Genomic DNA, 142,360 nt, shown 5'->3' with positions numbered 1-142,360 from the left:
GGTTGTTACTTGCCCACACAGCCGTGGCTCAAGTCCAGGCTCCCTTCTCTGTGGGCCCTTCCCAGGAGGGCCTTGGACAACAGCGAGCCAGGCCAGCCTCTTCACAAAGCCATTCAGAGATAAACACGGGGCAGCTAGGTGGCACAGTGCATAGAGCACCGGCCCTGGAGTCAGGAGGACCCTAGTTCAAATCTGTCCTCAGACGCTCAACACCTACTAGCTGTGGGACTCTGGGCACGTCACTTAACCCCAATTCCCCTCACACACACACAAAAAAGATGAACCCAGACGGCTCTCTGACTTCATTTTGGTGGCTGGGTTGTCAACACCCCCACCCACCCCCCAACCCCCGTGCCTCCCTCCGGGCAGCCCCCTGCCTGGCTTCTGTGGCATGGCCCCCAGATGAGCTGTTTCTTGGATACCTGGTGGGATTGGGGAGCTTACTGCCACATGCCACCACTCCCTACTACTGTCTGTCCATGTGTTGTGGAAGCTCACTTCCTGGTAATTCCCACCCACCGCTGTGGGTGCCCCTTGGGGCACAAGCTGGATGAATGACCCTCTAGGGCTGGGGAGACACCCACTGGCTGAGAAGCTCTCATTGTTTGGTGTCTTGGGTTTTTGTGTCCCCCCCAAGGCAGGCAGGCCGGCACCCGCCACCCCCCACCCCTACCCGTGCAACCTTGAGTCCAGTGAAGAAGTGGGTTAAGTGCCTTGCCCAGGGTGGGGTCACTTAGTTCCTCGAAGCATCTGACATTTTAATTTGGGCTTACCCCACTCAGCTTGTGCCTCCTCTGTGCCAGTGGTCCTGGTGGGGAGGGGACCAGGGGAGTTTGCTGGCCTGCCCCCTGGAGTGCCACCTTCTGCTTTCTCCCTCACCCCTCTCACACTGACAGCTGGCAGGCTACCTAGCACCTCATCTGTGCCAGGCACCCAGCTAAGTGCTTCACAGATAACTATTATTATCCCCACTTTACAGTTGAGGAAACTGAGGTGGGCACAGGTGAAATGACTTGGAGAGTCTGAAGCCTGATTTGAACTCCACCCTGCTCCTTCCCTGTTACTGTAGAGAACATCACCCTCCAGGTCCCTCAGACTCCCAACCCAGGAGTCATCCTGGCCTCACCCCCCCCCACCACCACCAGTTGGCTCCCTTCTCTCCCCTGCCCCCACCCCAGTGCAGGCCCTTGAGGCCTAGCCGCCTGCCTCCAGTCCATCCTCTACTTGGCCACTCAGGTGGTTTTCTAAAGCCCAGCTCTCCCCCACTCCATTTGGCCACCACAGCCTGCCCCCCCCACGCCTCATTCCCCCCCAGCACAGGGCACTGGCCTCCCTCATCCCTCCATCTCTGGGCCTGGGCATTTGCTCACCTGTTCTGTGTGCCTGCAACCCTCTGCTCATTTCTACCTCCTAACCTCCCTGGCTTCCTTCAAGCCTCAGCTAAAGGAAGCCTTCCCTCTGGTCCAGACGCATGTGTCCCCATTAGACTGGGGCTCCCTGAGGGCAGGGACTGTCTCACCTAGTACTATGTGCCTGGCACAAATCCTTCTGGCCTTTGCTTACCCTGTCCCCGCCAACTGGAGGGCTGCCACGCCTCTACAAGGAGCCAGACAAGCTTTTTATTCATCATCCATCTTAACAAGTCCACCCCTGCGGGAGGCAGGGAGGCCCAGGCAGGCTGCCAGCTGGTGGCCTTCACTCACAGCTCATCGTGTCTAGAAGGCTCTGTGGGGCTGGGCTTGATGAAGACACCTTCCATAGCTTTCCAGGAGTTGTGCTGGTTGGGACTGGGCATGCCGTGGACCTCCCTCTGCCCTCGGATGGGGTGCCCGTACTGCTCCCCTGTGACGGACAAGTAGACGTGGGTGCCAGCGTGCTGGAAGCGGACGGCTTCCTCTCGGTGCCAGTATGTCCCACTGCACTGCACCAGCCACACGTCCAGCTGGTCTCCTTCCCCACCGTCTCCGAAGGCGCTCACCTCCTAGAAGCAAGGGATTATGGGATTGGAGTTGGAAGGGACTTCAAGCACACTGTAGCTTGAGCCCTCCCCCACATTTTACAGAGCCACAAACTGAGGCAAGGGAAATCCTTGCCCAGCATGGAAGAGCTGAGGTTTGAACCCATGTCCTCGGAGACCAAAGCTAGTAGTTGTTAGCACTCTGGTGCGTGGGTGGAGGGTTGAACAGGTTTATCCTAAACTTATTTCTGAAGGGCTGCCATTTCTACTTTCTTACCAGCTGAGCACCCCTTGCCAGAAGGGTGGGGTGGGAATGAGCCCATCTTCCCGCTCACCTAGTACTTTCTTCACATCCACCTCATGAGGCAGGAAATGCTTTCCTCATTTTACTGTTAGGAAAGCGACCTGGTCAGTGGCACAGGGGGAACCTCAAGCACCCTGACTCCTGTGCAGTGGGCCTCTACAGGCCTCTGGACTGGGCCAGGTGGAGCCATGCTGTCCTCCAGAGATGGGGACCAACATGGGGGCATGCTCTGTGGCCCTCAGGCTGGTCGTGTCAGGCTCCAAGAGCCCCCTGAAGGCCTCCACAAATGTACTCTGCCTTCTGCCGTGTTTGCATTTCCTCTGTTCACCCTGGCAATGGTGTTTTAGTCTGGGAGGGTTGTGGTCCAAGTTTGACACCTGCCTCACTAGTCAGAGATGTTCAGTCTCTGCAAGAGCTCCTGCTGGGTGGGCCTCAAGCTCCCATACCACCAGTGATGGGGAGCTCACTACCTTGTAACCCAGAGAACGGTGGAGAAACGGATTCTCAGGAAGCCTTTCTTTTCATGCTATTTTCCCCATGGGAGACCTTGCTCAGCACCCCCCCCCCCCTTACACCAGGGTGTGAGTGTTCAATTGTGGGCCGGGCCTGTTAGGAAAGCCATTAGCTAGCTCAGAGGAGGCTTCTGCACAGCGTGAGGTCTCAGACGACCCGAGGAGCCCCTGCTGCCCCAGCCGGGCCTTGCTCACCTGGTTGTTAGAGAGGGGGGAGGGGAAGTGGTGAGTGTGGAGGTTCTTGCCCGTGTTCACGTGGGTGAGCCGCACCGCTTGTCCGCAGCGCACTGGCACCCCTCGGGGGCACTCGCCGTCTGCCCCGCCCCGAATCCTCCAGTAACTGTTGGCATCCTCGGAGCCCTCGACGCCCGTCACGGACTGCTGCCCGCTCCCTGTGGAGCCCACACGGGAGGTCACTCGGGGCCTCCTCCCTGGTCTCCTGCCTCCTCTATGCCCGTTTGCCCACCCCCTCTGCCCCTCCCTCCCCCATTCCCCTCCCTCCATCTCCCCTCCATCCCCTCTGCCCCCCCATCTCCTCCTTCATCCCCTTTCTCCCTCCATCTCTCCTCCTTCCCCCATCCTCCATCCCCACTGCCCCTCCTTCCCTCCATTCCCCTCTTCCCTCCATCTCTTCTCTATCTCCAATGCCCCTCCCTCCTCCATGTCCTCCTCCATCCCCCCTTCTCCCTCCATCTCTCCTTCCTCCTCCATCCCCCTCTTCCCTTCATCTCTTCTCTTCCATCCCCTCTGCCCCTCCCTCCATCTCTTCTCCATCCCCCTCCCCCAACCCCTCCCTTCCCTCGCATCCCTTTGTCCCCTGCAACCTCGTCCCCCTCCCGGCCTCTCTCCCATCTCGCCGCCCCTCTCCCCCCGTCTCGCGCGCACCAGAGCCGTATTTGACGTCATGCGAGTGCAGCCGGACGCCGTGGCGCGTGTTGAGCAGCTTCAGCACTGACCCGCAGGTCACGGCCCCGGTCCCGAGTTCGGCCCCGGCCTCGGCCCGGGCCGCCAGTAGTAGTAGCAGCAGCAGCAGCAGCAGCGGCCGCGGCCCCGGCCCCGGCCTCCACATCCCCCCGACCCACTCCCGCCAGGCCCGGGGCCGCTTCCGCCTGGGAGTCGCCTCCAATCCCCCGCCGACAGCGCGGCCTCCGCGGCCAATGATCGCTCCGCGCCGCTCGACGCCCGCCTCCCCATTGGTCGCTTCCCCGGAGAAGCCCCGCCCTCGTCGTCAAGGGCAGCGGCGCCCGGCTGGGGTCTGTGGAGCCGGGCTGAAGACACGACGGAGGCTGCGATTGGGCCACGAGCTCGGGCACTCAGCCAATAGGCGTGAAGGAGGGAGTGGACCGGCCAATTAATGCGAAGATGGTGGTGGTGGCGGTGGGGACGGCGGGGCACAGGGCCCCTGAAGTTTTCGGGGCCAATCGTCCCTTGCTCTCAAGGTCACGTGATCATTCCATCCAGATGTTCCTAATATGGACAGTTGGGCGGCGTGCCACAAAGGTTGGCGCCATAGGCTGGGAGTTCAAATCCAGCTTCTGACCCTTAATTTGTTTTGTGACCCTGGGCAAACCCCTTCAGCTCTCTGTACCCCTAGGCAATCCTCTCAAATAGGGGTTCCTCACTTGGGCCCCATATACCTGTTTTTTTAAAATATGTTTCGAAAATTGTATGTCAGTGTAATTGGTGTCCTTTGTCATGCTCTGTAGGCTGTTATCACATTGTAAAGCATGATTCTGAGAATGGTCCCCAGGTTGCACCCCACTGCTCGTGGTGAACCACCCGGCCCCCCCAAGAACTTTCTAAAGGCAGGGGTAACCAGCCCCTGTCCCCTAGGACTCACAATCCAATAAGAGACTGTGCAAACTATGGAGAAACAAGACATAGGCAGGACGAACTGGAGGTGACCAGTAGAGGGAAGGCCCTAGCATTGGGCTGAATGGGGAAGGGCTGCCTGTAGAACTGGGGGGTAGCTGGGACTTGAAGAAAGCTAGGGAAGTCCAGAGTTGGAGGCCAGCAAAAAGACATGGCGTGGGGAGGATTGGGAGATAGACAGTCTTGTTCAGAGGAACACCTGGCCGGTCACCGGATCACTAGGTCAGCCATAGGGTTTCCTAGGAAGTTTCTGGGATAAATGAAATTTCCCAGACAGGAAGCTGCCATTAGGAAGCCAGGGACCAAGAACCACAGGCCAACCGACTGACTGACCATCAGTTTCTGTAATCGAGTGTATAGGAAATTGAGCCGATGGGGAGGATGGGCAGGAGTTCCCAGCCTACCACCTGGGGGAGTCTGGGAGCAGAGCTCTGGGTGGGGGAGGGAGAATTTACATAAAGGACAGATTTGACACGACCAAAGTTAGGGTCCCTGAGGCCTCTGGAAAGGTCTTGAGGCAGCCGCTGGGAAGGCTCATGGTGGTGTCAAAGCAAAAAAAAAAAATGGATACTGATACTGCACTTTGCCATTTAGGCTCATCTGCCAGAAACATTTTAATTTTAATTTTTTGTCATTAATTTATAGCAAAGTCATTTCGAGTTTGGAGAGAGCTGTCCAACTAGCATAGTCCCTTTTCCCCTCTGATATGTCTTCTCTGTCCTGAGATGACTTGAAGTATAGGAATCTTGAACAAGGAAAAGGTCATAATATGTTGAAATACAGTTTGGGTTAACATTCGAGAATAATTACCACCCAGTTCCTTCTTAGACCACTGTTCAAAAAGATTGGAAAGTATTCTTTCCTGCAATCAATACCCTAAATTTGAATGCAAAAGAGAACACAGTCCTTAGGTTCCTCACAGCACCAATTACTTCAAGTGAGTGGAGAGTCAATGATCTTATTTAAGCAAGAGTTAAGATATGGTTAATCAGCACTATTCCATTTCCCTAAAAAAGGTCTTTGCCTTTGTTCTATCCATTTCTCTCCGTGGAAGAGTATGGAAATGATTTTATTCTAGAGAAATATTACTTCTTAATACTTCTAGTGTAACCAGGGTCTTGAGCTGATTTGCATAAGGCTCTCATCATTAATGGATATTGATTACTTGATATTCCATGCCTTCAAGAGGGTGACAAGAGAGATCTTTGCTCTTCTGGCTTCCAGCTTTGGGAGAAAAGAGTTCAAGAGTCTCTTTGGGAGAGATCCCTGAAGCGAGACGAAGACTGGGAAGAAGCTGACCTGTAGCGGAGCTGGGGACAATTAGGACCCTATCCCCAGCTTACCACACTGGCTACTTGGAAGAATTTCTGGGACTCTCTCGGTTGAGCTGAGAAGTCTTGCTTCCAATAGGAGACCTCATTCATTCTGTGTATTGTTTGGTATGGTCTCCTCTATAACTTCTATGATGCTTGTTACTGCTTAGATATGTGGGGATTGTAATTGTCCAATCTTCAAGAAAAACCACTGAGGCAGAGCTCTAAGCCAATGGCACTTTTTTAGAGGGTCCGTGGTCTCCTTTCATGAAGTGTACTTCGGCTCTTCCTCCTGATCTAAGATGCCCCCTTCTTCCAGGACCTTGTTTTGATAGGGTTTGATACCCAAATATGCAAAAGAAGCATGGTAAAATACAGAATCTCATTGGTTGATAGGTCTTTCTCTTGAGGGCCAAAAATGACATAACAGAGGTGGTAACAGGTTGGGTGAACCATGGGGCATCTCCACTGACTAAGTGATCATAAGATGGTCACCTGCTCATGCTGGACAAGATAGAATGGTCTGGAGATACAAAAATAAATTGGGGTTCTCTCCAAAGCATTAAGGCATCCCACCCATGCTGGGTTTGGACATGGAATTTGGGCAAAATGGGACAGCAATATCTTTGTCAGCATTCTTGAGGTTGTGCAGTCAGCATCATAATTTGGTAAACAAGTGGTGAATATTTGTTAAAGTTTGAGACCCACTCTAAGAACCAGTCTATCCGTATATGATTTATGTGAAATATCAAACTGATTAAGGCTGATTGGGATAGAGTAGGGGTCCAAATGAATTATTTCTCACAGATGAATGGGTTTATTTGTTAATCACCATGTGTAGTCTTTATGTAACTGAATTTGGTGGGAATTTCCTTGGATATATGGCTTGGGACACTACTTTCCTATTAAAGAGATGGTTATTAGAGGTGCAACTTGAACCTAAAAACATTCTTTCCTCTAACAATATTTAGCTGTGAAGGCAGGCAGGGTGGCTAGACAGAATTCTCTCTGAGGAGAGCAGAGGGCCAGCCTTATGGCACCAACCTCCCGCTTCCCTTCCTATGAAGAATCCAAAGTCTCCCTTGGAGAAGGTTGGGTAGAGAAGATTCTAGAGACATCTATTCACCCCTTCTTGTGAGCCATTCTAGACAGATCCATGTGAATAGACGTAACTTTTTATTGGTAAATAAATCTATCTATCCATTCATCTGTCTGTCTATCTATCTACACACCAATTCGTATCTACACACACACACACACACACACACACACACACACACACACACGCACACATCATATACTAGAGAAACTAAAAAGGATGCTTCCACACTGGGGTGGGATGGGGTATACTATTTGAGTACGTTGGATGTTTGCCCTGCTTGAACCATAAAGAAGTGGAGCTCACCCCTCACTAGTCTCCTCTATCTCTCTCCCTTCCAATAGCCAGGGACAAGTTTAGAGAATCCACCCAAATGTTCACGTGGACTATTTGTGCCCTACCTGTGGTAGAGCATTCCGAGCTCGTACTGGTCTGACCAGCCACAGTGGGACACACTGAAACTTGACTCTTGCACAGCGATGTCATTTGGGTCCATTTTGGTCCTCTTTGAAAATGAAGGACGACAATGTTTCCCCACACTTAGTATAGTGCCTGGCACATAGCAGATGTTTAATAACTGTTTGTTGACTGACGGACTGAAGGAAGAGAAGTCTACGAAGCTGCAGAGAAGGAGACCACCTGTTTGTTGAATAAATTGAAATGTCTCTAGTGGTCAGTTAGTCACCGGGTTCCACAGTTACTTAGTCACAGAATTGTATGGTATCTCAGTCATATGACTTGAGAATTACTTAGATGTTATGAAGGGATAAGGTGAGAAGAAGGAATACATTCCAGGCGTGGGAAATAGCTAATGGAAATGGGGAATAAAATGACATAGAGATGGAAAGTTGAATGTAGGTCATGGGAAATGAACTGGGAAATTGGGGTGATTGAGGGAGTATCAATATGTATACTGCAACGGGGCAGCTAGGTGGTTCAGTGCATAGAGCACTGGCCCTGGATTCAGGAGGACCCAAGTTCAAATCTGGCCTTAGACACATACACTTACTAGCTGTGTGACCCTGGGCAAGTCACTTAACCCCATTGCCTAACCAAAAATATGTATACTAGAGTCCCGTAAGGTAAAAGCAGCATTTTATAACTAGCTGATAATTGTTTCTTTTTTAATGAATTAATTAATTTTTGGTTTTCAACATTCACTTTTGTAAGATTTTGAGTTCCAGAATTTCCCCCCACCTCCTCTCTCCACTCCCCAAGAAGGATGCAATCTGATATGGGCTATACATGTACAATTGCATTAAACATATTTCCACATTAGTCATGTTGTGAAAGAAGAATCATCACAAAAGGAAAAAACCACATGAAAGAAAAAATGAAAGAAGAGAAAATAGTCTGCTTCAATCTGCATTTAGACTCCATAGTTCTTTCTCAAGATGTGGATAGCATTTCCCATCATGAGTCTTTTGGAATCGTTTTAGATCCTTGTATTGCTAAGAGGAGCTAAGTTAATCACAGCCAATCATGCACAATATTGCCGTAACTGTGCACAATGTTCTCCTGGTTCTGCTCACTTCACTCAGCATCAGTTCATGTGAGTCTTTCCAGGTTTTTCTGAAGTCAGCGTGCTCATCATTTCTTATAGCACAATAGTATTCCATCACATTCATATACCACAACTTGTCCAGCCATTTCCCAATTATAGGCATCCTCACAATATCCAGTTCTTGGCCACCACAAAAAGAGCTGCTATAAATATTTTTCTATGTGTGGGTCCTTTTCCTTTTTTATGATCTCTTTGGGATATAGATGTAGAAGTGGTTTTGCTGGGTCAAAGGGTATGCACAACTTTATGCCCTTTGGGCATAGTTCCAAATTGCGCTCCAGAATGGTTGGATCAGTTCACAACTCCACCAACAATGCATTAGTGTTCCAATTTTCCTACATCTTCTCCAACATTTCTGATAGTTGTTTTTTATGAGCTAATCAAACAGACCAACTCTTGTGTCTTCATCAAACTACTCTATCTTTATGTATGAATATATGTACCCACAATGCACTACTTCCCACATTCATGAACTGTGAAGTTCCTTTATCTGATTATCATCTGTTGTCACTCCATCTCTCCCTCTGCTTGCAATGAACTCCAAACCCTGTTTTTTTTTTTGTTCTCACTGAGACCTCCATCCCTCCACCCTTCAATTCTCTCATAGGCTCTCACCCCTCTACTGCCTACATTGCCTTTCCTTCCTATTTTTAGCCCTGGACCAAGAAGTTCACCTCTGCTGCCCTCTTTTCTGGATTCTCTTCTCCCTGTGTCCCATTCCTGATTTTGCCTCAGCCTTGAATCACTCCCACCACCCACTGCCTTATGTATTGCTAAATAAAGCTGGGGGCAATCATGCAATGGCTCAACTCCTGGAGTTTTCATTGATATGGGTTGCATGAACCTCAAAGGAGGGGAAGTCACTTAGTGATGGCAGTAGAGAGAGTCTGGAAGTGGCAAGGAGAAGCAAGGAGGATTCCAGTTCCTTCACTGAGTTAGGACATGAGTGGAAGTGCAACCAGGGACAGAAAGGGAGGGAGGAGGCCAGGTCACAGTGAGAGTCAGAAGATGGAAGCAATGTGAAATCAAAAGATTTAAGATGAAAGCAACTTTGTTATCTATGAAGGAGGCATTCCACAGGGCACAGTGGAAAGGATGAGGGTGGGGATAGGGGGAGTAGCCTGATATAACATTTGACTTTTCGTTCAAGAAGGGATAATTTGCCATTTGGTACACATTTGGTTCAGTATTACAAAATGCAATTTCCCTGATTATCTCTTTCAATTAGGTCTATTCTTGCTTTTGCTTTGTCTGAGATCATGATTATTACTCCTGCCTTTTTTATTTCAGCTGAAACATAATAGATTCTCCTCCTGCCCCTATTTTAACACTGTGTATGTTTTTCTGTTTCAAGTGTGTTTCTTATAAACAACATATTGTTGGATTCTGGTTTCTAATCTACTCTGCTATCATCTTCAGCTTTATGGCCGAGTTCATCCCATTCACATTCACCGTTATGATGGCTAACTGTCCATCCTATTCTCTTATATTTATATTTATCCTTCTCTTTTCTAAGCTGTCTCTTCTTTCAGTCAGAGTCCATTTTGCTATTGATCACTGCCCCCCTTAATCTACCACCCTTTTTATCCCCCCACTCTCCTTTCTTCTTTCTCAGCCTCTTTCCCTGCTGCTTCTCTACTGGGCAAGATGAATTTCTGTACCCAAATATGTGTGTGTATTCTTCCTTCCTTGAGCCCGTTCAGATGAGAGTGAGGTTCTAGTGTGGCTCACTTATCTCTCTTTGCTCCTTCCATTGTATAAACATGCTTCCTCACTCACCCCATTTATAAGATCATTTTTCCCATTCTTCCTCTCCATTTTCTCTCTCCCAGTGTATCCTTCTTTTCCACCTTCCATTCTTCCCAAAACCTCTGTCTAATCCAGAAGTTCCCAAAGTGGGTGATACTGCCCCCTGGCATTTGCTGGAATGATCCAGGGGATGGTAGTAGCCTCTAGTGCAATTGGGGGTCTTTGAACAAAAATAAGGGGGCAGTGAAAGCATAAGGAAAGAAGAGAAAAGAAGAAAATTTTGAAAAACCATGCATACCTGTTTCATCTATTGTGTAATAGAGTTAAAGTTGTAGTGATCACATTATTTTACAAATAAATACACAAAATGAAAGTTATAACTGATCATTGGTCAAATCTGCCGATAGGTCTTAACAAGCCAGTGTTGGCAGGTGAGTGTGATCTGGGGGAGAGGTCTGTTCACAGCCTCATAGTCTGAGCTTTTTGAGTTCTTGACACAGCTTTGGGTCTTTGGTTGAGTTTTGGTGGAAACTCATTGGCTACCCCACGAGGAGGTCCTGTAGTTTCAGAGCAGCTGAACTGCCAGCTCACCTTTGGTTTGGGGCTCCTGACTGGGTTATTCCCCTGATGACTTATGAGCTGAGTTAAGAAAGGCAAGAACTGAGTCTCAGCGTGCTCCTGGGTTCGGAGCCATACAGCTACATTTCCAGAATTCATTCCTGGCTCAGTCCTCAGCTAGGTTCCATGCTCCCTCATAACTGTTCCTCTCCACTGTGGATCTCTGACCACAAACTGGGGGATGGCCAACAGACGGCACCTGTTCTTGCACCCAGTGCCAGGACGGGGTTCCTCCAGGATCTTTCTGCTCTGCGGATTCCCATTCTTGAAGTCTCTTTCAGCTCCCTTTCTGCTTCTGTTGTTGGAACGACCCTGTCTTCTTAAGCTGCCCTAGGCTCATTGTGACTTTTTTCTGGCTTTTCAGATCAAAATTAAGTCTGGTGCCTTTTCTAGGTTGTTGTGGAATAGGTACGTTGGCTGAGCTGGACAAAGATTTTCTTTTCTCTCCGCCATCTTGACCCTACCTTCCCAATACAATTTCCTAAGTGAGAACAAGGAGGGGAGGAAAACCTGCATGTTAGGCTGCCCTGGCTTGCCCAGACATTCCCCTTTAGTCACAGAACCCAAGAGACAAACTCAGCTGCACCTCTGGCTTAAGCAGCCCCACTAGATAGGGCCTGACCTCACAACTCTCCAGCCTGGTGATACACTTTTGATCCGGCCTCAGGATTCTTAAGCCCTAATCGCTGAATGGGCGCTGCCTCAAACTAAGACCTGTTAAAGACCTTAGCTTGAGAAGGCCGATGTCCCCCACTGCATCCGGGGCCATCTCCGGTCATCCTGATCTATATCTGGTCCCAGATGGCTCCAGAGGAGAAGGTGAGGCTGGTGCTTTTGCCCAACCCTGCCTCACTTAAATCCAATTCACTTGCATGTCATGGCATCAGCGCCTCAGGATAATGGCAGAGAAGGGAAAGTGTTCCAGGCATGGGGGACAGCCAGAGAGCTGAACGATGGAGGGTCTCTGGAGGGCTTGGAATGCCAAGCAGAACATTTTGTATTTGATGTCGGAGATGCTGAGGAGCCACTGGACTTTATTGAGAAGGGGGTGTGTGTGACATAATCAGATCTGCATTTGGCTGAATGGAGGATGATCTGGAGTGAGGAGAGACTCAAGGCAGGCAGACCCCCGCCACAGCCACTGCAGGTGTCCAGGTATGAGGTGATGAGGGCCTGCACCAGGTGGGGGCAGGGGCAGAGGAGGGAAGGGGACGTATTGGTGAGATGCTGTAGAGGTGGAAGGACAGACCTTGGCATGTCCTAGCCACAGGGCTGGGGCTCCTTCCCTGGTGCAGGCTCAGGGCCCAGGTCTTGAACCTTAGCAACATGTGCAGAATCTCCCAGGGAGGCTTGGGAATCCAGCCCCTTCACTTTAGAGAGGAGAAAATGGGGCCAGAAGTTGGTCAGAAAATGATCTGAGGATTTCAGTGGATGTGGAGAGAGGCAATATGATGTAGGGCTGCCTTACAGGAGGCAGAGCTCTCAGGATTGAGGAAGTGATGCTAATCCCTCAGGCCATGCTCAGCACTGTGGTCAGTTCTGGGAGGCATGACTTAATATAGTGGTCGTTACCAACCTGGCTCCCAGGAAACCAAAGGGAACCTGGGTGAGAGATGACAGGTGTCCTGGGGGGTGAGCCACCCAAGATGTTTCTTTCTCAAGGCAACTGGGCTGCTTGTCCTTCCTTCTCAGAGGACTGATATGACATCATGATGTTGGAGTCAAGGCACAGTGCGTCTGACTGTGGTTGATCAGACCAGTATGAGCCTGGAAGGCTCTGCCACAGGTCGAGTACAAATAGTCCACGTGAACATTTGGCGTGGATTCTCTAAATGTGCATCTCATGTTTCTTTTGAGCTCCTTCAATGTGCTCCGCTCAGAGGAAAGCACCTTCTCTGATGAGGGCACGCCATGCTGAAAGGTCCTGTGCCAGCGTCTCCTACATCTCACAATCAGTTCCAAAGTTCTTAGGAGAGACCTTGAGAGTGTCCTTGTATCGTTTCTTCTGATCACCACGTGAGCACCTGCGTTGGGTGAGTTCTCTGTAAAATAGACTTTTTGGCAATTTGACATTCAATCAATGTGGCCAGCCTATTGGAGTTGCGCTCTCCGAAGCAGAGATTGAATGCTTGGCAATTTAGTTTAAGAAAGAACCTCAGCGTCTGGTCTCTTATCCTGCCAGGTGATCTTCAGAATCGTCCTTGGACTGAATCACTTAAATGGAAATGATTCTGTTTCCTGGCATGGCGCTGGTAGACCGTCCAGGTTTCACAGACATACAACAATGAGGTTAGCACAATGGCTCTGTAGACCTTCAGTTTGGTAGTCAGTCTAATACGTCTTCTATCCCATACTTTCCTTTGGTGTCTCCTAAACACTGAGCTAGTTCTGGCAATGTGTACATCACCCTCATTAGCAATGTGTCGAATCCCAGGAAAATATACTGCCAAGGTCAGTGAACTTATCCACAGTTGTAAGGCCTGCAATTCCCCCATCTAGGGATTCCTGCATCTCCCCCCTCCCCACACAGACAGGCAAGTTTGTTACCAAAGGAAGAGGCCAAGGAGCCACAGATTGATTATAGGTAGTGGTTTAATCAATTGAGTTACTTCTATCAGGGGCCAGTATCATGGATCCCCACTAAGAATTCAGATAATTAGCAGTCTGGGGCAGTGGCCAGGCAGTTCAGTGGGTCCTGTCAAAGAACTCAAAAAATCCCTGTGGTAATTATAGAAAACAGCCAAAGGGAGGAGGAGCTAGAGAGTGTGCGACTGCTGACTGGCGGATGTTTTTGCTTTTCTGCTTAGTGTGAGCTTGGGCATTAGGTCAGTGTTATGCCCAAACATAAGTTTGTGTATTGATCATGTCCCAGTCACGATATTCTTGTTATGACTTTCATAGGTCATAGTATCTTAAGTTATGACTCAGTGTCTGAACTACGATTCAGTATTTGAGTTATGATTTTAACAGGTCACCATGTCCTGGCTTCTACCTCTCATAGAGTTTAAGTTTTTATGGCTTTTTAGTTATTACTGTATTTTATAGCTTTTCCCCAACGGGCACCCACAACAGCGTTCCAGACTTCTCCATTTGCTGTAACCGATGGTTCCACATAGGGGTGGTGTGGTGCTGGCTGATGGGGCGCCTCTGTTTTCTTGGTGTTAACTGTCAGGCCAGAACTAGCACGGGAAGCAGAGAATTGATCCACACTTTGTAGCATCTCATCCTCAAGGGCTGCACTGAGTACACAATCATTCGCACAAAGAGTCTCGCACTAACTCTCCCTCCACTTTAGTCTTGGCTTGTAGCCTTTTCAAGTTAAATAATTTACCATTAGTGTGGTAGCTGACCTTGGTGCTGTTTTCGTCTTCACTGAAATGTCGAACAACATCGCTGAAAACCAGGCTTTTGGGGGTAAGGGTGTAGACCTCCATCAGCACTGCCATTCAGCTGGAACCAGCCCTGGAGAGAACTGTGGTTGCTGGGACAAGGATCCAAAGGCGGGGACAGGCAGAGCAGCAGAGACCTCATTGGAGGGGTTGGGATAGATGGGCAGCCTCTGTGAAATCTGCCAGCTCAAATGAGATCGAGTGAGAAGGGATGCCAGCTTCTTGGAGCTAAACTTTTCTCTGAATGCTTGATGAGGCAATCTCAACTACTTTCCAACCTTTGGCAGACAGAGGGTGAAGGAGCAGATGGGCTTGCTTAGAATTATCTGACTGACTTTCAATCAGTCACACGACCATTATGAAGTGACTTGTCTACACCTCATGAATGAGGCTGGCCACTAATGGATGAGGAGACCCCAAATGCAGAGATGGGGCCCGAGAGGAGAGATGATTTTTCTAACTTGGTCACTTTTAGCATGTCTCAGATCATCCTCCTGGGTCTATAAACTGGTGACCCCCAGCAGCACCCTCCAAGCTCCTGCCAGGGGAAAAGACACGCTTGAGCACGCACACAGCGACCACCCTCTGCTATAGCCTCTGGGCTGGTGGCCCAAGCTGCCCATGCACACACCACCCCCCACCCTCCCCCAGCTAGCTTATAGCCTGATTCTCTGAAGACTTCAGGAAGCAGAGGAACCGAGGCGTGGATAACTTCTGCAGCTCCACGTTTTCATGGTCTGCCAAGGGCCCCACCAACAAGGGACATGGATGAGATGGACAGTGTCCAGAAAAGGGTTGTGACAATGGTGAAGAGCTTTGAATGCCCACCACAAGAGGGCTGGTTGAAGGAATCAGGAGGGTTTAGACTAGAGGAGACAGAGGTAGCTTGTCAGGGTGGATAGAATGTTGGGTTTTGATTCAGGGTTTACATCCTTCTTCTGATACCTATGAGCTTAGGGAAGTCACTAAACCTCCTTGGGCCTCAGTTCTTTCATCTACAAAATGAGACAGTAAACTTGATGGCTCCTAAAACTATGATCCTGCCTGCAGGGAGCCTCCAATCTATCACTGACTGTCATGTCTGCATGATCTGAGCACACAACTCAGTATAAAGTTTATTCTACAGAGGGCAAACCCACCTGAATTGCTTAACGCAAGCCTTCCAACAGGTAATATAGTGTAGTGGCATCGGTCTGGAAACCACGAAGACCTGGGTTTGTTTCCCACACGGCTCCATTGCTGTGGGTGTCACCATTATGACTCCAGCTGGGTATATTCTCACTTCTCTTCCCATTCTCCACCTCTCATCTGCTTCCTTTTGTATATTGTCTTCCCCTGCTAGATTGTAAGCTCCTCGAGGGCAGGGACTATCTTTTGCCTTTCTTTGTATCCCTAGTGCACATTGTCTGGCTCATAGTAGGAGCTTAATGTTTATTTTATTATTTTTTTGTTTTGTTTTTTGTTTTTCTAGGCAATTGGGGCTAAGTGACTTGCTCACGGTCACACAGCTAGTAAGTATCAAGTGTTTGGTCTGAGGCCGCATTTGACCTCAGGTCCTCCTGACTTCAGGGCCGGTGCTCTATCCACTGCGCCACCTAGCTGCCCCCAAGCTTAATGTTTATCGACTGATTAATTGGGTTCAAATTCTACTGCTTGGTTGTGTGATCCTGGGCTAGTCACTTAACCTCAGTGTCCCCCAGGCACCTAGGACTGTCAGGTATAGAATTGGCACTGTTCATCATTGGTAGAGGGAGTTTCCTCATTAAACAGTTCCCCAAAATGATGAAATCACAGGTCCGGTGCAAGCAAAATAAAACTAGTCTCTTTTAGAAACTTAGCATTCCTAAGGAAAGAAAGCGCCTCCACCCAGCCCATTCACGTGGAGATGGCTGCACGACATGGGACTGCTTTGAAGTCCCCCCCTGCGCATGTCCCAGGAAGCTCATGATGGGGCAAACCTCACAGTCCTGCAGGATCCCGCCTTCCTTGGGACTCCACCTCCTCACTAACCTGGGTCCCTCTGCCAGGAGGGTAGAAGCATCCATATCATGCTTCCCCTCAAGGAGCACGCTCAGTTCAGACTTCTCATTTCCCACCTGACTGTATTACTTTGGGATTTCTTCTCCAGGTACCACCTTCTCCTCCTCTTCCCTCCCTCATTGGACTTCAGCTGTGCATGTGTGTGTGTGCAGTCTTCTCTCCTTGCAGGCAGGAACTGTGTTTTGAATCTGTATGCCCAGCACTTAGGACATCGCCTGGCACATAGCAGGAATTTCATAAATGTTTACTGAATGAAGGAATGAATGAATGAAGACCTAAGCAGTCTTCCAAACCTGGAATCCCAGGCTGTCTTCTGCCTGTCCCTTGAGCCCAGTCTTTTGGAGGGAATTCGAAGATGGACAGGCTTCATCTTCATAAATAGCAGAAACATGAGGCAGCATTTCCCTAGCCGTTTCAGGTTTGCAAAGCCTATTCCATGCATTCTCACTTCATTTTCACAAGAGCCCTGTGAAACATGCTTTTATCCCCATTTTGCAGAGGAGGAAACAACTCACCAAGGTAAGTGACTTGCCCAGGGTCACATAACATCTGAGACAGAAATGACCTTAGGCTGTCTATCCATACGCTGACCTTACCTACTCCATCTGTCCTGAGCCCCCACCCTTAGACCATGGCTGGCAAATCCATGGCAAGTCTTGGATCACAGGAATAAGATCTAGGAGGAAACTTGGGATTTGTCTAGTCCAGAGGAAGAGAGTGAGGCTTAGAGAGGAAAAGAGATGTGTCCACCACATCCCACACATACTAAGAGGCAGAGCGGAGATCCAAACCTCAGTCCTCTGGCTTGAAAGCAGAAGAGTTGTTGGGTTTTTCTCTTTGTATGCACAGTGCCTGGCACATAGTAGGAGCTTAATAAATGTTTGCACATTGATCGTCCACCTGTTAGAATGTAACCACCTTGAGGGCAAGGACGATTAAAAAACTAACTTATTAGTGTATCTCGAGCCTTGCAGATGCACATGGTAAGCGCTTAATGCTCATTGATTGACTGACCAACAAATCTGACACTCTTCCCAAGGTACCAGAGCTGTAGCAGACCAAGGCAGTGAAGAGCAGGGGAGTAACCTAAAATAGCTTTGATTTATTAGGCACAGTGGGGTGGGGCAGGGACAGTGGAGGAGGCCTTTCTGTTGGCAGGGACTCCTAGGACATTTCCTCCTCAGCATCCTCAGAGGCCTCATTGGTTTCCTCATACTCTGCACTGTCTCCCTGTTCGGCATCCTCAGCATCTTCCATCTCCGTGACATAGAAATCCTCATATTCCTCTATGCCTTCATTCTTAGTCTCAACCTTATCCTCATACTTATCCTTATCTTTAGTCTCCTCCTCCTCCTCCACTTCCTCATCTTTCTCATAGTCCTCATCTTCATCCTCATGCTCCTCTTCCTCCTCATCCTCATTCTGTTCCTCAACTTTCCCCTCCTCATCTTTCCCCTCAATATAAATCTCTGGGATTTCTGAAGGCTTAAAGACTTTTGATGAAGTTTTTCTGGAATAATCCAGAGAGTGGGCCTTGGACAAGGTCTCGGACTCCTGACTTTGGCTGTCTGAAGTAGGAAGGATGGACGACATGCTTGTGGTGGGGAAGGAAGTCTTTGGTGTTGCCCCTGGCACCACAGAGGGCCTAGAAGACCTGGCAGATGGTCTATGCAAGGACCAAGGATACTGGAAGGACTTTGTTGAAGACTTGGTGGAAATCCGAGAAGAGTGGCGGCTAGAGGATGAGGAGGTGGTGGTAGTGGTGGTGGTAGTGATCTTCTTCTTCTTCAAGGGTGCAAAGATAGCTGCCTGCTCAGCCTTCTCCAGCTTGTCCAGCATGCAGGGCCAGTTGACCTGAGAGGAGAGATGGATGCTTGGACCCTTGATTTTCTTGTAACCGAGGATGAGGTCAATGAGGGTGTCAGTGACAGAGAAGGAGATAAAGCCAAGCTTCTCTGCCAGGCCCTTCTCATAGTTATACTTGCAGATGAGCAGTTTCATGGCTTGGTCCATGAGGAACTGAACCATATACTCCTTCTTGGGGTTGAGGAGTGAGAAGTGAGACATGAGGGACTTGTGGGACTTGGTGGAGATTTCAGAGGGCAGCTTCCTGAGGGTCCTGGTCAACTTCTGGTACCTGGCCTAGGCAGCAGCCCAGGGGGGGAAAGGAGAGCTGTTATACCAGGAAGATCATACCAGCCAGGGGCCAGCCACATCCATCACATCATTCTCATCACATCCAGCGATGCTGCCGCACCCATAAAATGAGGCATGGGTCAAGTGTTCAGCACCTTGCTCACTCCTGACACAGTCAACACTCTTGCTATACTTGTCAGTACTATCACCTCTAACACCCCCTTCATCTCCCTCACTGCCACACCCAACACCACTCTTATCAAGCCTACCACTCCTGTAAGACACACTCAGCACCACTCCCACCAGTCACCACTGCCACATTCATTGCTCCTGTTGTACCACTGCTCCTGCCACACTCATCATCTGTCACCCCCAACACGTCCATCACACCAGTCACTCCAAAAAGATTTCACACCTACCATCCCTTTCATACCCTTCACTCAATTCCCAACATTTTAGTAGGGAGAAGGATGAGCTGGGCAAACAGCATGGTTAAAGGCCTTGAGTTTATGTCACATGAGCACTAACGGAAGTAACCCTGGATATTGACCCTGGAGACCACTGGGGTGGATAGTTGCCTTCAAGTGTGTGGAGAAGGGACCAGACCTGTTCTTCTTGGACCCAAAGTGCAGAACCAGGAGCCATAGCGACAAGGTGCAGAGAGGCCCATTGAGGCTAACAATGAAAACTGTTCCAATGTGACATGGGCTGCCTCTAGCATCCTAATAGCACCCACCTCCCAGCATTGTAAGGATCAAATGAGATAATCTTTGCAAACTGTTTAGCACAATATCTGGCACATAGACATAGTAGGCGATTAATAAATCCTTCCTTCCTTCCTCTCTCCCTCTTTCCCTCCCTCCTTTCTTCTCTCCCTCCTCCTCCCTCCTCCCTCCTCTCCTCCTCCTCCTTCCTTCCTTCCTTCCTTCCTTCCTTCCTTTCCTTCCTTCCTTCCTTCCCTCTCTCCCTCCCTCCTTTCTTCTCCCCAACCTTCCTTCCTTCCTTCCTTCCTTCCTTCCTTCCTTCCTTCCTTCCTTCCTTCCTTCCTTCCTTCCTTTCTTCCTTTCTCTCTCTAGAGATGGAGAAGTTACAGGAGTCCTCGATGGGGATGTTAGACCACATGGCCTTCCACCTCTGAGATTCTGTGATCCCAGGATTGCATTGATCACTCAAGTCACCACCAAACACTACCATCCCGTTCACCAGACCACCACTCCTAACACAACAAACATGCCTGTCACACCAATCATTCTTGTTATGCCCAATACAACAATATTCCTAAGCATGGCCCAAGGGGCAACCACCTGTTGTGTTCTGGCCTCCGGTGGACCCATGTCCAGGGTCTAGTAAATATGTCAGGACTGGTTGGGACCAGAAAGTTATAGAACATTGGAATCCCAGTTCTCTAAATCTCTGTGCCCTTTGGGGAGAGAAGTCCTCGAGAGGTCCTATGGGGTCCTGCTTTCACTGCCCCCCCCACTCTGAGAGCTTGACATATCCCAAGGGGCCTGAGACTTCTTCCTCTTGTTGGACCAGGGCGAGGGGGAGGGTGCCTCTGTCCAAAGAGAGCCCCAAGGAGCTTCCTAGAGGTACAGAAGATTACTCCTGTCAACCTCCCCACTGAGCCACCTTCACCTCCAAGCCCACTTGAACTTCAGGGCTGATCAAGGGAGTGTTCACCATCTCCTCTCCTCTCTTGGCTTTCCCCATGCTGCCACCCAGAAGCTGCAAAGGCCTTGGCTCCAAGCCAACTGGTGAGACCTCAGGGATGAGGGGGAGACCTCAGGGCCTGGAGCCTGGAATGGAAATCTTTAAAATATTAAAGTTAAAAAAAAGTTGCTTTAAAAAAAGTGTGTTAAAAAAAGAAAACCTTTATTGGTGTTTGTGAACTGTGTGGGGTGGGTGGTGAAGGGGGGATGGTCTCCCATCCCCCACTGCCTCCTTTGAGGCTGGCAGGATCCCCAACCCTCCTTGTAGAAGTCCTGAGAGGGGAAGGGAGGGAGGGGGAGGAGAGATGGGACTGTGGACTAGGGGATTCTGGGGGCCTCATTTCACTGTCTGCCCTCCTCCCCTCAGACAGAAAATGAGACACAGTAGGGTTGGGGAGCAGTCAGAAAACGGGACAAAAGGAAGAAAAGTCACCTTAAAAAGGAAGTTGTAGCTGTTCTTAGCAAAGAGGTTGTTTTGCCCGTTTCTTCTCAGGGAGAAGTCGGGTTGAGGAGGATCAGAAGGATGAGGCAGTGGCTGGGGGCCGGCCCTCCCTCCAGGACACTTCCCCCCCCCCCCCCCCCGACTCCCAGCCTCCTAAGCTTGTCCAGACTGGAATACCTGTCTCATAGTGTCGGAATCCTTCCTGATTCTGGCTCTGATTTGAGACAGGGCTCTGGCCTCCTGAACCTGGGCGTTGGCCTCTGCCAGCGCCTGGGCTTCAGCCTGGGCCTTCTCTCTGCGACGCCGGGCGGAGACAGCACCGGGGAGAGGCAAGGACAGGGACAGCACAGTCTGCTGCTCTTGGGTTTTGGCCTGCTGGCTCTGGGCCGTTTTGCTGTCGTCCTTGGAAGAACTGTCTGGGAAGTACCAAACGGCCTTGTGGGTGATGCGCTCCCACAGCCTGCCATTTGGGTCCCTTTCGTCTTCTTCCTCTTCCTCTTCCTCCTCTTCCTCCTCCTCTTCCTCCTCCTTTTCCTCCCCCTCTTCCTCCTCCTCTTCCTCCCCACCCTCGGTCTCTGGCTGCATCGCTGGGAAGAGGGGAACCCCGTCCCGGCGCTGTGCAAGCCTCAGTTTGAGCACGGCCTGGGTGACCACGTCCTGAAGGGCTGGGAAGAGCTGGTGCTCTGCCAGGAAGTCTAGGGTGTGGAAGGGCTCCTTCGTGGGGCAGTAGGAAGGCAGCTCCATGGAGGAGGAGGACGACGTTGAGCTCAGGAAGCCCAGCAGCAGCTCCACCAGCTCCTTCTCGAGCTCTTGTTTGATGAAGGCCAGCTCCTGCTCCATGATGCTGGGCGTTTCTGTGGAGCAGCTGACCTCTGTCTGGGTGCCTTTTCCCATGGCACCTCTCTGGCACACGGGAATGTGCTTCAGGGAGCTTGGCCTCTTGGTGGAGTACCCCTCTGTCTGGATGCCTTTTTCCATGTCACCGCTCTGGCACACGGGAATGTGCTTCAGGGAGCTGGGACTCTTGGTGGAGTACCCTTCAGTCTGGGTAGACTTGTTGGCCATGCAGGGAAGTGATGGAGGGCTGGGGATGGAAGACGGGCTGGGTAAACGGAAAGGGCTGGGCATCTGGGTCATTTTGGGCATCTGGGTCATGCTGGGCATCTGGGTCGTGCTGGGCTTCCAGGTAGGGCTGCACGTGCCCAGTGGGCTGGAAGCCTTGGTCCTACTGGCCTTGTCCAAAGCACTGAAGATCTTCAGCAGGCTGGGCATCTCATAAGACTTTCTCCGAACAGGTTCCAGGAGCTTGGACAGACATGCCAGCCTCTGCCCCCTGGACAACACCAGGTCCAGTGGGTCCAAGGACCTCTTCCAGAGGAAGAAGTCCTCTTTGTGAGAAGACATGGGATCTTTGCTTTTCTGCAAGGGAAGGAAGACAAGGGTGAGGCTCAACTCAGCTTCCTCCTCCCCTCTTCCCAGACTGTCCCAAGTTAACAAGCCCCAGCCTATGGGCCATATGATCTCTGGGGTGTGAGGAAGGACCTTCTTGCCACTTATCACCACCCCTATCCTCTGGTCTGAGTTGGGGAGACAGGAGACTGGACTCCATCCAACCTCCTCCCAAAGTAGATGCCTCAAGTCCTGTCCGCCTACTGGCTGGGGCCGCTGGTAGGTAGTACCTTCCTAAGAATCTGCCTCAAGTCTCTTTCTAGTTGAAACTTCTCTCGGATGGGTGGGAGGCGGGAGACAGGACTCCAACGCTCATAGCGGGAGACCTTTGGGCACCGCCACTGAGGATTCAGAAAGATCCTGCCCAGGCTGCCTCTGCCACGCAGGTCAGCAGAGGCCCTGCAGTCATCTCGGCTGTCATAGAGGTTGGAGTCAGAACTGGAGCTGGATGGATAGTTGTTGGGGAAGCCAGGGTAAAAGTGAGGGTGACCCCTGCGGAGTCTTCGGGCAGCTTCCAGGGCGTCCCTTTGCTCCTTCGCCTTCCGGCTGGGGCCCTTCTCCACATCGACCAGGGGCACACCAGCCTCTGTGCGCAGCTGGGTCACTTTCCTGGAGGCCTCATCCACTACCAGCTGGAGACTGTCCAGCACAGGGCTTGTGGCCAGAAAGTCCAAGAATTCTGAGAAAGGTTCAGCCTTGGGGGGCTTCTTGTGGCCATGGGGCCGAGGCGGCATGGGAATATGGAACGGACAGGGGGGTCGCAGGGGACCGTGCACCTTGTATGGGGGTCCCATTTCAGCACACACTGGCCTTTTGTGCACCTGAAACTAAAAGCAGTGAGACCCGTTATTGAGAGGTTGGGGTGTGGTGGGGGGTTCTCCAGGGAAGGAAGAAGCCCCTCCCCCAGGCTCTTGCCCTGCACTGGGGTGCCTCTCAGGAACTCTTGGTACTCCATTCCAGGCAACTCTCTGAGATAAAAAGTTGCTGACCTGTATTACTAAAGGAAGTGTCCCCAGCAGGAGCTTCGTGAGTGCCAGTCACACGGACAAAAGCCAAAGACAAAAAACACGATACATTCTATTGGGATGAGACACTCCATAATTCCACAAGGTTGTAGTAAACACCTCCTATGAGGCATGCACCATGCTAGGTGCTGGGGATAGGAAGGGAGGGAGGAGGGGAGGAAGGAAAAAAAGAAGAAAGAAAAGGAAAGAAGAAGGGAATGAAAGAAAGGAGGGGAGGGAGGAAAGAAGGGAAGAAGGAAGGAAAGGATGAAGGAAGGAATAAAAGAAGGAAGGCAGAAAGGAAGGGAAGAAAGAAATGAAGGAAAAGGAGGAAGAAGGGGGACAGCTAGGTGGCACAGTGGATAGAGCACTGGCCCTGGAGTCAGGAGGACCTGAGTTCAAATCGGACTTCAGACACACAATACTCACTAACTGTGTGACTCTGGGCAACTCACTTAATCCCAATTGCCTCAACAAAAAACAAAAAACAAAAAACAAAAAAAAGGAGGAAGAAGAGAAGAAAAGGAGAAAGGGAAGGAAGAAAAGAGAGGAAAGAAGGAAAAGAAAGGAAGTGAAGGAGGGAGGAAAGGAGGGACAGAAAGAAGGAAGAGAGGGAAAAAGGGAGGGAGGAGGGAAGGAAAGAAGGTACGAAATGAAGTGAGGGACAGGGAGGAGGTAGAGAGTGAGGGAAGGAAGGAAAGAAGGGGGGAAGAAAGGAGGGAGGAAGGAACAAAGGAAGAGAGGAAGGAAGAAAAGATGGAAGGAAGGAAGAGGGAAAGGAAGAAAGAAGGGAGGGAGGAGTCAAGGAAAGAAGTATTTATTAATTGCCTACTATATGCCAAGTATGGTGCTAACCACTGGGCCAGAGCCCAGGCTCTTGGAAACTTCTGGCCTCCCGGGGTATTGGGACACCGAGAGGTTGGGCAGGGATAAGTTAGCTTCCCACCAGGTCCTCCAGAACTCAGGATACTTCCATCCTCTTCTGAGACGGGACACCCAAAGCTTAGAACAAAATACTGCCCATGTGGGGATTCCCATCCCAGTTCTAACTTCCAGAATTCAATTCCAAAGGAAAAAAAATCGGCAGCATCTAAGGAGCCATCTCAGGTTTCTAGGGAGGAAGTTTAGATAGCACATGAGTAGTCTTAAGGGGAAGGAGTATTTCATTTTTGGTGTTGTATCCCCAGAACTTTGGACAGCACCACACACACACACACACACAACACACACACACACACACACACACACACACACACCGGAGGCATGAGTTCATTAGTTTAGGGAGCTCCTGTTGGAGAAACTTCAACTAATAATACAGATCGGTACAACTTGTTTGTATATTCTGGTCTTAGAGGGTTGCCTAGACTGGACCAGTTTGAGGTCCAGTGATTTGTCCAGGGTCACATGGCCATATGGGAGAGGCTCCAAGGTCATCATACTGACTAGCCTCCTTATTTCTGTCCCCCTCCTGCTTTATCAATGCTTAAACAATAGTTAGTTTCTCCCCTATAGCCCTGAGAGGAAAAGCTGACTGGGTTCCTTCTGTTAAACAGATGATAAAGCTGAGAGGTCAGAAAGGTGATTTGACATGCCCCCATGGTCACCCAGACAGTGTAGTGGTCAACAGAAGTGGGATTCCCACCCAGGCCTCCTGACCCCAAATCCAGAGGTCTTTCCTCAGCGTCCCAACTACCTTTCTCACGTGGGCTGGCCTTGGGGAAAACCAGGGTTAACTTTCAGAAGAGGCTGCTTGGGTTTAAAACTCAAGCTCAGCATATGGCCACATTGAGGGGCAGCCATTGGTGAGGGTGTGCTGTGGAATTAAATCTAGGGGATTCCCATGGTGGGAAGGAAGATAAGGGGCCCCTCTGGAAGAGGAGAGAGAATAAAGTGGAGAGTGGAGCCTGAGGTCACATGAAGAACTTGGGCCTGTATGTAGGGAATGAGCAAAAGTCTATGGAGTTGGATGGAGTGGGGGCTGATTTGGGGATGGGAGAGAGAAAGTATGGGGCCCATGTGGGAGTATGGCCCAGGGCATGTAAGTTCAAGGAAGCCTAGGGTAGAGTGGGACATGTGGGCCTAGAGGAACTTGAGATCACGTTAGAGAACCCGGATAAGGAGTGAGCCGTGTGGGGTGAAATCCTGTTAGATGAGGTGGGTTCTTTGAGGGAGTGGGGCTGGTGAGGGCATAGGGGAGGAGATTGAAGAAGCTGGGATTCCTGTGGAAGGTGGTTGGTGGGGTGGGGGTGAGGAGTGTGGGTTGAAAGGTGAGGTCCTGTGGGGGGGTGAACTCTGTGGGTTTGGATTGGGGGTGGCAAGTATGAGCTGAGAACCTATGGAACCTGGGGTCAGCTGAGGTTGGGCTCCCCAAATGTGGTGGTGAAGGCTATGGGTGTGAGCTGAGGGCTGGGATCCTGCTGGTGGAGTGGGGAGGACTAACTCAGAGGGGTCTGTTTCCCAGGAAGGGGAGCCCCCCTTACCCGCGGGGGTCCCAGGGTGCCTTCATCATCGGCCAAGTACCCTGAGTGGTGGCGGCGACTGCCTGTGTTCCTATGGTGGACAGGGCCCAAACCCTCGCTGCTGTGGGAGTCCTGAGCTTCCACGTTCTGGGCAATTTTGTCGGCCCCGGAGGTCTGAGGGACGGAGGTCTGGCCGTCCAGGCCGATGCTGCTCTGGGAGGCCCGAGGGATAGAGGTCCTGGAGCTCTGGCCGATGTAGTCGTGGGCGTCCTGGGTGTCCTGGGTGTCCTGGGCGACGTTGCTCTGGGAGGCCCGAAGGATAGAGGTCTTGGAGTCCCTGCCAATGGAGCTCCGCGAGCGACGCTCGCCGAAGAACAGAGAGTTTAGTTTGATGGAGGTCTGGGACTCGCGGGCTTCTGAGGGCCGAAACTTATTGTGGGCTGAGGATCGCGGGTGCTGCCGCTCGTCGCTTCGCTTTTGGGAGGAGGTGACCCGATGCACCCGGTGACCGAGAGTCTGTGGCTGGACCTCGGAGTCCTTCAGGGTCCGGGCGTCGGAAGCCTGGGAGTACACGTCCAGAATGGTGCTCCGCAGGATTTCGGAGTCCCTCAAGGACTGTAGGAAAGAGGTTTGCGAGTCCTCCGCCTTGGTAGTCCAGGACGTCTGGGTGACGGAGTCTTGTGAGATGCGGGCTCGGGGTTCTTCCTGGGTTGGTCTCAATTCGGCTTCCATCTCCCGTCTGGGCTAAGGCTCGGGCTCCTAGACGGCGCCCCTGCGGCTCCAGCTCGGGCTCCAGCTCCCACTGGCCAAACGCGTCGGTGCTCGGCTGCGGCAGCTCTGTGGAGGGCAAGCGGCTAGGCTCCGCCTGCTCGCGCCGGCTCCCTTCCCACGCTGCCCGGTCCTCCTACTCGCTCCGCTCCTGGCAACAGCCAACAGGGCGCTCTGAGGCAGCCAGAGAGAGCGAGAGCCAGCAGCCGCTCCCGGATTCCACCAGCTGTGTGCGGCTCAGTGACGGCCCTCTCTTTGCACGATGCCACCCGATTGGCTTGGGGGCGTTCGGAGACGCGTCCCATTGGTCTCTGCTCTCCCAGCGGACAAAGGAAGCGAAGTCATTGTTGCGAAAGCTCGAACTCGGCTCCTGAGGAGACTAGTTAGTGGGGTAAGACCCCAGATCAGGAGAGCCGCTTAGTTAATTCCCGGGCGGCCTGGGAATGGAAGTGAGGGTTAGGGGAGAGGTGTGATCTCACAGCCAAACGATGTCCCACCCTTAGTTCTCCACGCCCTGTCCTGTCCAGCGCTCCCATTCCTCTGCCTTCAGAGGCGACTTCCCACCGGCCGCTTCCGGCCGGGTCCGCAGTCCTCTGGCCTAGTTTCGGCTCGGCTCCGCTTCTTCCACCTTCCCCCTGCTCTCTCTTCTCCAATTTCTTCCTCTCAGGCTCCTTCAGTTCCATGGCCTCAACTAGCACCTCTGGGCAGCAGATTCTGGGAGCACTTAGCACATCTCACCAAGTCTGCTGTGTGCGTGCATGCATGCCTGAATGAATGCATGAAAAAAAAAAAAGCATTTTTGAAACATTTCCTATGGGCCAGTCACCGTGCTTAAGGCTGGAAATAGAAATACAGAAGACCTCAGGGTCTGCATTCTAATGTAGGAAGCCACATATAAAAGGGAATGTGGCCAGGGGAGGAAGTGTCTGGGGGAGTTACAGGGATGGTGAGCTTATCCAGAGATCAGTCAATTGATAGGCCCCTTCCAGAAACCGACGATTTGATGACCAAGTCCAGAGCAAATGGCAAGATGGTTGGGTGAGATGTGAACCACAGGCTGGCCTCTTGGTCTGGGTCAGGCTAGATATAATGGACCAACAAAGTTTGACTCAGTTACTCAACGAAGAAACCTTGGTCCCGAATTGGAAGCTATATAACTTTCACTTTATTTTTTTAGGCCATAGAGTATTTTAAAAAATATTTTATTTTTTCAATTACATGTAAAGACAATTTTTAAGATTAATTTAAAAATTTTTGAGTTCCAATTTTTTCCCCTTTCCTCCCCTCCCTAAAAACTAAGAATTTTAAATAGGTTATATATGTACAATCATGTAAACTATTTCCATGTTAATCATGTTATGAAAGAAGAAATAGACCAAAAGGGGAAAAAATGAAACAGACAAAGAAAGGAAAAACAGTGTGGTTTGGTCTGCATTCAGACTCCATCTGAACTGATCAACTGAACTGACTGATGACTCCATCAGTTCTCTGGATGTGGATAGCATTTTCCATCATAAGTTCTTTGGAATTGTCTTGGATGGCTGTATTGCTGAGAAGAACTAAGTTATTCATAGTCCATTAGGCCATGGATTCTCTTTAATTTTTATTTATATAAAGCACTTTTAATACATTATTTCATTTAAACCTCACAACAACCTTGTGATATAAGTACAAAACTTATTTTTATCTCTGTTTTAAAATGAAGAAACTTCAGCAGTAAAGTTAAATCAATTTTTTTCTCCACTTAATAGTATTTTCCCAATTGCATGTAAAAATAGTTTTCAACATTCACTTTTATAAGATTTGGATTCTAAATTTTTTTCTCCCAGACTTCCTTCCCTCCTCCTCCCCTCTCCCCTCTTCAAAATGGCAAGTGATCTGATATAGGCTCTACATGTACAATCATATTGAACATATTTTCACATTAATCATGTTGTGAAAGAAGAGTCAGAACAAAAGGGGAAAACCACAGGAAAGAAAAAAAAAACAAAAGAGAAAATAGTCTGCTTCTATCTGCATTCAGACCCCATAGTTCTTTCACTGGATGTGGATGGCTTTTTCCATCATGAGTCTTTTGGAATTGTCTTGGGTCATTAAATTGCTGAGATCTAAGTCTGTCATAGTTGATCATTACACAATGCTGCTGTTACTGTGTACAGTGTACTCCTGGTTCTGCTCACTTCACTCAGTATCAGTCCATACAAGTCTTTCCAGGTTTTTCTGAAATCTGCCTGCTCATCTTTTCTTATAGCACAATGGTATTCCAATCCATTCGTATACCACAACTTGTTTAGCCATTCCCCAATGGATGGGCATTCCTTCAATTTCCAATTCTTTGCCACCACATGAGGAGCTGCTATAAATATTTTTGTACATGTGGGTCCTTTTCCTTTTTTTAGGATCTCTTTGGGACACAGACCTAGTAGAGGTATTGCTGGATCAAAGGGTATTAGGCTGTGAATTCTTAACCTGGGAGGCATGAATTTGTTTTGTATGTGTGTATACACATATATGTACATATATGTGTATATATACATACACATGCACATATATAGCTATAGACGTGTGTATATGTGTGTGTGTATACACACATGCATATGTGTACACATATGGAGGTGTGAGTGGGCATGCTGTATTGTTTTGCCAGTGTAGATTAGGTGTGTCCACATGGATATATCTAGATGTGGCTCTCAGGGAGGCAAGAATAGATATTTGTAGGGTCTCTTCCCCCACCCTTCTTCAATGGAGACCTTGATTCCTGCTGGGAGTGGGAGCAGGACATTGGAAGCAGAAGCCACTTCAGCTGTCCTCAGAGAGAAGGGGTACCAAGCTAGAAGGACACTGATCTGCTCCCTTAAATATTGTTAGCCTAGAAATGTAATCTTTGGTTCAAGCTGTGGTCCTGATTGCTATCCCTTTCTGGGGAAGGAGTATCCCAAGTTATATACCTAAGACTTGATTCCCTTTCTACCAGGAGTTGAATTAATTCCTTTAAGTATTGATTGATTTGATCTCCTTGCTGTCCCAGGGACTCTCAAAAGTCTCCAGGATGACAATTTGAAAGTGCTGATTCTGCAGCACTCAGCTTTCCTCATAGTCCAGCTCTCACATATTGAGATCGGAAAAACCATGGCTTTGACTATACCGACCTTTGTTGGCAAGGTGATGTCTCTGCTTTTTAGTGTGCTGTACAGATTTTCCATAGTTTTCCTTCCAAGGAGCAAGCATCTTTTAATTTCATGGCTGTGGTCACTGTCTACAGTAATCTTTGAGTCCAAGAATAGAAAATCTGACACTGCTTCCATTTCTTCTCCCTCTATTTGCCAGGAAGTGATGGGACTGGTTGCCATGATCTTCAGTTTTTGTTGGGAGGAAGGGGGTTTATGTTAAGCTTCAAGCCAGCTTTTAAACTCTCTTCTTTCACCCTCATCAAGAGATTTCTTAATTGTTCTTCACTTTCTGCCATCAGAGAGGTATCATCTGCATATCTGAGACTGTCAATATTTCTCCTGGCAACCTTAATTCTGACTTTTGATTCATTCAGCCTGGCATTTCATATGATGTACTCTACATAGAAGTGAAATAAACAAGGTGACAAGATACAGCCTTGTCGTACTCCTCTCCCAATCTTCAACCAATCCGTTGCTCCATGTTCAGTTCTAACTTTTGCTTCCTGAACAACATACAGGTTCCTCAGTAGACAGGTAAGATGATCTGGTACTTTCATCTCTTTGAGGACTTGCCATGTTTTGTTGTGATCCACACAGACAAAGGCTTCAGAGTATGAAATGAACATAATATAATGAAAATGTATTGAAAAAGAAGTAGGTGTTTTTCTGGAACTCTCTTGCTTTCTCCATAATCCAGCAAATGCTGACAATTTGGTCTCTAGTTCCTCTGCCTCTTAAAAAACCAGCCTGTACTTTTTTTTTCACTATTCATTCTTTTGTTTTTCTCAATTACATGTAGCAAAAAAATTTTTTTAATTTTTAATATTTTGTTTTTTAAAATGTTGAGTTCCAAGTTCTCTCCCTCCTTCTCTACCCTTTCCCCTCCTTGAGAAGACAAGCAATTTGATATAGATTATACATGTGCAGTCATGCAAATTATTTCCATATTAGCCATATCACTATTCATTCTTGATAATTAAAAATAGCTCACATTTATATGCACTTAAAGATCTGCAAAGCCCTTTCATCACCACAACCCTGTAAGGTATGTCATATACACATTATCCCCATTTTGTAGATGAGGGAACCAAGACTCAGATTAAGCGATTTAGATAGAGTTCACTGTATATGTCTCTTTTTCCCCCTAAATTTATTTAGTATTTTATTTTCCCCCAGTTACATGTAAAAACAATTTTTAACACTCATTTTAAAAATTTTGAATTTCAAATTCTCTCCCTTCCTCCCCCCTCCCCCCAACTCTTCTCATTGAGAAGGCAAGAAATTTAATATACCAGCCTGTACTTCTGGTTTCAGTTCACATATTGCTGAAGCCTAGATTGCAGAATCTCAAACATAACCTTGCTGGCATGTGAAATGAGGGCAATCGTTCGATAATTTGAACATTCCTTGGCATTGCGCTTCTCTAGTATTGGGACATAAACTGGTTTTTCCAAAAAGTGGCCACTGTTGAGTTTCCCAACTCTCCAGAATACTGAGTACAGAACTTTAACAACATTATCTTTTAGGATTTTAAATAGCTCAGCTGGGATTCCATCACCTCCACTAGCCTTATAGTTAGCAGTGCTTCTGTAAGGCTCACTTGACTTCTTTCTCCTGGATTAGTATTAGTAACCACACCTTGTGGTTATCGGAGATGCTAAGATCTTTCTTGCATAGTTCTTTTGTGTGTTCTTGCCACCTTTTCTTAATCTCTTCTGCTTCTATTAAGTCTCTGTCATTTTTGTCTTTTATTTTCATGAAATGGTCCCTTGATGTCTCATTTTCTTGTAGAGATCTCTTGTCTTTCTCATTCTACTGTTTTCTTCTATTTCTTTGCATTGCTCATTTGAGAAAACCTTATCTCTCCTTGATATTCTCTGGAATTCTGTATTCATCTGGGTAGATCTTTCTCTTTCCTTCTTTACTCAGCTATTTGTAAAGCCTCATCAAATACCATTTTGCTTTCTTGCTCTCATTTTTCTTTGGAAAGTTTTTTGTTGCTGCCTCTTATATAGTATTGCAAACCTCTGTTCATAGTTCTCCAGGCATTTTATCTACCAGATCTAATCCCTGAAATCCATTCATTACTTCTGTTAACAGGATTTTACTGAGCTAGTCTCTACCCTGAAAATGATGAAACAACAGGCCAGAGAAAAGTGCTGGTAATCACGTAGCCGTTTAATTCATTAGTTTCATTGTGAAGAAAACTTTGCAAATCTAGAATTCTCCTGATCAGAATTCCACCTGGCTGAAGTGAAGACAGAAATTATATACATAAATCATAAGTGGGAAGGAAGAGGGGAAGGTGGATTTCAAACAATCGTTCCCAAGGCCAGAGTGGTTTTCCACAAGAAACCCACAAATGGAAGACAATACAACAATTCTGGAGTCCTGTGAGAGCAATAGCGCTCAGGTCCTTGAGGGTACTTACTTGGTAGGTCATAGGACCAGAGTTCTGTGATGGGAACAGGTTCTACAGTCTTTGATTTACTTCACTTCAGGTATGAAGGCAGAAGAATGCCAGTGATTGTGAGCCTTGTCAAAGTTTGATCAGTTCAAGCTGTATCGTGAGTCTGACTCACAAGCTGGAAAAGGCAGTTCTGAAAAATCTAATCTATTAGCGTATTCATTACACATATGATATTGATTATTCTAAAAATCAGAATTCCCTCCACACTTCCACATCATCTTCATAAGGGATGTTATTTATGTCATACCTAAATGGTCTGATAGTTTTCCCTATTTTCTTCAATGTAAGTCTGAATTTTGCAATAGGAACCTCATGGTCTGAACCATAGTCAGTTCCAGGTCTTGTTATAACTGACTGTATAGAGCTTTGGCTGCAAAGTATATCATCAGTCTGATTTCTCCATTGGCCATCTGGTGATGTTCTGGGTTGGTGAAAAAAGTGTTTGTTGTGACTAGTGAGTTATCTTGAAAAAAACAAAACAAAACTCTATTAGTCTCTGCCCTGTTTAATTTTGTACTCCAGGGCCAGACTTGCCCGTCCTTCTAATTATATTTTGATTTCCTACTTCAAAATGCCAATCCCTGATGATGAGAGTGACATCTTTTTTTTTGTATGTTATTTCCAGAAGATGTAAGTCTTCACAAAACCGATCGACTCTGGCTTCTGCATGAGGGGTAGGAGCACAGACTTGTGTTACTGTGACATGGAACCACTTACACAGCATCAATTTCTTGTTGTTGTCGTTGATATTGATTGCAGCTTTGTGGTATAGTTTGAGATCTGGTGGTGCTAAGTCCCCTTCATTCTCACTTTTCTTCCATTAATTCCTCTGACGTTCTTGATCTTTTATTTCTCTAGATGAATTTTGTTATTCTTTTTCTTATTCTATAAAGTAATCATTTGGTAGTCCCATTGGTATGGCACTGAATACGTGAATTAATTTGGGTAGAATTGTCATTTTATTATATTGGCTTGGCCTACTCGTGGCAATTAATATTTTTCTAATTGTTTAGATCTGACTTTATTTGTGTAATAAGTGTTTTTTAATTGTATTCATGTAGTTCCTAATTTTTTCTTGGCATGTAGGCTCTCAAGTATTTTATATCATCTATAGTTATTTTAAATGGAGTTTCTCTTTCTATCTCTTGTTGCTATACTTTGTTGGTAATATATAGAAATGCAGATGATTTACAAGGGTTTATTTTGTATCCTGTAGTTTTGCTGACGTCGTTTGTTATTTCAATAAGTTTTTTAGTTGATTCTGTAGGATTCTCCAAGTATACCATCATATTGTCTGCAAAGAGTGATAGTTTTGTTTCCTCATTGTCTATTCTAATTCCTTCTATTTCTTTTTCTTCTCTTAGTGCTATGACTAATATTTCTAGTGCAACATTGAATAATAGTGTTGACAATGGGTATTTGCTGCACCCTGATCTTATTTGGAAGGCTAGCTTATCCCCATCACAGAGGATGCTTACTGATGGTTTTAGATAGATATTACTTATTTTTTTAAGGAAAGCTCTGGTGTTTTTAAGGAAAGCTTTCTAGTGTTTTTAATAGGCACGAGTGTTTTATTTTGTCAAAAGTTTTTTTCCACATCTATTGAGATAATCATATGATTTCTTGGTTTTGTTATTGATATAGTCAAATATGCTGATGATTTTCCTAGTATTGAACCAGCCCTGCATTCCCAACATAAATTGCATCTGGTCATACTGTGTGATCTTTGTGATATATTGCTGTCATATTGTTGCTAATATTTTATTTAAAATTTTTGCAACAATATTCATTAAGGAAATTGGTTATAATTTTTTTTTCTTTGTTTTTGCTCTTACTGGTTTAGGTATCAGCACCATATTTGCATTGTAAAAGAACTTTGTTTTGACTTTTTCTTTGTTTATTTTTCCAAATAGCTCATACAGTATTGGAATTAATTGTTCTTTAAATGTTTGGTAGAATTTACTTGTTACTCCATCTGGTCCTGGGGATTTTTTCTTAGGGAGATCATTGATGGCTTATTTAATTTCTTTTTCTAAGATATGGTTATTTAAGTATTCTATTTTCCCTTCTGTTAATCTGGGCAATTTATATTTTAGTAAATATTCATCCATTTCACTTAGATTGTTAGATTTATTGGCATATAATTGGGCAAAATAGCTCCTAATTATTGCTTTAATTTCTTCTTCCTTTTTGATACTGGTAATTTGGTTTTCTTCTTTCTTTTTTTAAACTTTTTTGTTGCTATTTATTATGAAAAATACTTTCGTGTGTGTGTGTGTGTGTGTGTGTGTGTGAGGCAATTGGGGTTAAGTGACTTGCACAGGGTCACATAGCTAGTATCAAGTGCCTGAGGCCGGATTTGAACTCAGGTCCTTCTGACTCCAGGGCTGATGCTGTATCTACTGCATCACCTAGTTGCCCTTCTTTCTTTTTTTAATTAAATTAACCAAATGGTGTATCTTTTATGTTAGTTTTTCTTTCATAAAACCAGCTTCTAGTTTTATTTATTAGTTCAATGGTTTTCTTACTTTCAATTTTATTAGTTTCTCCTTTGATTTTCAGAATTTCTAATTTGGTGTTTAATTGGGAATTTTTAGTTTGTCCTTTTTCTAGGTTTTTTTGGGATTGTTTTTTTAAGTTATATGCCCAAGTCATTGACTTGTTTTATCTCTGTTTTGTTGGTGTAAGTGTTTAGAGATATAAATTTTCCCCGAAGTACTGCTTTGGTTGCAACTCATTCATTTTGTTATGTTATCTCATTGTTGTCTTTCTTTTTAATGAAATTACTGGGTTGTTTCTATGATTTGTTCTTTGACCCACTTATTCTTTAGCATTAGATTATTTAGTTTCCAATTGATTTTTAAGTTATGTTTCTATGCCTTTTTATTAAATTTGTTATTGTGCTATTATCTGAAAAGGATGCATTTAATATTTCTGGTTTTCTGCATTTGAATGTGAGGTTTTTATGCCCTAATACATAGTCAATTTTTGTGTAGATGTCGTGTACTACTGAGAAAAAGATTTCTTCCTTCCTATTCCCATTCAATTTTCTCCAGAGGTTTAGTATATTTAACTTTTCTGAAATTCTATTCATCTCCTTAACTTCTATCTTGCTTATTTTTTTAGTTAGATTTATCTAGTTCTGAGGGGTGAAAGTTGAAGTCTGCCCATTAGTACAGTTTTACTGTATGTTTCCTCCTGTAACTAATTTAACTTTTCCTTTAAGAATATGGACACTAAGTGAAATGAGCAAAACCAGCAGAACATTGTACACAGTAAGAGCCACATTGTGTGATAAACAACTATGAATGACTTAGCTCTTCTCAGCAATACAATGATCTAAGACAACCCCAACGACTCATGATGGAAAATACTACCCACATCCAGAGAAAGAACTGATGGAGTCTGAATCAGATGGAAGCATGCTAGTTTCACTTCTTTTCATGTTTTTTTCCCCTTTTGGTCTGCTTCTTTTTTCACAACATGACTAATATAGAAATATATTTTACATTATTGCACATAGATAACCTATATCAAATTGCTTACCATTTTAGGAAAGGGAAAGGAGAGGGAGGGAGGGAGAAAAATTTGGAACTCAAAATTTTTTTTAAATAATTGTTAAAAAATTGTCTTTACATACAATTGGAAAAAATAAAATACTATTTAAAAAAGAATTTTGATGCTATGCCATTTGGTACATTTAAATTACTTCATTGTCTATGGTGACCTTTTAGCAAAATGTAGTTTTTCTGATTATCTCTTTTAATTAGATCTATTTTTGCTTTTGCTTTGTCTGAGATCATGATCGCTACTCTTGCTTTTTTTTTTATTCAGCTGAAACATAATAGATTTTGCTGCAACCCTTACCTTTATTTTTATGTGTCTCTCTGATCCAAGTGTGTTTCTTGTAAACAACATATTGTGGAATTCTGGTTTTTAATCCACTGTGCTATCTTTTTGCATTTTGTGGGTGAGTCCATCCCATTCACATTCACAGTTATGATAACTGTGTATTTCATCCCATCCTATTTCCCCCCATGTTTATCCTTCTCTCTCTCTTCTTTCATTCTGTCTCTCCTCAAAAAGTGTTTTCCTTCTGACCACCACCTCTCCCAATCCACCCTCCCTTCTATCACCTCTCCTTTCTCTTATCCCCCTCCCCCTACTTCCCTGTAGGGTAAGATAGATTTCTATATCCAATTGAATGTGTATGTTATTCCCTCTTTGAGCCAATTCTAATGACAGTAAGGATCAAGCATTGTCTTCCACTCCCCCTGCATTTTTCCTTCCACTGTAAAAGCTCTTTCATGCCTCTTTTATGTGATATAATTTACCCCATTTGACCTCTTCCTTCCCCCTTCTCGAAATGCATCCCTCCTTCTCACTTGGTAAGTTTTGGGGGGTTTTTTTGGATATCGTCCCAACATAGTCAACTCACACCCATGCCCTGTCTATGTATACTCTTTCTAAATGCCCTAATCACGAGAAAGTTCTTAGGATTTACAAGTATCATCTTCCCATGTAGGAATGTAAACAGTTTAAACTTAGTGAATCTTTATGATTTACCTTTCTTGTTTACTTTGTCATGCTTCTCTTGAGTCTTATATTTGAAAGTCAGATTTTCTATTCAGCTCTAGTCTTTTCATCAGGAATACTTGAAAGTCCTGTATTTCATTGAATGTCTATTTTTTCCTCCTGAAAGATTATACTCAGTTTTGCTAGGTAGATGATTCTTGGTTGTAATCCTAGTTCTTTTGCCTTCTGGAATATTACATTCTAAGACCTCTAATCCTAATGTAGAAGCTGCCAAATCTTGTGTTATTCTGACTGTGGCTCCATGATATTTGAATTGATTCTTTCTGGTAGCTTGTAGTATTTTCTTTTTGACCTGGGAGCTCTAGAATTTGGCTATAATATTTTTGGGAGTTTTCTTTTGGGAACTCTTTCAGGAGGTGAGCAGTGGATTCTTTCAATTTCTATTTTACCTTCTGGTTCTAGAATATCAGGGCAATTTTCCTTCATAATTTTTTGAAATATGATGTTTGAAATATGATATCTGGTGCTGAGTGAAGTGAGCAGAACCAAGAGGACTTTGTACACAATAACAGCCACATTATACAATGACTACGATTGTTAAACTGAACCCTTCTCAGCATTACGAGGATCTAAGACACCTCTAGAGGCCTTGGGATGGAAAATGCTGTCCGCATCCAAAGAAAGAACTATGAAAGTCAAATCGCTATCACTTATTTTTACCTTCTGTTGAGTTTTGTTTCGTCTTTCTGATGGTTCCTCCTGTCGGTTTCAATTTTTACTTACAACTTCACTAATGTGAAAATATGTTTAATGGGTATGTAAATGTAAAGCCTATATCAGATTGTGTGCCATCTTGGGGAGGGTGGGGGAGAGGAAAGGGGAGAAAAATTTTCAACTCAAAAGCATATGGAAGTGATTGTTGACAAATCAAAATAAATTAATACAATTTTAAATAAAAGAAATATGATATCTGGTTCTAGAATATCAGGGCAATTTTCCTTCATAATTTTTTGAAATATGATGTTCAGGCTTTTTTTTTTTTTCACCATGGTTTTCAGGTAGTCTAATAATTCTTAAATTATCTCTCCTCAATCTACTTTTCAGGTCATTTTCCAATGAGATATTTCACATTTTCTTCTATTTTTAAAAATTCTTTTGATTTTTAAAATTGTTTCTTGATATGTCATAGAGTCATCAGCTTCCACTTGCCCAATTCTAATTTTTAAGGAATTATTTTCTTTGTTAAGCTTTTGTATCTCTGTTTTCATTTGTCCTATTCTACTTTTTAAGGAATTCTTTTCTTCGGTGAATTTTGCCTCTTTTACCATTTGTCCTATTCTATTTTAAGGTGTTATTTTCTTCAGTAATTTTTCATATACCCCCTTTACCAAGCTGTTGGTTCTTTTTCCTGATTTCCTTGCATCACTCTCATTTCTTTTCCCAATTTATCCTCTACCTTTCATACTTGGTTTTAAAAATCCATTTTGAGCTTTTCCAGGAGTTTTTTTTTTTTGTCCTGAGGCCTTTTTCTTCACGGTTTTGCATGTAGCTGCTTTGATTTCTTTGTCTTCTGCTGAATTTGTGTTTTTATCTTCCCTGTCACCATAGTAACTTTCTATGATCAGGTTCTTTTTTTATTGTTTGCTCATTTTTCTAGCCTATTTCTTGACTTTGAACTTTATGTTAAAGTTGGGCTCTTGCTCTCAGGGTGGAGTAGACATTGTCCCAATTTTCAGGTTTTTCTTGCTGATGCTTTCAGAGTTAGTTCTGGGTGTTTATAAGTTTTCAGTTCTTTCGAGTTCTTGTGATCTGAGGAGAGGTGTGGTCATTGCTTTCCTGGCCTGTGCTCTGGTCAGTGAGCCACAGCAAACACTCTTTTCTGCCCTAGAGCTTTGACCAGGCTCCCTATTCCTGCTAATTAATGCTCCTCCTAGCAGTGGGACTACAACCCAGAACCTCCTATGGGTGATGCAACAGTGTTCTGCTCCCAATGCCAGCCAAAGGTCCTCCTGTAATCTCTTTCTGACCAGTTGTCTGACCCACTTAGGTCTGTGGGCTGACAGCTCCAGAAGCCACCTCCACCACTAATTCCATTGCTCCCTAGGCCTGCTGCTGGTTTCTTGGGGCATTGCCTACAATGGTGTGGACTGAGCACCACTCATGCCCAGTGAGACAGACCTTTCCTGCCAACTTTCTAAGTTGTCTTGGTTTGGAAAATTGTTTCACCTTGACCTTTTGTTGGTTCTACCACTCCTGAAATTATTTTGATGTAGTACTTTCAAAGTTGTTTGGAGGGGAATTTGGGAGAGTTCAGATAAGTCTCTACCTTTACTTCACCATCCTGGCTCCACCCCCTCTTCATCTAGTTTGTTGCTGTTGTGGACCCTCCAGGTTTCACTTAATTAAACTATTGTATCATATCATCTATCATAATATATGCAAGTAGTGATCGTTTTATTTCCTCTTTGTTTGTGCTTATCCCCTCAATTTCCTTTTCCTGCTATAAACACGCTTTTATCTTCATATTGAATAGTAATGGTAAGCATGGACATCCTTGCATTGCCCCTGGTCTAACTGGAAAGGCATATCATTTCTTCCCATTACAGATTATGTTGGCTTTTGGTTTTAGGGAGATACTATTTATCACATTAAGGAAAACTCTGCTTATTTCAATCCTCTCTAATTTTTTTTAAAAATAGGAATGAATGTTATAGCTTGTCAAAAGTTTTTTCTGCATCTACTGAAATATTTTTATTTTCTTATTATCAACTATGCTTATAGTTTTACTAATACTGAACCAGCTCTGCATTCCAGGTATAAATCTAGCTTGGTTGTAGTGTATAACCTTTGTCATATGGGATGTAGTCTCCTTGCTAATATTTTATTTAAAATTTTTACCTCAATATTCATTATGGATATTGATCTGTTGTTTTCTTTCCCTGCTTTGCCTCTTTCTGGTTTAGGTATCCAGACCATATTTCTGTCATAGAAGAAATTTCTCCCATTTACTTTTCTTTTCTTTTTTTCTTTTTGGTGAGGCAATCAGGGTTAAGTGACTTGCCCAAGGTCACACAGCTAGTAAGTGTCATGTGTCTGAGACTGGATTTGAACTCACGTCCTCCTGACTCCAAGGCCAGAGCTCTATCCACTGCGCCACCTAGCTGCCCCTCCATTTACTTTTCAATGGCCCTTTTGAGAAAAGAAGGTAATAAGCACTTACATAGTGCCTTCTATGTGCCAGACACCATGCTAAACATTTTTTACAAATATCTCATTTGATCCTCACAACAACCATGCAACATATTTTTATCCCCCCCCAGTGTCTCTGAGGAAACTGAGGCAGATAGAGGTGAAGTGGCTTACCTAGGGTCATAGCAAGTGTCTGAGGCTGGGTTTGAACTCAGGTCTTCCTGACTCTAGTCCCATTGTCCTAACCATTACACCATCAGCTGCCTCTCAAATCTTTTAGCCTCTGCAGAACTTCAGCTTTTGCTGAATTCTCATTGGGGCTTCCTCCTCATAATAGTTAAAAGAATACTGATAAGATTTTTATTTACATGAGTCAAAGGAGTTCAGACTAAAGTACTTCTGTAACATAATTACATAATACATAGCCCTGAAGTGTGGGGTAAAGAAAAGATGTTTTTTTTTTTTCAGTTTGCTTTGCATATTTCACCTTCAGTCTTCTGGACTCCTGGTGTCTCAAAGTGTTGATAAGAGCTCTATAGCATTTCTTTCTCTTTTTTAAAACAACATAATTGTCCTGCTTTTCTCTTTTTATCATGTCTACATTTTGCTTTATCTGAAATCGTGATTGTCACCTCTACTTTTTTAGTTCAACTGAAGTATGATAGATTTTACTCCTAACCCTCATTTTAACTCCATGTGAATATTTGTGTTTCAGGTGTGTTTCTTGTAAACAACATATTGTCAGACTCAGTCTTCTAATCCGTTTTGCTCTTTTTCTGTTTTAAGGTTAGGTTCGTGCCATTTCGATTCAGGGTTATGGTTGTTAACCTTTTTTAGGGTTACAGTTGTTAATTATGGAACAACTCTCCATAGAGCCCATGTAAGATATATGAGATGGTTCTCGAGGAAGGGGAGGAAAGTGACACTGGAGCAAATATTGGTGTCGTGAAAAACAAAAGACCTAGATAAAAATTTAGTTGAAAAGGTTTAAGGTGTTTCTGCTATAATTCTTGTCACCACCCTAATCCCCCCTTTAAAAATTTTCTTTTTTAGTTTGTAGACTTACTTCTTCAACTTTCATCCTGTTTCCTCTCAGAAAGTGGTTAAGTCTCTGGTAAGAATGAAATTTTAAAAAAAATATAGGATTTCTGTGAAGGGCATTATTTTGGAATTGATAGTTAAATAAAGACTGCTAAAGTTTCTCATTCAAGAGGGACTGAGGACTTCAGATCCAAGCATTGTCCTAATGTTTGGCACTATTCAGCTTAAAGGAAAAAGGGGGAAGATCTCAGCACGCTTCCACAGGCTGTCAGCTCTGTGAAGCAGAGACTCCCTATTGGTTTATTCCTGTGCCCTCAGTTCTTGACACAGTGCCTAGCACACAGTAAGAGTTTAATGCCTAGATTCCCAAACCATGGACAGCCACTGAGGTGCTGCGGCAAACTTACGGGACATTTCCCAGAGAAACACGGTGATACCAGACATGTGTCAGACGCCCTGGGAATTATTCCAAGGTAGTCAGTTCAGTGTTTCAGCTTTGGATTTTGATACATTCCTTCCTACTTTTCTACCATCCTCACAAAGTCTCCAACATTCTCATTTGCTACAATGTGTCTTTGAGAAGCTGGGTTTGGGGCAAGCTGTGATAAAAATTAAGTACTTTGCAAAACACCAAAGTGGAATAAGAAATGGGGGTGGTGGTGTGCAGTTTGATTCCAAGGTTTGAGACATGCAGTGCCCAAGAGGCATGTATACACACCCCATTATTAAGTAATTGCAGAAAAGTGAAATAAAAATACCACTTTTTCTTTCAATTTGTTGTGCATATTTTTATTTTATTTTATTTTTTTTTAGGCAAGCGGGGTTAAGTGACTTGCCCAGGGTCACACAACTAGTAAGTGTCAAGCGTTTGATCTGAGGTCGGATTTGAACTCAGGTCCTCCTGACTTCAGGGCCACCGCACCACCTATCATTTTTTCAAACAGCTAAGTAAGTGTTAGAACCTATACTGTCGCTGGCATTTCTGATGTGTCTGACTCTTTGTGATCCCATTTGGGATTTTCTTGGCAAAGATACTGGGGCAGTTTGCCACTTTACAGATGAGCAAACTGAGGCAAGTAGAGTGATGTGACTTGCCTAGGGTCACCCAGCTAGTAAGTGTGAGGCCGGATTTGAACGTGGGAAGATGAGTCTTCCCGATTCCAAGCCCAGTGTTCTGTGCAGTATGGCACCACCTAGCGGCCCCTGATGGAGGGAAATCTAGGTCCACAAGTGCCTCTGACCCTGGATGTCTGAGTGAATCTAGTCTGATCTCTCCACTCTGTTGGCTCAGTTTTCCGGTCTATAAAAAGAGAGGCTTTTGGACATAACCTTGAAGGTTCCTGATCTCATCATTCCACGAGACCCTTCACAAAACCATTTGCCCTTCTCTCTCTGTATGTCCTTATCCACATCTCTCCTAACATGTGGTGCCTACCCAGAAGTGAGCACGATACTCTGGGAGTGATCGAAATAGTGCAGAGGACAGTGGAACTCTCCCCCTCTCCTGTCTGGGAGCTATGCTTCTCAACAGAGCCCAAGACCACATTAGCTCTCAGGGCAGTAGAGACAGCCAGGTGGTGCAGTGGATAGAGCACAATGGATAGGGCTTGGATTCAAATCCCACCTCAGACGCTTACTAGCTGTGTGCCCCTGACAAAGTCACTTAAACTTCTGTTTGCCTCAGTCTCCTCAACTGTAAAATGGGGACCTACCTCACAGTGTTGTGAAAATTGAATGACATAATATTTTTAAAGGGCCAAGCACAGTACCTGCCACATGGTCGGTGTGTAATAAAGAACTGTTTTCTTCTTTTTTGTCCACCATATCACCCTATGACTTACTTTAGTGGCCTGAAAGACACTTGCTAACCTGGCCTCCCTTATCTCGTCCTTGTGACTATTGATTTTTTTTTGTACCCAAGTGTATGACTTTGCATCGAATTGTAGCCCTCTCAGGCCAATGCTTGGGCCTGCCAAGATTCTTTGGAATATTGACCTTGGCACCCAGGATGCTTGGAAGCCATCACTTAGGCCTTCTGCCATCCGGACATTTGATCAGCAGGTCGTCTGTGCTTCTCCCCAGATCATTGGCAACAATGTCAAATAGCCCAGGGCCAGCCCGAGGTTCCATGTGGAGGACATCTTAGGCAGGGCACTCTGCTTAAGAAGGTATTGCGATGGTCCAGAGAAGGGACAGGGGGGTGAATTGGGGTGGCGACTGTGTGAGCAGAGAAGGGCACAGATGTCACGTAAGTCCCAAGACTTGGTGAGTGATTGGATCTAGGAGGGGAGGGGAGAAGAGACAAGGATAACACTGAGCTGGTGAACCTGGGTGGCCAGAAGCAGGGTCCTGCCCTTGAAGAAAATAGGGACAATTTAGGGACAGGTTTTGCGTTTTGTTGTGTCATGCACCTCTTTGGAGGAACCTGTGGACGGATCCGTCAGAACCATGTTCTTAAATGCATAAAACAAAATATATAGGATTGCAAAGGAAAACAGTATCAGTGACATACAACGATCCATCTTTTATGAAGCGTCACTGATCTCAGAACCCCTGTTTTGGGGAAAAGAGAATGAGCTCTGTTTTGGACATGCTGAGTTTGCTAAAGGTCATCTGGATGGCTGTGGTCATGAGGTCTTTGGCAGTTGAAGATTGGGGCTCACAAGAGATGAGGACAGGAAAGAGAAGTGTCTGGAAAACCAAGGAAAAGTGGGAGGTTCACAGATTTAGAGCTGCAAGGGACCTGAGAGGCTGTCTAGTTCAACCATCTCTTTCTTTCTCTTTCTTTCTTTCTTTCTTTCTTTCTTTCTTTCTTTCTTTCTTTCTTTCTTTCTTTCTTTCTTTCTTTCTTTCTTTCTTTCTTTCTTTCTTTCTTTCTTTCTTTCTTTCTTTCTTTCTCTCTCTCTCTTTCTCTCTTCCTTCCTTCCTTCCTTCCTTCCTTCCTTCCTTCCTTCCTTCCTTCCTTCCTTCCTTCCTTCCTCCCTTCCTTCCAGCTAGGCAATGTGGTTAAGTGACTTGCCCAGGGTCACACAGCTAGTAATTGTCTGAGGCTGGATTTGAACTCAGGTCTTCTCGACTCCAGGGCCGGTGCTCTATCCACTGCAGCGCCACCTAGCTGCCCTCCGTTTTAATACTTTTACCCGCTAGGTTGGAACTAGGGTAGCAGAAGCAGGAAAGCAGGGAGTGAGCAGTCACTTTCACCTGAAAAGCGAAAGGCGAAGAAAGGTGAGGCCGGACATTTTTTTGGGGACAAACGCAGGTTTTGACTTCCATCTAGTGGCCAGAGGGGATATTGCCGCTTGTGGGAAGGTGGAGGGACGATGGAGGAGTCAGCCAGCTGAGTCAATAAACCGACAAATGTTTGTTAAGCGCTTCCTCGGTGGCAGGCACCGTGCTAAGAATGAGGGACACAAATAGCATCTTCTGATCTTATGAATCTTACATTATTTTTAAAAAGTTGTTCAGCTTTTACTTTTTTCTAATTAAAATTTCTAATTAAAAACAATTTTTAACATTCATTTAAAAAAATTTTGAGTTTCTTGGAAAGACTTGTATGATCTGATGCTGAGTGAAGTGAGCAGAACCAGGAGAACGTTGCACACAGTAACAGCCACGCTGTGGGATGACTAATATCGACAGACTTAACCCTTCTCAGCAATACAAGGATGTAAGACCTCTCGAAAGGCCTCTTGATGGAAAATGCTATCCACATCCAAAGAAAGAACTACGGAGTTTGAATGCAGATCGAAGCATACTATTTGCCGTTTTTTTTCTTCTGTTGTGTCTTGTTTCCTCTTTCTGGTGGTTCCTTCTATTGATTCTAATTCTTACAACATCACTAATGTGAAAATATGTTCAATAGGAATGTATATGTAGAGCTTATATCAGATTGTGTGCCATCTTGGGGAGGGAGGTGTGGAGGGAGGGGGAGAAAAATTTAAAACTCAAAAGCTTATGAAAGTGATTGTCAATAAATCAAAATAAATTAATTCATAAAAAAATTCTTCAAAAAATTTTTTTGAGTTTCAAATTCTCTCCCTTCCAACCCCCACTCCTTGAGAAGGTAAGCAATTTGATATAGATTATATAATGTGCAGTCATGCAAAACATATTTCCATATTAGCCATGTTGAGAAAGAAAACAGACCCACAAAAAATCCCACAAAAAACAAGAAAAATAAAGTAAAAAATCCTATATTTGGTATGCACCCAGACTCCATCAGTTCTTTCTCTGGAGGTGGAGAGCATTTTCCATCATGAGTCTTTTGGAATTTCCTTCGATTGTGTTGCTGAGAAGAGCTAAGTCAATCAGTTGATGATCTTACAGTATGGCTGTTACTGTGTACAACGTTCTCCTGGTTCTGCTCATTTCACTCAGCATCAGTTCACTTAAGTCTTTCCAGGTTTTTCTGAAGTCCACCTACTCATCATTTCTCATAGCACAATAGTATTCCAGTACATTCATATACCACAACTTGTCCAGCCATTCCCCTATTGATGGGCATCCCCTCCATTTCCAATTCTTTGCCACCACAAAAAGAGCTGCTATAAATATTTTTGTAGAAATAGGTCTTTTTCCTTTTTTCAAATCTTACATTCTAATGGGATAATATATATATATATATATTTCTTATAAAAGAATATATTTCTAATAAAATAATATATACAACATATACAATATAACAAAATAATATATACAACAATATGTTCCTTACAAAAGAAAGCTATAAAGGGGTGCGAGTGATGGGGATGGCAATCTGAAGAGTGAGGAGCAGAGACAGAAAGGAATGAAAGCGTGACCGTGGCTGGCCTGGGCCCTTCCTTCAAATGGAGGTTCTGGGAGGAGCTGACCAATCAGAGGAAGGGGCCACAGGTGGAGGGTTCTTTCAGAGGGAGAAGGCTGCAGGGACTTTCAGAGTGAGCCCTGGTTTCCAAATTTTATATAGCCATAGCACATCTCCTCACACCTTACGAAAACCATCTACACAAATAACTTAGTTCATGATTTATTCAAATAAAATTAAGAGTGTGTTGTCATTTTTTTTATAACAACACAGAAATTTTAAATATCTAATCAGTCAACAAGCATGTATTAGGTGCTTGCCATATGTGTCAGGCTGTGGGATATGAATGAGAGGGACCTTGAGAGACAGAGCTTTGCAGGCAGAGAGTTTCCCAGGAGTTCTGGGAAATTCACAGACAGCCTGGATTCTTCCTCAGCTGGCAAGGATAAAGCAGTAAGAAGCAGCTGAGAGCGCTTAGCAGAGACAGTGAGCAGTGGGGGAGTTCCTTCCCACAGGGAGCCTTTGAATCCCACTGCAGTGATAGGGGTGGCTGGTTGTGTCCGGTGAGTCTGAGAGCCAGCAAGGAGATGGAGTGGCAGAGAGAAATAGAGACTGAGACAGAGACACAGAGAGAGACAGACAGACAGAGAGGAGACAGGGAGAAGGAGAGACACAGACAGAAAGACAGAGACAGAGAGATAAAGACAGAGACAGAGGCAGAGACAGACAGAGGCAGAGAGAGAGATAGCAACAGAGACACACACACACACAGAGAAGAAACAAAGAGGAGAGAGAGAGAAAGAGGGAGAGGGGGAGAGACACAGAGAGAGAGAGAGAGAAAGACAGAGACAGAGTCAGAAACAGAGACATCTACCTGTTGAGCCACTGCCCCAGCCCCACTGGGGCATTGCATCTATCCCCGTAAGAGAGAATAGGCAAGCTGACTGTGAACTATGGTCCACCTTTCCCTCTATCACCTCTGCCTGAGAAGAGCAGATGATTCAAAAGTTCATTCTGTTCTCTAAAGCTACTTTTCTCACTTCAGTTGAAATAATTTTTACTTCCTTTGCTGGCCAGATAAATCTGAACATTCTAACTTCTCTTGCTGTGTATGTTGCCCTGTTTGAGAACAGGGTGGGGAGGTACAGACAGAAGGAACAGTGTTTGGCTAGTGGTATACAGAGACAAAGAAAATCAGCAGGGGTTGCAGTCCTGTTCCCCTAAAATGCCAAGCTTTCTCCCAGCTGGGGATTCTGAACTAAAAGGGGGAGATGATCATATGATTTGGATTTATTGACTTTTGATAAATTTCCCTGAAAATATAAAATGGACCCAAGGCTTCCCTTCTGCCCCTTAGGCTAAAATGAATCAGAGCATTAAATTTTCTGTCTGGAACATAGCTAGGCTGTCAGGTCACATGACCTTTCATTTACCCTTCCCTTCGTCTTGTAACTCATGTCCAGAAGAAGCACCATTCAGGGACAGAGTCCATGTTGGCAACTACACAGAAGGAACTGCCTGATTGAAAGAGAAAGAATATGGCTGGACTTGGCTGGCAATGCCCCCATTCCAAGGGTGGGAGCCAGAGAAAGGGAGGGCTTTTCCCCTTTCAGTACTACCTCAAGCCTATACACAACAGGTACAGAAGGTTAAGCAAGCCTACTGCCTGCTCTTAAGGAGTTTACATTCTAACGAGGGAGACAATAAATATGCCAGTCATTCTAGAGAAGGAGCAGACATATTTCTACCCGGCAGACTCAGGTATGGCCACCGCCAAGGCCATCTGCTGGCTGGCTAGGGAATGATGCTCCCCCACACCTCTCTATCAGCTCCCTGGTCAAGAAGCAGCCCCAGGAGCTGCCCAACTCCCTTTGCAACAACCCTTGAAGATTCTTCTCATCTTCCACCCATTGCTTCCCCTATGAATTTTCTTGCATCTCTCCCTACTCCCTTACCTATCTATCACCAGCCATTTAGGAGAAAACTGTCCCCAGCCTCCCTTCTCCCATTTTGTTATCCTCATCTTCCTCTACCCTCTACCTATTGTCCTATATTTCTCTTTCCTTTGTCAACCAAACTCCTAGAAAAAGCTGCCTATCCTTCCTCTCCTCTTGCTTATTCCTCAAGGCTGATTTCTGAATGAGGAAATAAGATAAAAAATCCTGGATCTCCTCAATAATTATTAATGTAAGAGAGAAATAATCTTTACTCTCATTCCTTGGTGGAGGTCTTTAAGCAGGTACTTGGTTTAACCCTGCCAAGGTGAGCTGGTGAATGTGGTGGGCAGTATTTGGACCCTGGTCTTCTGATCCATGGGTGGTGCTCTCTCTGTCACACCATAAACTATAGCCCTACCACTAAATTGTCTGCTTCAGGACAATGTCTTATTTACCTTTGTATGCCTCTACCCCATCAAGCACACTACTTAATTTGAACAAATAATAACTCTCATTTCTATCATTCTATAAGTGTTTTTCTCACAACCTTGCATTTTACAGATAGGGAAATTGAGGCAACGGTGAACAAGAAATGTCTGAGCTAGGTTCCACCCTAGGTTTTCTAGCAGCTGGGTGGGGCAGTGGATAGAATGCTGGACTTATAGGTAGGAAAACCTGAGTTCAAATCCTCCCTCAGGATTTACTTATTAGCTGTGTGGCCTTGGGCATCTCATTTCACCTCTAGTAACCTCAGTTTCCTCATCTGTAAAATGGGGATAATAATAACATCTACTTCCCGGGCTTGTTGTGAGGAGCAAGGGATATAATATGCACAAAGCACTTTGCAACCTTCAATAAAGCACTATCTGAATGCTATCATTACCCGGTATAATTATTATTAGTGGGTGGTGGTTGTCCTTCATTCTTGAACAGGACCCAAATGATAACACTTGCCAGCGTCAAGTCGGCTGATCAGACCAATAGGAGCTTGGAATGCTCTGCCACAGTCGGCACAAATAGTCCATGTGAACATTTGGGGTGGGTTCTCTAAATTTGTGCATCTCGAATTTCTTTTGAGCTCCAATTTTGTTTTGCTCATAGAGCATAGCACCTTCTCTGAGGTGGGCATGCCATGCTGGACAGTTCTGTGCCGGTATCTCCTTTGTCTCAAGATCAATCCACCATGTCCCCAGTCAGGGCGGGCCTCCTCCCGCTCCCACCTTGGCCCTGCTCCACCTCGCCCGGCCCCGCCCCGCATCCTCCCGGCTCCGCCTCAATCTGGCCTCTTTCCTCCCCCGAGCCCAGGAGACCGTTTCCGGCCCCTGCCTCAGACAGACCTTCGTTGCCCGCCCGCCCCCCCCCCCCCGGTACTCTGGCCGTCCGGTCGGCCCTGGCCAACCCAGTCCCTCCCGTCAGCCTGCCATGAACGAGCCCCGCGTGCGGCTCATCGTCACCGGAGATGACTTCGGCTACTGTCCGCTGCGCGATCAGGGCCTTGTGGAGGCCTTCCTGGCGGGGGCGCTGACCGGGGTCTCCCTCCTGGTCAATGGCGCGTCTGCGGACACCGCGGCCCAGCTAGCCCGCAGGTGGGAGTGGGGGGAACGGCCAGAATTTGGACGGAGTCTGGACCGGAAGGGGGAGGGAGGAGACGGGGGCGGGGACCCAGGTGTCCGGCCCCGGGCGGGGGCAAGGGGGGGATGGCTGGGGACCCAGGTGTCCGGCCCTGGGTGGGGGCGAGGGGGAATGGCGGAGGGCCTAGGTGTCTGGCTTTGGCAGGGGGGTGAGGAGGGCCCGGAGATAGGGTGGACCCGGGTATCCAGACCGGGGCTGGAGACAAAGGGAGGAGCCGGGGAAAGGGACGCGTCAGGGCCAGGGCGGGGCTGGACAGGGGGCAGGCTCGGGGTTCCTTGAGCGTCTCGATCCTTGCAGGCATGGCATTCCGGCCGGCCTTCACGCCAACCTGAGCGAGGGGCGGCCCGTGAGCCCCAGCCTGGGCTCCAGGGCCTCCCTGATCGGCCCCGGTGGCTTCTTCTTGGGCAAGATGGGCTTCCGCAAGGCGCTGGCCGAGGGCCGGGTAATGTTACCCGAGGTAAGGCCTCCACCCGAGGGGGGAAGGAAGAGGGGGGAGGGGAGAGGAGAAAGGAGGCCCCTCCCCAACCCGGCTCCCCGCTCGGCCGCAGGTGCGGGAGGAACTACGCGCGCAGCTCAGCCGCTTCCAGGACCTGCTGGGCCAGGAGCCCACCCACGTGGACGGCCACCAGCACGTGCACGTGCTCCCAGGTAGGGGTCCCAGGTGAGGTTACTGGGCAGAAGCGTGTGGGCCTGGGGCTTTCCCAGCCCTGGGCTGCTGGGGATTTTGGATCTGGGTGGGACCCCCAGGCCAGCTCGGCTCCCGCAGCGCCCCCCTTTCCCGGTTAGAGCAGAGGCGGGGCTCCAGCTGACCCGTCCCATCCCCAGGTGTGCGCCAGGTGTTTGCGGGGGTGCTGCGGGAGCACGGGGTCCGGTACACCCGGGTGCCGGTGGAGGCCGGCCTGCGCCGCTGCGACTGGCTGGAGCCCCAGCTTCGGACCTTCGCCTTGGCAGTGGAGGAGGATGCCCAGGCCGCTAAGGAGGAATTCAAGGAGCTAGGCCTTCGGTAAGGTCCCTGGGAGTCTGACACCCCCCCCACACACACACACACCGCCACCTGGCCGGCAGCCCCTGGCATGTGGGTCCTGGCAGCCTCAGTTTCCTCAACCGCACAGATACCGGAGAAGCATCAGGATTGGGACGGCCACTGATTTGCAATTCCTGGGTTCTGCTGCCTATGTGCCTACTGAGTGACCTGGGGAAGCCCCTGTCCCTTCTTGTAAGTTCAAAGAGATGGACAGAAGGGTCTCTAAGGTTCCCTCCAGTCGTAGCAGTCTCCCACCCTGGATGGAGCAGGAGGCCAGCTGTGACCTCTCCAAGGAAAGAGCAGGGTAGGACCAAGGAGTGGAAATGCTGGGTCCTGACTGAGCTCCAGGAAGGGTCTTCTGGAACCCACCAGTCTGCCCCGGATCTGAGGGTGGGCATCCCACATCACCTTAAGTACATACCTCAACAGCTGCCTTTGTCTTTGGACCCATCTCCCAAGGCCCCTAGGTAGCACAGTTGGTAAGGTTTCTGGCCCAGAATTGGAAAGAATCATCTTCCTGAGTTCAAATCTGGCCTCAGGGTGTGACCCTGGGCAAGTCACTTCACCCAGTTTGCCTCAGTTCCTCATCTGTCAAATGAGCTGGAGAAGGAAATGGCCAGGGTGGTGGAGGGCCTAGAGACCTCATCATTGTCCAAGGAGCAGTTGAAAAACTGCGGTTAACCTAGAGGAGGTTTGGGGGACACAAAGGGCCACCACACGGAAGAGGCCAGAACCATGGATCAGAAGTCACTGGGACAGATTTTGGTACAATTTAAGGAAAGATGTCCTAGCAATGAGGTGGGGGTGAGCCCCCCTCACCAGTGGTCTGCAAGCAAAGGTTGGATGTTCACTTGTCAGGGATGTTAGGGGACTGCTGTCCAAGTGAGGGTTGGCTGAGAATGGTCTCTGTTACCTTCCACCCCCCACCCCCAGGGACACAGCCTCTCTCTCCACAGGTGGCCTGACGCATTCATAGGCTTAAGCACCATGGGCAAGGACATGTCTGTGAGCAGAATTGAGGCTGCCATTGAGCGGGCCGTGGAGAGCGTCCTGAGCCGGGAGGAGATCTTGCAGGGAGGCCGAGCTGTCACCGTGGAGCTCATGACCCACCCTGGGTACCCCAGTGTCTCACCTACCAGTGGCTGTGGGGAGGGGCCTGACGCCTTCTCCCAGTCCTGGGAGCGGCTGCATGAGCTGCAAACCCTGCTGGACCCCGCCCTCCACAACTCCTACCGGCAGAGAAGCATCAAACTGTGTGCCTTAGAGGACTTATGAGGCTGGGGAGGAGGCCATGCCCTCCATCCAAGCCAGCAAGAGCCTGCACTTCTCCCCTGTCTCCATCACTTGTCCAATGGGAGATCTGGACAAGTCACTTCTGTTCCCTTGGCTGTGAAAGGAAGGGCTCAGTCTCCCTCTCATCTCCCTCTGACGGGCAGCCTGGCTTGGGCCTCAAGGTCCTCACCCCGGAAGACCTCGAAGGCTCCTTCTAGCTCTAGATCCGCCATATCTCCGTGAGCCATTGGGGGCAGGAGGGAGAGACAGACTTGGACTTCAAATGCCTCGATTTGAGTCTTGGCTCTGACAGTGACTAGCTGTTTCACCAGTCTGCCTCAGTTTCGACAGCAAAATGGCGATAACAGCAACTACCTCCCAGGGTTGTTGTGAAGATCAAATGAGATAATATTTGTAAAGAGCCTGGCATACAGTAGGCACTCAATAAGTGTTCTGCCCTTCCCTGTGTGCTAAGAAAGCAATGGGCTCAGAGAGGGAGCCTGCGTATGGAAGGGCTTTGAAGGACAGGATCTGATATTTGATCCTGGAGTTGATAAGTCGCTATGGAGTTTGGGGGAGGGGTGTGCTGACATGGTCATTCTGCACTTTAGGAAGATCATCTTGGCAGCTGAATAGAGAATGGATTGTATTTTTTAAAATAACATTTTTTGAATCAACAAAAATCTACTCTTTCACTCTTTCTCATAAGGGGGGAAAACCCCCAAATCTTTGTAACAAAAATGCAAATTCAATCAGAACAAATGTGCCCATGTGCCATTCCCCAAACTGTATCTCATTCTGTGCCCTGCATGTCATCTGTCAGTGGGTGGGGAGAATGCTGCTTCATCATCAACCATCTGGAAGCGGGCCTGGCCGTGAAGGCAGGGCCTGATGACTGCAGATGACTGCAGTCTGATCTCTGACCCGTAGGTTTCTTTGGAGAATGAGCTAAATCCTGCCACGACTAGTGCTATGAGAGATGAAAATATGGAGCAGGGGTGACTTCCTCCACTGGGGAACTCTCTCAGCCACGGTACTGGGGCAGCTACAAGGAAATTTTAAACAGCAGGCTTGTGAATCCTTAGAATCGTGACTAACGAGGGTGTGGTCTAATGGAGGAGATTCTGAGCAGCGTTAGTGGCAGAGTTCCGGCTGCTGGGAGAACTTCCTCCTCAGCCAATGGCTGGGGAGGGTTTGTTCTTAGAAAGGCGGCTGCATTCATTTGGGTGTAGTCTGTACAACGATCAAAAGAGAGGCTTCTGCACGCTCGGCCCTAGAAAGATGAACTCTCAACAAGCCTGATGGAGGACAGTAAGGAAGGGGGTGACATTTTTCAAAGAGACTGGCCCAGAGGGCCGAATGCTGCTCCCTGGGGGGAAAGAAATGAACCACTCCCAGAAAACCTGAGAGTTAACAAAAAGCGATTTTCTCAGTCCGTAGCAAGGTAAGGACGTTGATGCTGGGGTGGGCAGCTCCCTACCTGGGTTGTCCACAAGCCAGTCTTTCGGTCAAGCAGCAGATCCAGCTTGTGGATTTCTACACCTGGGGAACCAGAAAGCCACATCAAGAATCTCAGCTAACCGTGAGGGCCATTTCAGAAAAAGCTAGCCTAACCTACTTGGGAGTGAGGGGAGGGGAAGGGAGAAGCCCTGAGTTCATTATCCCTTCATGTGGTCCCACGTCATGAAGGCAAAGATGTCTGCTGCCATATTGATAATGTGCTGTTGACTGGGCTAGATGAGGCCACCATGATGGCAGAGGCCCTCATCCAAGACACAAGTGTAGGTCAACCTTTAGAAAATGCAGAGTCTGGTCCCTTCAGCTAAGTTTTGGGGGATACACTGCATTGGAAGAAGCCAAATGATTCCAGATTTAGTCTGTAATAAGCTATTAATAATTGCTTCCAGAGACTAATAAAGAAGCCCTGAGGTTTACTGACCTCAAGTCTTGGAGAACCCATGTTCCTCATCTGAACACTCTGATGGCCTTCTCTTACCAAGTTATTTGCAAGTCGGTATCTTTCAAGGCTATAGCCTTCGAAGACCTCATAGGGGCTCCCCAGCAATACCTCTCCTTGTGTCCCCTTATGATCCTGTGGACGTCCACATTTTTAGAGGTCTGTCCATAGAAACCAGTCTGAGTAGAGCCTTCGGCAGGCAATGAAGGGGTGGTCAGATGAAAGGATACTATACTCGGCACCTCCCAGAGGCATACCAAGTAGAAGCACTGCTAAGTCAGAGTCCCAATATTCCTCTAGTGATACCATTACAGGCTGCACTCTGACATATGCCCAGGGTCCTCACTGCTGGAAGAGGGGGGGTAGTAAAAACTACTCAAGAGACCAAGTCACAGAACATTACTTTGTGTTTATTTTATGAACCAGTGGCCCCAAAACTTGGGGACAGCATCTATGAAAAGGACAGGAATCTGGTTCCAGGTGGCCTTACCTTTTCTTTTTTCTTTTTCTTTTTGGTTTTAGGCAATTAGGGTTAAGCGACTTGCCCAGGGTCACACAGCTAGTTAAGTGTCAAGTGTTTGGTCTGAGGCTGGATTTGAACTCAGGTGCTCCTGACTCCAAGGCTGGTGCTCTATCCACTCCACCACCTAGCTGTCCCAGGCCTTACCTTTTCTCTGTGATTTTCTCCCCACTTACATGAGAGAATAAAAGACTTGGTATTTGAAAACTGAGCAAATCTGAACCCTAGATGTATTTGATATACTTGGTTTATAGTCTGGGCTTGAGAAGTCTCTAATTGTTCTAAAGCATGTCCCCTGGGGCTGAGGATCTCCTGCTAGGGAAGCTAAGAGTCTTCAGCAGCCGAGACTGAGGGACCAAGGCAGGGTAAGCTTAGTGGCCAGTCCCAGACGAACTCGGGCAAGGCTCTTCGGCCTTCTCGGAGCTGGGAAAGGCCTGCACATCTGGGCTTTCTGCTAGGAAGGCGTGGTAGTATTTGAGAAAGGGCCGGTCAAGGATTTCAGCCAGGCTGGAAGTGGGAGACGGCAAAGCTCCCCTACCCAGACAGCAGCATTCAGTGGAGCTCACAGGGCCAGAAAAGCAGTGTCTGGAAGTCGACAACATACGGAGGAAAAGGGCAGCAAACCTCCAGACGCAGGAGATGAGCCTCTTTCTATGCCCGGAGACGTGTTCCCTGGGCAAGACCCTCCAACATGGGCCCAATGGGCAGTTTTCCTACACGTGTGCGCTCCGGCCACGTAGGGTCCTTATATGCCTGCTCTTCTCACGGATGATGCACTTATTGGAGACACACTGGCTGGTTTAGGGAGACATTTGGTTGCTACTTATCTCAGAATGCCTCTCCTTAAATGGCTTTGCTTTGAATTAATTGCATTTTCTGGGTGGCTATTAAAGGCGAGCACATTGGTGGAGGATAGCGAGCTACGTACAGTTAGCCACAGCACTCTGAACCAGGGGTGTGCGTCCCCCTGCAGGGGGAGCCCTTGGGTCCTGATGTTGGATGTACTCATATGGGCAGCTCTTTCCCCATACTAGTTTCCATTTCCCGTTAAAGGCATGAACAGTTCCTTTTCTTGGTTCTGGATCACCAAAGCCTAGCACACAGTAGGTGCTCAGTCAATGCTCTGGGTACTAATGAAGCAGAAGTCTACGTCTGCTCCTCCGCAAGATCTCTGTGCTGACCACTTTCCAAGTACAGGCCGAAGAAGAGCTTAGGTGTCACCTGGTGATGAATGAACCTGGCTGTCAGCCTGGGGTAACTTGGGGACACTCAGAACAAGGGGAGTGCAGACCTGGCCAAGGAAATTCCACACCTTACTGTTTTAAAAAAATGTTTTATTGATGCCCTTCCTCTTTACATGAGTCATTGCAGTATTCACAGCAACCCCCACCCGCCCCGCATCCTGAACCACCTCTCATAATAAAGAACAAGGACCACATCGATGGTGACCGTGGACAAGGTCCACAATGGCCGCCCAAATCTTCCCCCTGCGCCCGGGAGGTCACCAGTGGGGCAGGGCTCAGGGGTCAACCTCCTTTTCACCACCATTTGTCACAGTCACATTGTTCTTTTGGTTCTGCATCAGTTCATACAAGTCTTCTCCCCCTTCTCTGGATTCCTTCTGTTCTTCATCTTTTCTTTTTGCACAAAAACGTTCCATTACGTTCACAGACCACGGCGTACTCAGCCCTTCCCCCATCAATGGGCCCTTTCCCCAGTTTTGTTTGCAGGTCTTTGCTCTCTCACACACACACAGAAAAATGCTGCCATGGCTATTTGAATACTGTTTCTGTCCAGTAGGACTCCTGGGTCAAAGGATATGAGTGCTTGGACCAGTTCACAGCATGACCAGTGACATTTGTGTGACCATCTTCCCATACATCTCCCAACACTGACTCACACCTCATCAAGGAGACAAGCAAAGTTCTCACCAGTGGGAAAACAACAACTTTTTATACCTCTTATATGAAAGGAATTTCACCACAGATCCAGGCAGTGTTTGGGCACACCTTCTACACAAGTATTTCAAAGGCCAGCCTACAGAACAGGGACTAGGCTAGTTATGTTTGACCCAAAGGAAGTGGGGAGGCGGGGAAGGGAGAGGAGACACACAACTGGGCATAACAAGAAGTTATGGAGAGGCAGATTGGTGTGTGACATGAGAAAAAAACTCCCCTCCTTAGAGGTCATTAAGCACTTGGGGATACTGTGAAAGGGACTCTTGGTCAGAAATATTTGAGACTAAAGCACTCAAGCCCCCCAATTCTTAAGTGTGGTGAAGTCTCTTCCCCTCTCAATAGGCTTCCTCATCTGTAAAAGGAAAGGGTTATTTTCAGCTCAAAAGCTCATGAACTTTTTTCCTGATGTCACAGAACCTCTAACATGTATTACATCTTAACAGAGAAACTTTCTGGGAATGGAAAGGGAGAAGCCTTCACCCCCTCATAGATCCTGTCCTTTCTAGCTCCTAGGCTTGACTTTAAAAAAAAGTTTTATTCTTGCTTTAAAAATCAAACCAAACCTTAACAGTCATGCTCTGCTCCCCAAAGACCTCTCCCTTTGTACAACCACCAGAAAGCAGAATTAAGTAGAGCCAAGTGACCCACTGACCGTGGCTGGCAAAGCATGCGTCACATATTCTGCCACGTCTCTGCTGAGAGGAAGGAGCCGCTTCCTCACGGCTCTACCAAAGTCACATCTGGGGCGCTCCATGGCTCAGAGCTCTCCTGTCTCTGGGCGCTGTCTTCCTGTAAGTTACCTGGGGTCCCTAATTAAGCCCTTCTCATCTCCTTCCCTCTGCAGCCCCGGACCAAAGTCTTTAAATGTCTCTGCACGTCTGCCATTTCTCTGGGCACAATAATCGACGTTATCTATTACTAGACCACAGGGTTTTCAGCCATTCCTAACTTGATGGCCCTGGCTTGGTTTCCAGGTTCTTGCCCCCACCACAAGTTCTGCTGAAACCCTCATCTGTGTGCCCTGCAGTGACGCCACTGGGCCAAAGTGACAGCGACTTTCTCATCTCGGCCCATCCGTCCTCTGCCTAGCTCAGGCATCCCACACCAGAGGGATCCCACTGGAGAAGGGCACCCCGCCATCGCTGCACAGGGTCTGATCAGTATTGAAGTCTTGGGGAAGAGACTCACAGAATGGCACGTGGCCCTGAAACGCTGTGCTGGCCCCAATCGGCCAGCTATGAACTCCAGGCCTGCAGAATTTCATAGCCACAAGGGACCTAGTCTGGCCCAACTACTTCATTTCAGAAAGGAGTCCTGGCAGAACGGTGGCTGCAAAAGAAGGTTCTGTGAGCATACGCTGTGCTGGCGATATGACCTTCATTCAGCAAGTCAAAAACTCTCTGGGCCTGTTTCCTTGGGAGTAAAATGAGGGAGTTAGAGGTGACTTTTAGGCTCCTGGAGCTCTGATCCTAGGACAAGTTTTTGGACAATTCTTGTGATCTACCACAGGCAGCTTCTAAGGTGCAGAAATGTCTATTTCATAGACACACAAGGAAAGAGGACAGCATTTGAAATTAAAGGATGTGAGTTGAAATCTCAGCTCTGTCACTTACTAGCTGTGACCTCTGTCAAGGCCCTCCCCTCTCTGGACCTATTTCTTTACCTATGAAATAAGAGGACTGGACCTGATGATGTAACAATGAGTAAAAGCTGAGGGGCAGGGTCTGTTTTATTTTTCTTATAGAAAGGAAAGTAGTTGTCTAAGTGGAAAAGCATCTAGTCCAGGACAATTACGCTTCCTACACCAAGAAACTCCCTTAAACTAGATTTCTGCTTATCTTCCACTCTCCCCCCTCCTTCTCTCTCTCTCCTCTCTTTCCCTTCTCTCCTCCTCTCCCTCTTCTCCCTCCTTCTCTCTCCTCTCTCCCTCCTTCTCTCTCCTCTCTCCCTCCCTCCTTCTCTCTCCTCTCTCCTCCCCTCCTTCTCCCTCCTCTCTTTCTCTCTCTCCCCTCCCCTTCACACATGGTCCTCTCTTATAATACAGAACATGGGGGTTGGGAAAGCTCAGTGACATTGAGCAAGGCACTAGGCCCGACAGTGGTGCAGGACCCCACACCCCCATCTGTCACAGGCGGGCTCAGGGAATCTCGAACCCCTCTCCCGCTCTCTATCCGACTGTAATCCTGCCCTCTGTTCCCTGCAGCCCGACCTTCTCCCTCTGTCCCCGTCTCTGCTAATGGCGTCACCAGCGTCCCAAGAGCAGATCATAACTGTCTTCTTCAGCTGCCCTCTCTGTGTCTGGCCATTACCAGATTCTGGTACTGGCCCATGCCCCTACTGTCTACCACCTGGCTTCTGTGTCTGTTCTAATGGTGTCTCCCTAGACTCTGCATCTCCCCCAGAACTCAGCTCAGGGCCTCGAGGGCAGACAACCTGAATGGACTCTTCTGACCCTCGAGCTGACTGCAGAGTTCACCACAGCAGGGGCTTCTGAGGCAGAGTGGGCACTAGTCCTGAAGCCGGATACTGGCCAAGGGAGGGTCTGATTCAAACATACCGACATGAAAACCTGAGAGCGATTCCAGGATTCAGTTAAATATGACACTGACAGAAGGCAGGAGTCAGCGACCTTTCAGCTTGAGCATGATCAACCTTCATGTGTGCCCTCGGACCTACGTACACCAGCACATTTCAGTGTCTGTGATGTCCTCACGTGACCTGAGCACTGGTGCAAGGTAAGGAACAAAGTTCCTGCGGTCACACAAAGTCAGTCAGGGAAAAGAAAACGCCCGTCCTACAACTTAGTTTGCCTGATTCTCGCAATGCCATTCCTGTGCCTTGACAAATTTCCCAGAGGGCGAAGTGTCTTTTTCCCCCAGCGACTGCTGTGCTGTCAACTAGGAGACCAGGCTTCCCCTCCAGGCTGTTTGTAAAGGCGTGAGAGTAAGCCCTTCCTTATCACCCTAAGCAACAATGGACCAACAACCTGGACATTAGAGATAAATACAGAGGAATGTGCCCTGGGTAAACAATGTTCTCAGCAGGGCCTGGGATGAAGGGAAGAGAACCTGTAAAAACCCTTCCAATTTGGGGAGCCCCTCTGGTGCAGTGGGGCAGCGAGGATAAACGGGAGGGGGCGATGCCAGGGAAGTGAAGGGCATCACCTTCTTCTACATTCCACGTGGCCACGCTCTGTGTCACTGGTCTCTCCCTGAGCTCCCATGAGCTAGAGCTGAAAGGAGCCTGGCCGAGCATCTAGTCTTCATTTTACAGATGAGGAAATGGGGGCCTAAACAAGAGCTTCCCCGTGGTCAGTGGGACTTGGATTTGGACACAGGTCCTGGCTCCTGAGCCAGGATTCTTTCCTGGAAAGCATGCACCCCCAACTCCAGCCCCCAGCCCCCTCGTGGGTTTGAGGACTGGTTTTCTCAAAGCGGCTGAAACCTTTGTAGTGTGCAAGGCCAGACTGAGGGACAAGAAGGCCGCAGGCCTCCAGCTCAGGAGTCAGTGCGGCCACTCTGGAGGAGCTCTGCTGTGTTCCCACCAAGCCTGAGGGGCAAGATTCAGAATAGGGCTCATCCTCCCTGGGGGATTTCCCCGAGGATGCACCCTGCAGCCCATCACTCCAGACCAAGAGAGCCCCAGGGCAGCACGTCCATCTCCACATCAATGGAGGTGAGTGGAAAGGGTGATGATGCAGTCTGTTCGAGGCAACACATAGCTTACTTTTTCTAGGGCCCCGCCGGATGTCTGAAAACAAAAAGTCATGCCACAAAACCTTTGAGAGCACTTTTATTTAGGGTAGCAGAATGGAATTGCAGAACCTTAGAAAGTCTAGACCACAACGAGGTGGTGGTGGTGGTGGTGGTGGGGTAGAGTATGCTGTAGTTTGGGAAAGGGAAGGGATGCTGAGAATTCAGCACATTGTCAGGGAACAGTTAAGGAGCAGGAGTGAAGTCCTGAGTGATTCAAGGACAGCCAGCACCTCCTCATCCACCATCATACACAACGATTTGGTTCTCACTATGGCAGAAGCTTCTCCCCCTCCCCCCACCCCCTTTCACAACTCCCCCTCATTAGCTCTTTACAGAAAAGCCACAGCTTCGAGGCAAACAACCAAACCCACTGCTCTACATCTGTTGCCCACCTGGTGGCCCAGAACAGCATCAAGTGAGCTCACATCCACACACTTTCCCAGTGCCGGGCCGCGGAGGTTCCCTCTCAATGGCATTAACCTGAGAGGCTGACAATCAGAAAGGTCTACATACTACGAGAGAGAAGCAAGTGTTATCGAAAGAGGAAAGGACCAGACAGTTTCAAAGAACGGCAAACATTTCCCGTTCAGAGGCAATAACAGGACAGACAGTGGCTTGGTCTAGGTAGGAGTCTGATGTAGGAGCTAAACACACTTTTGTTTGACAGAATCTGGCATTTTATTACAAATCCAAAGAAGTTGGGAAACAAAGTCCGTACCAATTTTCAGCAAATGAAGAGACAGTGGTGGTTGTGTTGATGATGGGCGCCCCTCCGCCCCCTGAAAACACGGGCATCCCCCAAATGCAGTCGTGTACCCCATTTCCTGGAGAGGGCTGAAGAAGTTGGGGATATTTACAGGCCAGCAACGTGGTCACTGACAAATGAAAACTTCACAAACCTCCCACTTTTGCACAGACAAAAAGCAGAATACCCTACATGTCTCAACGCCCTGGGGGGAAAAAAATGTTAAGCTCTTGAACCATCCTTTCCTCCATGGCCTAGTCCTCCTCAGCAACTAGATGAGGCTATAGATTTGAGAGCATTTGGGACAAGATCTAAAAAACTGACAAAGTCGTCAATCTCACGTCACCAGAATTACCACAGCAAATATCTGGGTATCAACAATGGATATTTTCTAGGATCTCATTCATTTATTTATGGGGGGGGGAGCTATTTATTTTTAAGAGACAGCAACATTTTAATCCTTTTAATTCCATATGACTGCAAATCTATAATCACTTTTTATTTCTACCAAAAAAAGCCATCAAAATGCTTATAATATTAAAAAACAAAACAAAACCCAAACAACCATCCTTAAAGGACAGCAAAAGATTTTCCCAAGTGAAGGCAGGCTTCTTTCCTGGGGCTGCCTCATCCAGAGGGAGGGGGCAATGCCTTGTTCAATCAAAGTGGTCAATGGAAAGAAAAGCTGCCCTCCCCAGAGAGGCTCTTCTCAATGACTCTAAAAAGGGACAGGGGATGGGGAGGAATGATGACCTTGACCCAGACCAGTGACACCTTTAGGTGTTACGAGCAGAATCCCAAACTCAAATTTCTTTCTCTAAGATAATCAAAGAATTCAATATTGGAGATAAGGGGGAACTTTGCCAAAAATTTTGAGTCCATTCTGATGCAAAGTTCTACACTCAGATGGAAAACAATGTCAACAGAATTAGCTTTCCCCTGTCACATGGACATCTCCACGTTGAGTGGTGTTAGTATGCATTTTAATAGGAGAAGAGGTGGTGTAGAACCCTGTCCAGCCCATTCCAAAAGCTGCTTCCAACTGGCCCAGTCAGGAGGCCCAGGTGTCTTCTAGCTTGTTAGCCCAAAGACTCCCAGTACAAAAACACACAGGCCGGTGCTGACAGCTCTGGAGCCAGGCTGTAATTCAATCACACACACAAGCAGACGATCGAGGGTTTGCCCATTTAATCGACATCGTTTTGATAACATCAGCCAGATTTACACAACAGCCAGACTCCTTCCTCATCACAGACTTTACCCTGGGGTTTGGCCTCATTTGGGTTTCTGAGATGTTACAAACTCACAACCCGTGCTCACAAAGCACAGAGTCACAGGGAGGGAAGGGCAACAGGACTGCTGGGTTTTAGGCCACTTTTTTTTTCAGGGCTTGGGGGTGGGAGGGAAGGGAAGAGGTTGAATGGGGGGGGGTTCCAAGGCATTGTTCTGGGGACAAGGAGTGCGATTAAAATGAACTCAATAAAATAAGACCTACAAAGGGGAAGGGAGGGATCAGGAGTGTGCACCACTCACTAACTTTCTGTTTTAAACCTGAAGAGAAACGAAGATTTGGAATAGATTTGGGCAAGAAAAGAACACACCATCCTTTAAGGTAGATTGAAGCAGTGATTTTTAAAACAAAGAAATCAGAACTAGAACATCTTAAATTTTTAATCCTTTCTTTACAGGTTTACCTAGACCACTTTTGATTAAGAAAACTGTAGAAAGTTAGTAATTGCCACAAGTTAACACCAGGAGGTGGCCCCTGTCAATTTCCCAAAGAGTCCTGGTTGCGGGGTGTTGGAAATGCACTGCTCCGGGTCTCCGCTCGCCCTGGTTGGAATCAATCATGGAAGATTTAGTCCACAGGTCGCTTTTCCCCATATTTCTTTGTAAACTCTTCAGCGTTCTTACAGAATTTTTTACGGTCCTTAGAGTACTCTTCAGCTAGGTCAGCCCGAAGGGGGTGCTCAGGCTGGGGGTCATTCACCAGTGCTATGAGGGACTGGATGACTGCCAAGAGAAGGACAAGGGCGGTCAGTGGTTAGAGCACTCACTTTCGCATCGCTAACCTGGCAGAGCCTCTACTGAGAGAGAGCTCAGGGCTCTAGGAGCTGTCCTCAGGGTACAGACCAGCACACAAAACCATCAACTACAGTAGTGGAAAATGAACACTCCCACCCACGCCTTAGGAGTCAGGGAGAAGTGAGAGGCCAAGCTCTTCAGTTTAATCAGGATCCAAACCTCTAAAGAGAATCACAGAACCCCAGACCACTGGCATGAGAACAGACCTCAGGGTTAAGTATGATCTCCACATATCACAGGATCGAGGACTGAGAGCTGGAAGGAGCCTTGGAGCTCACTGATTTCCAACCAACACCCTCGTTTTATGGGTGAAGAAACTGAGGCCAGAGAGAGTGAATGACTTGCCCATGGTCTTACAGGTGGTAAACAGCAGGGTCAAGATCTGAATGCAGGGCCCACGACTAGGTTCAGCACTCTTTTGACCTACCCATGATCCAAGCTCATTTTTACAAAGAAAGGCCATGAAGTCATTCAACCAACGGTCAAGCAGGGGCCTGGAGAGCCAGCCTTCGGGTTCCAGGCCAACACCTGACTGCTCGGCCCCCCAGGTGCTGCCCATCACAATGTGTGCTTGGGGCACTCGTGACAACGTGCTCTGCTGCATTTCTGAGGATGGTGTATCTTACTCTCCTCAGAAGGGGAACAATGATGCCCAACTCCGGCAGGGACCTCATTTCCCAAGAAGGTGAAGTAGGAAAGGGGTCCATGGGTGCATCGTGGGATATCAGCTGATGGAGCAGGCAGAATAAGAGAGGCAACAGCCATCGTGCACCTAATTTGGAGAGGAGCCCACACTGGGTGCATGGGAACCCAGGAATGAGAATGATGTGGCTCTCACCAGAGGAGTGACTCGCACCCCAATAACTACGGTTAGAATGAAATGAAGGAGCCAGGAGGGTAAAACACTTGAGGCCTGAGAGGTCGGAGAAAGCATCTCTGCCTGGGACCCTGAAGGAAGAGAAGGATTTAGAGAGACAGAGCTGTAAGGGAATCCCCTTTACTGAAGCAGTCTGGCTGAATCACGGAAGGCTTTGAATGGAAAGGCCTAAAGGAGGGTGGTGGCACCAGAAGGGCAAGGACAGGGGAGAGATGAGCAGAAAGCAGAATCAAGAGGACTTGGCATGGGGGTGATGGGGAAGAAGGGGGTGCCCTCAACAGGCAGGGCATTTGAAGATGATGATGAATTCCACCATGGATGTGTTGGACTTAAGACATCAGAAAGAGCCCAGCAGAGAGCTTCGAGAGCTATCCAATGGAGACTATAGCTGGAGCAAGACAGGAGTCGTGTGCACAGGGAGTGGGGGTAGAGGTGGGGGGTGAGAGACGCTGCCAAAGGTGGACCCACATTCAGGAGTCAAAGGAGAGAGAATTGGGAGGAAGCAGTGTCCTGGAAGCCAAGGGAAGGAAAAAGAAAAGGCTTTGGCGATAAAGATGTCACTTGAGAAAACAAGCTTCATTGCTGAGAGAGGACGATGGAGGCTGGATTGCACAGGGCTGAGCCAGACAAGATATGGGCAGGAAGGAGACATTCTAAGTCTCAACTACTTCTGGAGTGGGAGCTGGAAAGATATGAGTTCAAATCTGCCTCTGTCACACTAACGGCATGCCCCTGTGCAAGATAGAGAACCTCCCTCAGCCCTGGTGTCATCATCTGTAAAAACCTAGCCACTATCATTTGTTCTAAGAAACTCGGCAGTGAAAGGGTAGCAGGGCAGGATCAAGAAAAGGCTTCTTCAGGAAGGCCTTCAACTAAGACCCTGAGTATCAATGCGGACCCAATGAGAATGAGGAGGACCAAGGCCCTCTAACTACAGACCGTTCTTGCTTTATGTAACAGTGCCTTCCACGGACCTTAGTAAAGTGATTTTTCTGTAATACTAATTTGCCTCCAGACATGAGGGCAGGAGGGAAGCAGGAAGGCCCGCCCATAGAGGGGCCAGCACATGGACTAAGGACATGTGGAGGCCGGGGACAGAAAAGTGAGAGCAGGAAAAGGAACAATCCAGGACCAGGGCCAGCCACGGTGGGGGTCTGACTGGAACTGAGAGGAAGAACACGCAGGGGACAGACACAGGAGGTGAGAGGACGGGGGATGCGTGGGGGCCGGGGACAGACACAGAACCACAGGTGGGTGGAACAGCCCAGAGGTCTCAAACTAAGCCTCCATCTTTTCCTTTCAACTGGAGGTTTTTGGCACAGTGAAAGTACAGTAAAGTTAACACAGGGGGTTTTTTGGAATGTGGATTTCTTTCAGAATTCTTTATGTAAAGCTACATTTGCATAATGTGAATTTATGTAAAGTGAGAACTGTCCTAAAGTAGTGGGGCTCTCCCCCCTAGGGCAGTGGTGCTGGGCTCCGCACCAAGGACAGCTCACAGGCATGTGGTCTGGATTCTTTCAGTAAATGCCAGGAAAGGTTATCTGATGAAAGGCAGGCAGCGGCAGACCGGGAGCAGACACCAATAAACCGGAATTAAAGGACGTGAAAGCACGGGTGAAGAGAGAGCACCCATTAGCAGTGAACCATGGAGTACGGGCAAAGCCCTGGGACTTCCTCTCCCAGATCTGACGCTCGGGAGGAAGGGAAGGCGATAGCGGGGTCACCCCAAGAGCCAGCACTCACACAGCAGCATCAGCAGGAGACCAACGGGCAAAGTGAGCGTCCAGGGAAAAGGCAAGAGAGCCACTGAGCCCTAAGAGGAGGCTGGCCCTGGAGGAGAGCTCAGGCTGAAAGAGCTGGAAGGCCCCAAGATAGAACAGAACACAAAGTAGTGGCAAGGTTCAGGAAACCCAGTGCGGGCAAAGGACGAGGAAGCCAGGAGCAGGGGCAGCAGTGCCCTCCCAGCTCGGGTGGGGCATGCCTGTTCCCAAGGGAAGGAGGGACTCAGGAGGAGGCCAAGACTCTGCCACCCAGTGACATCTTCCCCAGAAGCAGTGCAGAAACAACAAGGGAGTCAGGAGTCATGGGACTGAAACCCGCCTCTGCCACTTACTGGTTAGCTGTGCAACCACTCAGATCCCGTTCAACCTCTCTGGACTTCAGTTTACCCAGAATCTCAGCATTGGCAAAACGCCTAAGTCAAGCCCCACTAGAACAAGCCTCGGCCAGTGGCTGTTCAGGCCCAAGTGAGGGGGGCACCCACTGCTTTCCCCACGTTAAGCCTCCAAGAAGCTCCTTCCCCCTGCTCCTAGCTCTGCCCATCTCTCTAAAAGCCCAGGGTTTGGTAAAGGAAGTGTTTTGTAAACTGGAAAGCACTTATGGACTGTGTGCCTGGGACCCTAGGGCAGGCTCTCTGCCAGGATGACCCTTAGTGCAGTCCCAAGTTGGGTTTTTTCCATGGGAAATATCTTTGTCTATAGCAAGGTCTTCAGGCCCCCGTCCTGTGCACTCTCTCCTGTTCTCCAGGTCTGCCTCTTCAGCTGAGGGCCGAGGCTAGGGAGGGGGCCTCCCTTCTGCTGAAGCCTTCTGCCCTGGCTCCCAAGATGATGCTAACGACGGGTAGATGATGGGAGCCTGAGACATGGAAGAAAAGGCCCAACTCCTACACAAAGCCAGTGTCACCCACAGAAGATAACCCTGCAGGCATTCCGCAGCCTGTCCCTGGGGACCAGTGAGCTACACTAACACCCAGAGTCCTGTTTGTAGCTCAGGGAGCAAACACTCGCAGGTTCTATCTTTGTCCTATGGGGTTTTCCCTTGGGGGTCTTGAGAGGTCCTGCCATTGTCTGGAGGGCACAATGGGCTACCTAAGGCTGAGCCGTGAAGCAGCAGTGGCTTGGGCAGGTGTGCCTGAACTCAAGAGGCTAGCCACTGGGTGACAGCTGCTGCTAGGCCCTGGCCAAAAAGGCCAGGAAATTTCCCCCCCAATTCACAGCCATTCAAAAAGATGTGGAGGGCGTGGCATCAATGTCAGAAGAAAGGGAAGGAGGGCTGAGAGATCACAGATCCTTGGAACAGTGCCACTTTGGAGGAAGTAAGCACGTACAGGGAAAAGTGGGAACAGTCTGGCAGAAAGCTGGCCTCACCAAGGAGGAATCAAGGTGGCTGTCCTCTTTTCTCACTCAGAAGCCCTCTTGACCCCCAGGGGGCCCCCTTCCTCTCCTCTTACCTAAGCTGAGAGGGGAGCCTCCTCCAGAGAGCTCCTGGGAGCATCGCCTGGTAAAAGCTGAAGGGCTTGGGGAGGCCACCTACTTCAATCTTCTCAATTTGGAAAATCACCTTAAGAGAGGTGTGCTGCTCTGCCCGAGGTCCTGTGACTGGTAAAATGTCAAAGTCAGACAGTCTTAGTCAACCTTGTGGGCACCTCTTCCACCAACACAGGCAGCAGCAGCCGCTCCCCCCCCCCCCACCGAATCTTTCTGTTGTCTATCTTAACTGCTGCCACTACGGCCAACCTTGAAGTGAGCAGCCTCATCTGGGCCATCATCTCACCCTTCTGGGCTTGGAAGGAGCTGCCAGAACCCACCCAGGCCTGCCACTGAAAGGTCAAGGCCAGCCCACAGCGACTGTTTGGTGAAGGTCACCTTCTAAGAGCCTGGAGGTTCCTGGGAATGTTCCAACAGAGTCGTCAAGAAGGATTCTCTCTCCAGAGGATTTGGCTTTCACTGAAGCCTCTGATCTATGCGGTCACCATCAAAGCCAAGGAGGACCAGGAATGGGAAAAGTGCTTGGCTCTGGGCCACTGGAGCACTCTCGGTGACGCTGGGGAGCACGGGAAAAAGAAGCAAGGAGTTCCCTAGGGGAGGGAGGGAGGACCGGCAGGGACGTACTCCCGAAAACCTGCCATCTGCTGCCACCCCTCTCTCTGACTGCCTCTGCAATCTGCACTCTGAGCTCTCTCCTCCGGCTTCCAGTCTTCTCACTTGCACTCAGCATCGACAGCTCCCAGGCTGCTCTCCCTACCTCTGCTCTCTTCCACCGAGCCTCCACAGCGCTGCCCAAATAACCTTCCTGATAAATGCCACACGCAGGTCACTCTCCTCTTCACAAACCTGGAGTGGCTCCTGAGGTCAGCCATCAATGCTTACTGACTGACAAGCCATCCCATCTCCAGCAGACTGTCCCCGTGCTCACCTGGCTTCCTCACTGCTTGTCTCCCGGATGCCTTCCTACTGCCAACAAACGTGCCCCAAACCAGCCCAGCCGGGACAGCTCAACCTTTCTCTGTCCTTTCTGTGGGTGGACTCCTTGAGAAGCCACTGACAAGAAGCAGCCCCACTTCTCTCCTCTCACTCTCTGCAGTCTTGATCTGACCTCATCATTCCACCAAAACTGCCTGGTCCTGCTCCCAAGACCTCTGAGGTGCCAAATGCAGTGGCCTTTTCTCAACCATCATTCTCTTTGACCTCTCTGCATCCTCTGCTACTGTTTATCATCTCCTCCATGATTCTCTCTCTCATGGCTCCTCCAGCTCATGGCCTCTCACTGTAGTCGACTCCCAGGCCTCTGTCCTGGGCTCTCTGCTCTTTCCAGTCTGTCCTACTGCACCTGGAAACCTCATCAGCTCCCTTGGTTTGAATGATCATTCCTATGCTGCTGACTCTCAAATCCACTTGTCCAGCCCCAACCCCTTTGCTGGCCTTCACTCTTTCATCTCCAAGTTAACGTCCTGTAGATGTTTAAAACTAAAGTGCTCCAAACTTCCTGATTCCTCTCCCCAAACCCTCCCCTCTTCCCAGTTTCCCTTGTACTTTGGACAGCACCGCCCTAATTCCAGGCCCCCAGCTCATCCCTAACTCCCCCCTCTCAATAACCACATTCACTCAGTTGTTAGGTCCTATCACTTCCCCCTTCATGTCTCCTGGATCTGCCTCCTCCTCTCCTCTGACACCTCATGTCTAACCCCACTTCTGGCCATCCTCAAGTCAGCTGTCAAAGTGACCTGTCAGTGCCTACTCCACAAACTCCATGGCTACCTACTGCCTCCAGGATGAAATACCAAATACCCTCGCTGGTGTGCAAAGCCCTTCCTAACTTAGCCCCCTCCTACTTTTCCTGGCATCAGAATACCTTAATCCCTTCTATGTCCCCTACAATTAAGTGGCACTGGCCTCCTGCTGGTAACTGACCTTGACGCTCAATCTGTGGAGTATTCACCTCTGTCTCCTGGCTCCCCCGGCTGCGTGCCTCTCATTTGTACAGAGCTGTTGGTGTGGACTCTTCCCAGACCTGACTGTGAGCTCCTGGGGAAGAGGGCCTGGTTTTTGCTCCTTTCCATCCCAAAGACTCAGTATGGCACCTGCTTCCTAAGGGCTAGGTGACTAACTGACTAGTAAGTGCATAAAGTATCAAGAGGGCGTGGGGGCCTTCACCCTCTGTTCAGAACCGCACAGTCGCATCCGGGTAGCCTTCAGCCTGGCTCCTGAAGCTGCCCCGAAGATCGGCTTTTCTCAGAGCTGCCCAGCAGCAGCAGTTCTCTGTCTGCATTTGTCTCTCCTTCCTCAGCATCCTGGCAGCTCCTTAGGGCAGGGCTGTCCTTTCTGTTTACAATGGTATGCTGGGCACCAGGCACAAGGGTAAAGAGAGTAAGTGTTCCTTTAAGGAAGTGGGCATACTTAGCCTAGAGAGTTTGAGAAGCCTGGTGGGGGTCAGGGGAAGGTCCTAATTATTCCGAAGGATCAGAAGCACTTTCTTGGAGCAGTCGACTTCCTCCATTTTCTGTGTATTGCGGGGGGGAGCTGGGCCCCTTGGGCCAACATCCAGGGGAGGCAGATTCCGACTCAACCGAAGAGTCCCCTGGCTCTGCTGAAGCCTCTGGCTGGCTCCACGAAAGCTGTGACCAAGTGTCCATTTTATTTTTCTCTCACTGTCTTCCTGGTAGAGTGATAATTATATCAAATACAATTGATAATTTGTTGTTCAGTCATTTTCAGTTGTGTCCAACTTTTCGTGACCCCATTTGAGGTTTTCTTGGCAAAGATGCCAGAGCAGTTTGCCATTTTCTTCTCCAGTTCATTTGACAGATGAGGAAACTGAAGCAAACAGGGTGAAGTGACTGGCCCAGGGTCACACAGCTAGTGAGTGTCTGAGGCCAGATTTGAACTTAGGAAGATGAATCTTTCTGACTTGAGGCCCAGCGCTCTCTCCATGGTGCCACCTAGTTGCCCTCAATTAATAATTACATTGGTTCAAACATGGAATTGGAAGCCTTATGAAGTAGCAAGTGCCAAAGCTGGACAGTCCACTTGTCAGGGATATTGTAGAAGCAGGCTCCCCAGCATGCAGGGAAATGGCCTACATTAGGGGGTTCCTAACCTCTCTTGCGTTATGATCTCTCTGGAAGTCTGGAGAAGCCTATAGATTCCTTCTCAAAATGTTTTGCAAGCATAGAGTAAAATTCATAGACTTAAAGGAAACCAATGATAGCGAGATATAGTTACCAAATATTTTTTTTAAGAAAGGTTCCTGGTCCCCTGGACCAGATGACCTCTTAGCTCCAGGAGTCAATGATCCAATGACAGTATGAAGAGTAGAGAGGGAATGGTCAGCGAAGCAAAGGCCTATGGGAGGCAGAGGGGAGGAACCTAAATACATCAATGCAAAGTAACGATGCCCCTAATTTTTTTTTTCCAAGCTGTCAGTAATCAATCAGCAGGGATAAGCCAGGAAGTCTCAAGGCCAGGCAGACACAAGTCGAGGTTAGGAATCTGCTAAGACTGAGCACATTTCGCCCGGGGTGGGTGTTTGTGATTTTCCTCTCGTCAGCACTCGCTCCCTGCACCAAAGCCGAGGTCATCCTCTCATCAGCAGCTGCGGCAGCTGAGAAAGGCCCAATGCCAAGGCCAGCAGCACCGGGAGGGCCTCCCTGACTGCTGGGCCAGGTTTTGTATCACTGGTCCCCACTTTGTTATGGAACTGGGGCCTGATTTCCTTCCAGCCTTGGAGGCCCTCCCAGACCATGTGCCCCCAGCAAAAGCTTGGGGATGGGAAGGTTCCCTCTGTCCCAAAACGGGGCAGCAAAAAAGACTTTCAAGAGCCCTGTCCACCTAACGGCCAGCTTAGTAAGGCCTGTGGCTGAAGCTGTAACATCTCTGCATTCCTAAGGAGAACAAGGCTCCAAAAGAGATTTCATCTTGTGATCTGCAGCCTTACTGTGCTCCACAGTGAGTCAAGAGGCAGAGGCCTAAGGGGCCTGAGGTTCATACAAGACTGGAGCCCCTGCTGCCCAAAGATGAAGCTTGTTCACAGAGGCTAGGGCCAGAAGAGACCTTTCCCTTCTCACCAGTTTCTACCACCTCCTTTGACAGGAAGAAGCAGGAAGAAATAATATGCCCCAAGCAGATCCCGAGAATAAGTCCCAGAATGAAGAGGAAGGCAGGCTGGGCCCTGCACAGGGGTGAAAAGAAGAAGAGCACAGGCAGCTCTAGAGTGCCTACTACGTGCCGAGTGCAGCATCAAGTGTTTTACAAATACGATCTCATTGGACCCTCACGACCAGCACCACCCCAACACAAAAAGGCAGGATTCCAGATGAGCACACTGGGAGGTGGGCAGCCTGCCTCAGACACCAGGCTGGCTTAGCTGTGAAAACCATGAGCAAGTCACGGCCCCTCTCTGGCCCTCTCCTCCCCCATGTGTGAGATCTTCCACTGGGCGCTTGGGAGGTGAGGGCCCCAAGAGTCTCAGGTCATTGTATGACTGGTAACACTAGAAGGTCACAAGGCTGATCAAGAACAAAGCCTGGCCCTGAACGGGAGTCTCCCGACATTTACTCAGATGCCCCTCAGACACTCCCTTCTAAACAAAAGGGTGAAGGATTTTGAGATGTGCAGGCCTTGGCTCAGACTGACCACCCTGTGAAAGAGATGCAGGAGACAGTCTGCGGCCCCTGACTTCACATGCCCTGGGCACCAAGCCAGAAGGCTGGAGGGGAGAGCTCGGGCCGCTTCTGAAAACCAAAGCCAAGCTGCCTCACGCCCACAGTAGGGAGCTCAATCTGCTGGCCCTCATCTCACAGGGTGCTCTCAACACTCCCAACTGTACTTCAAACAACACAAGCCCCAAAGAAAAGTCTAAGCAAATGTTCTAGCTCAGACCCTGAACGTGGGACTACATAAGGGCAAGCATGAAACCTTTCGGTCCACAGAAGGCTCAGTGACTTTGAATTGCCAGGCCATGTAGTTCACAGACCGTGCAGTGCTGGAGCTGCAAGGGCCTGGAGAGGGTAGAGAGTTCACCTAAAGTACAGAGCTAAAGAAACTAAAGCCTACAGAAAGTGAGGGACTGGCCCATGTGGCTGGCACGGCGAAGTCACTGGGGAAGCCATCACTAACGCGGCTGGCACGGCAAAGTCACCAGTGGACTTGGCGCTAACGTGGCTGGCATGGCGAAGTCACTGGAGGAGCCAGTGCTAAAGTTGCTAATGCAGCTGGCACGGTGAAGTCACCAAGAGAGCTGGTGCTAATGCAGCTGCCACACTGAAGTCACCGGGAGAGCCAGCACTAACGCAGCTGTCACGGTGAGGTCACCAGTGGACCTGGCACTAATGTGGCTGGCATAGTGAAGTCACCGGGACAGCCAGTGCTACTGTGGCTGCCACAGCGAAGTCACCAGTGGACCTGGCACTAGCATGGCTGGCATGATGAAGTCACCAGGAGAGCCAGCACTCCAAGTCAAATCTCCAGCCTCCAGTCCAGGCCTCCTTCCATCCAGGTGTGTCTGGGTGAATCCATGGAGCAGACCGCCTACCTAGGAGGGCCTTCTCCAGCTCCTGCGCTGTTCCCTGGGGGGCAGGGCCAGTTCAAGGACAAAGGGGTTTGCCTGCCCTGGAGTCTGACTCCTCAGTGATTCAGTGATCAAATGCCAAATGCCCCCCTCCTCAACAACAGGCCTTACTGAAGCACCCGCTTTGTGCCAGGCACCGCGCTAAACGCCAGGGACATGAAGAGAGGCAAAGGACAGCCTGGCCCTCGAGGGGCTCCCGGCCTAGTGGGGGACACAACACGGCAACAGCGATAGACCAGAGGGTTCCGGTAATCTCGGAGGGAAGCCTAATGCCATCTACCTCTGTGTCCCAGGGCTCCCCGGGCACCCTCTGCTCTGTTGCAGGAAGAAGCGTCCCAAGCACCCGGGTAATTCAGCCCACACTCTGCATCGCTTCCAGGGCCTTTCTCCTCCATTCCCCTTCACTTTCTTTGGTCTACTCCAGACATGTCAAATGAGTTGGCTACAAAATTCCCAGTGTGGCCCAACCTGATTAAAATGTGGTTAGGAAATGTGTAACAAAAGAAACACAGACGATGCTAATTTGTGGTTTTCTACTTCGCTCTGTGACAGCAGGGACTTGTTCGACTTGAGTCTGACCAACCAACACCTGCCCAGATGATCACACAGTGAGTCGGGTGCCTCCTGACGTACCCAGAGAGGACAAAGGGCCCTTCCCGGGGACACCGAGACCCTGGGACGGTCCCCTGAGGGACGAGCCCAGGGCATGGCTTACCTTGGTCAGTTTTGGTTGCTGGCTTCCAGTTTTCAGCACTAATTACTGGCAGACAGACCTGCCCTTTTTCATCGATGTTCGGGTGGTAAATCTTTGTTTTAAAAGTGATCTTAGGTGGTTTGAATGGATACTCTGCTGGGAAGTTGATTTCGATTCTGAAGGCTCCCTTGTCATATGGAGGGTTGTCCTATGAAGAGAGACAGAGAGAGAATGAAGGAATGGCTAGTCACAAAATCAGCTACATCTGAACAGATCTGATATGTGGATAATGTAAATCAGTGGGATTTTAACTTGTCAATTTGGAAGGCTTTGATAAATGCAATTTAAAAGTCAAGCATTAAATAGTTCAAAGGCAAAGATTCAGCTATTTCGTATAAGTAAACTCAGTAACATTAATAGCAAACTAAATGAATCTAATGGCAAATCTCCTTCATCACTAGGCTCAAATCGAAGTGATATTAGGTCAAGGAAGCAGTGCCTCTAGCTTTCCAATTCTTTTCAAAAGCAAGAGAGCAAGTGTTTGAGTGAAAGTGTGAGGCACATAAATTCTCTCCAGAAGCTCGTCAGGAAGCTCAAGGAGGGCAGGGGCTGGAATAGGCCCTTCAGATACTGCTCAAGGTTTGCAGACTGACTTGGGATGACTACCCAAGGGGCAGCCCACCTCTGTCACATTTGGTGCTGGCATCCTATTCCCAGTACTAGGCACCCACAACTGTGTCCTGTTTCATTGATGAAAATCAATGTGATCTTTGGTGGTCAGAACCTAAAAGGAAAAGCAAGGCACCAAAAGCAGGAATGACCCATGGCTGTTACACAGCCCCCGAGCGCTGGAGCCAGGACCTGAAGGCCGGCCCTTTTCAAGCACACCATCTTACTGCCCATAGACTCTGGCTTCCCTGAGTAAAGCGTGACTCCGAGTACAGGTTCTAACATCATCTGGGCAAAAACTTCAGAGACAGAACAAGGTCCCTGATGGGGATATACGTGGTGCTGTTAACCTTCCCCTCTCAACATATGGCCTGGGCCCCCTTGGCCCCCTTTTTTACTCCTTTAGCTCCATGGGTGAGATGTCAGCTGCTTCCTTTAAGACGTCCACCATCACAACCTGCCCATCTGGGAAGGTCTCCTCCTACTTGCACAGCACAGTAGGAAGAAGGAGCCCAATTCCAAGTTAAGAGACCATCTCTGAGTATATGAAGGGCTGGCCTGTGGGTCTTCTGTTCCACTCGATCCCAGAGGATGGACTCAGGAATATGGGAGGAATGTTGTCAAGAGGCAAATTTAGGCTTGAGGTCAGGCAACACCTTCTAACAATTAGCACTATCCCAAGGCGGGCTGGTGCTTAAACCCTCAACATCATCATATTAAGAATGACCACAATGAAAAATCATAATTATAGGAAGCATTTATTTAGTGCTTTAAGCTTTACAAAGTCCTTTACAAATATAGCCCACTTGATTGCCGTAGGTTTTACAGATGAGGAAACTGAGGCACAGATGTTAATGAAGTGCCTCCCCCAGGGACACCTAACTAGTGGTGTCTGGGGATGGACAAGAACTTAGGCCTGACTCCAGGTCCAGTGCTCAAGGCTGTCTCTTGAGAGGCAGGCTGGGTAACAATGATGTTGTCATGGGGATGGACCCTTCCAACTCAGAGATCCTCCAAGTCTTGGCTCTTCCACTGATTGAATACCATTGGGTAAACTGTCTTTCCCTCTGGGGAGGGGCCATCACATCTTCTGGAGACAATTTGTGTGCCTCACACTTTCCCTCAAACACTTGCTCTCTTGATTTTGAAAAGAACTGGAAAGCTAGAGGCACTGCTTCCCTGGCCTAATATGAGCCTAGTGATGAAGGAGATTTGGCAATAGATGGGGATTTATTTAGTTCGCTATTAATGTCACTGAGTTTCCTTCCCCATCTGTAAAATGACTCCCTAAAGTCTCATGCAGTTCTGTATACTATGCTCCCTTGCCTTGCTGTCTCTGAGAAAAAGCAACAGTCCTTAGGCAGGTTTTCTTAGGCTTGTTTCTCTGCTAGCAGTGACAAAGAAATGCTTAGAAATAACAAGAGAAAAATGCAAAGTTCTAAGAAGTGTTAAAAAGTCTGATTAATAAATTATTCCAAGGGCAAGGCCGTGTGGTAGAGATGGAAGTGTGTGTTGGTGGGACGAGCAGGAGACACAGAACACAAGATGCACCCCTCAATCTTTCTCTCCAGCATGGAGCCCTTTCCTAAACCCCGAACTCATGATCACGTCCCCCCCAAATCTCGCTCCTGCTTTTGGACTGGGCCAGCAGCCAGTGTCTGTCACCTGCTGAAAACCTCAGAGTTCTCTCTGCCTGCCGGCAGCTTGACATCCAGTTACCAAGCTTGGCAATTCTGCCTCTCAGCTACCCCCAGTTCTGGCCAGCCCAGACTATTCACCTCCTAGGGAGCCAGAAGCAGCCCAATAGATGTCCTTTGAGCCTCAGTCTCTACCATCAAAGAAGGCAGCTGAACCAGATGAACACATTCTGGCTGACTTGGTCACTCCTCTACTATCATCTTTCAATAGGTCCTTATTTTCCCACTAAATGAAACAGCAAATCCTCTCTACACCAATCAAGACACTCCACCATCTGGGGCCAGCCTTGTGGCTACATTATTCTCCTTCATGAAGGAACAGGAAGCATTTATTAAGTGCCTACTCTGCTCCAGGCACTGAAATGTAAACGGATCCCCATTTTACAGTTGAGGAAAGTGAGGCAGACTTGCTCGGGCCACACAGCTAGCAAGTGTCTGGAGGTCACATTGAACTCAGGTCTTCCTGCCTCCAGAGCCAGCACTCCAGCCACCGCCCCAGCTAGCTGCCTCTACAATCAAGGCACTCCTAACACACACCCAATGTAGTATATGTCCTCCAAACCACTGCTCACCGTTTCCTGTGCCCATCCCACATGGATGGATGGCTGCTCTTCCAGTAAAACCCAAATTCAAGGTCACCTCTAGGTACCACTTCCAGATTCACCACTTTCTCCCCACCTCCAAAGTTAGTCATGACCTTTGTCACCCTCAGACTCCTCATACAACTTTTATCACACAGGTCCAGCCTCCATGAAGCTGAACATTACAGCTGCCCCTCAGTCCCTAGCATTACTACTTGTACACAAGTTTGTTGGGAATGGCAGCCATCTGAGAACTGAATGAGAAATGTGAGGAACAAGGTCATGTCTAGCCTTGGGGTTCGAGCGGCTCAAAAGAGATGAGCTCAGAGGTGCAGCTATGTAGCGCAGTGGATAGAGCACTGGCTCTGTAGTCAGGAGGACCTGAGTTCAAATCCAGCCTCAGATACTTGACATCTACTAGCTGTGTGACCCTGGGCAAGTCATTTAAACAAGACTGCCTCATTTTAAAAAAAATGACTTGAGCTAGGCCAGGAGTGAAGAGCAGGCTAAACAGACAAAGGAGGTCTAGAGATAGATACACACACACACACACACACACACACACACACACACACACACAAACTCACTTGCATCTGGTGCAGAAATATATCAGTTTCACCAGGGAAACAAGTAGGAAGCAGGGGAGGGAAGGCACTCCAGAGGATAGTGCCAGGGAAGAGTCGCAAAGAAAACAAGCTTCCTGCCCTGAAGGGTGGATTATGAGGAAAAAGAGAAAACCAAACCAGATTCTAAGACTGCCCATCTACAGAGAAGACGACGGCGGACAGGGAATGTAACGGGGCTGGCGTCACATCATCAAAATGATGACAAAAAGGAGAGGGGCCAACTCAGGGCAGCATTAACTGAGGCAGGAGGACAGGAGCCAAGAGGAGCAGCGGCAACAGAGACAGCAAGGCCGAAGCCCTGGGCCCACGGGGGAGGGCCCTGAGGCGGCCAGAAAGACACACGGCAACATGGCAGCTGGGTGGACTCCGCTGGCTCAGTCTTCTTTTTCCTTTTCTCAGGCTTTTAACTGGGGATGGGGGAGGGAGATGCCAAAAGAGGAGAGAGACTGTCAGACAGAGACAAAGAAAGAGAAGGAGCCACTGACATGTTTCTCTTTTCTCCTGAGAAGCAACAGAAGGAAGTTCAGAAGGGAGCACAAATGACCAGGACAGTCCTGAAAACAACACGTGGGCTCGAAATGCTTTGAAAAAGGCCAGCCCCTGAGAGGGAAGCCCAAGACTCTTGGTGAGCTGCTCTGTGCCTGGAAATCCCCTGTTCAGGCACTGAAGTTCAGGGTGAAAAATGAAATCAGAAAGACCCTCCGTGATCACGACTCTGTCGAGTTCACAATACATAATAAAGCTTCCAAGTGGCTCCGGAGCACGGCCCAGCAGAAAGCGTGAGGGCTCACTAGGCAGAGCCTCGGCCTCTGACAGTGACTATCCCTGGGACGCTGGCCAGAGCCCTGGCTCCTCCTCTGCACCAGGCCAGGCCCTCAGTCTACTATCCTTGGTTCAAAGTGTTAAGCTGGGCATGAGAGCTAAAAGGACTGCATCCTTTAATGAGTTCAAATGTGCAGGGCACTGGGCTCTGTACTTTCAGCCAAGAAGACCTGAATTCTGATCCTGCTTCAGCTACTTAATAGCTGGGTGACTGGGCAAGTCACTTAGCCTCTCAAAGCCTCAGTTTCCTCATCTGTAAAATGAGGGAATTATACTCAATGAACTCGAATCTCATTTCCAATTCTAATCTACAATACCGTGTTTCCAATAAGACGCATCAACAAATAACATCAATAAAGCAGGCCTCAGATCTTCTAGTATCAGGACAATGACTGAGGGCCCTTCTCCCCAAAGAGCTTCTGGGTAGGTTATACCTACCAAACATTTACTGCATTAGAAATTAAAATGCCTTCGTATGATCACGAAAATAGTTTTGACCCCCTGAAATAGTCTAGGGCACACATTTGGAGAGCAGCTGCTACACGTCAATGTCTGGCACGCATAAGGGGAAGGCCAGGACGTTCTGGGGGCCCGCTGCATGCACAAACAAGGGCCTGTACAGTACCAGAGGGTGCTGCTCCACCACCGAGAGTCCTTAATGGCACAGGACAAGTACAAAGCAAAGGGCGAGCACCTTCATAAAGGAAGTGGCTTTCGAGTTTGGGAGTTCAATAGGCAAAAAAAAAGCCCCAAGGCCACTCCACACGCCTGACCATGCCTGATCAAAGGAACAAAGTCCAAAGAACAACAAAGGAGAGGCTCGAGTCTGGGGGAGAGCTGGCCGGCCAGTGAGGGGGCTGCAGGGACTGGCGGAAGGACAGAGGATGAAGGGGCAGAACCAGAAGAACAGTACTAGGGAGTTCCCTGGAAGCTAACTCTGACTCAGGGAGAGGAAGGGCCTTCTTTCACTCAAGGCCATCCATCAAGGCTGCCTGGAGAAGCAAGTCCGCCAGTGCGGGACGGTAGCCACAGGCAGCCGAAAGGGTGACATCCTCCACCAGCAGCACTTCCTGGGAGGAACAGCTCAGTCTGCCATGTTTTGAGCTGGGGCCTCTTCCACTTTCAGCAGCTTGTATTTGACAGGATGATGCAGAAGGATGAGCTTTTAAAATTCAAATCAAACTCATATCAAAACTCAAATCCCCAAAGGTGTTTCAGGCAGCTGGCCCCACCCATCACGGCCCCTTTGCTTCCCAGTAAAGAGCTCTGACCTGGGGGGCAGGAGACCCTGTGACCCTTGGCAGGCCCCCACCCCACTCTCTAGGCATCAGTTTCACCAGGTGTAAATTGAGGGCCTCCTCCCCAGCCCCCGGCAGTGCCAGAACACATGGGAACCACTGCGTGGTGGAAGACCCCCGCCCCGCCTTTACCCAAAAGGAGTGTGGCTGCTTACAGGGCTCCTTCCAATGAGATGGGAAGCCCTTTGGTTCCCCAGGCACTCTCCCTTAACCACCCATCTAACCAAGAGGCTTGTGGACCTTGCCACAGCCGCACCCTTGGGGCTGCCAGGCCTTTCCCCAGGCCCTGTGTCTTCTCCTTCAACTTGATCGTCTGGATGCTTCTAACTGCATGCCATGCTTGGCCCAGGAGTCCCTCACTGAATGCTGTTCATTCCTTCCCTGCAATGCCCCCACACTATTCCCACTCCCCCTGTGGAAAGACACAGGACAAGGCCTTCTCTTGCCCACCTGGCAGCGTATCTCCTCCCAACCTGGCCACTCCCAAGGGCCATGGGAGCTCTGGCTAGGAGGAACCAGAAGAGGGCCTGGCAAGCAGCGTCACGGGCAGACAAGGCCCAGCTCTCGCCAATCAGCATCTTCAGACTAGCTTTCCTGCACTCTGTACCAATGACCATCATGTTCCCCCAAGACTTGGCTGGGCAGCACCTAGCAGAGCTTTAGTGGGTTCAGGAATTGAGATTTACGGGATGAAGACTTGAGCCAGGACACACTCTGCTCGTTCCCTGGAGGATCACCTCCTTCCAAACCCCCGCTGAAGAAGGGGGCCCACGCTGGCCCCAGTCCACCGGCTACCTCCCCTTCTCAGGCCCCTCCCCCTCACCTTCCTGCTGTGTCCTCTTCCTCCCTTAGACTGGAAGCTCCTTGAGGGAAGGGCTTCTTTTTCCTATTTCTATCGCCAGCACTTAGTGCTGACAAACAGTAGGCATTTAACAGATGGTTACAAACTGACTTTAACTCAACTTCCACCAATGCATCACTGATGCATCTGGGTTAACAAGCATGCCCGGGACAGGCGCCCTGCAAAGCGCTCTTGGCCCAGTGCTGTCTGACATCACCGGCAACGACTTGAAAGAAGGCAGAGATGGCATGTTTGCTACGGCGGAGGATCTGGAAACAAGTCCAGACTGCCGTCTGGTGAAGGCAAGATGGCACAGTCAAGATGGCGGAGTCAAGATGGGGGGAAAAATTGAGCATTTCTGCTGAGCTCTCCTAACCCAATCCTCTAAACAACTTTTAGAAAATCCTCAAGTCAGATTCTGAGAGGAATTACAACCACCAAAAGTCGCCGTATTTCATTTTTGCAGCTTAGAGGACTGACAGAGAGGTCCGCCTGCCGCACCAGCTGTGGGGCCTGGAGGCAGTGGCAGCACAGCCCCCAGCACCTACAGACGGGAAGGGTACAAAATACTTGGTCAGAAAGGTGCTACCGAGGACCTCTGCACTAGGGGCAGGACTAGGGCCATTTGGTAGCTTCTTCCCCCATTGCTCGGGGTGGAGAAGCCCAGTTATGGTCTGTGGTCACAAGGGAGCCTAGGCCCAAAACTTACAGGCCCCCAGATAGAACCACAGCTCCCACATCAGTGAACAGAGCCCAGCTCTAACACAAATTCTGAAGTCAAGCAATGAGCCGGAAAAATGAACAACGAGAAAAACTTGACCATAATGAGCCAGAGAAGCTCAGGACACAAACCAAAAAGACAATGACATGAAAATATATACAAGCTAAGCCTCAAAGAAAAATGAAGATTGGACACGTGCCCAACATGAATCACTAAAAGAGTTACTGAGATTAAAAAAAAAAAGGAGCAAAAAATCAAAGAAGAAAGGCAGAGGAAAAATTGAGAAAATAAATGAGAGCAATGCAAGAAAATTATGAACAGAGAATTAACAGCTTGCTAAAAGAGATACAAAAGCTCCCTGAAGAAAATAACTTCTTAAAAATTAGAATTGGTCAAGTGGAAGCTAATGACTCCATGAAAGAATTAAACAAAGTCAAAGCCTGAAAAAATAGAAGAAAATGTGAACAACCTCATTGGAGAAACAACTGATCCGGAAAACAGATTGAGGAGACATAATTTAAGAATTATTGGACTGCCTGAAACTCATGATAAAAAAAAAAAAGAGCCTAGACATCAATCATACTTCAAGCAATTACAAAGGAAAACACCAATCTTGGTCACCTCTTTGTTCCTTTGTTTTGCTCTTTTTAAGTAAGTATTCTATCTAGCTAGATGAGTTCTGGTATATCATAGAACCAGATAGCAAAGAAGAAACTGAAAGAATCCATCGATCACCTCCTGGAAGAGATCCCAAAATGAAAACTTCAGGAATATTAAATCTAAATTCCAGACCTCTTAAGTCAAGAAGAAAATACTGCAAGCAGCCAGAAAAAAAAACAATTCAACATGTGGCCCTGTAGGTCCTCAAGTGTGGCCCTTTGACTGAATCCAAACTTCAAAGAACAAATCTGAGGAACTAGAGGGCCACATGTGGCCTCGAGGCGGCAGGTTTCCCACCCCTGACCAAGAATAATCTACCTAGCAAAACCGAGCATACTACTACAGGGGAAAACATGGACATTTAATGAAATAGAGGGCTTTCAAGTATTCGTGATGAGAAAGGCCAGAGGTGAATAGAAACTCTGACATTCAAACACAACACTCAAAGAGAAGCATAAAAACCATGAAAGAGAAACCATAAAGGACTTAATACTAAACTATTTATATTCCTATGTGGGAAAATGATACATGTAACTATTAAGAATTTCCTTAGGGTAGTTAGGAGGAGGCTACATAGTCATACATGGGTAGGAGGAGCCTATGTTGGGATGATTCCAAAAAAAAGAATGGAAGAGTGAGAAAGAGGGATTTGCTGGGAGAAAAGGAAGAGAGAGAAATAATGGGAAAAATTCTCACAAAGAAAGAGGCATATGAGGAAGAGATTTTACAATGGGAGGGAAAAACTGGGGGAGCAGACAATGCTTGAACCTCACTCTCATCCGGACTGGTTCAAAGAAGGAACAATAAATATACACACACAGCTGGGTACAGAAATTCATCTTACCCAATAGGAAGTAGGAGGAGAAGGGGCTAATTGAAGTGGGGGGGTGGTGGTAAGAGGGTGGCTAGATTAAGGGAGGCAGTGATGAAAAGCTAACTCTGCCATTCAACCAGTTCATTTCTCTTGGGGTTTGGTATGCTCATTGAAATGGAGATAATAATACCTATACTAACTCAAGAGTTATTGTAAAGAAAGTGCCTTGTAAACTGTAAATCACTTTAGAAATGTGAGAGATCATGACCGTCATGTCAGTAAAATGACATAAAGTGGGGAAGAACAGCTAACATATCACATGACAGAGCAGGAATCCAAAATGATATTGGGCAAGTAGGATGTTACCTCTAATAAAACTCAACTTATACTGAGATAAATGAAAGTTCACAAAACCAGCTGCACAAAGTAGAAAATGGGGTTAGTGTGCACTGGTTAACATTCATTTGAACTGGAGAGCTATGGAAGGAAGCTCAATGAGGCCACAAGGCAACAAGCCAAAGGAAAAAAAAAAACTAAGGTGATCAAGAGCTCCATTCCCAGCTATGGTAGGGATGGAAAGAAGGGAGTGTGAGAACAGGGGTCCGAGTCCCCTAAAGGCCTTCGCTTGGTGTGCCGATCAAGCCTAATCAATGGCGGTGTTTAGATGGCAAGCGTTTCATTAAATGTCCTATCTCACCTGATCCTCACAACAATTCTGTGAAATCGATGCTATGATTACCTTCATTTTATAGGTGGGAAAGCTTAAAGCTCAGGGGTTAACTTCCTTACCCAGGGTCACAGTTAGGTCTTCCTGAATCCCCAGCCTAGTGCTCCATCTCTGTGCTGCCTAGTAACCTCTTAAAATTAAGAAGGACAGTCACGTGGGATGCCTTCTATTTCAATCCTTCCATTTTACAGATGAGAAAATGGAGGCACCGGGGTTACAGAACTGCTGTATGGTCATATAAGCAGGGAGTGGTAGAGCTAGGATTTGAATCCGGGTTTTTAACCTCAAGCCCTGTGATCTTCCTTCCCATTATACCACACAGGATAAATGTCGGGAGAAGAGGGACTGGAAAGGGGAGAGACTTGTAGGAGGGAGACCAATGGGCAGGGCCAGAACTAGGGTGGTGGCCACGAGTAAAGAAAAGGGGAGGGCCATGAGAATTGTTGTGGAGGCAAGGCCCACCAGATCTACTGGGCCAGGGAGGTGTGGAGGAGGGAGGGCTGAGGGTGCACATCTACATGGCAGTGACGTTGACAAAGACAGGCACGTTCCAAGGAGTGGCTTTGGGGCAGAGGACACACCTACAACCGCGCAGGATGTGTACCGTGCCGTCCTCTCAAGCTGCACTGTCCTGGAACCCCAAATTCCAAGAGGAAGCCGTCTGCACTCGCTACCTCCATTCCTTCTCCCTTTACTCTCTCCCCAACCTGTGCACTCGGGCTCCCAATGTATCAACCCAGCTGAAACTGCCCGCTCCAAAGTCCCCAAGATCTCTTCAGTGCCCAGCCCGACTGCTGCTCTTCAGTCCTCATTCTGTGTGAAGCCACTGGCTGCCCTTTTCCTCCCAGATCCTTTCTCCTGGCTGACCATCCCCTGTCCACCTCCACTGTTAGCTCTTCATTCACATCCCTCCTCCCATGTGTGGACGTTCCTCAAGGCATTCCCGAGCCATCTTCTCACTCCACACTCTCCCTCGGTGATGTGATCGGCTCCAGTGGGTTTAATTATCACCGATCAATATACCCTACCCCAGTCTCTCAACTGAGCGTCAGCCTCATCATTAAGTGCATACTGGACAGAGCTGTCAGCTGGTCCAGCCACCCTGGAGAGATACAGAAGTCTAGGCCCCCAAAGCTATTAAACTGTGCCCACCCTTTGGCCCAGTGACACCACCCCAAAAGGACCAAAGAAAGAGGAAAAAGACAAGGCCGTGCAAAAATATTGACGGCGCCTCTGTGGCAAAGGTGAAGAACTGGAGCCTGAGAGGGTGTCCATCAACTGGGGAATGGCTGAACAGGCGGTAATACACAGCTGTGATGGAGCTGGTCTGCAGACTACAAGAAATGGTGAAGATGAGGCCAGTGAAAAAAAACAAAAACGGGAGATTTCTAGGAATGAATGCAGAGTGAACCTGGAAAACAATCTACACAACAACGACAATAATGTATAAACATACAGCTCCAAAGACTTCCGAACTTGTATCAATGACCAGGCACAATTCCAGGATTCATGATGAGACATTCGACCCACCTGCTGACAGAGAATTAACGGAGATAATAACAGGACCTGCCCAGGCTGCTGTGCGGAGCAAATAAGATCCTAACTGGAAAGCCCTCAGCACAGCACAGAATAAACACCATGCAAGAACTGGAATGTGAGAGACCTGAGGTGAGGAGAGGGATGAAGACCTCAACAACGTGGCAGATAAGGGAGTGGAGAGAAGGGACCAGATGCAAGAGATTCTGGTTACTGGTCAGTTGTTTCAGACGTATTGGACTCTCTGTGACCCCACTTCTCGACAGAGATACTGGGGTGGTTTGCCACTTCCTTCTCTAGCTCATTCTACAGATGAGGAAACTGAGGCAGACAGGGTGAAGTGACTTGCCTAGGGTCACTCGAAATTTTGGCTATTCTTATTACTGTTGTCATTACTGGATACGGCCAACCTAGGAATTTATTTCACTTGACTCTACCTGCTTGAAATAGGGGTTTTGTTTTTTTCTTGCTTTCCCAATGGGAGGGAGAAGGAAGAGAAGGCAGACCTGTATTCGAAAAAAAAAAATTAATTAAAAAAAATCATGAAAGGGAAAATTTCAGAGAAACCCGAGATAAATTGTATGTACTGATGCAAAGTGAAGAGAACAGAACCTGGGGAACAACTTCTAGAATAACACGTTAAAGGCAAACACCTCTGAAAGACCTCAGAACACTGATCAATGGCGGCGAACAACCACAATTGATGAGAATGATGAAAGAGTGCACCAGCTACCCCTGACAGACCCAGCGAATTCAAGGTGCAGAGCGAGATTTACAGGACAGGGCCGACGTGATCTCTTTGTTCACTTGATAATACACATTTATTACGAGGGTTTATTTTTCTTTTTTCAACTGGATGGCTAGGGTAGAACAAAGAGAAAATGAATGTTAACTGAAAATAAAATGCAACTTTAAAAAAAGGCCTTCCTTTTTCTGGGCCCAATCACCCCTGAGGTCCCTTCTGAGCTGAAGAATCTATGTTTCTGTGAAGAATTCAATTCCAAAAGACACATGCCGAACACTTACTCCAGCATTCAATGCCCAGGTGCCAGGCTTTGGTTCTCGAGGAGTTAGAAATGTACACCAAGAAGTAGACCAGCAGACAGAAAAAGGAAAGTGGAACAAGACTGCTCCAGACCCTTGAAGGGGATCCTTTTATTAAAGGGAATTTGTTCTGGGAAGTTTGGGTTCAGTCAGAGGGCCCCAATGTGGCCTCGAGGTCGCAGGTTCCCTACCCCTGCTCTAGACAAAGCGCTGTTAGCGCAGAGAAAGGAGAGATCACTTTCAGCCTGGGTGAGAAGGGTGAAGGCAAATGTCAAAGAAACTTCTAGGAGGAAAGGCCCCTTGACCTGGCCTCCAAGCCAGCAGGAATGGAAGTAAATCAAACTTGAGAGAAAAGGTCATTCCAGGCAGACCAAAAAAAATGTGCATCAGAGCCAAGCCCAGATCGAGAGGGTGGGGTGCCCCTGGGGAACAGCCAAGCCATCCACGCTGGCCAAAAACTACCCACTCACCGCAAGCTAGTGCTATTCTCTGACTCTTCCTGCCAGCACACACATTGAAGCCAAGGCAACATTCATGACTGAGGAATGCACAGGGCCTTTGCTTGATAAGAGCCTTGCTGAGGGAGTCTGACCTGGGCAAGGAGGCAGAATTCGCTGGAATCCCTCAAAGGTGGCGATAAATTCTTTGTCCAAAGGGGATGAAGTAGCTCACTTACTGTATCGAACAAAAGGGTTCTGTCCCAGCTGTTACATGGGACGACATTCAAGGCGAGTGCCAGGGAGCACCAGAGTCCTAGGCCTTCTTCTACCACCAATCAGCTGCAGAACTCTGGCCAAGTTGTTTCAACTGTCCACCCATAAAAAGGGGACGTGCCCGTAAGGCTGAAGATCTCTTAGACATCATCGAGTCAAACAGCCATGCTTAGCCAAAGTCCCACAGAATTCTAAGGGGAGTGGTGTCCCAAGCTAAGAGAGTGGAAGTAGGCAAACACAGGGCAGAGTGCTAGTGTGTTTGGTGTGGCAGAGTGTGTGTGGGGTGGAGGCTGGGGGGAGAGAGGAGTTAAGTGGGGACAACCCTCTGACACAAGGACAGTGAGGGACCACTTTTTCTTGTAAGTTCAGGGTCCTTCCAGAGAATGGACTGGATGACCTTAAGAACAACATGGAACTTAAATCAGCCCTATGACACATTTGGGGGGACTCTGAATAGACCAGTTTTAATGCAGCCAAAGGCTGGTGTTGGGAGCTAGTGACCAAGAAGGCCTCAGCAGGGAGTCCTGTGAAAAAAAGCCACCTGAGGTATCTGGCCAGAAACCAAAAGGTGCTGTTGAAGGGGTCTGCCCACACCATCCCAGCAATGGTGTAGAAGACTGCTCCCCCAGCAGACAGCACGTGACGGCTTGTTCTCCTCTGCCTATCCCTTGCTACCCCTGGGCTGTTTCCAGCCACAGCGAGCTCAGGAACAAGTTCTCCCGGAGGTGCTGGACAGCTCCTCCTCTGGATGTTCATACAGAGCGTTCCTGCTTAGGTAGGGGCTGGCCTTCACTGGAGGGCCCTTCCAACTTTGAGCCGATAAATGGAAAAGGCATGAACAGGAGGCAGAGCCTGATCCGAATAGTCTGGCCTGAGGCGATACAGGTCTGATTTAGTATGGTGGCAATGAGACTGGAAAGAGACAGGGAATACTTCACTTTAAGATCAAAATCTGATCTCAATTAAACATCAGCTATTGGTTCATTTCTCCAGAAAAACAAAAAGAACATAGTTAAAACTCTGACTAAGGTTTTAAACACCCTGGGCATTTATGATAAGTGGGAAGATTACAAAGGTTTCAGGTACTAGGAGAGATTGTGAGCATTAATTATAAAGTTAATATCAATCAGGGTCAAATGCTGGCTCACGTTTCTAAGTGTATCAGTGCCACAGCAAAAACATGTATAGAGAAAGCAGCTCTGCTGGGAAATGTGGAAAATGTAATGTTCACAATCCTTCCACAAATCGGTGATCTCATCCATGTGTGGACTCTGCTCTCTGATGGTTCAATGGCAACTTCTCCATGCCTACTTTTCCAGTGGGACTGTCATTAAGTATGTATTAAGGACCACTGCTGTGCCAGGTTCTGTGCCAGACACTGAGGAGGCAAAGACCAGACGGGCACAGGCCCTGCTCTCAAGGAGCTCCCATTCTGCCAGGGAAGGTAACACACATGAGTCCAGATGGAATAAATACAAAGTAAAGACAACGTGAGGTCAGAGGGGCTTCATCAGAAAAGGCTACAGCAAAAGGTGGGGCTCCAGCTGGGTAAATCCTAAGGAAGTAGAGGCTGCTCCCTGGCCATATGTCTCTCTGATGACATCCTTTACAAAGCACCTCCTATGTAGCTAAACCTTAAAACATTCAATAAAACCAGGCTACTCTAACATTGCCACCAATCTGGAATCCAAGTTTTCTGTTGCATCTTCATAGCACAAAGCAGATCCAAAGGGCCTCAAAAGCCACGCCAGCGAAGCACAAACTTGGCTGGGTCTTGCCAGACTTGAAAGAATGTCAGTCCGGGCCTGCCCCTGGAAGGAGCAGGCTGGCTCAGTGTGGAGAGTCACCTATAGACTGGCTGAAGAAAATGAATGGTTGAGACTCACAGTGTGCTCAAAGAGGGGCTGAAGTTGGTGCTAACGGGAAGGCAAAGTACATCCTCCAGTGAAACAGGGATTCTTCACGTCTGGCAGCCCATGCTAGAAGAGACCCATGTTCTGCCCAAGGCGGGATGAGCGCCATGGGGGGCCCAGTGAGGCTCAGCTCCTCTGGAGAAAGCCCATCCCATTCCTGCTGCAGGTTCATTTTTATAGCAGGCAGCCAAAATCTGCCTCCTTGTGCCACCACACAGGACCTCCTCATGAGAGCCAGGAGGGCCCTTGGAGGCCCATTTAATACAATGTCCACAATTTACAGAAGAAATGACCAGGGTCACAGGGCAGCCAAAAAGAGCAGAGCCTCTGTCATTCCTGGCTCTGACCTCGGCGTGGAAATCTGCTAAACATCTGCAGCCGTGGCTGGGCCACTTAATCACGGCCGTCCTCAAAAGCCATCAAGGAGAAGAGTAGAAAGGGCTGGAGATCAGATCCAACTCTCACGGCCGGGGTAACTGTAGGAAACACACCGCACCTACTTCAGTTTAATTTCTTTTTCTCCAAAATGCGGGGTGCTGTTCCGTGAGCCATGGTGACAAGATGCCACCTAACCATGTGCTCACGTTCCCATCCTAGGCCATGAGTGGTCCAGGGCAGAATGCTGAACGGGGGAGTCAGACACTTCGCACTGTGAGGCCAGGGGGAGGTCACATGACCTCTCAGCCTCAGTTTCCTCTTCTCTAAAAGGGGTGGTAATGATAGCACCTATCTCCCAGGGCTGAGGTGAGGCTCCAGTGAGTAGCAGGCAGAGTGATCTCACACTCTGGTTCTTTACCCTGAAGCTGATTTGTGACCTGATCAAGTCACTTCAACTTTCTGCGCAGCAGCAGTTTCCTCGTCTATAAAATGGGCGTAATGTTGCTATCACTGTTGACGTCAGGCAGCTCAGGCATTTCAAAAGGACACAGGCCCTTAAATACGTGGCAGAAATTTGTCAGACAATTTGACCCTCCCCTCCAAGAGCAGCAAATCACAAAGCAGCAAAGGGCTGTCTACCCCTTCCTTTAGACTTCTGCTAAGCCACAGGCTCCCACACAGAGAAGCCTTGGGCAGCAGGACAGTGAGTCACTTCTTTACATTCCCTGAAGGGAACAGGCAGGCTTTCTCAAACAAAAAGATTCCAATCAGAATTCCATTTCTAGCCCTTCCCTTTCTTGGCTCTCTGCAGCCTCAGATACTGTCCATCCCTCTCTCCTCCTGGATCCTCTCCTTTCTCTAGATTTTCAGGATACTGTCTCTCCCCTTCTCTGACCTTGGCTCCTTCTCTGTCTCCTTTGCTGGACCCTCCTCTAGATCACACCCTCTCACCCCAGGTGCTCCTCAGGGCTCTGTCCTGGGCCTTCTTCCCTTCTCCCTCTCTACCACTTCACTGGTGGTCTCATAAGCTCCCATTTCTATGCTGAGGATTCTCAAATTAATGGCCTCCAGTCTCCCATCTCCAACTGGATGTTCCACAGACATCTAGAACTTAACATGGTCAAAACTGTGCTCATTATTTTTCCACCCCAAATGTTCTCCTCTCCCTAACTCCCCATGCCTATTGAGGGTACCACCATGCAGTCATCCATCAAAACGTAGGTCTCACACTCCAGAGTCAAGTTGTTGCCAAGGCCTGTTGATCTTACCCCTGTTATATCTGTTTCATTAAATGAGATAATAATTCTAAAGCACTTGGCACAGTGCCTAGCACACAGTAAGGGCTCTATAAATTTTAGCTATAAGTCCCAACTAAAATTCTACTCCCCGCCCAAAGCCTTTCCCAATCCCCCTTGATTCTAATGTTGATTATTTCTGATTTATCCTGTAGATCTTGTGTGTGCAATATTGTTTTTATGTTGTCCCCCCACTAGAGAGAAATGGGGCTGCTACTTTCGTCTTGGATGGCCAAGGCAAAGTACAAACGGGGATCCCATAGAGATGGGGAGGTCCTCTGGATGCTTCTGTTTGCAGATGCTGCCACGCTGGCTGCATCAAGCCCAAGAGTTCTGCCTAAGCAAAGAACTGGAAATTGAGGAGATGCCCATCAACTGGGGAATGGCTGAACAAGTTGTGGTATATGAATGTAATGGAATACTACTGTTTCATAAGAAATAATGTGAGCAAATTTCAGAAAAACCTGGAAAGACTTGTATGGTCTGATGCTGAGTGAGAACATTGTACACAGTAACAGCCACGTTGTGCAATGACTAACTTTGATAGACTTAGCTCTTCTCAACACTCCAATGATCAAAGACAACTCCAAAAGATTCATGATGGAAAATATCCACATTCGGAGAAAGAACCATGGAGTCTGAATGCAGAGCAAAGCATACTATTCTCTCTTCTTTTCTCTCTCATGGTTTTTCTCTTTTGTTCTGATTCCTCTTTCATGACATGACTAATGTGGAAATATGTATATGATATGATAACTAATTTAATATAATATGATATGATATGATGTAATATAATACATGTATAGCTTATATCAGATTGCAGGACACCTTGGGGAGGTGAGGCAGGGGAAAAATTAGAACTCAAAACCTTATAAAAGTGAACACTGAAAACAAAAAACAGATAAATAAATGAATGAATTCAAGGCGTTCTGCCTAGCCATCTACACAGGAAAAGCCAAGCGGATAAAGTATGGGAGGCAGGGTAACATGACAGAAAGGCCCTGCATTGGGACGCAGGCTCTGTGTTTGAATTCAACCTCAGGCACTTATAACAGCGCAGACAAATCCCTCAGCCTCCTTGAGCCTTCACCTCCTGAGGGATGACCTACAAGGCTTGACCACAGCTACGAGTTTACATTCTAGTGGGAGACACAAGTACATAAAGATGCATACAGCATGAACAGACAGTTACTAAATAAATTCACACAGAGAAGAGTGAAATACAATGGCGTTTGGGAGGAAGGCATATGCCACTGGAGGGATATAGAAAGATTTCATGAAAAAGATGGTGCCCAAGCTGCATCTTAAGAAGAGAGACTCTCCAAGGAAGGAATCGATCCCAGGCGTGGAAAGAGAGCTAGTGCGGAGGCATGGGGATGAGGAGGAGAGAGGCCAGCTGGACTGAGGTGCTGAAAGTAGAAGGAGTTCATGCCATCTTGGGGGGGAGGGGGGAAGGCGAGATGGGGAGAAAATCTGGAACTCAAAATCTTGTGGAGGTGAATTTTGAAAACTAAAAATAAATAAATTTTTTAAAAAAGTAGAAGAAGTAATGTCCAATGAGTCTGGGAAATGGGCTGGGCCAGGTTACTGAGGCTTCAAAAACCTACTAGGAGATTCCATTTTCTTGGAGAGGCCAGAGGAAGCCCCTGGAGCTGGAGGGGAGTAGGGGAGTGAAACACGCTTAGGAAGTCACTTTGGCAGCAGTCTGTAGAACAAACTGGACAGGAGACAGACCAACAAGGAGGCATTTCTACATCTAAGCGTGAAGTGATGAAGGCCTGAATTCTATGAAAGGGCAGGAGAAGGGAGTGAGACACAAGAGATGTGAAGGTAAAAATAGCAAACTGTGGTGACTCCCTGGATCCATGTGAGGAAAAGCAAGCAGCCAGAAGGGATACCCCAATGATGAAAACGAAGCACTAAGACTGGGGGAGGAGGCGGCCTCACTGTGGGTCCTGGGGGAGAAACAGGGAAGTCTGGAGAAGAGGGTTTGGGGGACAGATAATGAGTTCTGTCTTAGACATTATGAATTGAAAACTCCAAGAGTCACCTGCATAAAGGTGATGGTTAAACTCATGGGAGCTGATTAGGTTACCAAGAGAATACCCACATCAAAGAGACTGAGAAGACATCAAAGAATCAAGCAACACATGTCCAGCGTGCCCATTTACCTGGTCCTTGGTGGATGGACCCACTCCCCCCTCACCCACCTCCCATGGGCCCCTTTACTAAACAGAGGCAAAATCCTCCTGGACTTGAGAACCAAGAGGCACTGATTTGCCCTTTACTGGCTGCGTGACTGCGGCTAAGTCCCCTTTCCTCCATATTTCTGGAAGACAGGGGCAGCTAGATGGCACAGTGGATACAGCACCGGCCCTGAAGTCAGGAGGACCTGAGTTCAAATCCGGCCTCAGACCAAACACTTGACACTTACTAGCTGTGTGACCCTGGGCAAGTCACTTAACCCCACTGCCCAACCCAAAAAAAAAAACCCCAACATATTTCTGGAAGACAACGGTGCTGGAGGAGATGGGTTTCTGAGGTTCCTTCCAGTTCTGAAAGCCTATGTTGAAGGATCCTTCTAGCTCTAACCTTCTGTCTATGGGGTCAACACAAACTCTTCCAGTATTCCCTCACAACCTGCTCCCACCCATCCTTCCACCCTTGCTGGGCCATAGCCACCTTCATGGTCTCTATGTTCCATCCCACGGGCCCTCCATCTCCCATCTGCACAGGTCTCACACCATCTCTGGAACACTCTTTGTCCTCACCACCACCTTCCTTCAAAGCTCAAACCAAGCACCAGCCTTCTTGAGGTCTCCAAGCTGGGAGAGCTGGCTGATACACTGCCTATCAGAGCCAGGATCCACAAGGGTCTCAATAGGCTAATGCATGCAGCTAAATCTAACATGATGACACCAACAAGGATAAATTTAAAGTCTTCCATTTGGTACCAAAAAATCAGCTGCACCAGAATAAGATAGGGGAGCCAAGGGTTAGAAAACAGTTGTTCTGAAAAAGATCTGCTCTTAAATTGTATTATAAAGCAGCAATCATCAAAACTGCTTGGTACTAGCTAAGAAATAGAGGGGTGGATCAGCGAAATAGGTTAGGTACACAAGACACGGTAGTCAATGACTATAGTAATCTATTATTTGATAAACCCAAAGACCCCAGCTTCTGGGATAAGAACCCACTCTCTGGAAAAAACTGCTGGGAAAACCAGAAAAGAGAATGGCAGAAACTAGGCATAGACCCAAATCTCAGACCATATACCAAAATAAAGTCAAAATGCGTTCATGATTTAGATATAAAAGCTGATACTGTAAGCAAACTGGTAGAACACGGAATAATTTAGCTATCAGATTTATGGAGAACAGAAGAATTTATGACCAAACAGGAGATAGAGAACATTATGAAAAGCAAAATGGATAACTTTGATTACATTAAATTGAAAAGTTTTTGCACAAACAAAGCCAATGCAACCAAGATTAGAAGGAAAGTAGAAAATTGGGAAAGAATTCTTACAACCAGTCTCTCTGATAAGGTCCTCATTTCTAAAATATATAGAGAATTAAGTCAAACTTATAAGAATACAAGTCATTCCCTAATCGATAAATGGCCAAAGGATATGAACAGGCAGTTCTAAGATGAAGAAATTAAAGCCATCTATAATCTTATGAAAAAATGCTCTAAATCACTACTGATTAGAGAAATGCAAATCAAAACAACTCTGAGGTACCACATCACACCTAATAGATAGGCCAACATGACAAAACAGGAAAATCATGTTGGAGAAGATGTGGGAAAATTGGAAGACTAATGCATTGTTGGTGGAGTTGTGAACTGATCCAGCCATTTTGGAGAGCAATTTGGAACTATGACCAAAGGGCTATAAAAATGTACATATCCTTTGACCCAGCAACAGCACTTCTAGGGCTGTACCCCAGAGAGATCATACAAATGGGAAAAGGACCCACATGTACAAAAATATTTATAGCAGCTCTTTTTGTGGTGGCAAAGAATTGGAAATTGAGAGGATGCCCATCAACTGGGGAATGGTTGAACAAGTTGTGGTATATGAATGTACTGGAATACTATTGTGCTATAAGAAATGATGAACAGGCTGACTTCAGAAAAACCTGAAAAGACATGTATGGTCTGATGCTGAATGAAGTGAGCAGAACCAAGAGAACGCTGTACACAATAACAGCCACGTTGTGCGATGACTAATACTGATAAACTTAACCCTTCCCAGCAATACAAGGATCTAAGACATCTCCTTCTTCTCAGCAATGCAAGGATCTTAGACAACTCCAAAAGACTCATGATGGAAAATGCTACCCACACCCAGAGAAAGAACTATGGAGTCTGACTGCAGATGGAAGCAGACTATTTGCTCTCCTTTTCTTTTGTTGTTTTGTTTCTTCTTTCTCATGGTTCCTCCCATTAGTTCCAATTCTTCTTCACATGATAACTAACGTGAAAATATGCTTGACATGAATGTGTAAGTAGAGCCTATATCAGATTGTGCACTGTCTTGAGGGGGGGAGAAAAATCCAAAACTCAAAATCTTATGGAAGTGAATGCTGAAAACTAAAAAGAAATTAATTAATTATAAAAAACAAAAACAAAAAGCCAAGAGCCCTGGGGACAAGAGCTGGTCTGGGGGGTGGAGTGGGGTGTCTTGCCCATCATTTATCTAAGTGAACTCCTGTAAGGCAAGTCACCTCTCTGGCAATCTAACGAAGCCTATATCTCAGGACAATGCTGCTGCTGTTTTTAATTCAGAAGGGAAAGAAATGCCACTTTTCAGAAAGAGGTTAGTGAAAATAAGGACCCAATTCTTTTCCCACCCAAGGGTCCAGACTCCCCCTTGAAAGCTATTCACCATCCGCAAGGCTCAGAAGTCCCAGCTGAGAAAAGAATACACTCCAGCTGCTTCTCACCTTGTGAGTTTCCCTGGGGAGCTTTACTTGGTGCTCTCCATACCCACCTTGTGCCCTTTGTCTCTACAAGGCCTGCCACCTCACCTGTTCCTTTCTCCTCCAATGAATCTGTACAAGGCACCCGCCAGGATCCACTGGAGGAGGACACAGGCTTTACAGGCTTTTCCTCCCTCCCTCAAGGGTGTACCCAAGGGCCTTCTCTCCTTTACAAGGCATCCTGTCTCCGTCCTTCCCTCCCCTAATCTCCTACGTTTCTATCATTTGAGACCCTATCTGATACATCCCACTGTCCAAGTAGCTACTTGAGGGAAAGAAGGAGATCATTCTCTTCTTCGTATTCTGAGCACCGAGCACACAGTAGGCACTTTGTATCATTACACTCAATCTGCATCCCGCACATGCTCGATGTTTGCTGTACCAACAAAACAGCAATGAGCTCCATCAAATGCAACCATCAGCACAGCCTATTATAGCAGCAAGCAATTGGAAACAAAGTTGACATCCACGTGCTGGGAAGCAGGGCCGGCAGCAGAGGACGTGTGACAGACACACAGGAGCAGAGGCTGACCTGAAGAGCTGATGGTGCAGAGGGAGATCAGCAGGGCCAACCGACACGGACAGCGACAGCAGCCATACAGGAGCAGAGGAGCTAGAAGGGACCTCAGGGAGCATGGCTGGCCCCCAGACCTCATGCACCAGGGGCCCCTGCAGGGAGCGGGGAGGCAGGACCTAGCCCTGGCCACTAGTACAGGACCCTACAATCCTGCCAGCACCGGTGCAGGCACATTCACTTGCACTTCCTATTTCACTTCTAGCCCTCACACGTGGTCCAAGAAAAAGCTATTCACTGAAATTCAGGGGGTCTTCAAAGAGGAGGAAGATTTGTAGACCTAGGCAAGAGACACTCGTGTTTTTGCCAATGTACTCTCCGCCTTCTCACAAGGCGAGCTGCCCCCAAAATGAATGGGCTACCCTAAAAGGGAGTGAGATTTCCAAATGAAAGCTGGATCAACACCTGTCAGGAGTACTGCCAAGGGGGCTCATGCATGGGATGACGGACTGGACTCAGAGCCCAGAGTTGTGGGTCTCTAACGTTAAGTGATATGGCACCTACGGGGCTCTGAACAAAGCCAACAAGTCTGAGGTTCAGGGAAGATGATTACCCAAGGCCCAAGAAGTTACTGTCCTGGGGCATGGTCACAGAGGCAGTCCTGGGACCCAGGGGCTCCTGATTCCAAGCCAGTAACAATCTCACCGCTCTATCAGGCTGCTGCTCACTGTTATTTATAAAAAGTGATCACAAAGTATTATGGCTGAAGAAGCCTCACCAAGTACCTAGCCTATACACACACCACACACACACACACACACACACATTTTTTCTTTTTACAAACACAGCTGATGCCAGCAGGAGGGACCTCACCCAAGGCTGCAGGGGTAGAGCCAGCATTTGAGCCTAGCTAGGCCTTCTGCCTCCAAGTGCAATAATCTACTCCCACAGATGGGTTCAGATGGAGGCAGGAGGAGATGGGAGAAGGAAGATGAAGGGGCAGGAAGGAAAAGGAGGGAAGAATGGAAAAAAAAAGCTCTACAGAACCAGAAAAGAATCATACCTACCCCCTTGGCAGCAGACTGGGTAAAACCACAGGTTTCACAGGGCTTACAGCAGGAAGAGACTTAGTAAAAAATCACCCAACCTCCACCCTCAACAACCCCCACCATCCCTGCCCACTTTCAGCTGAGAAAAAGTGTGGCTGGCCCCACACTGCCCAGGTGGGAGAAGAGAAGGCTGAGAAGCGTCAAGCCCAGCTCCCCTGGAAGGCCAAGGAGGGCAGGAGAGTCCCCTCAAGCCTCCAGGGCTGTAAGACCACGACAGCACGTGCTAGAAGGAGCAGCTTCATACTCACAGGAACGATGAGCCCTTGCCAAGTCAATAAATTAGCTTCATCAACCTGGATGTTACGGAAGTTTTTCATCCCACACTTGCGGATTTCTTCCAGCTCCTGCGGACCAACAAAAGAGAAACAAACATGAGGCCAATACAAACACCTTGCACGTCAGCCCTTCCCCATGATTCCGATGCCACTGAGAATAGGCACCTGGGCTCTAGCGGAGAGAGCGCAGGGGCAGGCAGAGCTCGCCAGAGGAAACACCAGACTACAATAACCCACCAGGGAACAAAGACTCCATCTGCAGAGCAAGGCAGAAGAGGGAAAGATCACTGACTTGGGATGGGAGGGGAAGGGGTTCACAAAGGTGGACAGGTGGGTAAGGCATTCCAGAGAGAGAGATACCAGCAGAGGAAACTGCAGGGATCACAGCAGCGTGAGGACAGTGAGGAGCGTATCTGGCAACTGCCACGTGTGGCCCAAGAGGCCGCCATATAAAATCAGGTTGGCGTGGAGCCAGATGATGGCAGGCCTTTACCGATCAAAATTCTTCTCTGACACGTAAGACTGAACAGCTCTAACTGAATGAACCATAACCCAACTTTGACAGGGGGCAGAAGAGAAAACAGTGAGCCAGTCTCTAGGTGGTGAACCAGTCCCCTAGAAGCACAACAAATGGTTCTGCCATATTTATTTCCACAATTTGACCTATTCTCAATAAATGATCTGAGAACCTTCTCTTGATAGAGCTAGCAACAGCAACCATACACACTCGTATGGCGCCTACTGTATTCCGGGCATTGCGGTCACTGCTTTACAAATATTAACTCGCTTGATCCTCATAAGACTGTGAGTTGGTGCTATCACTCCCATTTTAAAGAAGAGGGAAACTGAGACCGACAGAGGTTATCAGACTTGCCCAGGGTCACACAGCGAGTGTCTGGGGCTGGGTTTGAACTGAAGTCTTCCAGACTCCAGGCTCAGGTCCCTAGCTGCTGCACCATAAAAAAGTCCCATTGTTCATAAGCTAATTGGAGGTCAAGATTCTAAATGAGACCTTGCGGAAGCCCCTCTCCTCCACTAGCAGGGGTAGAGAAGCGTCAAACAGACCAAATATTTCCCTGTTAGCACTTAGGCTGCGATAGACCAGCTGGTGGTAGGAAAGCCGCAGGGCTGGAGGTCAGCCAAAGTCGCCGGCCTCCCTAGGCTTGCTTCCTCACCTGCAGATACGTGCAAGTTCACAGCAGGCCAGAAAGGGCACCCAGAAAACAGCTGATGCTGATAAATCTCAGTGACGTAGGTTTGTGGGTGAGCCTCGTTTTTTCTTCATCCGCCAAACCAGAATTCCATTTGCCCTCTCTACACCCAGGCTCAGAGTGGGTAAAATCCTTAGCAAACCTTACATTGGGAGGTCGATGTATTCTAATTATCATAATCATGCAAGACAACTCAAAACCACAAATACCGGAATTTTTCCCAATCCTTAATCTCAGCTGATGCTCAGCTGGCTTCTTTTCTAGTCCTTCCTCCCCATCCTTCTAGTCCTAGGTTGCAACCTACAGATCCTGCCATTTCAAGATCTGGCCACCCCAATAAATGACCTCTCTCTTTATGCCCCCAAACCAGCTTCTCCTCCCAATTTATGCATTTCTGTCTATGCTATTACCCCCATTTTTCAGCTCTGAAACTGGAGTGTCCTCCAGCCCTGCCCATGCAGGGAAGAGAACATTCTTCTCTGGGGCCCAATGAGCAGGACTCCTACCTTCATCCTGGCCATTCTATTCCTGGAGGCCTCACCCAGCTTTTCCCAGCAGCCGCCTCTGCCCAACCTCTAGCTTCTCTCTGGCTGCAGAGAAGCCTGCCATCTGCCCTGGCCTCCAAGAATTTCTCTCTTCCCTCCGCCTCACCTCCCACCAGCCATCTCATTCCTGCACAGTCTTCTTTCAATCAGCTGCTCTTTTTGTAGGCCTCATCTCACGTCACCAAAAGCACCCCAACAGCCTCAACCTCATCTGGCTTCCTGCCTTAAGCCCACCCTGACCCACCCTATCCCCACACCACTGCCTGTCTCATTTCTACCCACACACTTTCCAGCGCTCCCCAGTGCCCACTGAATTGAGTATAAATTCCTGATCCAGACACACTGAGGCCCTCCACCATCTAGCTACACCATCTTTGCCAGAGCCTACATTCTGCCCCAAACGGGCCACTCTCTGAACGTTGTCCTCTATCCCATGCTCCAGGCCCAGTGTGTCTCAGTTGAAATCGCTTTCCCTTTCCTTCGCTCAAGGCCCTCAAGGGCCACCTCCCAAACTCTTTCCTCAAAAGCAACCCTTCTCTTCAGATGCCTCCTGGACCGACGCCAGAACTGTGTTTACACTGACTCACAGCTGTGTACCACAGTCCTGTATGTTTTTTTTGCTGTTGTTTTTGAGGAGTGACACATTCTACAATAAACCCCCAGTAAAGATTAGGCAGCCTTTACAGATGGATTTCAGAAATTAATTTGTAAATGATTTGTTTGGAATGCTGAAAACAATTTTCTCCTTATAATGGTGGCTACTAGGTTCCCAGGATACCTTACAAAAGTATGATTATGTCATGATAACTGAAAATTTACATTTCAATGAAAACTAGTAGAAACCTGTGAATCTTTGGAGTTCCCACTGCTAACCAAGCAGCCAAGCGGCAGCCCTCCGCCTCCTGCAGAGGCCGTGCCCAGAGCAGCCAGTCTACAGTTCAGCCTATGCTCTGAGCTTCTCGGAGACCAGTCCTCTCCTGAATGAACTCAAACCTGAGGCTCCTGAGTCCCAGTGCCCTTTCAAGCCACACAAATACAATCAATCATTATGCCACATGAAATCATCTGAAGGAGAGTCTACATAAATTACAATTGTTTTTAAAGAACGAGACAAAAAAAATTTTAAATGAATGTTAAAAACTATTTTTATGTATAACTGGGGGAAAAATAAAATATTCTAAATTTTTTAAAAATGAGACAAAAAGCCAAATAGAGCAGAACTTCAAGCAGTCCAAGACATAAATGCCTCTTAACATGTTCGAAGCACATGCCAGTAGATTAGAAGATGGGAAGGACATGGAAAGAGCCTAGCCCTGCTCTGAGGGAGTTTATAATCTGGAAGGGAGACCTGAGCTATCAAGAATTATGTAATTAAATGTATTTTTAACCCCTTATGACCCAACATGAATGTGCCCCCTCTTCTTTCAGTATCGGCAGACTTCAATACTGACCTAAGCCAACCAAAAAGACTAGGTGACCGCACACACATTGGCAGAGGTGGGGGGTCCCCACAGGAGCCTGCTGGCCTTCATCAAAGAGCAGAGACATACGAGGGCTGGGAGGGCAGGCCTGCATTTCGTTTCCAAGCCCTGGCTGCTGGAAAACAAGCAGCAGAATAAAGATGCCCACCAGGCAGCTGGCAAGGTAAGACTGGCGTTCAGGAAAGAGGTCAGGACCAGAGACAAAGAGCTGGGGGCCGCCAGAAGCTACTGCCGTGGAAGCACAAAGAATGCTGAAGGGAAATGGAGCTGACCCTCTCACCCAGCACCTGGGAGCCACTGGGAGCCTAGCTGGGCAACTTCCAAAGCAGGGATGTCAAATACAATGACGTAGATCCCAGCTACTTAAAGCTGGAAGGAACCTTAATGATCATCTAGCCTTCGATCCATAGATGAGCAAACAGAATGGGACCAATTTTCCCAGGCCTGGTGGAGCCAGGATGCCACGCCAGGCAACCCCCTCAAATGCCTCATCTTGGTCCCAGCAGGCCCAGCCCCAGCTCCATACCACCCATGTGTCTTTAATACCTGTTTACACAGCATAGCCAGCTGGCACCATTAGCCCTAGTACAAGACCAAAAGAGAGGGTCCTGGGAAGAAATGCCTTTCTATGGCAATATTTACAAGGAAGGGAAAGCAATACGCATTTATATAGCACCTACTGTGTACCAGGCACTGGTCTAAATGCCTTTTGTGGGGGGGGGCCCTAGGCAAAGGGGTCACACAGCTAGTGAATGTCAAGTGTCTGAGGCCAAATCTGAACTCAAGTCCTCCTGACTCCAAGGCTGGTGCTCTACCCACTGCGCCTCCTAGCCGCCCCTAAATGCTTTTTATAAATACCATCTCATTTGATTCTCCCAACAACCCTCCAAAGTAGGTGATATTATGATCTCCATTTTACAGCTGAGGAAACTGGGCCAAACAGAAGGTAAGTAACGTGGGGGAAGGGGCCCCCCTCAAGCGTGCACAGAACTAGGAGCTCAGGGCTTCCCAACTCCAGGCCCAGCTCCATTCACCGTGCAGAGGGAGAGCTACAGCTAAAGCTCCCTCTACAAGGAATGGATTCTTCATCATCTTTGTCCAAAACACTAAAATCAAGAGAAACTATCCCTTAAAATGGGAATCTCGAATAGAAAACAATGTTTGGTTTACATAGCACTTCACAGTTCTAAAATCACTTCCATATGAGGAAACTGAGGAGCAACAGAAATGTACCTGGCACATAGCAGGTGCTCAACACACGTATACAGGTGTTCAACATCCCGTAGGTAAGGAAGGAGAAGAGCCAGAAACAGAAGGTGGGTCTGCGTCTCTAATGTCTGAAAGGAAGGACACGGGGGAGTAGTACAGAGGCCTGGGAACCAGGAGGACCTGGGTTCACCCTCTGTCTCTACTACACACCAGCTGTGTGACCCTGGGCACGTCACACCCTCTCTACGCTGTGGAGGGAGTCCCTCCCTAAATCCATAAAACCTCAGGTCCACCTTTTCCTATCCCAGAAAAAGAATCTGCAAAACAGAAAATACACAGAAGGTTTGCCCCTTTCCTGCTACAATGAACTTGATACATTTCTACCACTTACGGAAGAGACTCTATTAGCTCTGCAGTAGCCAGCCTCAGACACTGTGTGACCCTGGGCAAGTCACCTAAGCTCTGTTTGCCTCCGTTTCCTCAATTGTGAAAAGAGATAATGATAGCACCCACCTCCCAGGGTTGTTGTGAGGACCAGCGAAGGTATTACTTGTAACATGCTTGGCACAGTACCTGGCACACAGTGGGCCTTCAATAAATGCTTGCACCTTTCTTCCTTTCTCAGTATTATTTACTTCAGGGAAATAACTTGATCAATCTTTTCCAGTTTAGGAGTCTCCAGTGGAGGTCTCTCTCTAGACCCAATCTTCATGCAATCCTTGGCTTCCACCAAGAAGGCTCCAAGTAGCTGGAGGGGGGCAAGTCGCTTCCCTTCCCTGGGCTCCAATAAGACCCTCTGAATGCTGCTGGCTCTGACTGGCAGCAGCTGTGCTGGCCTCAGATCCTTCCCACCTGCTACATGAGGGGGTCGGAAGATCCATCTGAAGGCCATTATCTGGTGACTTGATCTCTTAAAAGATTCTGCCCAAATGAAGAAATTAAAGCCATCTATAGTCATATGAAAAAATGCTCTAAATCACTAGAGATTAGAGAAATGCAAATTAAAACAACTCTGAAGGGGGTGGAGTCAAAATGGCAGAGTAAAAGCAGTGACTTGCTTGAGCTCTCCCCCCAAACTCCTCCAAATACCTGTAAAAAATGGCTCTAAACAAATTCTAAAGCAGCAGAACCCATAAAAAGACAGAGTGAAACAAATCTCCAGCCCAAGACAGCCTGGATGGTTGATCAGAAAGGTATATTGCGCCAGGTGGGAGAGGACAGCAGTTAAGTGTGGGCACGCAGGTCTCAGAGGACTGAATTGCGGGCAGCTGTGGCAGTTCCCAGACTTCTCAACCCATGAATGCTAAAGACAACTTAGAAGGTCAGTAGGAAAAGTCTGCGTCTGCAGTAGTGAGAGAGAAGCACAGTGCGGTCCCAGCCCCAGTCTCCAAGCTTGGCTGCATGGTGGTGGCTGCCTCTGAAGCTTCCAGCCCACAGACTAAGGGGGAATCGAGTGGCTGATCAGATGGGGATTGCAGGAATCTCTACTGGTGCAGGATTCTCTTGCTTTGCCTGTGCTTGGATCTGGGTCACAGTTCTGAGGAGCGGTCCTGGGGCAAGGAGGTGTGCTGGCGTGGTGGAGTTAGTAGTGACGTGAGAGGGAATCCTCTTCACAGTTCCAAGACAGAAAAGAGTGCTTGTGGTCACTCATAGACTACAGCACAGGCCAGGAAAGGAGTAAACACCTTGACCCTTATCATACCGCCTTGGAAGAACTGAAAATTTTCAGGTCCCTAGAAGTGTCTCTGAAAACAGCTGCACAAAACCCCCGAAGCTTGGGACAGTACATTCTCCACACTGGAAGCAGACCCCTACCTTAACAAAGACTTTAAAACTCAAGTAATTGACTGGGATCATGAGCGAGCAACGCAAAAAGAGTCAGACCATAATCTTTCTTTGATAACAAAGAAAATCAAAATATACAACCAGAAGAAGACAACACAGTCAAAGCTCCTACAACCAAAGCCTCCAAGAAAAATATGAATTGGTCCCAGGCCATGAAAGAGCTCAAAAAGGATTTTGCGAAGCAAGGAAGAAAAGTAGAGGAAAAACTGAGTGATGCAAGAAAATCATGAAAAACAAGTCAACAGCTTGCTAAAGGAGACCCAAAATAATACTGAAGAAATTAACACCTTAAAAAACAGCCTAACCCAAATGGCAAAAGAGGTCCAAAAAGCCAATGAGGAGAAGATTGGCCTTAAAAAGCAAGACTGGCCAAGTGGAAAAGGAAGTCCAAAAGCTTACTGAAGAAAATACTTCCTCAAAAATTAGAATAGAGCAATTGGAAGCTAGTGACTTCATGAGAAATCAAGACACTGTAAAACAAATCCAAAAGAATGAAAAAATAGAAAACAATGTGAAATATCTCATTGGAAAAACAACTGACCTGGAAAATAGATCCAGGAGAGAGAATTTAAAAATTATTGGACTATCTGAAAGCCATGATCAAAAAAAGAGCCTAGGCATCATCTTTCAAGAAATTATCAAGGAAAACTGCCCTGATTTTAGAACCAGAGGGCAAAATAGAAATTGAAAAATCACCAATCTCCCCTGAAAGAGATCCCCAAAGGAAAACTCCTAGGAATATTGTAGCCAAATTCCAGAATTCCCAGGTCAAGGAGAAAATATTGCAAGCAGCCAGAAAGAAACAATTCAAGTATTATGGAAACACAATCAGGATAACACAAGATTTAGCAGCTTCCACATTAAAGGACTGCAGGGCTTGGAATATAATATTCCTGAGGGCAAAGGAGATAGGATTACAACCAAGAATCACCAACCCAGCAAAAATTGAACATAATGCTTCAGGGGAAAAAATGGACATTCAGTGAAATAGAGGACTTTCAAGCATTCTTGATGAAAAGACCAGAGCTGAACAGAAAATCTGACTTTCAGATACAAGACTCAAGAGAAACATGAGGAGGTAAAAAGGAAAAAGAAATCATAAGAGACTTGTTAAGCTTGAACTGTTTACATTCTGCATGGAAAATTGGTATTTGTAATTCATGAGTCCTTTGTCAGTATTAATAGTAGTTGGAGAAAAAAATTATATGTATGTATGTATGTATATATACACATACATAGAAAAATAGAGGGCACAGGGTGAGTTGAAGATGAAGGGGTGATATCTGGAGAATAAAATTAAAGGGTGAGAGAGGATTATACTGGGAGAAGGAGAAAGGGAGAGGTAGAATGGGGTAAATTATTTTCACATAAAACAGACAAGAAAAGGCTATTACAGTGTAGGGGAAATGGGGGAAGGTGAGAGGGAAGGAGGGAATCTTATTCTCATCAGATTTGGCTTAAGGAGAGAATAATATACACACTCAACTGAGTATGGAAATCTATCTTACCCTACAGAAAATGGGGGGGGAAGGGGACAAGAGAGCAGGAGGATGATGGAGGGGAAGGCAGATTGGGGGACGGGGTAATCAGAAGCAAACACTTCTAAGAAGGGACAGGATCAAAAGAGAGAACAGAATAAATGGGGCCGGAATAGGATAAAGGGAAATATACTCAGTTTTTCACATGACTACCATGGAAGTGTTTTGCATGACTACACATGTATAACCTGTATGAAGTTGCTTGCCTTCTCAATGAGGGTGGGTGGGGAGGGAGGAAGGGAGAAAATTTGGAACCCAAAATTTTAAAAACAAAAGTTTAAAAAAACTGTTTTCACATGCAACTGTGAAATAAGATATACAGGAAATGGGGTTTAGAAAGATCTATCCTGCCCTACAGGAAAATTGAAGGGGAAGGGGATAAGAGAAGGGAGGGAGAGATAGAAGGGAGGACAGATTAGGGGTATTCAGAATGCATGCCATCTTGTGGGGGGGGTGAGATGGGGAGAAAATTTGGAACTCAAAATCTTGGGGAAGTGAATGTTGAAAACTAAAAATAAATTTATTAACTAAAAAAAGAAAACTCTGAGGTACTACATCACACCTATCACATTGGCCAACATGACAAAACAGGAAAATGATAAATGTTGAAGAAGATGTGAGGAAATTGGAACATTAGTACATTATTGGTGGAGTTGTGAAATGATCCAACCATTCTGAAGAGCAATATGCCCAAAGGGCTATAAAAATGTGCATACCCTTTGACCCAACAATAGCACTTCTAAGGCTGTATCCCAAAGAGATCATAAAAATGGGAAAAGGACCTACATGTACAAAAATATTTATAGGAGCTCTTTTTGTGGTAGCAAAGAATGGAAATTGAGGGGGGATGCCCATCAGTTGGGGAATGGCTGAACAAGTTGTGGTACATGAATGTAATGGAATACTGTGCTATAAGAAATGATGAACCAGCCAACTTCAGAAAAACCTGAAAAGACTTGTATGGTCTGATGCTGAGTAAAGTGAGCAGAATCAGGAGAATGTTGTACACAGCAACAGCCACGTTGTGCAATGACTAATATTGATAGACTTACCCCTTCTCAGCATTAACCCTTCTCAGCAATGCAAGGATCTAAGACATTTCCAGAGGCCTCGTGATGGAAAATGCTGTCCATATCCAAAGAAAGAACTATGGAGCTCGAATGCAGATCGAAGCATACTATTTGCTATTTTTTTTTCTTGTTTTGTTTTGTTTCCTCTTTCTGGTGGTTCCTTCCTATTGGTCCTAATTCTTCCTTACAACATCGCTCATGTGAAAATATGTTTCATAGGAATGTAAAAAAAAAAAAAAGATTCTGCCCACTCTGACATTCCTGAAGTATGCATGCCCACCACAAGGCAGCATAAATCCACACCCCTTTTTCTGCCCAGTCTCTGCCCAATGGTGCTCCAAAGGAAACTATGCATCCTTGTGCCACCAACCATGTAAACTCAGGAGGAGAAAGTAGAAGAGGTAGGAGTGCCCACTGTGCGGCTAAGACTCTATAGACCTGTGTTAAGGAAATCAAGAATTCCTATTAAACAGAGCAATACTCTTGATTAGAAAAACTACTTCCTTACTATTTCATAAAAGTTGTGTGTATGGCTCAAAGTGAGAAACACGGGTTAAACTGCCCTCAAAAGCCAAGGACTGTATCTCTCCTGAAAATCTAGTCATTCAAGCACTCGACAGCAGACCCTTGGTGAAGTGTGAGCCAGGCACTGGCAGAGAGACAGACACATGAGGAAGCTCAGCATGGGGTAGCATAAACCCAGCCGCTTTCACCTCCAGGATCAAGTTAAAAACCCTCCGTTAGCTTTTACAGACCTTCAGCGTCTGCTCCTTTCCTTCCTCCCCACCATCTCCTCTGCAATCCCCATGACAGGGACCTTCTTACAAAAGACGCCACATCTCCCAACCAGGGGCATTTTTCTGGCAGTCCCCCCCCCCCTGATTTTCTCCCTCACTGCTGCCTCCAGATTCTCTGGCTCCCTCCAGTCCCAGGTAATGTTCCACATTCTACAAGAAGCCTTTCCGAGTTCTCCTTCATCTACAGGCCCCTCCTCTGAAACCCCCAATGTATGCTGTCTCTATCTTGTTGGCTTGTTGTCCGCCCTTTAGACCGAGAGCTCCTACAGGGAAGGGACGCTGTTTTTTCCTTCTCTCTGTATCTCTAGGGTAAAGCAGCAGGCACAGTGCCTGGCACACAGTAAGGCCCCATGTGGAAATGAAGGGGATAGCCCAGAAAGTCCTTTCATGGCCCACAACACCAGGCAACAGCCCGCTGCTCACTATTCAAAAACTCACAGAAGGCTTGGTCTCCCAGAAAAGCCTCTTTGTTTGGCTACCTTGGTTGTAACACAGGGAAAACACCTTCCCTCCCAAGCCTCCAGGAAGTTCCAGCTGACAAGGGCCATCTCCTCCATTTCAGAGATGCACAAACTGAGGCTCAGAGGCCTGAGAGAATTCCAAATTCTTCAGAAGCTCCTTCTTCTAGAAGAGCTGAGAGACTTGCACAAGGACACGAGGCCTCCAGATCCCCAGCTCTTTCCTTCCACGACCTCACACTGAATCATACAGAGCTGTTCTAAAGAAAATAAGACAGGTCTGCAAGGGAGCTTTGAAAATGCCCAGAAGCCAAAGAGCTCTAAGACGAGGGCAGGGCAGCGCCATGCGGGAACACTCATCCAAACAGAGAAGTGCGAGTGGGAGTGCAGGCTGCCTGGCCTGCCGAAGGGGAGTGCCCCCCAACTGCCCGGCACTTCCTAGCAAGTTTTGGGGCTGAGAAAGACTGTATGAGCTGTGCAGGCCTCGTGCCAGGCACCAGAGGTAGAGACAAAAGGGGAATAAATGGTTCCTGTCCTCAAGCAGCTCCCAGGCCAGCCGGGGGGGACACGGCACATGTGTAACACAGGTATTCAGATGAAACAGCTACAAGGTGATCGGGAAGGCTGACAGGAGATGGGGGTAAAGGGGGGTCAAGAAAGGCTTCAAGAAGGGAGGGATGGTGCTGAAGCTTGATGGAAGGCAGAGGCAAAGATGACAAAATGGCCTGACCCACAGCACACGTCAGAGTAATGGGTGACTGCTGGGGCGGGGATGGGTGGGGGGGGCTTTCAATGCCAGAGACATTTAGCATTGATCTTTGAAGTAACAGGAAGCCAAAGGAGCCTGGTGAGAAGGCTGACACAGTCTGCCCTGTTCTTCAGAAAAGTCACTGGCAGCTGGAAGATGTGTGACGGACACACAGGAATGGCTCTAATGCCTTCTCCGTCAAAAAGTGGTGAAGCCCTGCTGGAGAAGGACGTAATCTGGCAGAGAATCTATTCGAGGAAACTAACCGGCCCACCTGACCACTGGGGCAGTCCCATCCTGTTCCCCCCACACACACACACAGTGACAGACCACTTCCCCCACAATTCCCTTCAACGACCTTGCCAACGATCCAGAGACACTATGGAGAGCAAGCTTTATCTGACAGATGAGGAAACTCAGGCTGAGCAGGGAAGTGCGATGTCAAGGGGTGGCAGGGACCTTTGTGGCCGGAGCTATCCTTCATCTCAGGAGAAGGCTGAGGCACAAAGGGGGTATCATGTGAACACAATGGGGAAGGATCTAATTAACCAGGAGAGAAGACGGTTCAGGTGGGATCAGGGAAATCCAAGGGGTCCTTGTCAGAGAGAGAGAGCCTTGTTCTGTCTGACCAGAGAAGCAGAGCCAGAGACAATGGATGGAAGATGCTAAAAGGCAAATCTGGATTTGACTTAAGGGAAAAGATTGTTACCAATGAGAGCTCCCCCAAAGTGCAACAAGACTGGAATGCCATTTACTGGAGCTCCCCGGACCTCCCAAGCTGGCTAGCCACTTGGGCACGTGCTAAGGAAGGCTCCATTGCCTGGCCCATCCTCATGTTCCTGGCCTGGGTCAGTCTCACCTGGAATAGGTCCTCCCTCCCACACGTGCCCCCTAACATGCTGCTTGGCAAGCCTTGCTCCTCCCTCCCCCATCTCTCAGTCTGTGTCTCGCTCTGTCTAGGTCTTTCTGTCTCTTCCCTCTATCTTCCTCCCCCGCCTTCTCTGTCCCTCTGTGTGTCTGTCTCTCTGTCTCTCTCTCTCTCTCTCACACACACAACACACACACACACACTCTCACACAAATTCACTCTCACACACATCTGTCACCTCTCTTGCTCTCTCTTACACCCACACACATGCTCACACACACACGCACGCATCTGTCACCTTCTCTCTCTCTCTCACACACACACACACACATACATGTCACCTCTCTTGCTCTCTCTCACACACACACACACACACACACCTCTGTCACCTCTTTCTCTCTTACACACACATGCACACGCATCTGTCACCTCTCTTGCTCTCTCTCACATACACTCACTCTCACACATGCATGTCACCTTTTCTCTTTCACATATACACACTCACACATGCATCTGTCACCCTCTCTCTCTCTCTCTCTCTCTCTCTCTCTCTCTCTCTCTCTCACACACACACACACACACACACACACACACACACACACACACACAAATGCATCTTCTCTTCACCTTCTCTCCTCCTCTCCACAGCCTCCCCCTAGTTCAGACTCTCTATATCTGGCCTCCCTGTCTCAAGGCCCTCCTCTTTCTGATCTATTGTCCACACAGCTGCCAAAAGGCTTTTCCTAAGGTCCAGTTCATCACTCCCCCCCTCAAACTGCAGTGGCCTTCTACTACCTCCAGGATCAAACCTTATTTCATTTGATGTTATTACGATAATCTGCATAATTATTAGGTCAGTATTAGAGGCAGACAATTTATAAATAACCAAATACACACATATTGGGGAAAGCAGATGCTCAAAATGTTTTTTACTGTTGGGGGGCACCATCCAGAAAGAGAGCCTGGCCTTGACCAAGCCCTTCATGCACCAGATGAGAACACTGGCAGTGAAGAGAAGTCTGCAGAGGGATGCAGACCCAGGTCTTCAGATTCCAGGTCTAGGTCTCTGACAATATCCCAAGTCAGGGGGACCAGAAAGACAATCAACTCACAGAGAAGCAATCTATGGGCAGGGAAGGACGGCTTAGCAATCACTGCCAGCCTGTGCCTACTTCAAAAGAACCAGGAGGAAAAACACCAGACAACTTTACTCTGGAAACACAAAACTGCTTGTTTGAGACCCAAAGCAGCTGGGACAGCAGTCACTACAGCATGGGGCCTGGAGTCAGGAAGAGCCAAGCTCAGATATGGCCTCAGCACTTGCTAGCTGTGTGATCCTGGGCAAGCCACTTCACCTATGTTTCCCTCAGTTTCCTCCTTTCTACATGAGGATAACAACAGCATCTACATGAGGAAGTTCAGACGGGATACTAAGGATAAAGCACTCTGCTCAGTGCCTGGCACACAGAAGACACTATTCATTCTTTTTTTTGTTGTTTTTTTTTTGCTAGGCAATGGTATCAAGTGTGAGGTGTCTGAGGCTGGATTTGAACTGAGGTCCTCCTGAACCCAGGGCCGGCGCTCTATCCACTGCGCCACCCACCTGCCCCTCTATCAATTCTTAATCCCCATTCCCACCTCCCCCCCCCTTAAGTCCCTCTCTCCAGATCAGAGGTTTCCCAGTGTGATTCTCAAGCACTGTGACCATCACTGGAGTGGATAACAAGGCATGTGGTATGTTCAGCTGAGGAGCCGACTGAGAACGAAGGGGAATTCATTTATTATACAAAGACTAGGGGTTCACCCCAAAGGATAGTGGGAAAGATGGGGAGGTACAGCCAGAGATACGTACACAAGGAGAGGGACTGGGGAAAGGGTTTCTGCTCAAAGCAGGGGCTATGGATGAGGAGAAGAGGAAATCGGGAGAGGCTGGAGGAACAGGCTAGCCCTGGAGAACCCAGAATAAGCAGAGTCTGACGGTGGCCCAAGCTGCCAGTCAGCGTGTGAGGCCAGATCTGATCTCTGGAAGAAGAGCTTTCCTGACTCCAGGCCTGGCGCACTATCCACTGGGGCGTCATGTAACTGGCCAGTTCTTAGCTCAGGCTTAACTTAAGGACAGATTTCAGGGGTTCCAGGAACTTTTAAAAAGATATTGATAACTTTATTCCATAGAATGAGTTTACTTTGTAATCCTATGTATTTTATTTATTCATTTGGAAATATTATTTTGAGGAGTCCCTAGTTCTTGCCAGATTCCCAGGGAGTATATGACATAGAAAAGATCAAGAGCCTCTGTTCCTGGAGATCAGGAAAGGTTTCTCATTGAAAGTGGCACAGGAGCTACCCACTGGGAACTTAGAGAACGCCAGGGGGAAGGGAAGGGTACAAGCATTCTGGAGACACCCACTGTGTGCCATGCATAGTGCTAAGTGCTACCATCTCATCTGATCCAGGCAGTAACAGTAACAAATCTTGATTACAGAGAGTCCTCGAGCTGCCACACATGTGGGTCTCAGGGTCACGTAGTACATCCTGCAGCTGGCCCAGAATCCCCTCTGCCCTCTGCTTGATGAGAGGGAAGCCATCTACTCCATTTGCAGACGGCTCCAATTCTTGCCAAGTTTTCCCATCTATCAAATTAAAGTTTGCCCCTCCCCATAACTCCCACCTTGGACAGCACTTTACACTCCACAAAGTCCTTTCTTCCCAACAATCCTTTGAGGTCAATAACCTATTTTACAGATGAAGAAGCTGAGGCCTGGGGAGGAGTGGCCTGCCCCAGGTTACACAGCTAACCAACTGCTGGAATCAGAATTTGAACTCTGGTTTTCAGAAGCCCAGTCCACTACTCCAGGCTGCCAAACAAAGAATAAGTTTCAACTGACAATAACTTACATTTCAGGTTTTCAGAACAAATACTATCCCCATTTTATTTGGAGAGAAACTGATATGCAGAAAAGTGAAAGTGATTGGCTCAAGGTCACACAGCTCTCATTGGTGGTGCATTCACTAACCACACAGCCTCCTGCATACTTTCAGCACGAAATATAAATAACATATAAATAACAGCTGCCTAGCAATAGCATTTACTGGAACTTCTCAATCATGCCTAACTTCTGTCCCAAAATAAATGGAAATAAAGATGACAGCACTTCTCCGAGTCCAGGCTTGCTGTCCCACGCTCTTGTCTCCCTTGGGAGAGGAGGGGAGTGGGGGTGGGGGCCCCCGGCCCTGTGTTATGGAGCAGAATACTCATGTGACAAATGGTTGGGACCCCAAGCTGCCATGAAGTCAACCACAGGCCTGGCCCTTCCCTACCAAGGTCAAATCCAGCTTGCCTACCGAAGGTGGCCCCTTCCATACAGACGGCTAAGCCAGACTGACTCAACCTCAGGAGAATGACCAACTGACTCTATTTCCAGTAGGAATCCTTTCCTACAAGGGAAAAAAATTCTGGTTCTCTCAGTTTCTTCATCTGCAAAATGGGGATCATAATAGCAGCCCACTTCCCAGGGTTGTTGTGAGGATCAAAGGAGATAATAATTGTAAAGAGCTGTTAACACAATGCCTGGCACACCGTGAGTGCTCTATCAATGTTAGCTATCATTACTGTTATTGTCATTATCACTGTTTCTTTCAAGACCCAGAGGGGACATGACACTTGGGAGCCAGAAGACCTGGGTTTTAGTCATGGCGGCTCTGAGCCTCTGTTTTCTCATGTGTAAATTGAGCATGTGTGCACTGGCCCCACCCTAGACCTCCACTCCTTGATCCTGTCTAGACCCCAGTCTCCCTTGACCAGGTGGTCCAGGTCCCTGGCGTTCCTCCTTCTCTGTTACCTCCCAGTCACCCCAGACTTCCTGGCCATTCCTAAATCCCTCCCACAGACTGCCTGCATGTGAAATCCATCTTGGCCTCCATGAAGGTGCTCAGATTCAGGAAGTCTGGCCAATAGTGCAATCACTAGGAATTTCGCTCACCCAATCAGAGTTCTAATAAACCTTGTCTTTGGCTGGAAAAAAAAAAAGAGTAGGTCTATTATGATCACCATTCCACCTACTTCAGAGGGTTAAGGAGAACTCTAAAGCAGGAGTGTGCCTGTCACTGCCTTGTTCAAACTCTAGTGTTTCCTATTATCTCTAGACTCAACTCTAATAAACAACCTGGCCCCAACTTACTTCCCAGCCCAGGAAAGGGCAGACTCCCATTCTCAGTCGGGCTCCAGAGAATATGACCTTTCCTCTCCCCCCAGTACTGTGAAGGGCAGCCCCAAGCTCCCTCTCCCCAAGGCTCCCCACCTGATCTGCTCACCACACCCAGCGACCTCTCCGCATTTCCCCCTTCCCCACATCTCCCTCACACTATCCCAGCCTGGGGCAGGTGTCTCCCACAGCCTTCCACCTGCTGGTCTGTGGGGCTGGCCTCCAGCCTCTTCCCATCCAATCCATCCCCCCTGAGGGCCTGTCCTAAAGTGTAGGGCTCCCCCTCTACATACCTCTCTCCCTTTAGTGCCCCCTGATAACCTTCAGGATCAAATATAAAATCTTCTGGCTTTTAAAAACTCTTCACAACCTGCCGGCCATGCCCCTGCAACTTCACTTCCCTCCAGGACCCAGCACTGAAGGCCCTCACACAGGACACTGGGCCTCTTCCTGGGCTGGCTCTCCCAGGCTGGAAGGCACACCCTCTTCACTTCCCTTACTGCCTGCAAGACTGAGCTCAAACCCAATCTTCTATAGGAAGCTTTGCCCAGTCCTTTCCCCCCAATCCCCCATGATCAGTACTTCCCTTCGGACACTATTATACAAATATGTATTTATCCAGGCTGCCTCCCCATTAGGGGCCTGAACAGCGTGACTCTTTGTATCTCCAGGGCTTAGAACAGGGCCTGGCATACAGAAAATGCTCAATAAAGGCCAGCTGACTCTCCAGTGCACTGGCCCTTAGACAGTTAGGAAATCTGCAAGTCCAGGAAACCAAAGGAAAGAAATGTGACTGGGTCAAAGCTTCCTGCCCGACAAGACCGGCTTCTCCTGGAGCCCAGAGACTAAAGATTCTTCTTCCATCAGTCAGTAAAGATGGAGGAAATCCTGTGTGAGGTGTAGGGGGCATAAAGACCAAGATGAAACTGCAGCTGACTGTTCACAGTGGAAAGGCAATACGTGCACCCACTAGTGTATAACAGAGCAATGCTGGAAGGTAAGAGGGTGTAGGGAGGCATCTGGAGCTCTGGCAGGGGTGGTGTCTAAGCTGAGGCTAGAAGAACATTAAGCAGGAGCGGGGAGGAGGAGAGGTCACGGGCAAAAGCAGATGGAAAGGCAGGCCCAGCAAAGAAGGAGTGCTTCCTGAGAGGTCCAGCAAGGACTTGGAGACCAAAAGAGGGACAGTGGTAGCACGCAGGTAGAATCACCAGGAGAACCCACAGACAGGGGAAAGGGTACTGGCCTCCAAGGCAGGAGGCTCTGCCACAGAGGGTGGCCTGGGAAAGTCATTTCCCACCTGTGAACCTCAGGGTTTCATCTTGCTGCAACATCCTGCAACTCTATTCTCTGACACCAAAGGATGGCCACACCGAAAAACCACATGAGGGCAGCAGGGTACTGCTGGGAAATAACTGATACTGGGGAAAGTTGGCTGATTCTCATTTAGCACCAACCATAATAAAGGTCACAGTGGCCCAGGTCATCAGCTCTGAGGCTGAGCTCAGTAAAGGGCATGAAATTCCCAGGAGTAAATCACACCAATGAAATCAATGAAATCACAAGTCAGGAGTGCCCCCACCCCCATCATAAATATGTTTATTTATTTTTGTGGGAGCTGGTTTGGGAAGGGCAGCCTGGGTCCCTACTCTGCTGAGAGCTCCCATGTGATGCTGCCCAAATGGCTTAACTTCCCCAGACCTCAGCTTCCTTGTCTATAAAAATAAAGACGGAAGCTGGACTAGATTTTAAATTCTATCATTTCACATTTAATATGACCATACATGCAGCGTCTATATCAGATTGCACGCTGTCTTGGGGAGGGAAGGGAGAAAATTTAGAACTCAAAATCTTATGGAAGTGAATGCTGAAAACTAAAAATAAATAAATAATGTTAAATGTTCTGTCATTTAAATGAGATTAACCATAAGCCTTTTTCCAGGACCTCAAGTTTATAAAGTCCTCTCCTCTCAGCAACCTTCCGAAACAGCTAACAGATGGACTATTAGCCTACTTTACAGATGAGCAAAAAAGGCACCCACCAGTAGTGGATCTGGGTGGCTAATGGGCACCACAGTGCACAGAGAACCAGGCCTGGAGTCGGGAAGACTCATCTTCCTGAGTCCAAATACAGCCTCAGACACTGTGTGACCCTGGGCAAGTCACTTCACTCTGTTCGTCTGTTTCCTCAGCTATAAAATGAGCTGCAGAAGGAAATGGCAAACCACCCCAGTATCTCTGCCAAGATGGAAGATGACAGAGAGAAACCAGGAAGGTGCCATGAGCTCTCTCCCTTTTTTCCTCAGAAACATTAAATCAAGCCTCTAAAAGAATCCTGAGGCAGCTAGGTGGCGCAGTGGATACAGCACTGGCCCTGGAGTCAGAGGACCTGAGTTCAAATCCAGTCAGACACTTAACACTTACTAGCTGTGTGATCCTGGGCAAGTCACTTAACCCCATTGCCTAGTTCCCCCCCTCCAAAAAAAAAAAGAGAATTCTGAAGCAGTGAAATCCATAAAAAGACGTAGTGAAACAATTTTCAAGGCCAAGATAACTTAGGACTTCAGGAAAGATCTGCCTCACTTGGATAAAAGGGGAGCCCAGCCTAGCATAGGCAGTGTCCAGGCAAGCCAGCGGGAGGTCTCAGCCACAGCACAGATCATCAACTGAGGCCCTGCAACTGTGAGGCTCCCAGCTCTAGCACATCAGGCAACCTGCCAGCCCTGGAATCCAGGGCACACCAGACATGACTGGGTCAGGCCACCCTAGTGCGGCGGGCGAGCTGTCAGCACCTAAGACCAGTGGCCAGAAGCTTGGGGCAGTGTTCCCTATAACCCAGAAGCAGAGCACAACTTTTAAAACCGAGCAAAAAGCCAAAAAGAGCCCTGACCATACTATGGCGACAGGGTAGATCCAAACACAAACTGAGAAGGGGTCAATATCAAAAGCCTACATGTAAAGCCTCAAAGGGGAACATAAAGTGCTTTCAAGCCCAAACAGCCCTGTTGGAAGAGCTCAAAAAGGATTTTTAAAAAATCACGTAAGAGAGGTAGAAGACAAACTGGGAAAAGAAATGAGAGGTACATGAGAGAATTAGGGAAAAAAAAGAGTCAACAGCTTGGAAAACGAAACACGAAAGCCGACTGAAGAAAACGCCTTCAAAGATAGAATTGGCCAAACTGGGGGGCGGGAGGGGGGAACACCACACTGAAGAAAACAACTTCTTTAAAAGTAGAACTGGTGGGGCAGCTAGGTGGCACAGTGGATAGAGCACCGGCCCGAAGTCAGGAGGACCTGAGTTCAAATCTGGCCTCAGACACTAGCTGTGCATGCTACGCAAGTCACTTAACCCCAATTACCTCAACAACAACAACAACAACCACAGAAGAGCTGCAATAAAAGCAGAACTGACCAAATGAAAATTATTTAAGAAAATAATTTCTTAAAAATTAAAGTTGGAGGGGCAGCTAGGTGACACAGTGGATAGAGCACTGGCCCTGAAATCTGGAGGACTTGAGTTCGAATCCAGCCTCAGACCAAACACTTGACACTTACTAGCTGTGTGACCCTGGGCAAGTTACTTAACTCCAACTGCCTTAAAAAAAAAAAAAGGAAAAAGGAAAGGAAAAAAAAGAAAAAAATGAAAATTGGGCAAGTGGAAGCTAATGACTCTATGAGACATCAAGAATCAGTCAAACAAAATCAAAAGAATGACAAAATAGAAGAAAATGTAAAATACCTCATTGGAAAAAACAACTGACCTGGAAAACAGATCCGGGAGAGAGAATTTAAGAATTGTTGGACTTACCTGAAAGCCATGATCAACAAAAGAGCCTGGACAGCATCTTTCAAGAAATTACCAAGAAAAACTTCCCGGATATCCTACAACCAGCCCACCCATCACCTCCTGAAAGAGATCCCAAAATGAAAACTCCCAGGAATATTACAGCCAAATTCCAGAACTATCAGGTCAAGAAGAAAATACTATAAGCAGCCAGAAACTAACAATTCAAATATCAGGGAGCCACAGTCAGGATTGCACAGTTTCTACAATAAAAGATCGAAGGGCTTGGAATGATATTCTGGAAGGCAAAAGAACTTGGATTACAACCAAGAATCAACTAGAACAAGAATCAGCAAAAGTGAACATAATCTTTCAGGGGAAAAGATAGACATTCAGTGAAATAGGGGACTTTCAAAACACCAGAGTTGAACAGAAAATTTGATCTTCAAATACAAAACTCAAGAGAATCATGAAAGGTAATCAGAAAAGAAAAAAAAACAACAACATGGTATTTAATAAGTTTAAATTGTTTACATCCCTCCAAGGGAAGATGATACTTGTAACTCTTAAAAACTTGTAACTCTGTTAAAGTAGTTAAAAGGAGTATACTTAAGACAGAGAGTATGACTTTGCTGTGATGATTAAAACAAAAAGATTTTAGCTAATAGGTGAAAAAAAAGGATCATACTGGGAAAACAGGAAAGGGGGAGGCAGAATGAGGTAAATTATATCTCATGAAAAGTCATGAAAGACCTATTACAGTAGAGGGAAAGAAGGGAAGGGGTGAGTATTGTTTGAATCTTACTCTCATCAGATTTGGCTCAAAGAGGAAATAACACACACTCAGTTGGGTACAGAAATCTATCTTACCCTATAGGGAAGTAGGAGAGGAAAGGGGAACGAAAAGGGAAGGGGGGATGATAGAAGGGAGGGCAGCAGTGATCAGAAACAAAACACTGGTGTGGAGGAACAGGGTGAAAGGGGAGAGAAAAGTATAAGGGGGGGAAATAGGATCGAGGGAAATACACAGTTAGTAATCATAACTGTGAATGTGAATGGGATGAACTCTACCATAAAATGAAAAGAAATATAGTGCATTAAAAACCAGAATCCTAAAATATCTTGTTTACAAGAAACACATCTGAAGCAGAAAGACACACACAGAAAGGTTAAAAAGCCTGGAGCAAAATATATTATACTTCAGCTGAAATTTTTTTTAAAAAAAGCAAAGATAGCAATCCTGATCTCAGACAAAACAAAAGCAAAATAGATCTAATTAAAAGAGACAAAGGAAACTACATCTTGCTAAAAAGTATCACAGACAATGAAGTAATATCAATACTAAACATCTATGCGCCAAGTGGTATAACATCCAGATTCTTAGAGGAGAAGTTAAGGGAGTTATGGAAAGAAATAGAGAGCAAAACTATATTAGTGGGGAACCTCAACCTCCCCCTCTCAGAACTAGATAAATCTAACCACAAAACAAAGAAGTTAAGGAAGTGAACAGAATTTTAGAAAAGTTGCATATAGGAGCAGCTAGGTGGCGCAGTGGATAGAGCTCCAGCCTTGGAGTCAGGAGGACCTGAATTCAAATCCGGTCTCAGACACTTGACACTTACTTACTGTGTGACCCTGGGCAAGTGACTTACCCCCGACTGCGTTACCAAAAAGCAAAAGGTCATATGTGATAACCCTCTAGAGAAAACTGAATAGGGATAGAAAGGAATATTCTTTTCCTCGGTGGTACATGGCACCTACACAAAAACTGACTATGTATTAGGGCATAAAAACCTCACAATCAAATGCAGAAAGGCAGAAGTATTAAATGCATCCTTTTCAGATCATGGTACAATAAAAATTACATGGAAAGATAGATTAAAAATTAATTGGAAACTAAATAATCTCATCCTAAAAAAATGAGTGGGTCAAACAACAAAACAGAGAAACAATCAATAATTTCATCAACGAGAATGACAATAATGAGACAACATACCAAAATTTATGGGATGCAGTGAAAGCAGTATTTAGGGGAAATTATATATCTCTAAATGCTGATATGAATAAAATAGAAAAAGAGCAGATCAACGAATTGGGCATAAAATTTAAAAAGCTAGAAAAAGAAGGAATTAAAAATCTCCAATGAAACACCAAATTAGAAATTCTGAAAATCAAAGGAGAAATTAATAAAACTCAAAGAAAACTACTGAGCTAACAAATAAAACTAAGAGCTAATTTTATTTTTAAAAAAACAATAAAATAAACTGGCTAATCTGATTTAAAAAAAAAAAAACACCGAAATAACCAGTATCAAAAATGAAAAGGATGAATTCACCACCAACGGAGAAATTAAAACAATAATTAGGAGCTATTTTCCCCAACTGTGTACCACTAAATCTGACAATCTAAGTGAAATACATGACTATTTACAAAAATATGAATTGCCCAGATTAACAGAAGAGGAAATAAAATATTCAAATAACCCCATTTTAGAAAAAGAAATTGAACAAGCCATCAATGAACTTCCTAAGGAAAAAATCTCCAGGGCCAGACGGATTTACAAGTGCATTCTACCAAATATTTAAAGAACAATTAGTTCCAATTCCATATAAACTACTTGGAAAAAGAGGTGAAGAAGGAGTTCTACCAAATTCGTTTTATGACATAAATATGGTACTGATACCTAAACCAGGAAGAGCCTAAACAGAGAAAGAAAATTATAGACCAATTTCCCTAATGAATATCGATGCAAAAATTTTAAATAAAATATTAGCAAAGGGATTACAGCAATGTATCATGAGGATAATACAGTATGATTAGGTGGGATAAATTCCAGGACAAATACCAGGAATTCAGGGCTGGTTCAATATTAGGAAAACTATTAGCATAACTGACCATATCAATAACAAAACCAACAGAAATAATGATTATCAATAGATACAGAAAAAACTTTTGACAAAATACAGCATCCATTCCTATTAAAAACACAAGTATAGGAATAAATGGAATTTTCCTTAAAATGTTAAGTAGTATCTATCTAAAACCATCAGCAACATTATTTGTAATGGTGATGAGCTAGAAGCCTTCCCAACAAGGTCAGCGGTGAAACAAGAATGCCCATTATCACCAATATTATTCAATATTGTCCTAGAAATGTTAGCTTTAGCAGTAAGAGAAGAAAAAGAAATTGAAAGAATTAGACTAAGCAGAGAGGAAACAAAACTATCACTCTCTGCAGATGATATGATGGTAAACTCAGAGAATCCTAAAGAATCAACTAAAAAACTATTTGAAATAATTAACAACTTTGAGTTGCAGAATATAAAATAAACCCATATAAATCATCAGCATTTCTATATCTTACCAACAAAGCTCAGCAAGAAGACATTGAGAAATTCCATTTAAAATAACTGTAGACAATATAAAATATTTGGGAGTCTACTTGCCAAGACTAACACAGGAACTATATGAATACAATTACAAAACACTCTTCATACAAATAAAGTCAGATCTAAGTAATTGGAAAAAGATAAATTGCTTATGGGTAGGCCAAGCTAATATAATAAAAATGACAATTCTACCTAAATTAATTTACTTATTCAGTGCCATACCAATCAAACAAGCAAAACATTATTTTATAGAGCTAGAAAAAATAATAACAAAATTCATCTAGAAGAACAAAAGGTCAAGAATATCAGGAAAATTCTTAAAAAAAAAAAAAAAGGTCACCCAGCCATACCAAATCTAAAACTATATTATAAAGTAGCAATCATCAAAACTATTTGGTACTGGCTAAGAAATAAGAATGGTGGATCAGCGGAATAGATTAGGTACACATTATAATAATCTACTATTCGATGAACCCAAAGACTCCAGCTTCTGGGATAAGAACTCACTGTTTGACAAAAACTGGTGGGAAAACTGGAAAAGAGTATGGCAGAAACTAGGCATAGATCAACATCTTATACCATATATCAGTATAAGGTCAAAATGGGTACGTGATTTAAACATAAACGTTGATACCAAAAGCAAATTAGGAGAGCAAGGAATAGTTTACCTGTCAGATGTATGGAGAAGAGAAGAATTTATGACCAAACAAGAGATAGAGAACATTATGAAATGCAAAATGGATGATTTCGATTACACTAAATTGAAATGTTTCCGCACAAACAAAACCAAAGCAACCAAGATTAGAAGGAAAGCAGAAAGATAGGAACCAATTTTTACAGCAAGTGTTTCTGGTAAAGGCTTCATTTCTCAAATATACAGAGAATTGAGTCAAATTTTTAAGAATAGAAGTCATTCCCCAATTAAATGGTCAAAGGATGTCAACAGGCAGTTTTCAGATGAAGAAAGTAAAGCTATTTATCGTTACATGAAAAACTGCTCTAAATCACTATTGATTAGAGAAAGGAAAATTAAAACAACTCTGAGGTACCACCTCATACCTATCAGATTGGCTAGTGTGACAGAAAAGGAAAATGATAAATGTTGGAGAAGATGTAGGAAAACTGGGAAACTAATGCATTGTTGGTGGAGTCGTGAACTGATCCAACCATTCTGGAGAGCAATTTGGATCTATGCCCAAAGGGCTATAAAAATGTGCATACTCTTTGACCCAACAATAGCACTTCTAGGGGCTATGTCCCAGAGAAATCATACAAATGGGAAAAGGACTCACATGTACAAAAATATTTATGGCAGCTCTTTTTGTGGCGGCAAAGAATTGGAAATTGAAAGGATGCCCATCAACTGGGAAATGACTGAACAAGTTGTGGTATATGAATGTGATGGAATACTATTGTGCTATAAGAAATGATGAGCAGGCAGACTTCAGAAAAACCTGGAAAGACTTGTATGCACTGATGTTGAGTAAAGTGAGCAGAACCAAGAGAATATTATATACAGTGACAGCTACACTGTTCAATGATCAATGGTGAATGACTTAACTGTTCTCAGCAATACAATGATCCAAGTCAATTCCAAAAGATTTATGATGAAAAATGCTCTCCACCTCCAGAGAAAGAACTGGTGGAGTCTGAGTGCAGATCAGAGCGCACTAGCTCACTTTTGGGGTTTTTTGTGTGTGTGGCTTTTCCCTTTTGTTCTGTTTCTTCTTCCACAACATGACTAATATGGAAAATATGTTTACATGACTGCACATGTATAACCTATATCGCGCTGCTTGCCGTCTTGGGGAGGGGAGATGGGAGGGAGGGAGAAAAAAATATGAAACTCAAAATCTTATTAAAAAATGAAATGTTGAAAACTATCTTTACATGTAATTGGAAAAAATAAAATATTATTTACCAAAAAAAAAAAATTCAACAACTCACTACAAACGGGGTCATGAGGAGTCAGACCCATCTGAAACGACTGAACAACAAAAATTTGATCTGGGGGTCTGCTCCCAAGTCTCCTGACTATAAAATGAGAGGCCAAACAAGATGACCATGAAGTTCTGTTCTAGCTCCAAATCTAGGACTGGACTGTTTGAATTTCAGTCAGCTTTTCCCTCTAAGCCAGGTGTCTGGCCTTTCACCCTTGCCCAGGTTCATCCTTCTCTTCAAACATCCCTGCCAATAGTTTAGTAAACAAGTTTGAGAACAAAGTGGAAAGGGCACAGAGTTGGCTACTTTTGGGGGACTTCAGTGCCGCAACTGAAAACTGCAGAAGTAAGTGCCTATCTCACATGGTTTTCCAAAAAGAAAAGCATCCGGTCAACTTGAACATAATGTGTGTGAACCAGGCCTCAACTCAAGCAACATTTACGAGTAAGTGTCTACAATGCAAGCCAGTGGGCTAAGGCCCAGGCAGACAAAGACAAAAAACCAAAACGGGTCTGTGCCCTTCAAGGCATGACATTCTAGGGAAATTATCCACAAAAATGTGATTTATTTTGGGCTGTTATTCTAATAGTGAGTACTAGGTGAGCAAGGGGCTTTACTGATGCTGCAGTTGTGTAAGCAGGTGCTTTTAGACCCATCTGACAAAAGAGGAAGCTCAGGAACAGATCAGCTTTAAGGTTTGCAAAGCATTTTATAAATACGTCACTTTAACTTCATAACAAACATGCACAATGAGACACACACAGAGTGAAGTGACCTGCCCAGAGTCACCTGGCTTCTAAGTGTTTGGGGCTGCCTGGACCTCAGGTCTTCTTGACTCTCGGTCCAGCCCTGTGCTCTTCCCACTTCACCATCAGCTTCCAAAGCCCAAGTGCAGCGCTCATTGCATCCATGCATCCATCCATTACACCACCCTGCCTCTCCAGCTAAGGCCAAAGTTACAATCAAACATCCCTGTCCATAAGAAACAAAAGCTTCTCAACCTTTAATCAGGCCAAACAGAAAGAGAAAGTAACTTTCAGTTGTTCCCCATGCACCACTCCCCCCACTCTGAACCAAGTGTTTTCATTGGGAGAGTTGGCAAAGATTTCAGAACCGATGGATGGATCCAAGCTTCCTTCAGAAGCTGGCAAAGGAAGCTGGCTTTCATTCTACTAGCTACCTCAACTCAAGAAAATGTGCAGCAATGGACTGGACATCTATTTGGCCTACCCAAGAGCGTATGTTACAAAAAGGTCAATGCAACTGCAAGGAAATATGGAAAGACTGAGATGAGTGATGAAAAGATCAGTAGAATAAGAACCTCCCTCACACACACACACACACACACACACACACACACACACACACACACCTTGACCACACACAACTGCACCTGTATAAAGAAAGAAAATGGCAAAGACTGTGGAGTGTCAGCTGAATTGGGGCATAGATCTAAAGGATTTCTTGCTTGTCTGTTCATTTCAGTCTTATTTAATAAGTGCTACGGATCAATGTGAGCTTTTAGCCCACATTTCCTATCTTTTTTGATCATCTTTATTAATAGTTAAATTTACTGATGTTATTTTTTTTTAAAGGGCAGCCCAGGTAAAGATGACCCAGTATGAAGTCTAAAACGGACTCAGCAACAGACTGTTTTCCAAGGACCAGCCCGGCCCAGGGCTGAGGGGCTGATCCACAGATGTTCAGCCACCAGAGTCACTCAGGTATTCTGGAACTCCTGAAAGCCATCTGCCCCTATCAAGGTAGCCCTGAATCCCGATGTACTAGAGAAGTCTCTAACACAGTGATGTGACAGGGAACACCCTTAAGAAGAGAGACAAGACTTCCCTAGGCCCCACTGAATACTAGTTTCATGCACACTGATATCAAAAATTCCTGCCTCAGCCACAGAAAACCTGCCAAATGAGACTGGCTCTCATGAGCCAGAAGTGACCTAAATGTCCAGCAATGAGGGAATGGCTCAATAACTCTTGTGGTACATACACATGATGAACTGAGAAGTGTGAGGACTAGAAAATCTTGAGAACCATTTACAAAAGAATGCAAAGTGGAAAGAGGCGGAAGCAGATCAGAACCTAAGCACCAAAGACCTCAATATTAAGAGCAGTCACCGAAATTAATCTAGTTAAATGAAAAGAGCTGCTGAGCAAGTTTAACTATTTGGCTGCATAGTTTAAGTTTTAATAAACCATTAAGAAAAAGTCAGATATGAATGTCTTCACCGGTTTAATTAATAGGTAGCTTGATGGCATGGTAGATAAAGTGCTGACTTGGGGTTAGGAAAACCTGGCTTCCAATCCTGTCTCAAACACCTACTAGCTATGTGACCCTAGGCAACTTCTCTGAGGCTCAGTTTTCTAATCTGTAAAGTGGGGGTGATAATAACAGCACCTACCTGCCAGGGATGTTGTAAAGATCAAATGAGATGTTTTATATAAAGCCCTTTCCAAACCTTCGAGTGCCATATAAATGTTAGCAATTACAATTACTATTCTTACAATTACTATTCTTGTTGATTAGGCGGATTTACAAGAACCAAAGAGCGAATCAGTACTAAGGTACACTACACTACAATTTTCAAGACTATGAGTTACAAGAAATAAAACTCAATTGTACAATTTATCGAGTCCCTACTACAAGAAAGGCCCTGAATGAGGTAAGAGGGGTGAGGGTTGGGAAACTCCAAAACAAAATGCCATCTGTCACCTTCTCAAAGAGCTATGCATCTACCAGAAGGAGGACTAAGTCAAGCACACTACTATTCTACAAGGTAAAGAGGAAAGGTACCGAAGAGAGCCAAAACAGACAGCAAGCTCACAAAACTGAGGAAAGAGGGAAAAACACCTAGAGATGACATTCGATGTGGGCCTTGAAGGGTGGCTAATAATCCAAGGCAGAAGGTTCATTAATCACTTTCTTCTCAACAAGTTTCAGAGAGGTTAGGTGACTTGTCCACAGCCACACAGCTAGAAAGTCTAGAAACCAAGCTCTACCTCCAGGTCTGGCTCTTTTTCTACTGTACCATTAAACAAGCAAAGCTGTGGGCAGCCAGCATTTGGGGGAACACTGGATTGCGTCAGGCATAAAGCACAGGCAGGGAGCCAACGGGAACTGAGATCGCACCTGGGCTGGGAAGATCCCAAGATGCCAAGCGAAGGCCAGCCTTGCTCTTTGGGTCACTCACTGGGTATTAGGAAGACTACCATGACAGAGGGTACAAAATGAGCTGGGAATGGGGAAAGCAAACGGAGCCAAGGAGTTCAGTTAAAAAGCCACTGAAAAAAGTGGTAAAAAACTGAAAACAGGGGCAGCTAGGTGGCGCAGGGGATAGAGCACGAGCCCTGGAGTCAGCAGGACCTGAGTTCAAATCCAGCCTCAGACACATAACACTCACTAGCTGTGTGACTCTGGGCAAGTCACTTAACCCCAATTGCCTCACAAATATATAAATGAATGAATGAATGAATGAATAAGTACGCAAATAAATAAATAATTAAAGGAATTATGGGGTAGCTAGGTGGCACAGTGGATAGAGCTCCAGACTTGGAGTCAGGATCCAGCCTCAGACACTTGACACTTACTAGCTATGCAACCCTGGGCACGCCACTTAACCCTGATTGCCTCACAAAACAACAACAACAACAACAAATAAGCCAAAAAAAAAAACCCCTGACAACAAAGTAGGTGCCCATCAATTGGAGAATGACTGAAAAAAAGTCCTGGTATGTTAACGCAATGAAATAATACCGCATCAGAAGAAACGCCGATTACAAAGAATTCAAAGAGATGCAGAAAAAGACAGGAGAATCCGATGAGCAAAACGGCAGCAGGAGCTGGGATGAAGTACATAAGAGAAAAAGGGAAAGATGACAGAAAGTGAGAGAGAGGGAAAGGGAGAGGGAGAAAGAGAGAAAGGGAAGGAGGGAGGGAGAGAAGAGAAGGAGGAAGGGGAGAGAAAGAGAGCGATAAGAGACATGAAAAGAAGGAAGGAGGGAGGGGAAGAAGACAAAGAGGGGAGGAAAGGGAGGGATGGGATGGGGAAAGACAGGAAAAGACTGAGGAAAGAGAGAAAGTAGGAGAGGGACACAGGATATATTATCAACAGAAACCATTTGGATAAGTGGAGGGACAGCCAGGTAGTACAGTGGATAGAGTGCCAGGCCTCGAGTCAGGAAGACTCATCTTCCTGAGTTCAAATCCTCAGTTCAAAGCCTCAGACACTTCCTAGCTGTGTGACCCTGGGCAAGTCACTTTACCCTGCTGGCCTCAATTTTCTTATCTGTCAAATGAGAAGGAAATGGCAAACACTCCAGTATCTTTGCCAAGAAAACCCCCCAAATGGGGTGACAAAGAGTTGGACACTAGTGAAATCACTGAACAAGGATAACTAGGGAGGGGTGGTGCCATTGATGGAACAGGGTTTGGGGGCAGTTAGAGAGAACACAGCATAAACAGTTGAGGCATGTTGAGCCCGAAGCACCCAAGACAATGTTTCTTTAGAAAATCCTCTTATTTCCATGATACCACTTATCAGAAAGGACAGCAACATGTGGAATTCGAGGAGCATTTCACTTGGATTCAGAGGATCCAAGCTCCAATCCACCTGGGTGACTTGGGGATAGGAGCTCCTGTGACCTCAGGGAGCCTCAGTTTCCTTATTTGCCAAAAGGGAAGGCAGTCCTACCAAGAAGGCCAGAAAGCACAGACAAGCAGAACAGCTTGGAAAGCTACAGGGTGAAATGACAGATTAAAAAGAAATGCGAGCTGGACACACAGAGGCCCGCAGGTCTACACACAATCCTTTTCTGTGCTACTAAGTATATGGAAGGGCCCACTATTTGTGTTTGTGTTTGCTAAGTTCAGAATAAAAATTAAAATTCCAAATGAAGGGGTTGGACCACAAGGCCCTGAAGGACCCTTTCCAATTCAATCGCAATCTATGATTCTATGGATCAAGTTCACAATGTCTAACTGTAGCTTTAAAAAGATACTATCCATTTTTAAAAGTCAGAGTTACGTAACAGAGAACCATGAAACCCCAGAGGTGGGAGTGGCCAGCTAGTGCAGGAGTTCCCTCTACAAAAACTCCAGGCAAATGTCCTGCAGCCTCTCCCAGAAAACCCCTCCATTTTTGGACAGCGCTCCTTCTCCTCACAATCACAGAGTCTATTAGATGCCAATGTTTGCTTGGAGGCATTCAGGGTTAGCAAACAGGGCCACAGCAAGCTATGGCCAAAGCCTCCTCCTCCGATTCTTGGTGAAATCCTCCCTTCCAGTCAATGAGAATAGTTCTTAGAAGAAATGTGAGGGCAGAGATGAAAATGGAAACTCAAGTTGAATTTCCCGGGGGCCTTATTTGCCCAGTTTCATTGTGGATTATTTGGTTTCAGTTTCTAATTTAGACACAAGACTTATGGGTCTGTTTTTTCTTTTGTCATCAAGGAATATTCAATTCACTGATTCTCTTTGGAAATTAAAAGACATTTAAAATTCTTTCTAAAACTGTGGCTTTGTAAACTTTGCATTACATAGTCAGGTTTAAACCATTTGCTGGACCCAAAACAAAACATGTTGAAGATTTAAGAAAACCTAAAATATGTCAACCTGCTTTATGTGAACCATATTAGACTAAAAATACTGCACACTATTCACAGATGATCCCTTGTGACAGAGTCCAGGGGAACGAAAACGGGCTTTCTAAAGGAAGCTTCAAATCTTTAAAACAGGTTTTCAAAACAATATCAAAGTATACCTAAGGTATAGCTTTCAATTATCTTTATTAAAAAAGGAAGAGAGCGTTTGTTCTCTACTAGCTCAGGCCAGAAAGGAAGCAGTCCCCAGTCGAGCGCCTGGCTCTGAGGCATTTGGGCCCTGAGAACACATTCCACCTACGGCAGGGTGTCAAACATCTATGGATGGCCCCTGTTCGGCATCCCCCTGTGCTGGACGGCGGGGATGCAAAGATGCTGGAACTGACATTCCGACCTGGCCAGCCTCAGCTTCCTCCCAGTTCTACAATCACACAGGGGTTGGAGCAGAACCTTTCCCATGCCCCCCCCCCCCGGCCCAGGCTGGTGCAAAGTCTAAGTGTCACCTCGTCTTCTCCTTCCTGGATGGGGGAGGGGCGGGGATCCCGAGGACGCCGGCCCCGGAGCCCCCCTCACCCTCCAGCGATCACCCACTTGGCCCGGCCTTTGAATTCCAGCAGAAGCCAACTTTGCCGTGTGCCCCGCCCCCTGCCCGGCCCGGCCCCAGTGTGGGGAGGAGGAGACCCCCCCGGGGGACCCGCCCCCCCCAAGAGGGCAGGGTCTTCAGCCCTCCCTATGTCAGCGCGGGTCCGGCCCCCGCCCCTCCGAAGGAGGGCTTTAAGTACAGGATCCCCCGGGGCTCCCCATCACGTGGAGGGCGCTTTTCACTTCAACAGCCACTTTGGGGGGGGACCCCGAGTTCCAATCGTGCCTCACCCACTTCCCAGCTGCGAGTCCCCGAGCACGTCACTTCCCCCGTGTGCCTCAGTTTCCTCCCCTGTAGCGTGGGGGCAGGGAGGCTTGAGGACAAAACGAGATGACAATCGTCCCCTCTCCCCGCTAGGCCCAGGGACTCCCGGGGCGCGCCCTCCCCCCAAATCACGGTCACGGGTGGGAGGGGGGCGATGGGGGCGGGGAGGAGATGGGAGGGGCGGGGGCCGCCCGGCCGGGCAGCGCCGGAGCAGCCCCTGGCTCGGCCCCGGGATGCCTCAGTTTCCCCGGGCGGGGCGGGGGGCCCTGAGGGAGGCCGGCCCGGGGCCTCGGGTGCCGCTCGCCCCGGCCCGGCCGAGTCTCTGCCTCCCCTCGGCCCCGGGCCGGCCCCTGAGGCCCGGCCGCGGAGCCGCCTCACGGGCGCCCGGAGGCCCGGCAGGGCCGGGGAGAGGCGGAGAGGAGGCCGGGCCGGGGGTCGTGCGGGGGTCGCGGGCCCGAGGCCCGGCCGGGGGGCGGAGCGGGAGCCGCCGCCGCCGCCCGGGCTCGGGCTCGGGCTTCGCCTCGGGCCGGGCCCGGCCCCGCGGAGCCGCCTTTACCTTCATCAGCCTCCTGCTGGCCGCCATCTTGGGTCTGGTGCTGCTGGTGTCCCACAATGCATCGCGGCCGCCGGGCGGCTCGAGCCCCTGCACTTCCTGCCGCGCGCTCGAGCGCCGAGGGGCGGGGCCGGGGCTGGAGGCGAGGGAGAGGGAAGGGGGGGGGGCAGAAGAAGGGGGGGCGGAGAGGAAGGGGAAAGTGGAGGGGTGGGGAGAGAGACGAAATGGGGGAGCGGGGGAAAGGGAGCGGAAAGTGCCCTGGGAAGGGGCACGGGGGAGAGAGGGGGAGGCCGCCCGTCCCCATCGCCCCCACCCCGAAATGTGGACCAGAACCCGAAGATTAGCCGGGAAGGCGCGCCCGGGAAGCCCCCCCCCGGATCGAGGAGGAGGGGGCGGGCGCCGGTAGAGCGGACGATTGTCATTTTGTCCTCTCACTGTACAAGGGAGGAAACTGAGGCACGCAGGAGGGAGGGGAGAGGAGGGAGACTGGTAGAGGGATAGGAAGAGGAGGAAGGAAAGGGGAGATGAGTTGGGGAAGGGGCTGCTACCGGACCAAAGGGATATCCCACTTGAAGACCTGAGTGTAAATTTAACCTCATCCCTCCTGGCTGTGTGTCCCTGTGCAGGGAACCTAACCCCTGCGTGCCTCTGTTTCCCCGTCTGTAAAATGGGAGCATGAACAGCCCCTCCCTGCCAGTGTGGTTGTAAGGTTCAAATGAGATCCAGTTTGTAAAGCGCTTGGAGCAGTGCCTGGCACACAGTAGGCCAGCGCCTGGTGCACAGTAGGTGTTTGATGAGTGCCTGTCCCCACCGGGAGAACGCAGGAGCAGAGCAGCAGTTTCCAGGGCATGGAGGCCAACAGCTGTGCCAGAGACCAATTGCATTAACAGAGGGTTTCTTTGCTGACTTGGGCTTGGCAGTGAAAATCAGCCCGAGCCCATGCCCTTGGCCGTGCCCCTCCAGCATCCCAGAGCTCTGCACACTTCGCAGATGGTCCAGCTCTGCATCCAGGAGAGAGGGAGGGAGAGGAGGAGAAGGCAGGGAGGGAAGGGAGAAGGGGACCCTGGGGAAGGCGGAGGAGAAAGTAAACCACCCCTACCCTGCCCCCAGCAAAATAAAAACTTGGGGGTCACCAGAAGAAACTGAGGCAGAAGAAACAGCACAGACACTAGCGTTCTAGGCCTGAGCCCACAGGGCTCGGTAGCTTCTATTTTTGGTCCCCCCCCATTCTTTAGTTCAATTCCAGGGGTTCACTTTCATTAAATATGAGTTTGGGTTTTTTCTAACATAATGTAGACATGTTGAACTGATCAGCAAGATTACTTGGAACTGCTTGTAGGTCTGGTTTGGTAGGTCTAATTCAAATGGAATGTAAGCTCTAGTCAACTAGTCAGTATACAAGACTTTATTAGGCACCTACTATGTGCCAGTCTGAGACCCCAGGAGGAGACAGGATAAGTCAGAGCCAGCCTATCAGAGCCATGGGAGTCCAAGGTTCAGGTAGGGGAGGAGGTGAAGATGGTTCTGTCAGCCCATGAGGCCCGGTAAGTAGACAGCCAGGAAGGGAATGCCTCTTCTGATCCCCAGCAGTCACCTGCCCTTCAAATGCATCTTGCATCTGTTAGGTATCTTCTTATATGTGCCTGGCTAGATTGGAAGCTTCTAGAGGGCAGGGACTGTTCTACTTTTGTCTCTCTGTCTCCTCCTCCTCTTCCTCCCCAGCCAAGCACAAGGACCAGCACCTCAGTAAATGCTTGCCCCAGGATCTCCTCTGCTGGAAGGCATCTTTCCCTCCTCTCTATTCTAACAGTATTTTGTACTCTTTCATCACACTTGCTTAGGGGTCACCTAACCAGTGACTCCCCCTCAAGTCAGCCCAGTCTACTCTGGGTAGACACTAATAGTTAAAAAGTTTCTAGACATCTAGGCCACGGGTTCCTTTCTACCCTCTGGGGCGAAGCTGGGAAAAGCTGCCCCCTCTTTCCTAGTGGCTGCCCCAGGAATCCTGCTGCCCAAGGAAGGCTTCAGGCCAGGGCCGAATGACCTCTTGTTAGGGGATTCCTGCTCATTTGGGTGCTGTCTGAGGTCCCTGCCCATTCTGAGATCTGTGACTGGGGGAGCCTGAGAGGTGCCCAACCTGGAGGGAAGAGCCCCTGCCGGCCTTAGTCATCCTGGGGTTTGGCTTGCTTGGCTCACCAACCCTGCCCTGGTCAGCGACCAATTGAAGCTGGGTGTTGATTAAATTTCACCGACCCATTCGTCATTGCTTGGCAGGTTAATTATGCAAGCCATAATTGTGATAGGAATTTAGATAAAGGTCGCTGTTGTTTGTCCTTCCTTCTCAAAGAGGAACATGGCACCAGGGGGGTGCTGCCATGACACACAAGTGAATTGGATTTAAGTGAGGCAGGGCTGTGCAAGGTCACCAGCCTCACCTTCTCCTTCAGAGCCATGTAGGTCCAGCTCGATATGGATCGGGATGACTGGAGATGGCCCCAGATGCAGTGGGGGACCTTGGCCTTTTTCAGCTAGGGTCTTTAACAGGTCTGTTTGACTGAGGCCACTGCAAGATCTGTGATTAAGGTAAGAAATACCTTAAGCCCAAATCACTCTGGCTGTCATTGGTTGACCAACAGTAGGTCCCAGGCTTGAGCCCTGATTGACTCAGAGTGAATGTAAATAACAATTGTTTCTGTTTTGGGCCAGAAACCCTGAGGGTCTTCCCCTCCCAGATTGATTTTTTTTTCTACCTAAGTAAAACGGGCCACTCTCTGCCTCCTTAGACAAGGGAGGGAGGGCTATAATGCTGGGGTGGGTGACCCAGAGATGAGACCTTTCCTAGTCCACTCAGCTGCTCATGCCTTCCTCTCTCAGACTGCTTTCCACCTTCTCTCTCTCTCTCTCTCTCTCTCTCTCTCTCTCTCTCTCTCTCTCTCTCTCTCTCTCTCTCTCTCCCTCTCTCTCTCTCTCTCTCTTCCTCTGTCTCTTCCTCTCTCTCTGTCTCTGTCTCTCTCTCTCTCCTCTCTTCCTTTCTCTCCCTGTTTCTATCCCTCTGACTCTCCTCTTTCTCGCCTCTTTCATTCTCTCTCATTCTTTCTTTTTTTGTGTATATGAAATCTTCCCACTTGTTTACCTGTTGTCTCCCTCATTAACATACAAGCTTTCTGAGGGCAGAGACCCCACTCTTGCCTTCGTATGTCTCCCCAGCTGCACCTAGCCAATGGTAAGATTTCATAAATGTTTGCTGACTTGATTTGACCTGAAAGAAGAGCCAAAGATGTCTAGAGTTGGACTAACCGATATGGCCACTCCCCAAAGGGGAGCAGCGCAGCTGATCAGGTTGGAGTTTTTTCTGATTACTAAAGGAAGAAGAGCAAGAAAAGGGAGACCAGAAAGGGCGGTGGGCTGGGAACCAGGTGGTCTACACTGTCAGATCCCATCCAGAGGTGGCTGTAAAAGGGCGGAGCCAGAAGGGGGCTGGTAGAGGAGGGAGGGATTGGGGAAGACAAGGACGCTGCAGGTGTCCAGCTCATATTCAAGGAAAGCAATGGGATGACAACTAACCAGAAGAGGAGCCAGTTCTAGAAAAGGCCACTGGTGCGTGTTTGGGGGTGGCTGGGTGAGTAAGGGAAGGGCCCAAGAACATGGAGGTGCAGAAGGGGCAAAGCAGGACACCAGGCCGCGCTCACGGAAACCCGGACTCCGGGGGAAGGAGGGCGGGGCGTCAGGGAAGAGAACTTTGGCAGTTTCTAAGCCAATATTTGAGTTTCTTTGGCTCCTCCTTGGCACAGGGCCTCTAACTCACCGAGTGGACAGTGGCATCTGGGCAGGGCTTGGTAAGTCAGTTGTCCAGGCCTGCGTAGCAGAGAAGTAAAAACATACAACCTGCTTAGTTAATTGTGCTTTTAAAAAATACATAAGCTTTCATTAGATTAGCAAACTTTCAAATGCCAGAGCCTGGCACGTAGGAGTAATAATAACAATAACGACGGCATTTTATATAGCACATTAAGGTTTAAAGTCAGTCGTTTCCATCATGTCTGACCCTTCCTGGCCCCATTTGGGGTTTTCTTGACGTAGATGCTGGAGTGGTTTGCCATTTCCTTCTCCAGCTCATTTGATAGATGAGGAAACTGAGGCAAACAGGTCAAGTGACTTGCCCAGGGTCACACAGTAAGTCTTTAAGGCTATATTTGAACTCAAGTCTTCCTGACTCCAGGCCTGCTCTCTGTCCACTGCAACACCTAGCTGCCTCTGTTAAATGTAAATCTGGTTCTACCATAAAGGTCACAGAACTAATTCACTCTGAATTTTTCTTGCAGACAAAAAGCCTTCCAGAGTTTAGACTCGATTCCACTTTGGACACCAGCCATTCAGGGCTTTAGTCATTTTGGATAGATGACTCTAGCTGTCTTCACAACTGACTTCCTGAACATTCATTCAGGAAAAATGCAAATATTCATTTAATCCTTGAGAGCAGGTTTGAGTTTTACTCATCCTGATGGTCCTCACAGCAACCAACCACCCTCATGAACATTGCTTAATGAATATTTACTTCATTTAATGGAATCCAATAGAACAAGAGTGATCTCAACTTTAATCCTCCAGAGACATCAGCATTCGATGGCTTACAGCCATCTACATCACTGGAAGAATGTTGACGATGGGTTTCGTTTCTGGGAATTTTGTTTTGTTACTAACATATCACAGTTTGACAAACAGAAAAGGAAAATGACAATTGCTGGAAGGGCTGTGGGATAATAGGCGCACTAATGCCCAGTTGGTGGAGCTGAGAATTAGTCCAGTCATTCTGGAAAGCAATTTGGAACTAAGTCCAAAAGGTCACCAAATGAAACATTTCTTTGACCCAACAATGCCCCTATTAGGTATCTCCAAAGAGATCAGAGGATTGACTAATATGATAAAAAGGAAAAAAGAAAATGATAAATGTTAGAGAAGATGTGGGAAAATTGGAACACTAATGCATTGTTGGTGGAATTGTGAATTGATCCAACCATTCTGGAGAACATTTTGGAACTATGCCCAAAGGGCTTATACCCTTTGATCCAGCAGTACCACTATTAGGTCTGTATCCCAAAGAGATCATAAAAAAGGGAAAAGGACCCACATATACAAAAATATTTATAGCAGCTTTTTTTGTGGTGGCAAAGAATTGGAAATTGAGGGGATGCCCATCAATTGGGGAATGGCTGAACAAGTTGTGGTATATGAATGTGATGGAATACTATGGTTCCATAAGAAATAGTGAGTAGACAAATTTCAGAAAAACCTGGAAAGAGTTACATGTAAGTTACAAGTAAGCAGAACGAGGATAACATTGCACACAGTAACAGCAACATTGTGCATGATTAACTATGAGTGACTTAGCTCTTCTTAGCAAAACAATGACTTAAAACAATTCCAAAAGACCCTAGATGGAAAATGCTATCCACATCCAGAGAAAGAACTTTGGAGTCTGAATGCAGATCAAAGCATACTGTTTTCTCTCTTTTTTCTTTCTTGTGGTTTTTCCCTTTTGTTCAGATTCTTCTTTCACAACATGACTAATGTAGAAGTATGTTCAATATGATTGTACAACATGTATAACCCATATCAGATTACATGCTGTCTTGGGGAGGAAGGGAGAAGAAAATTTGGAACTCAAATTCTTACAAAAATGAATGTTGAAAACAAACAAAAAAGAAAGATTTGTATTTTTAAAAATCATGGAATTATTGAACTAAAAAAATTTTTTAAACAAACAAGAAAAGATCAGAGAAAGAAAAAAAGAGTCTATAGATACAAAATGTCCGTAGCAGCTCTTTTTATAGTGGCAAAGATCTGGAAACTAAGTATTTGCCCATCAGTTGGGAAATGGTGTTACATGAATGTAATGGAATGTTTTTGTCCTATACAATAAAGATGAACAAGAAAGGTCCACAGAAATCCAGGAGGACTTGTAGGAACTGATGCTGAGAGAAATGAACAAAACTAGGAGAACAATTTATATAAATAACAACCGCATTATAAAGACAAACGGCCTGGAAAGACCTAAGAATTCTGATCAAAACAATGACCAACTCAAAAGGATAGAAGGAGAAGCATATTACAGACAGAGAGGTGATGAATTAGAGAATGAGACTTACATTTTCAAACATGACCATTGGGGAATTTGTTTTGTTTGGTTATATTTTTTACAAGAATTTTGTTTTTATTTTTTTCTACCGAGGGATGAGAGAGGAGGGGTAGTGATAATGTCCCTGATAAAAAGAAGAGAAAGAAAAGAGGGTCATTACAGCATTTTTGAAAAATGTGTAGAATGGGGCAGCTAGGTGGCACAGTGGATAGAGCAATGACCCTGAAGTCAGGAGGACCTGAGTTCAAATCCTGCCTCAGAACAAACACTTGACACTTATTAGCTGTGTGACCCTGGGCAAGTCACTTAACCCAACTGGCAGAAAGAAAGAAAGAAAGAAAGAAAGAAAGAAAGAAAGAAAGAAAGAAAGAAAGAAGAAAGAAGAAAGAAAGAAAGAAAGAAAGAAAGAAAGACGTGTAGAAGAAAACTGAAGGAACACTAGAAGAAACTATCCTTCCAATTCTATACCATGAGCAAAGGAAAGTAACATGGGGGTGAATAGACTGTAGCATATTTCCAATGAAGAATTGTACAAGAAAAGAAGCATGAAGGAAATCCATCATAAAACATCAAGTCATCTACCCCAAGAGATGGATGACCAGAAAAGGATGTGGGCAGTTACGTAGTGAGATTGAGGGATAACCATGATTCATTGCCAGATATGATAGGAAAAATAAATACCCTGAGTTCAACAGGTAATCAGATCACAGTGGGTCATAGAGTTAACCGTGGAGAACCTGAAGAAAACACCAGATTTGAGGGGCAGCTAGGTGGTGCAGTGGATAGAACACTGGCCCTGGAGTTAGGAGGACCTGAGTTCAAATCCAGCCTCAGACACAACACTTACTAACTGTAAGTGTTGTTAAGTCACTTAACCCCAAATGCCTTGAAGAAAAAAATATATATACCACATTTGGATGGATGGAAGGGCATGCTTAGTAGCAGGAAAGGCATGAGCAAAGGCTGGAAGGTGGGAAAGGTACAAAGAGGATTCACGTAAAACGCATGGAGTTTGGGTGGAGCAGAGGACTCACCAGGAGGATTTTGAGAAAAGAGGCTTATCAGTTAACAAGTCTTGTCATTTCTGATTCCAAAACATGTCTCCTTCTCTCCCTTCATACAGCCACCCCCTCCTCTGGTTCAGCTCCTTCTTACCTCCTCCCTAGGTTATCGCCATAGCCTTCTAACTGCCTCAAGTCTTCCAGTACAATCTATCCTCAGCTGGGCTGCCTATGTGATTTTGGAGCTGGAAAGTGGGGAGGTGGGAGGGAGGCAGATGGAGTCTTTCTAGGCAGAGGCTTCTTGAAAGAGATGGTTCCTTTCCCACCTCGAAGCCCAGAGTGCTAAAGTAACCAGAGGAAGGACCCCAGCACAGTTTGTGGATCCCACCAGAACACCAGAGCTCATGCTTAGCCAGGCATTCTGTTAACTACCTTGCTGCCCAGTATTCTCTACCTCCTGATCAGGGAAAATAATCAAATCAACATTATTACTACTGCTGAGAAGGGTGTGAAAATTTACTCTTCTGGAGCCGCACTTAGAATTCCTATGATTTAGACTGCCTGGGCTCCTTTTCTTGTCCACCTCTCCCTGCTTCTTCATTCTCATCCATCTCAGCCCCTCCATGCAATCCCTCCCCTTCCATTGTACAGTAGTAGTTTTATAAGCTGATTATCTCCCTCTCCCCCCAGGTATAGTCCCCAGGCTAGCAGCTCCAGCTTGAGGACTGTCCAGCCAATTGCTGGCCTGTCCCCTGAATAGGGAAAGAGGAAATGGACTCCCCTAAAAGAAAAACAAAAGAAGACAAGAATTATCTCTTGGCTCTCTATCATGGGCCAGCATCACAGAAGGATAGTTCTTCAATCTCATAAAAAGATGTCGATGGACATGCCCACACTCTCTGTGGTACCCTGATGCCCCAAAAGCTCACCAGTCTGTAAGCTTATCCAGTTGATAAGGGAACTCCTCAGATCAACCCCAACTCCCTTACACATATGACTTGGGACTCAAGACAACCCTACTTTATAGTTGAGGCAATTAAAGCCCAGAGAGATTAAATGGCCCAGAACCATAAAGCAGGTAAGTGCCAGGCACAGCATTTCCATCTCCTGCTTCTCAATTCCATTAGCCCATGCTGTTTCTCAATAGCAAATAGTCCTCTTGAGCTGCTGTGGGTCCCCCTAAAAAAAATCACGACCTTGTGGTGATGAACCTCTTTAGACTTCGCTGAGCTGGTCCTCAGAAAGCAGAATCCAGGGTTACTAGCTGTGATACATGACTCTGATAGACTATTGTTATGCTGTATGAAATGACAAGCAGGCAGATTTCAGAAAAACCTGGAAAGATTTATGTGAACTGATGCAAAGTAAAGTGAGCAGAACTAGAAGGTTGTACACAGTAGCAGTAATGTTGTGTAGTGAAGAGCTTCTCAGCAATGCAATGATCCAAGACAAGCCCAAAGGACTCTTCTGCCACCAGAGAAAGAATTGTTGTCTGAATACAGACTGAAGTATGCTTTTTATTTTGCTTTTCTTTCCTTCATTCTTTTTTTTTTAAATTTGATTCTTCTTGTATAAAAAGACTAATATGGAAATGTTTTACATGATTGCACATGCATAACCTATATCTGATTGCTTACCCTCTCAGGGAGGGGAGAGGGATAGAATTCAGAATTCAAAACTTAAAAAAAAAGTTTTTAAATGGTTTTAACATGTAATTGGAGGGGGGCAGCTAGGTGGTACGGTGGAGAGAGCACCGGCCCTGGATTCAGGAGGACCTGAGATCAAATTCGGCCTCAGACACATAACACTTATAGCTGTGTGACCCTGGGCAAGTCACTTAACCCCATTGCCTAACCCCCAAAACAAACAAACAAAAAACCATGTAATTGGAGGGAAACAAAATATTATATATTTTAAAAAAGAATTGAGGTTTATTGTGTGGCCTATTCTGCAAGTCTTTTCAGAGGGGTAGGAACTGCTGATGTAGCCTCTGAGAACCAAGGTCACCTCTATGAGGTGTCACACCCCCCTCTATCGTCTAAGTAAATGGTACTTCTCTAATAGCCAGCCTTCGGCTCTCTGAACTTGGCTGGGCTGGTTTTGGGAGAACAGGCTGTCACCTGGGCTGAGCTCTGACACCCTTCCCACCCGGGAAGACCTGCTGGAGTTGGTGCTCCATAGCCAGAGTCTTCCGTAGCCCAAGGTCTCACAGTCTGTAGAATGCTGGGCTTAAGAGCAGGCTCCACCTAAGTTCCAATTCTGCTGTAGACACTTCCAAGCTGGGGGACCCTGGACAAGTCATTTACTCTCTCTGAGTTTCCATTTTTTCCATCTTTAAAATGAAGGGGTTGGACACAAGGGCTTCTAAGTTCCTTTGATTCCTACCCTCTGAGCCACTGCCACCTTCAAGGAGCCACTGAAAGGTCTTAGAGGAGACAGCTTGAGATGCTGAGATAAGAAGAGCTATAAATTAAAAAAAATATGTGCATATGCAGGTTGTTTGCCACAGACAATTAGAGAACAAACTATATATAATAAGGTGCTAATTATGGGTGAGGAAATGTGGAAGAATTTGGCCACCTTCCAGTGGGGCTATGAGAGTGATTAACACCTATCGCTGCCCTCCCAAATCCATGGAGGGTCAGAGTGTTAGAGTTGGGAGGGGCCTCAGAGGCCATCACTTTACAGGGGAGGAAGCACACCCAGGAGGGCAAGGGACCTGACCAAGGTGGCACAGGGCAAATTTCCATGCAGAGATCTGTCTTTGGCCTTGAGAATAAGATGAGTGGGGTGGCCAGGTTCAAAGAGTGCTCGTTAATTGTTTGGTGTCAACGTGGCAGGCATCAGTCTCAAGCCTGTAATGTGCAGCTTTTTTTCTCAGTGACTCGGATGAAGACAGAAGAGGCATACTGACCAGATTGGCAGATGCCACAAATTGGGGAGGGGTATTTAACGTGGAGTCAACATCCCAAAGATATGGGATGGCTGGCACATTGGGTGACCACCTAGGGACTGGGAGCATCTTGAAGCTGGGCTGAAACACAGGGCCAAATCCAACGTGGCCCAATTTGTTAGGGATGTAAAGTCTTACACTTGAGCTAAAAAAAAAATCAACTTCACAAGGACAAGATGAGGAAGACTAGGTTAGGCAGTCATTTGTCTGACAAAGATCTGGGGGCTTTAGTGGACAGAAAGCTCAATGGGAATTGGCAGTATGATATGGCAGCTCTAACAGTCAGTGGGATTTGGGACTGCACTGAAAGGCAGAGCCTCCAGGAATGAGGAGACGAAGCTCCTTCTGTTCCTGCACTATTGTGTTCAATTCTGGGGACCCCACTGGAGGTAACATTGAAGAGCCGGAGAGTGTCCAAAGGATGGCAACAGAATGAAGACCACCATGTACAGGATCATTTGGAGGAGCGGCGAATGTTGAGCCTGGAGACGAGAAGGCTCTACAGGGACATACACGATCCCTGTTTTCAAGGATCAGAATGACTGTTGCAAAGGCAGCCTGGACTGTTCTGCTTTGTCCCAGAGGGAAGATCCAGGGCCACAATGGGCAGTTCCAAGAGGAAGATTGAGGCTGGATGTGAGGAAGGACTTCCTAAGCAGAGCTGTCCCCAAGGTGAGGGGGTGGGCTTCACATGTTGGGGGCTCCCTGCCATTGAAAGTCTTCAGCAGAGGTTGGCCAAACCCCTGTTGAATGGCTTAGAGTAGGGGATTTCTTTTCTTCCTCTTCTTTTTTCTTTTCTTTCTTTCTTTTCTTTCTTTCTTTCTTTCTTTCTTTCTTTTTTTCTTTCTTTCTTTGAAGGTGATCGGGGTTAAGTGACTTGCCCAGGGTCACACAGCTAGTAAGTGTCAAGTGTCTGAGGCCGGATTTTAACTCAGGTCCTCCTGAATCCAGGCCTGGTGCTCTATCCACTGCGCCACCTAGCTTCCCCCGATTCCTTTTCTTTCTAGGCTGGTCTGAATGGCCAATGAGGTCCCTTACCACTTTTGGATTCTGTGATTCTGACCTCCCCAAGGTTACATAGCTAGTAAATGAGAAAGGATTAGAACCCAGGGAAAAAGAAAGGTATTGGAGATGTTAAACACTTCTCCAGTGATCAGCTAGCCAGTAAGTGACTGAGGCAGGATTTGAACTCAGGTCCCCTTAGCTGAGTCAGCCAAGTCAGTTACTTAGTCAGCCAAGTCCAGGACTTACCTTTCTCCTTGTTGGCCCCTAAGAGCCAGGTTGGGGACAAGAAGGAAGCTGCAGAGAGGCAGACTTGGGTATGGTATAGGAAAGAACAATTGGAGCTGTCCAAAATTGGAATCTGCTGCTTCTTCATTTCCCATGGGGCTGCACTGCACCCTGGAGGATCACTTCTGCCCTGGAAATCAACCCTGAGAAGGATCCTCTGCCCGTGGGCTCCTTCCCTCTGATTGGAGGGTGGAGAATTCCACCCCAACCCCTACCCAGGCCATCTCTGTGGCCACCTGAGCCACACCCAGCTTATCTCCTCCAGATTTCTCCCCCCAACTCTTGGGAAGCTTCCTTGGATATGTGGTCTTCCTCATTAGAAAGCTTCCTATTGTCTTGTCTTTTTTTTTTTTGCTTTTATTTCTATTCCCAGAACTTTAGGTATAGTGGAGCACTTAATAAATGATTGTTGGTGGACTCATGAAAGAATCCCCTCCCCACCATCAGAATCCAGTCTATTTTTTCCATACCACACTTCTCAATATCAAACCAGACAAAAAGACACCCCGTGCTTCCCTGGTGCCACACCTTTGGTCCCGTTGTTCCTTGTGGAAAGGGATGGAAGAGTGATAGCTAAAAGTCACTCTTCACTCTCCTCAATCCCAGAAGGCTATTGGGCTAATAATAATAACAAGAGCTAACATTTATATAGCGCCTACGATGCGTCAGACACTGTGCTAAGCACTTTACAATCATTAACTCATTTGATCCTCACAACAACCCTGGGAGGGAGAAGCTATTATGATCCCCATTTTACAAATGAGGAAACAGAAGCCAACAAGGTTTAAGTGACTTGCCCAAGATCATACAAGAACAGGCTGGATTTGAACTGAGGTCAATTCTGGCTGCAGACCCAGGGCTCTGTGTACTGCACCATCCAGCTGCCCAGAGTTATGTCTGTTTAACCTCTAGAATTATATTTATTTACCCAGCACATAGCAAACACTGGCAGTCTAGGGGTGTGATTCTTTGAGAGTTCAAGATAAGCCTTTGGGTCCCCAGTTTCTCTAAATGGAATGAAATCAGCAGTTAGTTTCCTCCCACTGGCTTGCCTCATACCCCCCAAACGCTTGGTACTCAAAAAGTCAATCTTGCATTGCTAGCAAACATGTTAATCCAGGCAAACAGTAAACGAGCAATCAGGAAACTTACCCAGAATTGATCTTGGGAAAGAAGATGCAAGAGTAGATGAATCCTTCAACTGAGACTGAGATAAATTCTCAGCTCTGCCAAGGGGTAACATTTTTATATAGCCAGCACCTACTGCATGCCAGATATTGTGCTAAGCACTGGGGATTTAAAAAAAGGGGAAAAGACAGTTCCTACCCTTGAGGACATCACAGGCTAATGGGGGAAACAGCAAATATGTATAAACGACCATGTTGTGAGCAGGATACATAGGAAATAATTAAGAAAGGGAAGGCACTAGATGTAAGAGAATTGGGAAAGGCTGCCTGGGGAAGATGGGATTTGAATTGGGACTTAAAGAAAGCCTGGAGGTTGAGATGAGGAGGGAGAGCCTTCCGGGCACAGGGCATGCCAGAGCAAATGCCCAGAGCGAGAAAGGGACGGTCTTGTTCATGAAGCAGCCAGGAGGCTGGTGTCAACAGATCGAAGAGTATGTATTAAGGGTAAGAAATCGTAAGAAGACCAGGAAGGCGGGAGGAGCGGGTTAGGAAGGGCTTTGAAGGCCGACCAGAGCATTTCTCATTTGCTCCTGGAGGCCGTGGGGGATGGGGTGGCAAACATGATCAAACCAAGGCTTTATGAAGGTCTCTTTGGCAGGTGGATGGAGGATGGACTGGACCCCACCTCCCCAACCCCCGCACCCCAGCAAGCTGTGGCAATAATACAGGCACAAGGTGAGCACAGACGGCCTCCCTACGCCACGCTTCATATCCCTCTACTTGAACATCTTGCCTCCTGCCTCAGAGATGTCCACTTCTGTCTTCCGCCAACAGCGCCCCCCAGACCAATCATGCAGAGACCCTACCCTCCCTCCCAGGGGCGGTCAGTCCACTCAGCCTGGAAACGGGGCTGAGCTGTTCTCACTGCTGAGGAAGTGAGCTTAGACTCAGCCAGCCCACTGTTAGTGGGGTCTGGGCATCTCCTCCCCACTCCCTTGTCTGTCTCTTGATTGAGGGAGAGTAATCAAATCAATACTACTATTCCTTCTGGAAAATGTGCGTGTCTGTGTTTCCCCAGTTGATGCACTCCACCTCCCTGTGACTGCTTAGCCTAAATCTCTTCCCTGGAAACGACTCCCCTCTCTAATAACAATGGTAGCTACCATTTCCACAGCACTTTAAGATTTCATTTCACCCTCACAGGTAGGTAACACCCATTTTATAGATGAGAAAACTGAGGCAGCAGCCAGGTCACACATCTACTTTGAGACTAAAGGCAGATTTGAACTCAGGCCTTCCTGACTCTAGGTCCGTTACTCTATCTGCTAGGCCCATCTAGGTACCTCTGAAAGAGCTAAAGGCATGTGGGGGAGCCAGCCCTGCAACATGTCCCATCATTCCCACAGTCTACAACCCCAGAAAGGACTTCCCCAGTGAGCTTATTCTCTTTGGGGAGCTAGGTAGCCCAGTGGTTAACACTCTGGGCCTGGAGTCAGGGAGGCCTGAGTGCCAGTTCCATCTCAGACACTCCCCAGCTGTGTGATCATCACCCAGAAACCTCTCTTCCTCTGATGCTCATGCTATTCACCCAATCAAAATGCTGG

At 47.2% G+C, this 142,360-nt stretch overlaps 4 protein-coding genes across 6 annotated transcripts; 1 reads left to right on the top strand and 3 right to left on the bottom strand.

The window, feature by feature from the left end:
- Positions 1-1,597: 1,597 nt before the first annotated feature.
- SDF2L1 (stromal cell derived factor 2 like 1) lies at positions 1,598-3,982 on the bottom strand. The gene is given in 4 exon segments (XM_020996695.1): positions 1,598-1,981; positions 2,969-3,165; positions 3,659-3,916; positions 3,919-3,982. Coding segments are annotated over 4 exon segments (786 nt in total). The 5' UTR covers positions 3,968-3,982; the 3' UTR covers positions 1,598-1,699.
- Positions 3,983-17,514: 13,532 nt separating this feature from the next.
- CCDC116 (coiled-coil domain containing 116) lies at positions 17,515-26,638 on the bottom strand. Its single transcript, XM_020996298.2, has 4 exons — positions 25,638-26,638; positions 22,384-22,980; positions 20,882-22,123; positions 17,515-18,559 (listed from the first exon to the last, which is right to left on the bottom strand). The coding sequence occupies exons 1-4, from the start codon at positions 26,346-26,348 to the stop codon at positions 17,582-17,584; spliced, it is 3,528 nt and encodes a 1,175-aa protein (XP_020851957.1). The 5' UTR covers positions 26,349-26,638; the 3' UTR covers positions 17,515-17,581.
- Positions 26,639-48,847: 22,209 nt separating this feature from the next.
- On the top strand, positions 48,848-54,778 carry YDJC (YdjC chitooligosaccharide deacetylase homolog). 2 transcript variants are annotated; one of them, XM_078154482.1, is made up of 5 exons: positions 48,848-49,096; positions 49,440-49,599; positions 49,691-49,803; positions 49,968-50,145; positions 51,123-51,212. In XM_078154482.1, exons 1-4 carry the CDS (start codon positions 48,933-48,935, stop codon positions 50,116-50,118), a joined length of 588 nt encoding a protein of 195 aa, XP_078010608.1. In that variant the 5' UTR covers positions 48,848-48,932; the 3' UTR covers positions 50,119-50,145; positions 51,123-51,212. The 2 variants fall into 2 exon arrangements, with proteins under 2 accessions (XP_078010608.1, XP_020852296.1); XM_020996637.2 differs by having other exon boundaries at positions 48,854-49,096; positions 49,691-49,790; positions 51,123-54,778.
- Positions 54,779-61,546: 6,768 nt separating this feature from the next.
- On the bottom strand, positions 61,547-128,359 carry UBE2L3 (ubiquitin conjugating enzyme E2 L3). 2 transcript variants are annotated; one of them, XM_020996412.2, is made up of 4 exons: positions 128,253-128,359; positions 96,068-96,163; positions 72,898-73,084; positions 61,547-62,386 (listed from the first exon to the last, which is right to left on the bottom strand). In XM_020996412.2, exons 1-4 carry the CDS (start codon positions 128,277-128,279, stop codon positions 62,232-62,234), a joined length of 465 nt encoding a protein of 154 aa, XP_020852071.1. In that variant the 5' UTR covers positions 128,280-128,359; the 3' UTR covers positions 61,547-62,231. The 2 variants fall into 2 exon arrangements, with proteins under 2 accessions (XP_020852071.1, XP_020852073.1); XM_020996414.2 differs by lacking the exon at positions 128,253-128,359 and adding an exon at positions 112,360-112,445.
- Positions 128,360-142,360: the final 14,001 nt, after the last annotated feature.

This window comes from Phascolarctos cinereus, unplaced genomic scaffold (genome assembly GCF_003287225.1).
Source record: "Phascolarctos cinereus isolate Bilbo 61053 unplaced genomic scaffold, phaCin_HiC Scaffold_4;HRSCAF=312, whole genome shotgun sequence".
Classification (NCBI taxonomy): Eukaryota; Metazoa; Chordata; class Mammalia; order Diprotodontia; family Phascolarctidae; genus Phascolarctos; species Phascolarctos cinereus.
Note: the sequence above shows the minus strand (reverse complement) of the source record. Positions and strands in the feature narration are given on the sequence as shown.

Excerpts from the sequence above, each read along its gene's own strand:
- CCDC116 (XM_020996298.2), bottom strand. The coding sequence starts at position 26,348 with ATGGAAGCCGAATTGAGACCAACCCAGGAAGAACCCCGAGCCCGCATC. Across the intron at positions 22,124-22,383 it reads TGAGGCAGATTCTTAGGAAG|AAAAGCAAAGATCCCATGTC; the intron begins GTACTACCTACC and ends CTTCCCTTGCAG. Across the intron at positions 18,560-20,881 it reads ATTCCGACACTATGAGACAG|GCCAGGTACCAGAAGTTGAC; the intron begins GTATTCCAGTCT and ends GCTGCTGCCTAG.
- YDJC (XM_020996637.2), top strand. The coding sequence starts at position 48,933 with ATGAACGAGCCCCGCGTGCGGCTCATCGTCACCGGAGATGACTTCGGC. Across the intron at positions 49,097-49,439 it reads GCGGCCCAGCTAGCCCGCAG|GCATGGCATTCCGGCCGGCC; the intron begins GTGGGAGTGGGG and ends CGATCCTTGCAG. Across the intron at positions 49,600-49,690 it reads GCCGGGTAATGTTACCCGAG|GTGCGGGAGGAACTACGCGC; the intron begins GTAAGGCCTCCA and ends GCTCGGCCGCAG.
- UBE2L3 (XM_020996412.2), bottom strand. The coding sequence starts at position 128,279 with ATGGCGGCCAGCAGGAGGCTGATGAAG. Across the intron at positions 73,085-96,067 it reads GGCAAGGGCTCATCGTTCCT|GACAACCCTCCATATGACAA; the intron begins GTGAGTATGAAG and ends CTCTCTTCATAG. Across the intron at positions 62,387-72,897 it reads AGCAACCAAAACTGACCAAG|TCATCCAGTCCCTCATAGCA; the intron begins GTAAGCCATGCC and ends TTCTCTTGGCAG.